General features: G+C 38.0%; 2 protein-coding genes and 1 long non-coding RNA gene across 5 annotated transcripts; 2 read left to right on the top strand and 1 right to left on the bottom strand.

Annotated features, from left to right (window-relative positions):
* Nucleotides 1-11839: 11839 nt before the first annotated feature.
* On the bottom strand, nucleotides 11840-12635 carry LOC124172718. Its single transcript, XR_006868257.1, has 3 exons — nucleotides 12606-12635; nucleotides 11998-12172; nucleotides 11840-11886 (listed from the first exon to the last, which is right to left on the bottom strand). It is a non-coding gene; the product is annotated as an uncharacterized LOC124172718 (long non-coding RNA).
* Nucleotides 12636-29285: 16650 nt separating this feature from the next.
* On the top strand, nucleotides 29286-52736 carry LOC124172681 (zinc finger protein 665-like). 2 transcript variants are annotated; one of them, XM_046552139.1, is made up of 10 exons: nucleotides 29286-29362; nucleotides 30004-30119; nucleotides 30354-30396; nucleotides 30496-30575; nucleotides 30738-30841; nucleotides 31100-31198; nucleotides 32195-32271; nucleotides 37321-37521; nucleotides 44724-45039; nucleotides 50304-52736. In XM_046552139.1, exons 3-10 carry the CDS (start codon nucleotides 30364-30366, stop codon nucleotides 52238-52240), a joined length of 2847 nt encoding a protein of 948 aa, XP_046408095.1. In that variant the 5' UTR covers nucleotides 29286-29362; nucleotides 30004-30119; nucleotides 30354-30363; the 3' UTR covers nucleotides 52241-52736. The 2 variants fall into 2 exon arrangements, with proteins under 2 accessions (XP_046408095.1, XP_046408096.1); XM_046552140.1 differs by lacking the exon at nucleotides 44724-45039 and having other exon boundaries at nucleotides 50304-50538.
* Nucleotides 52737-72832: 20096 nt separating this feature from the next.
* Nucleotides 72833-130666, top strand: LOC124172682 (gastrula zinc finger protein XlCGF57.1-like). Of its 2 annotated transcripts, XM_046552141.1 has the most exons (11): nucleotides 72833-73101; nucleotides 82080-82235; nucleotides 85545-85607; nucleotides 93685-93750; nucleotides 93861-93950; nucleotides 94621-94807; nucleotides 95931-96198; nucleotides 101504-101746; nucleotides 115433-115665; nucleotides 117905-118276; nucleotides 130596-130666. In XM_046552141.1, the coding sequence occupies exons 1-10, from the start codon at nucleotides 72967-72969 to the stop codon at nucleotides 118201-118203; spliced, it is 1740 nt and encodes a 579-aa protein (XP_046408097.1). In that variant the 5' UTR covers nucleotides 72833-72966; the 3' UTR covers nucleotides 118204-118276; nucleotides 130596-130666. The 2 variants fall into 2 exon arrangements, with proteins under 2 accessions (XP_046408097.1, XP_046408098.1); XM_046552142.1 differs by lacking the exon at nucleotides 85545-85607.
* Nucleotides 130667-144179: the final 13513 nt, after the last annotated feature.

Here is a 144179-nt window from a genome sequence, read left to right as displayed (position 1 = left end):
GAATAAACAATGGACTTAAAGCACAGCAAAGGAGGGTGATAAAAAGTGGAAAAGTGAAGTAAACATGTGGAATACAAGGGATATTGAAAAATTGTAGGTATTTGTACGCATTTTTTTTAATCGATAGGACTTGACATATTTGTCATTTACAAACTTTTTCTTTCCAATTTACTCTGAATTATTTCTTTTTGTGTTGTTTCGTTTTTAGTGATAATAAAAAAAGGATTGAAAATATAGAAGTGAAACAGAATTAGGAATACGGACGATATAGTGGTATTTCTTTGTTTCCTTGTGTATAAATACTTTTACTTTTTGTTGAATATTGCAATTTAACATGTTATAAATTTACGTAATTTGCAGTGAATTATTTTAGTGCATAGGGGAATTTTAATGGTTAATTGTTTTTATGATTGCTTTTTCATTTGTATAAATGTGATCGATCTCGTGAGAGATCAATCAATTTTAATAAAGAAGGGAGTATTGTAGTGATCCGGAAATGGAGGATTTCCATTTCCAGAATATGCATAAATATGTCGTTGTGTGACGTCTCAGAACAGCCAGCTGTGACAAACTATGCCTTGGGATTTGCACCTTTTCACTTTCAAGAACGCCTAACCTTCCTTTCCCCTTCCTCTTGGACGAAAGCATCCTGGTTCCACTTCCCTATATAATGGCACGGTGTAGATGCAATAGGGTAGTTTCCTTCATCAAAGAAAACGAAAGGCATTGATTGCGATTCGTTACCCACCATTAGTGTATTCATAATACACAAATTATTTGGTTTTTGAAATACCGGTTTAGACGAATGGAAGGGTCAAATTTTATCCTCATTTGAAAAAGGCCAGATTGGCGCCCATGCGATTCCACTCCGCATGACGTCACAGGGACCTAGTTTCTACACGAGAGGATAGGAGTTATGCATCGTCTGAGGTTACCAATGCAAGCATGAGGCACAGAGCTCAGGGAAACATGTCTTAATAATCACCTATTAAAACTGCCTATGGTCGGAAAGTTTTCTTCGTTTGATAAGGTATTAATAAACCTTTTTTAAGCCAAGCGCTACCGTTCAGCAAGGTACTCAGCTATCCGCTAGCATCCTGCGACGTATCAGAGCTAAGCCTCGCCTCAAGGTCACCTCACCGGGCGGGAGGGGGAACCAGAAATACGACGTACGGAGATATTTCCCGACATTCATACTTAAGCGTCGCGTTTTCGCGCGCTTGAAAATTTTCACTTTTCATTTAATCGCGAAAAATAGATGTTGTCATTTAAAAATCTAAAAGCGCGAAATATGTACTCCAGGAGTAATAATCTTTCGATTAAGGCAATAAAAAAATAATAGGAAACCACCCTATTGGTGCTCAGGAGGGACGCACTCAGGAACTCACTCAGTAACTCACAGTTGGAGTCGAAGCACGGGCCGTATGGCCCGTGCGACCTAAGCGCCTCGCTATCCACCCGTGCCATCACCAGCAGCTCCTCTCCTTTCCGAGACTTTTGGTAACGTTCTAAATTTAGGCTATTCTAGACGCACAAATTACTTATTGTGTATTCATTGAATCGATTTGGAAACTGGGATTTCAAAGGGAAATAAACTTTGGGTTAAAACTTCTAATACTTGTGTGTGATTATTCGCTTCCCGACACCAAGGGCAAGAACCCACACCCTTACAGAAAGAAGGGTTGCCATGGATTTCACTTCTTGAGATACACTCAGCCAGGCTAAAGGGAAAGACATTCCTTGGTTCTCTCTTCCGCTCAGGCTGCCAGCTAAAATCATGATCTCTCGCAGCCAAAGGGTTTTTTTAAAAATCCCTCCATTTTTGGCGATAGCTGGGATTTTAGGTTGATATTAATTTAGATAGACTTCGACAATTTTTAGTGCACGGTATGAAAGTAAAATTACTCAATAACAAAAAATTGTCCCTCCATTTTTGTGGGAAACGGGGATTTGAGGCTGATATTCTGTTGGATAGACTTCGACAATTTTTACATTTTTAGTACACGGCATGAAAGTAAAAAATACTGAATATTAAAAACAAAACCCTCCATTTTTAAGACATTGCGGTTGATGTGATGTTAGATCAGCGGTTCCCAATCGGTTGTACGTTTACCCCTGGGGGGTACGCCGAAAATAATTGGTTATGGTGGACGCCAGGATCTACGTTATCTGTTAACCGGGAAATATCTATACATATGATTAGGGGTATTCAAACAAAGTTTCTATTTATAACTTAAATTTTCATCTACCCCTGGTGAAATTATGTAATGAAATGTACACGTTACATTTTTGGGGGTGCAATATTAGTTATCAGGGGCGCCGACTTATAAAAAATATTGGGGGGGCCCATATCCGAGGTCTTGCCCCGGGAAGGGGTTAAATTCAAAGTGTGTCGCAGCACCGAAACACTATCATGATTCACACCACCTGATTCAGTCAACCTGCTTCACCTTATAATTATTTGTTTTAACACATTGTTGAATTTGTTTTAAAAGGTAACTATCGTCAAACATGGGAAATAAAAATTACCAATATATTTTTGTGATTTCACAAAGAATAATATAACTTAATTATTTTCTTGAAATATTGAGGGGGCTCGGGCCCCTTCAGGCCCCATAGAGTCGGCGCCACTGTTAGTTATGTACATAATGAGGAGTACTCGAGTAAAAAAAAGGCTGAGACCCACTCCATTAAATAGATTTCGCAAAAAATATAGGTTGAGAAAGTATGCAACCCGTAAACTCATGTGCGTAAGGCAGTGAAGCTTGTAGTTAAGGATATAAGCATCAAAAGCTTCATGAAATTCTGGCGTAGGTTTCCGCGGCGTTGCTCATGGTCAGTGCTGATTTTCGGGTTATCGTTTTTTGCCGCCTTATATGGCTCTGTCCCGCTGCCTGCCGGACGCTGATTGGTCAATACCCTGTTCCAAACGTTGCTGATTGGGTAGCCTTGGTCTCGGTTGAAATTATTGTTTTTGTGTATGTATTTCCAAGGCTTCCCTGATCAGCCTTGGATAGTAGCGATTCTCCTCGGCCACCATCTTCGTTCCTTCGAAGTCTATACTGTGACCTACCTCACTCCACGCGTGTTCTGCAATGGCCGACAGGTGGAACTGCTACTGTTTTGTGGCTCTTGCATGTTCTTTTATCCTGGTCATTTCAAGCGTGTAAGGGACTAGTATTTACCTTTCCAGTGTAAGTGAAGGGGATAAAGAAAAGAAAGTCTTCTAGTGAGCGTGTGCATTGCAGTCTTAACTTTAGGAAGATTAAAATTAATTACGCGATGATGAATTTCCCTGAAATTTTATAATTCTAACATTAAACTTAAAACGAATCGGCTTTACATAGCCAGGCAGGTCGCCAAATGTCGGTCCACTGCAATCTAATATTAAATAATGAGATTTGAATACCTATGTTTTTTTTTTTAGAGGATTACTACATTTCTATTTGTTATTTACTTTTTTTGTGCAGGAGAAAAGGTCTTAACTAAAAACTTGGATGGTTGACATCTTTCCTGTTGACCAGTTATCCCCAGGGGACTCGCCTAGGCTTTTCTTCATCAGTGAAGATGCACATTCTTTTATTGTCCTCTTAGCTCCTTGCATCTGAAAATGAAAAGGGTACATAAATACATTCAAAATGGCAAATATTTCCTTTATCCAAGGCATAAAACTGCCAAAAAAAGTATGATTAGTACATAATAGCTTATGATAATTCAACCAAATAACACACTTTTAAAGATAAATTAAACATATGCAGTTGGGATGGGTAGTATGACAATACTTGTTCAGGAAAAATTCACATTTTTTTACAATGTCATAATTTTACTATGTTCCGAGACAAGATGGGATATCAGTGATGTGCACATCAAAAAATGTACATATTTCTATTTGGTGTCACATTCTCATTGTGCATGGATATAGCATATTTCCTCCCTCATCAACAGAGAAAATACTGAAAAAAACCTTTTATTTCATCTTCAGCTTGCCGTTGCAGCCAAAATATTAGAAAAATATTTAAAAATTACAGTTAATTTTGTTTGCCCTCCATTTAACTAGATATCATTTGTTATCCCTTCTCCTTGGGTCTCAGGCCGGGCCTAAATGCATCTGACATTTCCAACCTCAGGGGTCATTTCACTTCCCTCACGTCAGCTAGAGCCGACATCCAGTCATTAGCGTTGAAAAATTCACAACAGCTATACCTGACGTTAGATCTTCTGCATGTGAAAATGTCAGACGGCTCCACATGACATTGGGCGCAAAAGGGTCACATAGCTATAGCTTTCCTATAGCTTAGCAAGTGATGGTAAAATTATCATCCAACACCATAAGCCAGGCAGTTACTTTAAAAAATCCATCCCCATTGCCACGACAAGTATCACGATCTGCATTGAGGGGTTAGCCTATCAATTTTGACAATTACACTCCCATAAAGATAGAGAATGTGTCAAAGATACATCACGAACATTCTACCCTATATAACACCATTTTCAAAATCCCCTCCCTGCTAAGAACTCGCTCCATCCATACCTTCTGTCTCCTCCGTATCTCATCTAAATGCTGCTTCTACTCACCCACCATATACAGCACTTCGTCATTCCTTTTCCCCTCCGTCCATCTCACCCTCTCCATTCTTGTCCATACCCACATCCTGAATGCCTCCAGTCTTCCCTTGTCCTCCTTCCCAAGTGCCCACGTTTCCACATCGTACTACACTCCAGATCAGACTCTTCACCCACCTTTTCTTCAAACTCTTACATAAGGATCCCCTCATAAGCTCCTTCCTGTTCATAAATGCCTCCTTTTCTAGCACAATTCTCTTCCTGATGCCCTGACTACTGTATCCGTTTTCCTCTATCATGCTGCCTAAATATGGCAGAAAACGCTTGGAGTGAGGCAGGTCACAGTATAGACTTCGAAGCAACGAAAATGGTGGCCGAGGAGAATCGCTACTATCCAAGGCCGATCAGGGAAGCCTTGGAAATACAAAAAAACAATAATTTCAACCGAGACCAAGGCTACCCAATCAGCAACGTTTGGAACAGGGTATTGACCAATCAGCGTCCGGTAGGCAGCGGGACAGAGCCATATAAGGCGGCAAAAAACAAGAACCCGAAAATCAACAAAAAAAAATATAAATAAAATACGAAAAGAGGCATTTGCCCACACTTCTCCTGACCAAAGAACACAGTTGAAATGTTGAGATATAAATACATGGCATATACTTTTATAAACATCAGTCACTGTATCTCATCATATTTTCAGCGTCGACCTCTATTTGCCTTACGTTAATACTAATAAATGTACTAAAATATCGATATTATTCTTATCGATATATTGCTTATCGATATTGAATCGATTTCCAAAAATGTATTCTTGAGGCAAAATTTACGATGATATTACGGTTGCTTATAACTACTGAAATACTGCTTTTACAAATGATATACACCATTGGAAAGGTAAACTAACAAATATGTAGTCCTCAAAAGAAGTTCAATTTCGCTGTATTGAAAAGTTTTTATTGAATCGAAAGAATGTAGAAAATAAATCATGTAAACTATTTATTTGCTTCTAATCACAGCAAATTTTCAGCAAATGTGTACCACGCATTAGTTTCTAACACAGTTTACAGTATATTTTTGTTTTTATACCTGTTGGAAAAAACACACCTTTCAACCTTTCTTCTTGTTTTCTCCTCATTCTTTTCTCAGGCTCATTTTTACGCATATTCCTCTATTTATTCAAGTCTCTGGAGATCATGTTCAATATCGATTCAATTTTTCTGTATGGAAAAGTTAAGGATCGAGTTAACTCACGAAGAAAAATCTTTGCAATTTTGATTGTGAATTGGAATACCGAGGTATAACAAATGCACTGATGTCAGCATTGTTTGGCAAATGAAAGAAAATGGCTATGGACCATCTACTGATGTTTCTGTTTGTTTGATAGGTACTGCCTATTTTGTCTAATGTGGCTACACCTCCTTTAGTGCAGTTATAAAAGGTCAATATTTCCGGTTTTCTTTTATTATCTGTTCGTCTTGGATTCGTTGATAAAAATAGCTGTGTGAATTGTTGGCAAAATAATTACATTCGCTGACCATTTCACGATGCAGGAAACTAGAGATTTATTCTTCCTAAACCAGAATAAGCTGCTATTTTCTTCTTTCTCTTACATATACGACTCTCAGTGCTAAATCTCTTTTATTTTTTTGCACACTGTTCCCGCAACCGTCAAGATATTGCTAAGAATTCCATCTGCTTGCGGAATATTATTGAAGCAGTAGTTCATATTATGTTCCTCCCGTTTCTGATTACAAGAGTAAACATTCGCTTTACATCTCTTTTGGACTGTTATCTACAAAAAATGGACCCTCTGGTTGCCACCCTGAGTAGATACATCTCTAAGTTCAAATAAAATCGAATTTTGCCGATACAAAAATTTTTATGATATATTTTGCGGGGTTGGAAAGTAAATATTAATATTGCCTATATGAACATCTTTGAAGAGGAGTCAATTGCTCATCAGCTTTTTCTCATGGCCCAATCCCAGTGAGAAATGGGTGGTGGAATCCACGTGGAACCCACGTGGAATCCACGTGGAACCCACGTGGAATCCACGTTGAGTGGTGGATATTTGGTGGTGGTGGATATTGAGTGGTTGGACCCACGTGGAATCCACGTTGATTTCAAGTGGATTTGTGGTGATTAGCATAAAATGTTAAACAGAATTTCTAATTTGTGGAACTTAACTCTCTGGTAACATTGCGTCATTTATCATCCTGAAACCACGCTAGTTATGTGAAAATGTATCGCACATTCTATTTTTATATAATTCGTGGAAAGGCAGCCATGAGAGCACATGAAAAATCGTAGACACATATATAGAAGGTTTAGATATAGAGTGGTTGAGGTTTTAATGGTTTTAGGACAGCACCAACTGCTGTTTTAATTTTTCCACCAAATTTCCATGTGGGTTCCACGTTGATTCCACGACCAAAAACACGTGGTATCCACGTTAATTCTCCACGTGGGTTCCACCCCACACAGCACAAAGTGAATAATATGCACATAATATTCAAATATTATGCGAATATTATGCCACCACAATGGTATAAAACGCGCATATTATGTACATAATATGTGCATATAAATGGTATAATGTCCTCATAAATTGCGGTATTATGCGCATAATATGCGGAATATATGCAGTGATGGAATGGCATAATATTTGCATATATACGGAATATATGCACCTTTTATGTACATAAAAGGTGCATATAAATGGTATAATGTCCTCATATATTCCGTATATATGCAAACATTATGCCATTCCATCAGTGCATATATTCCGCATATTATGCGCATAATATCGCAATTTATGAGGACATTATGCCATTTATATGCACATATTATGTACATAATATGCACAAGTTATACCATTGATGTGGCTATATATATGCACATATTATACCCATATATGCCATTTATATGCACCTTTTATGTACATATTATGCACAATTTATACCATGGATGTGGCCTAAAATATATGCGCATATTATGCCCATATATACCATTTATATGCTCCTTTTATGTACATATTATGCACGATTTATACCATTGATGTGGCTATATATATGCACATATTATACCCATATATATATGCACCTTTTATGTACATATTATGCACAATTTATACCATGGATGTGGCCTAAAAAATATATGCGCATATTATACCATTTATATGCTCCTTTTAGGCACGATTTATACCATTGATGTGGCTAAATATACGCACATATTATACCCATATATACCATTAGTATGCACCTTTAGGTACATGTTATGCACATTTTATACCATATCTACGAACCTTTTATGCATATTTTATACCGTTGATGCGTGATAACATGCAGTTGCATAATATTCGAAAATTACATGAATAAAAATTGATTTCTGGAAACGAGGAGAAATTTAATGAATCATTCATGTAGACACAGCATAGGTACATTGCACTAAAACAAGGCACAATCCTTCATCGTTGTATCACAAATATACAAATATTCAGTTAGGAGTCCTATATCATCGCAAATTTGGTTTAAATATCATGTGAATGACATCTAATGACAAACATTCGCCCTTCCATAATCGTTACTCATGAAATTGCGATTAGAAAGTACAAAGTATGTCACACGAATTCACAATCACAACACTCGCGATGATTCCTTCCATGACATCCGCATGGTTGAACATCTACGGTCTTTTCTTAGCGAATGTATTAAAAATGGTCCAAAATGTGATTCCAAGCCACAAAGAGGTCTTCTAATCGTATAATTATCTCTGTGTTAGTCATAGAGTTGTGGCGAGCAATCACGCAAACGATGTAAGCAAGCCGTTCTTGAAAATGCACTCCGAAACAATAAAGATAATATTGTCATTAATAATCACAAACTAAAATAATTATATGCATATATGATCAAGTACGTGATATCTTCAGGGCGAAAGTGCAGCTCACAACCTGGTTCAGTACTTAAGTGCCAAAACTTCGTCTTTCCTTGGAATAGCCTCCCTTCACTTTTCAAGCTGGGACTCTGACTGAAAAAGTACCGTCATAAGATATACATTTAGGTAATTTAAAAAATTAATTAAAGTACTGGGAATAACACTCAAAATTAGGAGCTGATAATTTCAGATTTGCTTTCTACCCTATGACAAACGACAACGACTCACGTACGTGTACTTACTTTGATTTTAAATAAAGTCCTGTTCTTCATACCATGAAGCTTATTATTCCTTATCGTATATGCGTTACCAGAATAGTACTGTGACATAAATTAGTTCCGTAAACCCATCTTTTCCTCTTTAATATTAGATTTTTCAATAGACGTTCAATTCTCCCAACTACGGCAATATGGCTACGGCAACAACTAACAACAATGAACAACAACACAACGGCCTACCAAGCTGCGTACCTCGCCAGACCGGAATATGCCGGTGTGTAAAATAAAAAAATAATAATAATTGTGGAGTATTCTGCGAACGATACGAAATTGTTAGTGATATATTAAAACATAAGTTTTCACATTTTTTGATACAGAGGATGTATGATCATCGATTTTTACGGATACAATCACAGTTTACGGCGGCATAATATTTAAATATAATGTGCATATTATTCGCATATTATGTGCATAATCGACGGAATATTATTTGCATATTATGCCTATCCATTTATGCAACTTTTATACTGAATAGGATTTTTGAGTTTGCTGGGTGGCCGTTGATTTATGATTCTTATATGAATCATAATTAATGATAAAATGTTACTAACAACGAAATAATATACATACAATGTCAATATTATTAATAGTTTATGGCGGCATAATATTTAAATATAATGTGCATATTATTCGCATATTATGTGCATAATCGACGGAATATTATTTGCATATTATGCCTATCCATTTATGCAACTTTTATACTGAATAGGATTTTTGAGTTTGCTGGGTGGCCGTTAATTAATGATTCTTATAAGAATCATAATTAATGATAAAATGTTACTAACAACGAAATAATATACATACAATGTCAATATTATTAATAGTTTACGGCGGCATAATATTTAAATATAATGTGCATATTATTCGCATATTATGTGCATAATCGACGGAATATTATTTGCATATTATGCCTATCCATTTATGCAACTTTTATACTGAATAGGATTTTTGAGTTTGCTGGGTGGCTGTTGATTTATGATTCTTATATGAATCATAATTAACGATGGGATATCCCCAGTGAAAATTTTGTATACAATTGTATACAATTTTATACAGGATTTCCTGTATACACCTGTACACAATTGTATACAAAATGTGTACATTGTATACAAATTTGGCTTCATACAATTGTATACAGTGTATACAATTTACACATTTTCATACACTGTATACAATTGTATGAAATGTATACAATTGTATGAAATGTATACAATTGTATGAAATGTATACAATTGCATGAAATGTATACAATTGTATGAAATGTATACAATTGTATGAAATGTATACAATTGCATGAAATGTATACAACTGTATACATTTCATACAATTGTATACAGTGTATGAAAATGTGTAAATTGTATACACTGTATACAATTGTATGAAGCCAAATTTGTATACAATGTACACATTTTGTATACAATTGTGTACAGGTGTATACAGGAAATCCTGTATAAAATTGTATACAAAATTTTCGTCACGCGAAGATTTTTTGAAATGTACACAATTGTATGAAATGTATACAATTGTATAACATGTATACAATTGTATAAAATGGATATAATAAGGTGATTTCCTAATATTTTTATCACCTGAATCAAAACATTATTACTTCTGGAGTACGTAGTTCACGCTTTTTGTTGATAACCATTTTTCGCGATTAAATGAAAAGGGAAAATTTTCAAGCGCTCGAAAGTGCGAGGGGTAAGTGTGAATGCCAGGAAAAACTTCGCGTGACGTCGTTCTGCTTCCCGCTGCCGCAAGTTGTGAATTAGAATTATAATACAAGTTATTGTTGTGAACTTTACCTTCCTGTGTGTGAACAATGTTAACTGATGGACTATTCAGTGAGCTGGCAATTAGATGACTCTTTTGAGTTCTTAATTTGTGTTCCCATTGATAATTGGTGCTAACTTTACCTTCTTGTTGGTGGACAATATTAGTTTATCAACTCTTCAGTGATCTGGCAATTGAAATATTGTTCTGAGTTCTTTATGTGTGTTAAAATTGATCCCAGATAGCATGCTAATCTTGCTGCAAGCTTGTCACGACAAAGTTGCAATTTTCACCAAGCTTGTCATGACAAGCCTGCAAGCATGAATCAAACCTCCTAGTTACGCTATTTCAAACGTGCAGCAAACTTGTCGCAACAAACCTGCGGCAAACTTGTCACATCACACCTGCTGAAAATGTGTAGTGTCACACCTGCTACATACTAGGAAAACTAGTTCCACACCTACCATTTCTGTAGTGACACTTGCTGAGGAAAAACTGGCTTAAAATTTCTGCTAAATAAAATGCTCTCCTAAATAATGATCAATTTACAACAACAAAATTTAAAATTTTCCACTCTATCAATTGTTAGTCATTTCACATGCACAGAATTTGGGAGCTAAATTTATTCAATAAAATGGGCAACAAATAAATGCTGAAGAATTTATTTTTCTCATTAATTATGTACATGCTGAGGCAGCGGTGGAGTCATCGATAGTTAATCATTATTAATGAAGTGAGTGAAATACTTACAAACTGAATAGGCCAGGAAACATCAAAGACAGAAACACTTTTAAAAATTTATGACCCCCTAGGCCACACATGGTAATAACTAAAATAAAAAAATTTTCGAAAGGTAAAAACATATTGCTCGAATTTTATCAAAACATTCACAAGTATGCTGATTGGCTTTGAGGATGTAAAATTAAAACTTCATTCTTTTGAATTCTTGTTTAGTTATGGGAGTACAAGGTGGTGCATGGAACTTACATGGTTACATACTTATAGATCGTTACTGATGAACTTATTAAGCAAAATTATTGTCCTCATCAGCCTGATCCTCGGTCTGTTTATTCTGCCAATCCCTGAAGAGAAAATAGTAATTACTCCTTGTGAAATGATATATCATGTATCATGGAACATTATAGTGTATACCTATTGTAAGAGGGAATGGGAAAATATGAAGAAAATGTCTGGGATGATCGAATTAGTGTGGCAGAGAAATGAGAAGCGACTACTTACTTTCTTATTTTCCCGACCTCAGCCTGGTTGAGCCAATTACTCAGACACCCTTCCAGCTCCACATCTGATGCATCACGGTAGACCCTTCTGCATACACCTATGAAATTATACAAAACATAGTTAATGTCACTTATTGTAATATGTTAGAAGTTCATTTCAATGATCAATTATTATAATAATCTTAGAATATCTTGTTGGATGCACTCACGAAAAGTAACAGGACACACTGGAGTGCTATAAAATGATTTCTTAACCGAATTCTTCTTAAGTTTGCCTGTAAGGGCTTACAGCTCTGGTACATTGTCATCCTAAGACGACACAACATATTTTGTAGAAATTCATTCTCATTCATTTCTTCTACCAACTGCTACCAAACATTGCATCTAGAGATATAAAAAATACCAGATCAATGAAGAGTTAACAGCTAATACAAGAATAACAAAAATCATGTAGACAGCCAGAAGAAAAATTCACCAAAGAAATTAACACAATTGTCATGTTTAGTATGCACATGTAGTGTGAGTGCACAAGTGCATATGAAATAACAAAAATCCAATCATACCATAATTTTTTAATATTTCATTGGACATTAATCCATACGCACTTCAAAATTATGTTGTACTTGAGTATTTTTATAGCACATTGAATTCCAAGCACCTACGAATGTCTGGCGAGCTCAAGATATACTTCTGAAACTTTTTTACAAATGAAACTCTTATGAAACTTTCTTACAAAAACTTAATTGTTCTTTCATTTAAAAAATCATACATTGTTTGAATCAGGATGGCAGCACACAAATTATCATTATTCACTTACCACCTTTGGCTCAAATGAGGGATCTTCACTTATCCTACGGCAGAGTTTGATGAAATCCTCATCTGCTGTCAATGGCAATTGGCTGAAATTCATCTCCTCCACATCAGCATCCTTTCGCTTTGGGTCACAAGCCAATAAAGCATCTAATTTCCTCTCCAAGTGAGAAAACCCAGGTGCCATTCCTCCCATCCACATGAGGAGCTGGCTATTCTGTAGTTTTAATTTACTGCAGCCTGTAAATATAAAAATGTTATAAATACACTAATACCAATTGATTTGCTTACATTATACTTCCTTAGCAGACTTGATACTTAATCATCATAAATCCTGCCTACATGCTTATCAAACAAGTGAAAACCATAGATTTTAATATACCACTAATTTTTCTATCAACAAACACGAGTAATTGATTACATAAAAAAAATTTTAAGGATTGCAATCTTATTGTACAGAAACAACTTAGAAACGTGTTACTTATGCCCTTGAGTGCAATATGTCTGATAAAATGTACTAAAGCACAAATCAATGCCTAAATTATAATGATCGGAGAGAGTTCAACTGATGGCTATGTTTAGAACAGCTTATTAATTGCTATTATTCTTCGACATATTCCCAATAGTTACTCATTTTCAAGAAAAATCATTCATAAACGAGTTAATTGAGGTTGAGACTAATGTTTTAATGTCATAAAGAACTGTTAACAAAGTGGATTCTACTGTGAGAACCCTGATATTTCAACTTTAACCGCCTCAATGGATTCTTTTCACTATGCCAGCGAAAGTAAAGACCATGCTGAATTGTAATTACCCTGAGAATAAAATAATGAGTAATCTTAAATAATTATTGGATAGTAATTGGCGGTTCATTAATCATACATAAGTATCGAATGGAAAAAAATGTTCCATTTACTTACATTCACACGCTCAGCACAGCAGAGATGGATTGATGCTGACAATGGCAACCTCTTAAATCTCTTCGTGACGCTAAAAGCCACTGTTTCCGGGAATTCAAAAACTTATTCAGGCGTTGATTCAATTGTGCATGAAACAGTATTATTTCAATCCCTTTTTGTCAGTATTCACTACGAAGACGGATTATTTTCTTCTTCCATAGCATACTTCAACGTAAATTTGCTAGTAAAACGAGATTTTTCATCACAGCTAAATTCGCAATCACAAAATAACGGTAACTAGAGATGGGCAAAAAAATCGATTATACGTAATAATCGATTATTTGCTTTCGATTATTGCGATTATTGAATCGATTATGAACATCCGATTATTTTGCATAATCGATTATTTGAATATAATCGGCTGGAATAAGAAGCGTGCTCACTTGCGAGATTTTTTGCGAGAAATTTTTTTTGCGAGAAATTTTCACCCCTTCTATAGTTTCAGAACAACAAATGAATGCTATTTTGAAGTTTACTATTGTTTATAACAATTAACTAAGTTTAAACAGAGTTAGCAACAATACTAAAAACATTTACCAGCATTAACGATTTCTACATACCTTACGGGTTAAACAACAACAAATTAATGACTTGTTGTTACATCTGTCTCCATTGTTCATAAGAAAATGTAAAGTTTAAATAAAGTTAGCAACTTTTAAAAATTTAACAATTTCCGCATGTTGTACGGTTGAGAAGAGTTGGCTGAGCCTTATACCTTTACTCTTTGTTGATTATAACAATTACTAAAATGTAAACAAATTTAGCAACTTTTACAAAAATTAAGAATTCCCACATTTTATACGGTTGAGAAACGTGGAATGAATGATACTCTTATTCTATTATGTTTATAACGATTACTAATGTTTAAACCAAGTTAGCAACAATTTTAGAAACATTTTCAAAATCTTAACCAACAGTAAAGGAATGGTTTATTGGAACTCTATAGTGTTTATAATAATTTCTTAAGTTTAAAAATAATTAGCAACAATTTTAACACCATTTTTTAAAGTAAAAATGCGTTACGGTGTAAAGAATAGAAAAAGAGCATAGTTGTGGTGCTTTAACTCCCAAAGCCTGATATATACTCATTGATGTAAGCATACCTTTACATTGTATAAAATGTACACATTTTATACAGCCTACACAACTGTATAAATTTTCATAAAATGTATAAAATTTATACAATGTAAACATTTTATACAGCTTTATACAAATTCATACAAAATTTGCACATTGTACACATTCTGTATAAAATTGTATACATAGTATACAATTTACACGTTTTATGCATTCTATACAGCTGTATACAATTGTATACAAAATGTGCACACTGTACACATTCTGTATAAAATTGTATACATTGTGTACAATTTACACATTATATACATTCTATACAGCTGTATACAATTGCATACAAAATGTGTACATTGTATACATCCTGTATAGAAATTGTATACAAAATTTTCACTGGGGATGTTACTAACAATGTAATAATATACATATTATGTCAATATTATAGTAATAGTTTACGGCGGCATAATATTTAAATATTATGTGCATATTATTCGCATAATATGTGCATAATCGACGGAATATTATTTGCATATTATACCTATCCATTTATGCAACTTTTATACGGTATAAATTTTGAGTGTGCTGTGTGGGACGTGGATTCCACCACCCATTTCTCACTGGGATTCTATAATGTTGCTGTGTATTGCGATCAAACATCTCAAATACATCTCTACTTTGTGCTAATTTGTCACTTTTCATTTTCTCTTCTCTAGTACTCACGTTGTCGAAACGAAGAGATAAAGGAAAAGAGAAATATGTTATGGCTCATGGAGGAATAGCATATTTCCACTCCTAATCCGTTGTGGTTCCAAAATAATAAAAAATTCTGTTAATCATTTTTATTTGCCCCGGCTAAAAGTAAATTACTATTCAGCAATTCTAAGTCTTTCCTGTCTGTTTCACTATCTCTTTTACGTGAATAATTTTCAGTGACTTTCACTACCTGAATATTAGTGCAATTTACAATTTTCTCTACCATTCTTTCGATGAACATCATACGAAAACAAACCATTCGTGTTTTGAATCCATATTTTTGGGAATAAGTCCACTCCTCTCAGTAACACTGCTAGCGTATATAAGCTCCCTTCCTTTTACAAAAGTTCATCATCTCTACAATGTTGCTCAGTGTATATGTCATGCGCAGCTATATGACACCCATCTTCTTTTTCATCAGAATCAATCTTCTTCCCTCTAAGATTCATTCAAAAGACAAAGGCTCTTTCTTTTACACTAGATGTAGCTGACATTGAATTATGAATAAAAAACGATGACTGTAAGTATTATAAGGCCAATCTTCAATGGTAAATTCATAGAAACATGTAAATAATGATTTTTGTGAATAAGTACTGCACTAACGTAACTGAACGAAGTCTTCAAAAAACCTTTTCTAAAACATTGCATTTTCTACAAAGGTTGACGTCAGAAACAAGAAATTCCTCCTCCAAATTTTCAATCAAAACTCAAAGTATATCAGCTTTTCCCTTTTTCAGAAAGACTGCAGGAATCCATAGTGTACTGAATGAACGTTCTGCAAGTATTACATGATCGATTTTTCGTGGCTCACTTCGAGAAAAATCCCTGTAACATTATAAGAAATTACTTACTTTCTATTTGTTTACATGAATTTAGGCAAACAATATACCAATATATAAACAATTACTGATGTAAACGTAAAAAGACAACTTTCTTTGTCAGTTTCAGAAAAGTAGCTATCAAATGTGATGAAAATGGATTAAAAACATTCAAGGCAACTATAAATACTAGGCGGCAAACCGTAACGAGAACGGTCGCGTGGGGTGTCTGGCGCACCCCACTCTGCAAAGCTCTGACAAAAGTAAATTTTCTTAAAAACTTGCATTTATTTTATAATCATATTTTACATGTATCCTCTGAAAGCTTAAAAAATCAGTTAGAGGAGGTTACAGATCATTACAGTCACAATTGCAAGAAAAAAAAACACTTTTATAAGGCTGGGGTGTCTGGGACACCCCACGCGACCACTGCCGGGTTAACTCTGCTGGAATGTCATGTATTCCTGGGGCCTTATTCTTTCGCAGGTCTCTTACTGCAGCGTCAAATTCCAATATGAAGATGCTTCCTCCAATGTCATCCTTTTCAACTTCACTTTCCTCTTCGAGAACTTTTGAGCTAAGTTTGCTCCCGTTGCATAATTTCTCCAGGTATTCCTTCCATCTCTCGGCTTTGTCTTCGTTTTCAATTAGAATGTTTCCATTCCTGTCCCTTATGCTATTACATTTTGTGTTTCGTTCCTTGAAATGGTTCCTCACTATTCTATAGGCCGCTTCCACTTTCCCTTTTACGAGGTTATTTTGTACGTCCTCACATATGTTCCTCATCCACGCTTCTCTGGCTTTCCTCGCTTGGCGGCAAATTTCGTTCCTTAATCTCTTGTAGCAAGCCTGTCCTTCCTCAGTATTCATATTCTTATACTTTCTCCATTCTTCAATGAGGTCTAGGACTTCATCCGTGATCCATGGCTTTTTCTTAACACATTTTCTTATCCCTAGAACTTCTCTAGCGGTCTCCTGAAGTCCACTTCTTAGGGTAGTCCAGTTATTCTCAACTGAGTTTTCAGACTGATCTAGTCCTATCTTGCGCTCCACTACTTCTTGAAAGGCCTGTTGATTTTTTCAATTATTTCAATAATATCTGTTGTTCGATATCGGATTCCTATTTAAAAACACCACATTGGCTGGGTTGATGTGTCCTTCCACTTCGGTACGTGTGTTACATCTTCAATTGATGCCACAATTTCTTTTATTTTTTCCGCCAGTTCTTTCTTCTTAATTCTCAGTTTTACCCCAAGTAACATTTTGGTTGGCCCTCTGTTAGCAGATGGTGGTACACAGCGGTTGGCCCATGGTATGATTTGGCCACCTCGCCAACCGTATCCCAACCAACGATTCCCCAATGATGGGCCAACAGAGCATTAGAACAAGCTCTGGATTGTATTTGGAAGCCATAAATTCACAACCAACGGTCATATACCCTTACGGAAAGATTCGCAATCCATGTTAAAAATCGCGTCATAAGTTCGACTTAGGCGGCACCAATCGTTCATGCAGCGAATTTGGAGCTAATCTGCACACGGAACCACTTTTTTCGTATTTTTCGTTAAAATTTAATGCAGAAATATTATCCTAACCATCATCTTTATTTTCTTGTTCAGATCTTTTCAGGTTCTTATAAATTACACATTTTTTTAAAAATTAATAAGCATTAAAGAATGATTTGAACGAAGCAAATTACAATCAATAAAAGGCGGAAAGCATGTACAATTCATTCAATTTCATCATGGATATAATAGAGGAATCGTAATTACATGTCAAAGATAAGTTAGTGATTCTGAACAAAAGATTACCAAAAACAAGGAAGCAATATGTATCCCCAAAGATTCAATCCCCAGTGAGAAATGGGTGGTGGAATCCACGTGGAGATGTAACGTGGATACCACGTGTTTTTGGTCGTGGAATCAACGTGGAACCCATGTGGAAATTTGGTGGAAAAATTAAAACAGTATAGTAGGTGCTGTCCTAAAACCATTAAAACCTCAACCACTCTATATCTAAACCTTCTATATATGTGTCTACGATTTTTCATGTGCTCTCATGGCTGCCTTTCCACGAATTATATAAAAATAGAATGTGCGATACATTTTTACATAACTAGCGTGGTTTCAGGATGATAAATGACGCAATGTCACCAGAGAGTTAAGTTCCACAAATTAGAAATTCTGTTTAACATTTTATGCTAATCACCACAAATCCACTTGAAATCAACGTGGATTCCACGTGGGTCCAACCACCCAATATCCACCACCACCAAATATCCACCACTCAACGTGGATTCCACGTGGGTTCCACGTGGATTCCACCACCCATTTCTCACTGGGTCAAAGTATTGCAATCCAGTGAATGCTATACTGCAGCCAGTTGCGTAACTAGGAATATGCTTTGGTGGGGGGATGGCCTGGGGTGGGAAAATTTTTACAAAATGAGATGCCTCGATATACATTTTACACCATTTTGGCGCTAAAAATTTTAATTTAAGCATATACCTGGTCCCATATTAAATACCCACTCCACCATTTGTACAGCTTCTCTGGTGCCCAATTTTTGAATAAAGCTATTGAAGATTATTCCTCGTACCTATATAAACCAGATTTATTTAATTTGATTAACCCACACAGCACACGGACACCTTTCGGACATCCGGTGATTGTCCGCCAAGTGGCCTATGGACATCCTACGGACAGCCGAATTCATACAAAATGATGTCCGCTGCAAGTCCGCATGTCAGTAAAAAAGGTGGCCCATGGACGACCTGAAATTGTCCGCTCTGGACACCTTGAGGACACGTTTAGGTTAGGATTGCATTTTGTTCGATACAAATAAATAATAGGTCCAGACAAGAATTTAAATAAATAAGGCATCAATTCCATGCACAATATTTATTTGGCTTCTTAAAATAATACAATGCAAGAAACTACATACATATTATTAAATTTTCTTCTTCCCCTGCAACCGCTCCTTGGCGTGCCTTAGCCAGTTTTGGATGACAACCTCCACATCTTTTTCAGCGGTCATGCTCTCCTGCACTGCTCCTGTAATAATGAAGTATATAAACATTTCATTGTAGCAAGAAATTGTATCTTGTACGTAACAAGCAGATTACATAAGACAGGACGCTACAGTCTTATTAGTCACGTGTTTAACATTCTTAAGGTTTCAAAATTAGGAAACCTGTCCATTAGAGGCTGAATACATTTTACAAACTTTTCTTTAACTTTTTCTTGTTCTTAAATAAGAAAAGATTTTGAGTAAAAATATTAATATGTTAGTAATGTATACATTATGATTAAGAACATTTTTCATAGAACAATTGTTGAACTAGATTTTAATCCCAAATATGAGAAGACTGTTTGCCTGTTAGACCCTGGTGCACCATCTAGAAAAAAATTCTTTGATCCATCCTTGCCAGACAGCTAAGTAGAGGTCTCGAAAAAGATATTGGAAAAAGCATTCAAATGGAGGATAATATTTCTGAACAATTGGTCTCTGCTTGAAGATTATGACTACACTAGAGTGAATTGTGTTACATAAGCTGGAGCTAAGGAAGACTAATGCAGAGGAGCTGAATATGATATAGGAGTAAAGGAAACTAGAAAATTTAAAGGAGGAAGTTTAACTGGACTAGATCTCTTGGGATTAGTGTGAAAACAGCCACACTGATTTGGCACACAAACCACTTAGCTGCATTGGCCGAGATGCAACTTAAAAAAAAATAGAAACTTTGAAAAACTAGCAAAAACTTGCTGTAGTTAAGGCCATTCCATGATTTAGATCTCCGAATTCTTCCAATCTTAATAATTAAAATAGATCTTCTAATGTAGTCTGGTATCGAGGCAAAAGTGAAAACCTAGCTCACTGGCAATATTCACATTTCGACAGAGACATAACAGGTGAATAGCAGCTAAAGCCTGCTGTGAGCTACTGAAATTTCTATAGCTCCTACAACAACACCTACTTCAAAACATCTTAGTTAGCTAGAGCTACTAGAAAATAGTAGCTTCTGTAGTACTGTGCAACTACCATCCCTGTTGAATAAGTTATCCCATTCTTAAGTTCTACAGGTGTTATACATCGAACTTTTATAGAGCATGAGATCCTTTTCAACCATGTTTTTGGTAATTATACCTCCCATATGCAGAACAAAAATTGTTTTCAAATGTTTGAATTACTTGGTAGTGGAATCTGCATCTGAAAATAATACATAACAATACTATTTTCTCTACCTTTAGCATGGAAGGGTGAACCTTGTATTACAAGATGTTCAATAATTATTTAAATTTACTTTATATGAGCTCCCTTAACAGGAGCAACTTGCGAAAAAAGTATCCAGACCAAAATTATTCCTCCTTGCCCAAACCTATATAATAATCAAACGAATACTTACACCTCTCTCTCATGCCTTGCTTTAGCATGTTCCAGCCAACTCTTCACTGTAACTTCCACACTAGAATTGGTGGCTGTATCGTCCTGGTTCAGAGCAACATCTGTAAAGAATGAAGACAAATAAGTATACAGACAATTATAAGAAGAGAGACATACAAACTTATAAATAGAAATAGGAACTAAATAAAATACAGATAAGGTATTTTTATTCAACTCCACTACATGAAAGCTATAGTCAGTAAATGCCTCCAGGTAAATATATCAGGTTCACGATACTCTACACCAAAATGTGTACCGATGGCTGTACGAAAAGATGCACAAGTTCTATTTTCTGGGTATAAGATTTCATGCAGCAGTTTGAGCAAATAAATGAACCATGTAACATAGCCGTAAGGTTTGTTTACACAATATATCACTTATAATTAGACCTTGTTTAGATTCATCCCAAGTTTCTTACAGTCGTCCTATAGTTTCCACTAAATTAAATGCATGGATGACTAATAGCACAGTTACTTAGTTTGTAGTTAAATTAGTTTATAATTTAGTAGGTTAGCAAAGTTGGGCAGAAAAAATATATTAAACGCTATAAAAGTTACGCCGGCATTGTAATTTTTTAATCCCTAAGCCTTATCTTTACTGACATAATAGATCATTTATTTATTTAGGACCTAAAATTTTTAATTATTAACCTAGTTCCATCAAACAGATAAAGAGTATAAAAACTTTTTGTAAAAAGGCTAAACATTGGTGGTTATCCTATCATAACCTTAATCGCCATATCCTATCATAACCCTTCGACCTGAAGACGCTGGCAGGATAGCCAGCGAAACTGTTGTCAACCAACAATCTGACGCGGAAGAAAACCCTGGAGAAATGCTGAGATCAAACCATCGCCGCGGAAACCTACGCTCTAACATCCTATCATAACATTAATGTTCTTTTTCGATGCGTGCGTGAATATACATATCAAAAGAAATCACACGGTGTACTCCGATTTCAAAGAATTAATAATTTACGTGAAACCTATTAATCATATATGCGTGTTGCAAAATCCCCCGGTTACACGTAAGTACAATTCCTAGTTATATATATATATATTTTAATATCACGAGATGTGGGTCAATTCCTAGTTATATTTATTGCCAAGAACCCTACTTGATTTGATTTAGGAACGGAACCAAACGGACCGTTCGGACAACAAATTCAGCCGTAGCCTACGTTATCAAAACAACAGGTTCTATTTTATACGCTAGCACTTACATTATTTCCTATACGTTCTCGCGTACAGAGACTATAGTACAAGAACTTCCACTTTAAATTATATCATGTAAACAAGGAACAAAAGCGAAAATTTCACCATGAACAACGGAAAAAGACGCTACCTTTAGTTGCCAAGTAACGGTTTTACCGAGACGGTCATGTTGTTCCAAGCAGAGCCATATTTTTCCTCGAGATGTTACAGGCTGAGTTATAAGAAATATAAGGAGCATGCGGAAACACTATACTGCCGACAGTGAACGCCAAGAAAAAATTATTTGGATGTCACATCAAACTTACTTGGAATACATGTAGCTGCATCTTTGTAACCGCCAAACCACCATGCTGTCTCCGGTGTTCCATTCCGGTTCCTCTGTTGGAAAGGAGGAACGGACGGAGGAATGATGAGAATCTGTATCGCGGAGTAGCGGTAGATTCAAAATTCGTTCGCCACCAAAAAATCTAGAATTTCAATATAAAGTAAAGGTACGGCAGTACTTACCTTCTATTGCCTATCCTTAAATTGGACAATTACAATGTCTAATCTGGGAATGAGGCCATCGATGCCGTGATAATTTTAGGAGAATTCTTACCATTAAAAATTAAAATGAATTTAAAGCGTTATGTTTCATTAAAATACTTTCCAATCAATCGCCTCTGAGATTTTTTAATCCCTAGAGAGTAAATATTAATTAATCAATAAGTTGAAAGAGTTCATTTAACCTGCAGGAATGGAATGTCCCCGAGACGGCTACGCGACGTCGGCAGGACATTGGTACATAATATAAAATTTCAGTAAAAATCGATAAATTCCATTATTCCTGTTGTTAATTTTTGTAAAAGTTGCTAAATTTAAGTAATTTTTATAATCATGAAAGAGTACGGGTTTATTGTTCATCCAACGCTTCTCAACCGTACAACATGCGGAAATTTTTAATTTTTTGAAAATTGCTAAAATTGTTGCTAAATTTGTTAAAACTTTAAAAATTGTTATAAATAATGTAGAGAGTCATAAGTTCGTTCAATTGTTGTTGTTTAACCCGTAAGGCATGTAGAAATTTTTAACGCTCGTAAATGTTACTTAAATTGTTGCTAACTTTGTTTAAACTTAATTAATTGTTATAAACAATGTAAAACTTAAAAATAGCGTACATTTGTTGTTCTTAAACTATAGAAGCGGTAAAAATGTCAAATTATTTTTTCGTTAAATAGTTTATAATTTCCTCCCAGAGTCCACACTCCAACAAGAGGATTACACTTGGTTACCTAAAATAATCCTCAAAATAACTCTTCCTCCACGAAAAATTTCCTCTTCCTCGATCGGGAGGAAGTATTCTGGCTTCAGAAACGAGAGAGAGTTTTTTTCTTTCTCCCTTCTCCTACACTCCCTACTCGGAGGAGGATCTCGAGACTTTCTCTCGGAGTTCCTCCTTGAGGAGGTGAGTGATGAAACCAAAACTCCGAAACCCTGCATAATGGGACACTAGCTGGACGTCCGCTGGACATCCAAGATAGGACAGTGTGCGGACGGATGGCCAGGACAGCCGGCGGATGTCCTCTGGCTGTCCTGAAAATCCGCGGACACTGAGAGGACGCGACGGACGCGCAGCGGACGTCCTCTGGCAACGATGTGCTGTGTGGGAAGATATCTAACATATTTAGGTGCTTGAAATTGTGATCATTTTTAAGTAACTTGATAATTAATAGGAATTAAAGGCAACAACATTTTAGTTTAAACGAGAGTTCTATGAACTTCTCCTGCCAATTTCACATACAGTTTAGTTTATGTAAATTACTGTTAAAATTGGATAGTCCACAAGGACAAATAATTTACCCAAAACCTTTTTATCCTTTGCTTATTTTTTCGCTGCCTCAGAATGACCGCAACAACACAACTAGCTTCCACGAGATTCATTGTAAACTGAGCTGAGAGGCAGCTACTTAATCTCCAGTATGCGGTAGCGAGCAACTCCAGGGTGAGTAAATAGGGTGGTTTCCTATTATATTTTTATTGCCTAAATCGAAAGATAATTACTCCTGGAGTACACATTTCACGCTTTTAAGCCGATGTCCCACGGTCAAATTTGCGTCAAAATATTTTGATCAAAATTTGCTGCAACTGACGCGCACCCTGTCCCACGGTCAAAATTTTGTCCAACTGGCTTATGGTCCTATCGTTTGTACAAATCACCGATTTGTACAAATGGATAGGACAGGTTCTAAATTTTCATCCAATTGGATGAAACCAACCAATCACAGGGCCTTTGACAAAAAAGCATCGCCAAGCGCTGACACACAGGCCAAATACGTTAAACTTATTTATCGTCTGCATGATTATTTTAATTAATAATTATGTATATTATGGACACAAAAATAAACTTTGTTGTATTGCACACAGTATGCATTAAAAACCCAACCGGTTTCCACCTTTTCAGGTCGTTATCTTAATCGTAAACCTCTAGATAAGGACCTGAAAAGATCGAAACCGGTTGAGTTTTTTCATTAGTATTGTATGGAATACTAAAAGGTTTAGTTTTAAATTTATAATATCACCATACCACGAAGTGAATTCACAAAACATTATTTCAAATATATATATACGTTCGTGATCGTCTATTTCATCGCCTGGTGTGGCCCTAAAGGTAAATATGAGCAAAAATTTGTCTTAGTGATAGGCGATGGAAGCTCTCAACTAGGAAATCCGTAATAATCAGATGATCTTAAATAGAAAGGAAGCGATCTTTAGAATCGCAATACCAGGAGGGATGTTCTGGAAATAATAAAAGATTTACTTAAGGTATCGAGGCCGAATTTTACGCTTTATGGAAGGCATACAATGCGAGCGAGCAGCTGGAGAAATGACTAATATGAACTGACGATTGTACCTGTGAAACACTACAGCTGCCCGTTTCTATTACTATGATTATAGGATAAGGATCTTATTTTAGAAACTGCTAGATTAGGAGAGAAAAATGTGATTTAAATGCACGCTTACAGCACTATTCATAACATCTCCTCAACCACAATGTCCATCATTTATTAATAACATTTTCCTCGCGGGAATAAACTGCCTCACGTTTGTATCCTGGCGTTTTATTCTGCCCTCAACCTTGCTGATAAGGGACATGAAAATATCCTGACTTGTCGTCAATTATTATCGATAATAAACGGGAACATCGGCGACCAACTCCTTCTCCAACATGTTTAGCATGCTTATTCCAACGCTTTCATACCCCTTTTCCAGCCAAGGCCAAGTTCAGCATTCCTTCTGCTTTCTTTTTTTCGCATCTTTAATGTTCAAGAGGCCTGTTCATACAATTTCGCCTGCTTAAAAAGAAAGAATCCTCCACCTCCACAAGTTTCCTAGTTGTTTACATAAATATCGTCTTTCGTTTGTTTTTGATCAAAATGAGATGCATCGTGGGACACCCCCAGTCCAGTTGTATCAAAATATTTGCATCAAAATTTTTGGACAAAAATTTTGATCAAAATATTTTGACGCAAATTTGACCGTGGGACATCGGCTTTAGATTTTTAAATGTCGATATCTATTTTTCGCGGTGAACTGAAAAGTGAAAAATTTCAAGCGCGCGAAAATGCGACGCGTAAGTAGGAATGATGGGAAAAAGTCCGTGCAACGCATTCCTGGTTCCCCCTCCCGCCTTGTGAGGTGACCTTGATCGAGGCTCTGAGCGCTGATAGGACGCAGGATGCTAGCGGGTAGCTGATTACCTTGTGTGGCTGGTAGCGCTTGGCTAAAAAAGGTTTATTAATACTTTATCAAACGAAGAAAACTTTCCGACCTTACCCAAGGAGGAATGAAAAGTCATTATGACATCATCTTGATGTCATTTTCAAGTCATGGCTTGGTAGTCACGGTGACCTCAAAATGGTCCCTTGAAATGACATCCTTCTTGACTCATGATGATGTCAATATGACCTTAAATGACTACCTATCATTTTGACCTCATGTTGATCTCACTTTGACTACTTGTGACCAAACCTATTTGTTCCTCTAATGCCAATTCATACTATAATTTCTGTATTTAGATTGTCATTTAGGGATAAATTAAACACTTCAGATATGAAACTCAACCTTTATTAGGATTTATTTCAACAAAAAACAGATAGATTTTACAAGAAGAAATTCCTCAGCATTTGTTTTTAATTTTCCTTTTAATGTTCCTTTTCTCCCTCTTCAAATACAAATCGAGAAAAATCATCTACATTGGCCATTTCAGGTGATTCTGTAGCATTTCCTTTCCCTTCAGTTGCCTCTAGTTGCTTAAGCAATTTTGTTGAACCACCGCTGAATCTTTGCCTTCTTCTTAATTACTTTACCCTGAGGGAAATTCTTCCATTGTGGGACTACAAACAAAGGAAAAAATAACATCAAGAAGCTGAAAGTTTCTAATTTTGATGATACATTAAATAGAAAAATTGATACTAACTGCAAATAGCCTTAAGAATGTAGGGTTTGTTAAACATAATTTTTCCAAGCTCTCCATCCCAATTGATGCAGCGAGCAAATTCATTTGTACACATATTTCTGGTTACATGGGCTGAAAACTCCATCAGTATGATCAACTGCAATTTGTCCAAGATGTTAAACCTGTAAGAAAGGAAACCAAAATAAATTTTAACTTTAACATGTGACACAAGAAGGGAAAATAGAAAGGGTTAATTTGATGGATGATGTAGAGCGGATAACTGTCAATTTACTCACAAATGATTTGAAGAGAGATGAGGTTTTTAGGAGCTCTTCAAAGTTGTTTAAATCCTTCTCGTCATCCAGAGAAGTTTTGACATATTAGCTGCTTCAAACATCTCATCTTCTGGAGCAATATAAAGCAAATTTTCATTTCCTTTTCCTCTCCTGTATGGCTGCAATCTCTTGTCTCGTTTGTAAAACAAGCGTAAATAATCCGAGAAATGGCACATTACGGTGAAACAAACGCTCCATTGTTGATTTGAAATGAAGACCGATATTTATTATTGGCTCTTATTCCCGTAGTAACGTACTTACGTAAGAGCTCTCACCGAAAATATTATTGAAAACGAGGTGAAGCTAAATTATTTCTTGCGCAAATGCAGCAATCAGTGACGATGAGTTATTTTAAAAAACCGCGGCGCATTCTAGTTTAGAAATGGCGCGTCACCGATTTCCTTCGAAATATTTTGGCGAAATACGTTCGTTCCCGGGGACTGTCTTGCGGTATAAGCGAATAATAGACCATTTTAAGGAACAATTATCATCCCAGATAGCACAACCATTTGTATACAAATGGTAAATCTTCTGTAACCTTACAAATTGTACCGATTTTTGTAATACAACTGTATTACAGTTGTATTCAAACGTCTTGTATACAGATGATTTGTAATACAGTTGTAATACAAAGGCAAAATACAAGGGAATTTGTAATACGATTGTAATAGAGGACATTTGACACTGTATTACAATTGTAATACGATTGTAATAGAGGACATTTGACACTGTATTACAATTGTAATACAAATGTATTACCACAAATGTGCTGTCTGGGATATAACGTCATTAAATCTCAGACGAAAATCGATAAAAATATTGAGACAAAAAAAATCGCTATCCAATAAAATATCACGATGTATATCATCCGATACAAATATCGGGGCCCAAAAAAATCGCCTACCGATAAAATACCACGATGTATAATTTCATAAAAAAATCACTAGCCCGATAAAGTTTGCCTTCAGATAAAATATATCACATTATATAATTCGATGAAAAAATACCTCCTATTTAATATCGCGATGTACCATACATTAGTAAGTTTTTTACGCACCGAAATATGGTCTAGCATAAACGATCAAGCCTATACATAAGCTGTATTTTCCCAAACTAATTTCCCGATGCCAAAACATGATAATTTATCGCGCGCGACGACGCGATCGGGTGATAAGTCACGATGTTTTATCGCGGCTGCGGTTTTTATGAGACAATAAATCGTGATATTTTATTCGAGCAGCAATTTTTATTGGATGATGTTTCGTGATATTTTAGCAGTGGCGATTTTAGATCGGATCATCAAGCGTAGTATTTTATAAGATGGCGATTTTTATCAGGCCCAATATTTGTTATCGGATGATATATCCTCATATTTTATCGAAAAGATATTTCTACCTTATAATAGTAGTTCCGTAGTATTTTATCGGAAGACTGTTTTTAGCGATTCCGATATTTTTAATGGCTCAGTTAATTTATCGCACACGATATTTTTTGGACGATATATCGTGATATTTTATCGGTTCCGATACTTTTATTGGGCCCTACTTATTGGAAAATCATTTATCGATAATGTACTAAACTCAAATTAGTATTCCCGATATCATTAATTATCGCGATATTTCACGATATATATGTATCGCCCAGGGCAAGTGGCGCAGTCACGTCTTGGGGTACCAATAGTGGCAATTTGACAATTTTTTTTATAGGTTCTCACTTTTAGTAAAAACTTGTACAAATGAATTCAAAGTCAAAATGACATCATTTTGACATCAGAATGACCCGCAAAACGTCACCTCCCCAGTCATGACTGAATAGTGACTTTTTGTGGGTCATTTTGAGGTCAAAGAGATGTCATTTTGACTTTTCTTCCTCCTTGGGTAGTCAGTTTTAATAGGTGATTATTAAGACATGTTTCCCTGAGCTCTGTGCCTCATGCATGCATTGGTAACCTCAGACGATGTACAAATCCTATCCTCTCATGTAGAAACTAGGTCCCTGTGACGTCACGTGGAGTGGAATCGCATGGGCGCCAATCTGGCCTTTTTCAAATGAGGATAAAATTTGACCCTTGCCATTCGTCTAAACCGGTATTTCAAAAACCAAATAATTTGTGTATTATGAATACACTAATGATGGGTAACGAGTCGCAATCAATGCCTTTCGTTTTCTTTGATGAAGGAAACTACCCTATTGTTCAGTTGCCGGTGATTAAAGTTGCCAGTGCGCGGGGGCCCTAAGGCAAAACATTTCACTTGTGGTATCCATTTTCCCTATCCAAATGCTACGATTGAAAACCGTGAATTGTTATTACGAAAATTATGTAGAGTTTTGGAATATCCGTATTTTGGGTCGAGAGCCATGTCAGATCTTCATTTTTTAATTTTGCACACTTGGAGTGTAATTTAATTTTAATATGTCAGACGTTATACACGCACCATGAAAGAATTAAATCTGCATGTAACAGATAAGGCATTGAATAATATGTATTTCCATAGTAGTAGAAAGCACAATTACCGTGTAAAACATCACGTACTTAGTTTGTCTATTTTGAACCGTTTAATCAGCTATTCAAGTAATGCGCGTCAACGAAATGACAAAACGTCGCAAAGCTCAAACGGGGCGGTTTGTAGCGCGTAACCTAGGAAACAGTTGGTTATTTCAAACAGAAGTTTCTAATAATTCAAATAGCATATGCCGCCATTGCGTGACATTCGCAGAAGTTGGTTAATTTTTGGTAAGAAATTATCTGTGGAACAATTCAAGTATAAAAACAATTTTTTATTAAAAGTTATTAATGAACGCCGAAGAGAAATCGTCATGAAAACTAAGTATCGCGGAATGAATGACTTGAGGGTATTGCTGAACCGTACCCCGCTTTGACGGTTTTCGTGAAATTTTAATTGCATCTACTGAGTGTCATATGTTATTAATAACGTGGAAGTATTTAAGTTACATCGGTCCTTATACTCTCGTCGTGCCATTTACCTTCTTTGTTTGAGTAAATGCGCTTTTATTCACGGTGAAGAGGTGGCAAATCTCAGCGGAAGCTGGCCCTTCTCCGAGTTTACGAAATTTGAGAATCGTCGTCGTCGTAAAACGTATCTTTACGAATTATGAATCCCACTTTTTAATCACATACCTGCGAGCAATTCACGCCTACATTTTAAAGCATTTATTTTGAAAAAACTGATATCTTGTTATCCATATCCACTCCCCGGAAAGTTTGACTTCCACCGAGCCAGTACTTCGTATCGTGTTTATTCTAAAGTTTCACCTTAAATATTATTGTGCTCTAATTCTATGTTAATATAATTAATGAAATATCTTTATCAATGCATAAAATTTTTAAATCACGTAGTATTCACCACCTTCCAGATTCTTGACTATTCTTGCCTATCTCTGGGCATTATTGTGGAAAGCTGCATCAGAGGAGTGGTTGCTACTTGTAACGTAGCCCATTCTTTCAGTGTACGGAAAGTGCTTTTAATTTGGTAAGTATACAAGTGCATTAATCCAATCAAAATGATTTTGTTTGGTTCTCTTCACTCTTATTTAAATGATGCCTGTATTATTGATGCTTAAGTGTTCAGTAATGTCATTGGTTATGTAATTGTGATGCAATTAATATTACAAGACATTCTAAATGCATGAATGAAGTAACTTTTTCTATAGTGAAAATAACTTGTTTTTTTTTTTTTTTAAATCTGCAACTCTGTCTACTTCAGATTGATCACGATGAGCCGATCGAGAGGACGTAAATGCCAGAAAGTAATAATTTTGTAATTTATTATGCACTTGAGTGATTAGTTGCTGTTATGGTCTACTTTTTGTCTCACAAACTAATGATTTTGGCAATGATCTTTTCAGGTTGAGTTTGTTGAAACTGATGTAGAAAATGTTGAGGAAACAGAGGAATTTTTGGGATTCACTACTGAGGATATTCAAAGGTATTTACGGGTTCTGTATTTCATTAATACAGTAACTATACCATGAGCAAATTTTCAGGTGAAGGAATTTTGAATTTGTGTGACAGTAACATTGAGAAATAATAATTATTATGTGGAAGTGTTATTTAATAATGTAAAACTAAGGCATTGTTGATATTGCAGGAGCTCGAGAGTTGCAGTTGCATTACGAAGGATTGTCAATGCTGTGACCAAATTTGTTAGCTCAAAATTTGAACAGATATCGAAACTCCTCACCAAAAGAACCAGTATGTGTATAGTAAATAATTTTATATAGCATAAAAATTAGGGAAATGCATCTTGATGAAATGAAATAATGTGTTTTTATGCATGGAAAGTATTTTTAATTTCACAAGATTGGAAGGTTAGAATAGTTTGGATAGGTTGAGCATTTCTCAGTTAGACTTGCCCATGCATTTGTATTTGAATGAGTATAACAGGATAAAATTGTGCTTTTGGCAGTTTATTTTACGCAGTGAATAATGTATTCTGTATTTCTGTAACAGAGAATGAGGATGCAAAGCCAGAAAGACGCTATCCGAAGCGAAGCTTGGCGCGTGTGAATTACAAAGAGGAAGAAGTGCCTGATGACGACGACTATATTTGTGAGTAATTATTTTTTCTTTTACATTTTTACTCATCATCAATTTAGCATATGAAATTGCGATGATGATGAAGTGTGTAGGAAGTCTCTTAATTATGTCCCTGTAAGTATGTTTCCAGTGTAGGCAGCCAACCATTTCTGTTGTGCACACAGCATTCCCAGCAATTTTGCCGATGGAATTTCTTTTCTTTCATTTTTTTTCTTCTAACAAGTGGTACATATCCTTTGCACTTCTGGTCCAATGCTTTTGCTCTTACAGGTTTCTTTAATGTTGATATATTTTCTTTTTTTATATTATAAATCTCTGTATTTGTTTGACCAGGTCATAACTGATATGCATAAATATGTACCTGATGGATGACATGGCATGGTGATTCTTATATTCAAAATTATATGCGGATATTAATTACTCATAAGCGGATTTAGCGAGTGGGCATCGGGGCATGTGCCCTCCCATTTTTTTCATTTAAGAGAAATTTTATATCTTGTTTTTCTTTAAATTCTTAAGATGCTGGCTTTGAGGTGATATAATTTCTTGGATAAGTTTATTTGTGGTGGAATAATTTAACCTGAATTGGTAGATTTTTTTCTGCCAAAATTTTATATGGTTTAAGATTTAACATTTTCCCACAGTAAAGAAATAAAATTGAAGGAGGATACTACAGTTACCACCTAATGAATTTGGTAACCTTATTAAATGCAATCTCTATTGTGAGAATCCATGTTTGGGCAAGTTTAATTGTTAACTTTTATTGGTGATAAATCATATCAATTGTAATTGATGCTCAAACATTTAAGGTATATATACATGGATCTTATGCTGATGGAAGTAACTTCAACTTTTTGGCTGGAATTCTACATTTTTATGTATCTGTATTGAAAATTGGCTCAATCATGAAATGGAAAATATGTAATTGCTATGGGATAGTATAACATCAGGAATGTAATAATTCTTTTTATGCATCAGAATTAAAATATATTCTTCTCCATTGAACAGATTGCGATGACTGTCAGATGGAATGGGAAGGTGACTGTCCACATCACGGACCATTGACTATTGTTGAAGATGCTGAGGTAATGCCTAGTTTCTGCAACTATTTTGAAAGTCTTAGTTAGCTAAACCTTATGTGAACTTGTTGTTCAATAGATGTATTCATAGATGAAGATTGTTGATAGCATTTTAATTTGTAAGCATTCTTTGAAGGGGATTTTAAGCGTTCATATTCTAGAGAAGACTCGTTGAACAATACATAGTATTCTGTGTTACTTTGTTGAAACTCTTACTTGACTTAACATTATGTGAACTCAAACGATTGATAAAGATTGTGTACAGCATTTTGATTTGTAAGCATTTTATGAGTATGGCACGTACAGATTCCATATGTGGAGTAAACACCTTGAGTTGTCAGCAGCATGATTGGCTTTTTAAAAGTACTTTTTGACTACCTGTGGTTTATACAAGGGATGGTCGGAACCTTGGATCCTAATATCTATGGATAATGCCCTTCACCGGATACTTTGTATAAAAATTCGCTGAAGATGTTGGATCTTGATCTGAAATTTTAATTGATGCTTCAACAAATTCAGCGTCCCGTAAGAGGGAATGAGAAGAGTTCCTATCCTCTCTTTGCATTCCCCATCTCTCTGCAATGCTTGTCCTACTCATGAACCATTTTGTTTAAAATCTTGCTAGGGGTTATTCAACAGAATTTCAGCTGCGGAAAATTTTAAGGCAAAGTGCCAGCTATAGGCAGTTGTGACTCTTCTCAATCGATAGAACAATCAATAGGGGAATCTCTGTGACGTTGGATAATAACCACGTCAAAAGTAACTACGTGGCATATGTCAAAAAACTACCTCAGCCCTCCATTAGCACGTGCCTCTGATTTTTTTCCTTTCCTAGACCACACAGGCCATAAATCTTTATCCTCAAAGTAAAATATCAAGTTACACAAGAACAATGGAAATATGTTTCAGGCCAGCCCCATCTCGACTCCCACTGAGCTTTTTTTCCTACCTGCTTAATTCTCCTTTTCTGGAAGACAAATGCTAGGTGAGTGTCCTACTTGGGCTAAAGCTATCTCAATAACTTTCGGCAGTTGTATACCATGCGCGAGATTCTTAAAAGAATGAGACCAAATACGATGCATTTCTGAGGGTTTATGTTCTTTAAGATCTAATTGATTGAGTCAAAGATTTTTAGTGACAACAAGAATATCCCAATAATCAAAATTGTGCTGAAAGACGATAGTCAGTATGTGATGAAAAAGTGAAAAATTTCGAGGAAAAAGTTTGTAAGGAAAAGTGGTGTAAAATCGATCAGCTTATCCGTAGATTGATACCAAATTTAATTGCCATCCCAAACGGAAGTTTTGATCCTGAGGGTCTAAAATTTGTTTTAAAATATAACGTGAAAGCCTATAAAAATGATTTTTAATTATATAAAATATTAAAATGTGTATAACAATCTAGATAGCATTCCTTTGATTGTATTTACTGTCGGATCCAAAAGCATTGCAATGATTGAGGTGGTGCCACGTACGCCGTAGTTTGGAAATTTAGTTTCGCTATATTCTATTGTACCATTAGGAGGGAAATTTTGAACGACATTCCCATCTTCCACAGTATTTTCATTAGAACATCATTAAAGGGAAATGAATATGGGATACGTGCAATGTTTAATACCACAAAAATTGTACAGCTCGTGATAGATAATAAATCCACCTCCTAAACGTAAATTTACTCTCTATCGTAAATAGGGTGGTTTCCTTTATCAAAGAAAAGGAAAGGAATTGATTGAGATTCGTTACCCACCATTATAGTGTATTCATAATATACAAATTATTTGGTTTTAGAAATCCCAGTTTAGACGAATGTTAATGGTCAATTTTAACCACATTTGAAAATGGCCAGATTGGCACCCATGCGATGCCACTCCACGTGACGTCACAGGGACCTTGTTTCTATACGAGTAGCCAGGAGTTACATAATCTGAGATTACCGATGCATGCATGAGGCACAGAGCTCAGGGAAACATGTCTTAATAATCACCTATTAAAACTGGCTAAGGTCGGAAAGTTTTCCTCGTTTGATAAGGTATTAATAATCCTTATTTAAGCCAAGCGCTACCATCTAGCATGGTACTCTGCTACCTGCTAGCATCCTGCGTCGTATCAGCGCTCAGAGCCTCGCCCCAAGGTCACCTCACTTGCGGCAGCGGTAACCAGGACGACGTCACACGGGAGTTTTCCCGGCAATCATACTTACCCGTCGCGTCGCGCTTGAAAATTTTTACTTTTCATTTAATCGCAAAAAATAGATATTGTCGTTTCAAAATCGTAATGCGTGAAATACATACTCCAGGAGTAATAATCTTTCGATTTAGGCAATAAAAAAATTATAGGAAACCACTCTATTGGACGATCCTTGGAAGTATATTTTCTTACAATTAACACTGAATTTTTTCTATGAGGGATAGCTAATATAACACAAATATAAAATATCCACTGTAATATCACAGTAAATAATGCCACTGGATGTTCATATTCACTTTGATTTAGTAACATTGGATGACAGCTGTGTTCCCTTGCATGCCTTGTTTGTGAGTGAGTTGGCCTAGTGGTAATTGAGAGGATAATGATTACCATCTGAGTTAGGTGATTCCAAGCTCTTCGGAGAAATTTTTTTTTCAGATGCATAGTATGGAAGTAGCATATTTTTATTATTCACGTTAACGCATGGTTACTAATTAAACACTGCTTTTGATGTAAAATTTTGGATGGCGAACATTAGTTTTTTTGTTTTCTGCAGATTTCATTATTCATTATTGCAGAAATCTCAATGTACAAATTATATGGAAATATTTCACTCAGGTATTCTTTTCCATCAAGTCCTTTTCCGTATAACCCGAATGGTCTATAGTCTTCAATAATATTAAGACACTCACGAGACCCTTTTTACTGCTGTAACCGAGTTGGTGAAAACTTGGAAGGTTGGCACATGAGCAAACCTGCATCCTTTACCTTCACAGCATCAAGAGCTGACGAGGATGGACGAAGACACAACTGAGCTACCAAACCTGGAGTTAAACTCCAGGAGCAAATGAGATGCGTATCATGAGATATATGGTGAGTCCAAATATGAATCTAAACATAGCAAAAACCTCGCCAAGGAACCCGAAAGAAAACACTCCAACGGCTGCATGGCTCATTTCTGTGGGGACGTGAGTTTCCTCATTGCATTCCATCTGCTCCTCTTAATTTCGATTGGGCATTCGATCTTGTCGTTTGACTCCAGGTTCAGTAGCTCAGTTTTGTCCGCGTCCGTCCTCGTTGGCTCTTGGTGCCGTGAAGGCAAAGGATGCAGGTTGCTTCATGTGCCAACCTTCCAAGTTTTCAACGACCCAGCCCATGAAATTGAGTGTGTGTAGTTAGTGTCTACATGTTATTGAAAATGACAGAACATCCGGGTAATATGGAAATGGATTTGATGGAGAAGAATACCTGACTGAAATATTTTCCATAAAACAAAAAATGACTATCTGCCATTCAAAACTTTATAATGACGGTAGTGGTTAATATGCGTTAAAGTGGATGAGAAAAATATGTTACTGCCATGCTATCTATCTGAAAAAAAAATGTTACGGAGAGATTTAAACCAATCAAGTCATAATTCTAATATGGTAGGTATGTCTTCTGCTTTACCGCTAGGCCAACTCACTCACTCATTCCAACTGTGTTTCATCACGAGCTTTGCTAAAGCATGCAAGGCAATGGACTAGTCTTCTAGTGCCACTAAATCAAACTGAATTTTGACATCCAGTGGCATTTTTGCTGTAATATTGCAGTGGATATTTTATAAATATTTGTTATGTTCGCTATGTCTCATCGTAAAGCTTCAGCATTAATTGTAAGAAAATATACCTCGAGGGATCAGATAATTTATGAGAGAAAGAATGTTGACGTTCGGAGGTGAATATTTTATATAGCAAGAGCTGCACAATATGTATAACCACTACACATATCCCGCATACATTTCCCTTTAATGATGCTCTGATAAAAATATTGCGGAAAAGGGGAATAATGTTTAATATTCCCTCCTACAAGTACAATAGAAAATACCGAAAGTCAGATGCCAAACTGTGGCGAAAGTGGAATTAATGACATTTATGACGCTTCTTCATTCGTTGCAATACTTTTGGATCTGACTGTACCTAGAAGAAACTTGAATATGTAATTACTTCCTCCTATGGGAGGCAATTAATTAAAAATGCATTTGGATCTGAAAATATCTGAAGATCTGACACTTGAAATAAAGTATCTGATCCGGATCTGTACCAAAAAAATAATCCTGGATCCGTCCATCCCAAGTTTATACATGTTAGATATGGATTAATCCTTTGGCAAACATGTTTCGTCCCTGGAGATGTGTGTTCAAACCCTGATAGTGATAGTGAATTTTCAGAGGTCACCTGACTCTTGCTTGAATGTTGTGTGGGAAACACTTCAAACATAACAATCCATTTGTTGGTTGGGCCACTAAGCCATGGTCTTCTAAGGCCCTCCCTTCATTTGCTTGGCATCTTTTGTTCAGAGAAGACTAATGGTGATGCCTAGTTTCTCTCCTCCCTTCCCTACCCAGTGAACACAAAAAGCTGCTGATGCACATCTGATGCACCAAGCGGCAGCGCTGTAGCAGTGGCGAAGGCACTACAGCACGTCCACAACTTGCGGCTGCACTTAATGAGAGTGCTGCTGAGTTACTGCTGAGGTGCTTCAGTTGTAATGTGCTGTACTAGCAGGACTGATGCAGTACTGCATCAGCTCTGTATATTTACTGGGCACCTGCCCATCACTCGTGCCACAAATAACCTCGGCTGTCGGTTGCCTTCTCTAAATATGTGACTGAAGTTGTTCCATCCTTTCCTTATTGGTTTTCATAAGATTGATCCCCTCTCACACTCTTCTTGAAACCTCCTCATTATGCAATCTATGTATCCATTTCATCTTTATCATTTTTCTTTTTCATCAAATTTCTGTTACTTCTAAACTTGACTTCTCCTCATCCTTTGAACTCTGATAAAAGTATTTCTAGGGTAACTCAAGTTATTTTCTTCATCTCTAGGTTGCCAGTGGTTCAGGAGTGAAGCCTGATCCCAAGTATGCCATAAAGACAGTTCCGAGCTCCCTCCATATTGCAGCTTCCCAAATTACGGTAGCTGGCCTGGGGGTTTGGAGCAAGGAGAAGCTACCACAGGGCCTGCGCTTTGGACCGTATGGAGGCATCAAAGTTTCTCAGCCATGCAGGCGAGGTTACTGCTGGGAGGTACAGTACTGCCATTGCTATCTCTATAAAGTCATCTTTAATACTCAGCATATCTTAGATATTGATGAAAACATGTGTTCACACTTTGATGCTTAAATAAAATGTAAACATTAGTGGATTCACGCAACCTCTTGTGATTCATGATTGAGTATTTTTGATCTGCTGTGGAAGGTCAATAACCTGGAACACTTTGAAGCAGGGTTATTGTTGAATCAAGATTTTTTCGGTTTTAAATTGTTGCTAGTCAGTGAGCAATTTAACACATGTTGCAATTTCCATTATAATTAGGGTAATGAATGAGCAATAATGGCTTAGGGTCTTGAAAAATCTCTCCTTTTTGAATTTCTACTCTTCAACAAGAATTTTGTCATGAAATTTTAGCGCAAATTGATTGAATCTACCAGGTAATGCTTCATCATTGGCATTTGTAGGTAAAAGCTGTGCCACGATCCCTTGGCTCATAAGCCAGGTGATCTGTGTTTATATAATGCTTCACTCTTTCTCTTCCAATCCCAGCACCAGACACACTTTGATGTAATGGTGATTAGTCATCTTTTCTTTCACTTGCTGAATATAACTTCAACAACTAGTGCAGTGATGTCGCACTTCAGTAAAACAAAGACAAACGAAACATAAGTGTTTATTTCTTATTCCCCTTTTGCATGGCTGACACTGGGTTTAATATTTTACTCCCATCACTTTTTGAGTTCCATTCATGTGCACTGATCTCACTTCTGGGAATCCGTGGATTGCCGATCAATCGATATCACTGGACGGCATGAAAATCAGCCCTGACACCATTCCTGCTGATTCTCATGTAAAACGACCTCCTATTCCCAATATGAACTCCGTTTTTCCCCATCACACACCATTTTCCGGGGAGCTCCCCCCTCCAATCATTATGACTTATCGGTCATTTGGAGGAATTAAAAGGATTATTTTATCATTTAAAATATTTCTAGGGGTTATGAGGGGTGAAAAATTCTAAAAAATTAATATTTATGGTAAAGAGGTAGTTTTGGGAGGAATTTTCACGTATTTTTAAAAACTTCCAGCTTCCATTTAACATCATCCTCCCCCGAATGATGAAAATATACGACAACAAGAAGCAGCAGTAACAATAAAAGTATTTTGTTGCATAGCATAGCAACAATAATTAAAATATTTTGCAATAGCTCGGAAGATTCACTTTACTACGCTGGCTCTCGCAGTGCCTCTCCCACTCCGGCATGGACATCAATTCTCTTGCTTTCGCAGCTAAAAAAGGAAAAGTAATACTTTCTAATTCCATGAAAAATATAAGATTTAGGTTTTTAATTTGTCATTGGATTAAAAAAGTATTCTCTCTCCTTAATCATGGAGTTCCACAAAGTATCAGCCTCTCAAATCAATAGGGAACTTGCATATATTTCAGATATAATCAGTAGCCCTAAAATTATGTGAAAATATATGTTTGCATACCTTGGTGAAAGTTTTTTATTATTTTATGACGTGGTTTGCGATATTTAATGCATCAAAGTTCACGAGAATTTTCAAATGCGAGTGAGAATCGAAAACGCCCGATGATTGGCTGGTAGAAAAGTGACGTCATAGTTCAGTACGAGGAGGCACAGCGGCACGGCCGTAGTAGAGGTTGCATACTTGAATACATGCGACGGCGTGGTTATGATTCATTTATTGAAGTGCAGACGTATCGGAGTTGTTCATTGTGACTTCAGGGCTATTATTTGATCTATTTCTCCTCCATTGAAAGCGATAGATTGCGTAAAGATGAAGGAATATGGTTATTCCTAGGCTGATCCTAGCAAGCTTCCTGTTACTGATTCCATCATGATAACAGGGTATTTTAGTGAAACTGTAGACTTCATCGGCACCGAAAGTCGATGCCGAGAAATGGAAAGGTAGCTCATGTGCATCTGAAATGTTTTATAGTTCATAACAAAGTGAGACTTGCGTATAATATTGGCGAAAGCGTATACTCATGTGAAATGTGTATTCTTTTGACAGTACACTGGAGAGTCTTATGGTGAACTTGTTTCCACCTCGAAGCTGTCGATGATACTTTCAACTTAAAAATACCTTGCCTGGAGGGCGACAGGAAGCTCTGAGGAAGCCAGACTATCAATGTTTCAATTTAGTAGCGATAATATAGACGAACTTCCAACACAATCTACCATCTTGTGACTCAAAAACCCTGAAGCCACTTCCTATTCTGCAGGAAGAATCGGTCAATCGCACTTCGATCAATATAATAAACACAACGTCTTCAGGTGTTAAGAAGTTACTTTTGTAATGAAAGCCTTCCTAAAGTAGCATTAAAATGTGAATATTTTCCAAACAGAGTCTTTAATACATTTTGGGAGCTTTTCTCACGATATATCTGAAACCTACTCTAAAGGCGAGCTCATCGTCATTGCGATCGGTTGTCACTTAAAAATTCCGTATCGGAAACCTAGAGGGATGACCTTCAACGATGACCGTGATCACCTGCACTCTCACTATCACTGGAACCCGTGGTGAAAATATCATCCCAATCCAATTTCTATTTGGTTTTAACTGGGGAAAGAGCAATATAGAACTGCACATTCTTTGGACAACTTTGGGTTTGACTTTCCCTCAAACACCCCATTTCCCCTGAGGTGCACATCAGTCTTAACTTTATACGATGGCCTGACAACCTTTAAATGGATCCTTGGTTTATCCTGACAACCAACTAAATGGAAATTGCTGATCCACACGTCTTCCTCTATCTCCACAGTTTCCAAATCAAGGGCCGCGGAACATTCCTCTCGTGACTCAACTTTTTCTGAAAAGCAAGCAACGGCGTAGAATAAAATCAAAGAATGCTGCGATTCATTTTTTGTGACCACCTCTTTTTCCATCTACAACTTCCTTTATCTTTCGTGGTAAACTATGGGACAAGATAATGTTTAAATATTTTCATTAATTTATAACAAAATATAAGTTCTAAAAATACCCAAAAGCCATTTTATTAATCCGCACTGATGAGTGTAAATTAATGTGGAAGATGAATGCTGTAGACGTAGTAGTTTACCCTAGGTGGAGTTGCAAAGTTCATGAAGTTGACAAAACGGCTAATTTTTCGGTGCGCGGAGTCATTTATTGCACTGGCCGTTTCTACATTTTTCAATTTTTTTGTAATAAAATAAATCAGAATTTAGGATAAAATTTCCTTTAAAAATGACGTGTAGTTCATTATTATAGCATGCAGTGAAGCCAGGATATAAATTTGCAAAGTACAGGGGCACATCATTTTGACGCCGACAGTAGAAGAAAACGCTGTCTTCTTGGCTGGCACTCGAATGCATGAAGATCAACGTTGCTCTATATTTTCATATTTCCTCCCTTGATTTTAAACATCATGGAATTTTCTATGTCCTTCCGTAACTGAAATTGTACAAGTGCCATAAATAATTCGAGTCCATCGTACCCATGGAGAAACAAGTATCTTGACTTTTGTTGAGAAGTTGAGTTTTTATTCTACGGCGGCCGAATTATAGAAAAACCTCAGTTTCAAGTTATTCAGTCGATGAAATATGGAAATATTATTTATATTAAAGTTATCTTCGCTCACCTAGCACACGGGTTTATCATTCCGTTTATTATACTCTTATTTGTCCGTAACGCTCATCCCGACAGACGGCATGCATCGAGGCTTTTCTTCTAATTTCCTCGGTGGGAATGCAGACTAAAATTTTTTCTGGGGTGTTATTGCACAGAAGAACAATGCTCCACTTGTATTTGTTCCTTATTTGAGCCATGTTCTCCTTCAAATGCAACGTGGCTCTTCCAAACCTGCAGTTACTGGGCTTGGATCTTGGACTCCTACTGAACTATGACGTCACGGCCTAAGATTAGTGGGGGCGGTATTTTTTAGCCCGCGAAACTCGGGAGACTTTTGGGAGTCATTTTCTAGTGTAAAAACTGAATTTTAAGTGGAAAAAAGTATATTGCGGTACTAAGTGTTTACTGTAGTATATCAGCATACTGTTTATAAAAAGTATGCAATTTCCCTATTATGTATATTGTAGTTGTCGTCATCTTCCCTCGGTATACCTCTAGCTATCCCAGAGTCAACTCTTTTGGTGTCCTGTTGGTCAATGGGAATGAGTTACCTTCTGTCCTATCTACATACTCTGCCGATATGAAGGATACGTATGGAAATATCATCTGAATCCTTGAAAATATTAATTATCGTGATTATAATTGGTAAGTTTGCGTGGATCTGAACGTTGTCGCTCTACACTGTCGCACACATGTCGTTTGTAGTTGACTCGGAAAAATGTAGAGAACTCTAGTCTTTTAGTACATGCAGCGCCATTTTAGGCAAGTTGATGAACAACATCAAATTCGCGGTTAGAGCGGTGAAAAGAGTTCGACATGGGGAACCTAAATTGATCCGGGTGAAAAAATCCGAAAATCTCCAGTTTCCCCACCAGGAAAACCTCAGTGTCGTGGGATAGTAACTACATAGCAAAATTCCCAAAATCCACTTCTCCCTCCATCCATCAGCCCTCGGCCCCTCCTCCGACGCTTTCCTCCTCTTCGAAATCAAACAAAAGGCCCCAACTCGCGCAGGTTTCCTATAAATGAGACGAAATGTTTACCATGTGTCATTTATGGCTAATAAGGACAGGCACTTAGTTTGAATCTTTTCCAGGAGATGAAACTACCATAGGGAGAAACTCAGTGCCGTGGGATTGGTGGGACATTGGTGCATTTCCCACGATCTGCTATCCCTCTCCATTCAGCACTCGCCTCACCCACCCTGACGCTTTCCTCTTCTCCGAAATCAAACGAAAGGTACTCGCTCGCGCAGGGATCTTATTACGAAGACCTTAGCTTCGAAAAAAATATCAAGTTACTCGAGAACAAAAGAAATATGTTTCTCTCACCCTCTGACCTTTTTCAGCCTACCTGCTTCTAAGTTTCCAGTTTCTGGAGGTCAACTGTTGCATGAATCACCTATTAGCCCAAAAGGTGTATAACAATGACTTTCGGCAATTGATATTACACCTTTGTGTGATTGAAATATAAGTAATGTGCACGTAATTTAAAAAAGAACAAGACCAAACGCGATGCATTTCTGACTTTATTTAAGCATTTTACGCGAGAAAATAAATGTCAAAATAGGACGGAGACTTGGCATTCTGGTGAGACTCGATATGAGCAGCAGAGCTTCTGGGAAGTTGATGCGGTATTTTTTTTCGAAAACATATATCAAGTTACAATTTATGAGTGGTGCTTTAAATCTTTATTGTTACAGTCACAGACAAAGGGATATTTTCTCAGGATATTTGGTTTCTCCCTGATAGCCATTCCAATTCATCTTCTTATCTCGTGAGAACACCCAAAGATAGACTGAATATAATTGAAGAAAATCCGGTGGAGAAGAGCTTGTATTTTACAAAATGCCTCAGATTGTCAGCTAGCACTTGGGAGCAGGAGTGGGGGTAAAGCGATGTTAGTTGAATTAATTATATGCCCAATTGTTTCCATAAAATTAAAATATTCCATTAATCAGCTAAATTCCTGTTTGAATCCTTTAAAGGAAATCAAAATGACTCCCCAAAATCTTGTGTTGCCTGCTGCATAGGCAACCGAGTCAAACATTCCAGCATTCATCGTTTAGTATTCGAGGTATTCCAAATTCGAGGTATTCGAATATTCGAGCAATGATTTAATATTCGAATTCTATATTCGAGTTCGAGAAATCTGCTATTCGACCCATCTCTAATAAGTTTTTTAAAAAGTCATGACATTTTGCGTATATATTTCGGTATCAGTGAAATACCAATAAATTTTGGGGATATGAAGTTATTTTCAAATGAAATGTTATTCCTGGAACTCCCAAAATTTGAGGGTCACTGCTTATAAGTAATGAATTGAAAAAAAATTGATGCACCCACATTCTTTACCTGTATTATATTAAATGATTGTTTGCAAATGATGTATCCACTATCGCCCTAAATCCTTGAGAATTCAATTGAACCCAATGCATTTTGTCATTGATGTTTTTATTGTTATTTACATGCATTTTATATTATACTAGCTGACCCAGCGAGCGTCGTACTGCCTAATTATCAATGAACAGTTTAGTTACACTATTTATAAATAAAGAGAGGCTGTACTGATTTGAATAATTTTTGAATTATTATATGATTTAAGAAAAAAAATTCAGTGAAACTACAAAAATGTCTCTGTGGATCTTTCACTCGATTAATTATTATGGTCAAACATCATTTAAATGATTTTATTGTCCAATATCGTGGTTCCACGAAGTAAAGCAAGAAACTTTGGTCTGCCTTTCTTACACCTATCCCCCATTACCCCTTCTAAATGGGACTCATTACCTTAGAAGAGTACAAAGTAGGTAATCTACAGTTTAATCACTAGTAAAATATTCACTTATTATGGCAAATGACAATTATAATACATTAATTCATTCCAATTATTTCTATGTACTACTTTATTCTTCGGGTTTTAATTTATGGCAGGAGTTGATGTACATCAGTTTGAGCTATAGTACAGTTCCAGTCCAGTTACCCAGCCCAGTCACAGTCCAGTTTGAGCCATAGTACAGCTCCAGTCATGTTACCCAGCCCAGTCTGAGCTCTAGCACAGTTCAAGCACAGTGATCCAGCACTGTTACAGTACAGTTCTTCTCAAATTCTAGCTGCCATAGTACAGTCTAGTACAGAAAAGTGTACTGTGACTGTGCTAAACACAGAGTTTAGTCCAGTTACAGTGCAGATTTAGTGCAGTCACAGCACAGATTTTTTTGTATGGGGTGTCAATATATGTTCTTACAATCGTTCCGTATGTGTACTACTTGCCCCTTTTAATATTTTTTGTTGCCTTCTGAATGAAAAATTCAGATGGATAGGTGGTGGCTTTGTCTTTGTTTGTTACACAGTCTGTGGCGTTACGTCGCTAAATCTGGTCGATTGTTCACGTAAGCCCAGACATAGGGAAAACTCCAACCGTCGGTCACAAGCTGGATCAGGGAAAGACTCCACAAACAAGGAATCAGCTCACAAGATACTAACACGATTTTCGACTATCTATCATATATAGATTTATTATATTTAAATAAATTATTTTTTATATTTTTCATGCATTGTTGGATGAATGTAATCTCTGTAAGATCATTGCATAAATCCCATAAATTATTCCCACAGATCAAGAGAGAAAAGAAAGTTATTCACTATATTGATGCATACAATCCATCAAGATCAAACTGGATGAGATATGTGAACTGTGCGCGGAATGAGGAAGAACAGAACCTCGTGGCATTTCAGTACAAGGGTGAAATTTACTACCGCACAACTCAAGAGATAATGCCAGGTGTAGAATTGCTGGTGTGGTACGGAGATGACTATGGTAAAGAGCTTGGAATTGATGTACCAGGATTCCACAAAACTAATGAGAGGAGTCGGAAGATAGAGTCAGCCTCTGAGAAATATTCAAATCCTCAGCATAGTGGACGTGACAATGGTAATGTGATTCATTTGCTTTTAAATTCATTTCTTTGCACTTTAAGGTGGTTACAAAATTTATGTAAAGCCATGGACTGGACACAGATAGTGCTAAGGCGCGGTCATCTGCATAAAAATTGTAACTATGTGAGGATCTCTCAATGTTAGCACTTTCAGTGCGGATGACATATATATATGCCATGATGGCTTTTCCACTCAGGCAGAAGACATAAATGTATGTCTTTGAGAGTTCGTTTTCCCGCTGGTCACTGGGGTGCTCCGAGCGTGCCTAGTTTCTCTTTTACACCTTCCCGCAGTTCGGAAGTGACCTTACACCATTGCGGAAGTTTCTGTTTCGTGTTCCATGTGTTACTTCATTTATTGTGTTTTTTTGTTTACTTTAGTGCTGTTTTTGAAACAAATTGGCAGGTTGAGATTTTTCTTTTCATTTCCTTCACCTCTTTTTCATTATTCTTTTCGTAAATATCCCGTCATGTCTTACAAATGGATTATTTTTTAAATTCAGTTGTTTTACCTTCTTTTTTAATTTATTCTTATTTTTTGTGCTATCAAAAAAATTATGTTTAGATTAACTCTTTTGTTAAAAAAATTTATCCCATTTCAATACAATCCACATCATAAAAAAGTGATCTTAGTGCGGTGCTTCAGTTAATCATGTTATATTTCAATATCTATTACTAGGAACTTTTTAAAATGATTATTGTAAATTATGTTTATTCTCAGTGATTTTTTTGGGTCTTTTTCCTACTTTTACAACATATTTTCTCATTTGTTTCTCTGGGTCAATTACCAATCCTCTAGTCATTACGATTTATTTCATTTTCTGAGTTATTCATACGTCTTAGGGTTAGTTGCAGATTTTCTCCCTTTTCATAACAAATAACATTAATCGCATACGTAAAACACTGCATTACATAATATGCAGTATTGGGCTATACTTTTTACTTATGTATCTGTTTCCTTACTTATGTATTTGTAAACGAAATTGCGGAAATGAATAGATAAACTCAGAGGAATTTCAAGCATCACGGCATTTAACCATTATTTATTCCCTTGAATTAGTGTTTTTATCACATTTTTTAAATTATTCATATCTTATGTGCAACCACGAAAATTATGATCAGACCTAGTTTTTGTCAATAACGTTTATGCCTGTCTCAATACTCACTATTTTATTCCAAAATGTTTACAGTGTGGTCCATAAGTTCATATTTTATACTTTAACAATAATATTTTACATCATTATTGCAAATTACTTTTTTTTTGTGCATATTTTGGGTTTTTTTCCTAATTTCACGACACATTTTCACTTTCGTTGCTCCACATCAATTACTTGTCCTCTGTTCATTGTGGTGTTTTCATTGTGTAGGTCATTAATACGTTCTATTGTTAGGAACAGATATGGTCTTACTTTTCATAAAAACTAACATATTAATCACTTATGCAACACTCCATTACACAAATTGTAATATTTTGCTGGATAATTATTAAGGCTCAAGGTTGGAGACCCTCCCTACCGGCGGCACTCCGAGGGATTATTTCAACTTGCAATTGAAATTTTCTTTGAAATAATCCTCTCATAGACTGAGAAAAATGCAGAAAGCATTTTCCTCCAAAATCCTTCACAAAGGCCTTAACTAAGGGCATAAGGGGGTTGGAAGCCGTTGGGCAAGGAAGAACTGGAAACTTGGTGGGGCCTTCTTCTCCACATGGGCGCAATTAGAGTTAAAGCAATTTCTAGCGATTGAAGGAGGCCAGAGTTAGTGCGAGTGCCGATATTCGGGGAGAAAATGAGCCGTGATAGGTTTTTAGGAATGATGCAGGCTCTCCATTTCTCCACAAACCCTTGAGAAAATGAACCATAACCTAGCGAAAGGCTGTATAAAATTAGACCCCTGCTCCACTGTTTCCAGCAGTCCATGAAAGACATTGTTTCTCTGGGTAGGGAATTGTGCATTGAGAAGTCAATAGTGCTTTAGAGGGGTTGGGTGATATTTAGCCAATAGACCCTCTGGCCTTGTGTTGAGGCTCTTAGTGTATGCTGGGGCTAGTGAGATTGAAGTCAGCGGTCAGAGCCACGCAGAAAATGTTGTCCATAAATCGATGCATGACCTCAAGGAAATGGGACACAGTTTACATATGGACAATTTTCATAATAGCGTGAAGCTGACCCAAGACCTACTTGAAGAACGAACATTTTGATCTGGCACTCTGCGGGCAGGTAGAAAAAATAACCCGCTTGATGTCAGCAGCGCAAAATTGAAGAAAGGGGAGGTCATTGTCTGCTACACCAATGATGTGATTTGTGTTTTCAAGTGTAAAGATAGTGGGGACGTCACAATGTTCTCCTCTGAATTTGGATGCAAATTTGTGGATGTGCCTAGCACACGAGGGTCCAAGCGAAAGCCTGAGGCGATTGCCAAATACAACATGAACATGAGAGGAGTTGATCATTGTGACCAACTCTTGTCTTATTACCCTTGCGAGCAAATATCCTTTAGGGGGTATAAGAAGCTGGCAATTTATCTAATTCAAATGAAGGTAGTAAATTTTTAGGTAAGGTAGTTTTATTTTGTATATCAAATTTAGTGGGGCTAAGAAAAGCCTACGTGATTTAAGGTTAGAATAAATTGAATCCCTACTCAAAATAGGGTCACGGCCGGTCCTTCCTAAGCCCATAGCTACCTCCCAATTCCCTGGTGGAGAGAAACACAAGAAGTGGAAAAGTTGCAGAGAGTGCATTAGTGAAGGCATCCGTAAGGCAATGACTACGATTTGCCCAGAATGCAAAGGTCAACGAGGGCTCTGTCGAAGGCCCTGCTTTGCCAAATATATAATAAAAATTTGTAAGAATGTTTATAGAAATTTTTCAATAATTCTAAGGTAACAGATTTGCTTTGATTAAAAAAAAATGTTTATTCTATGAATTTATATATTTTCTTGCTGTTCATTGTGTGTTCTACTTCTGTGACTAGTAAACATTAAAGCTACGGACTTTAACACAAAAAATTACTCGAAAAGACTAATAACAAGATATTTTCATCATTAATGTAAGCCACCAACGGTTGAAGGAGTATTATAAACGGAAATAGGTCAGACATTTTTTTAGGTTCTCACTTTCAGTCACAAACCAGACAAATTATATTCCATCTGACATATTTTTATCATTTTCTCGGTATCATTCTTTTCTTGTCACAAAATTTTTTGCTGACGTTTTAAAATTTTAGTCATATTTTTTTTGGGAATAGTGGTAAATACATGTTTGGAGTTTAATAATTCATTGTAGATTTTACCTTACAACTTACTGTCACCTATGTGGTACCTTCTTGTATTCAGTTTTTCATTTATTTTCTATTTGGAAATATGTGATCAATGTATTCACTGATTGCTAGATAATAGAATGTTTTGTTGAGTATAATTAGCATTCAATGAATTGTGAGCTTAGCAAAATAAATGTCAGAGAATATTGATTGACCATCTGCTAGGATGTAAATAAGATCTTAGATAATGATTTTCATGCCATGCATGGTTTATTCTCCTTAAATTGACTTATCATGGGAAAGTTCTTACTTTAATATGTCATCAAATTTCAAATATGTATTATGAATTCTTTTTTATGTGTTTGAATTTCCATCATTTTTATCTTATGCCCATTATTCATCTATTAGTTACCCTTGTTTTCATTATTGTAATCACTTGTTATGCAATTATGGTGATTTGAATACTCACCACGTTTTTCCCATATACATAGTGTAGCAGCTGAAATTCAGGTTACAAAATGCAGTGCCTGCCTAAATTCAATCTTATTCCAGTGAAACGTGTCATGACTGCAGTTGGTGACAAGGGTTGAGTTCATGTAGCAACTTGCATGATTTTTTCCAATGTATGTGCCATGAAATTTCAAAAAAATTATTCAAGAGTTGAGCCTAGCAGTTGGTTAGGCTTTAGAGGTTGGATATCACTCCATATTAAGTCATGTGTTTTAAGAATTCCACAAATTTAGGTATGGGGGACCACATCCTCTCCATGGGCAAACCTGATCAGCGAGGATTTTACTTAAGGGTGTCTGGAGACTTAAGCAGGGTACTGAGTCGGGAACTATATAACCCCTGATTATAAACTAAGAATCTAACCTTCCAGTCTAATATGCTCATAACTTCTAAATGCACTCCATAAAAAATCTAAAATTCCAATTTGCAGCATTGCACAACTTATATTACGATAGGAATTATATGAATGTGGTGAACTGCTCCAGTTGATAGCCACTATCATTATTTTGCACTATTGTAACAACTCACTCAAGATGAAGGTGGTAATGACAAAGTTTTAATCAATTTCAGACTCCTTACGTATACATACTGATGTAGGGTATTATTGAAAGCTGGCGACAGAGTGATTTCAATGTACATATATGCAATCGGTAAAATGAATGCAGTCATGCGTGATGAATTCAGAGGGGCAAATGTAGGAACGTATTGGAAAAAATTAAGGTTGCATGAAATTAGAATCAAAGACCTTCCCTTTCGTATGATATCATTTACTAAAAATACCACTCTCATTGCTTTAAATTAATTTGCTCATACCACTAAATTGCTTTAAATTAATTCAACTTAAATAATAATTTCCTGACCATACTTCCAGGAAATAATGACAAAAATAATGCAATGATTTTCACCTGTCAGCACCTCCTTTTCATATGCTCAATGAATAAGAACGTCAAACTTCTAAGCTTGAATAACTCCAATGCTTTTAATGTGAATCTATTTCAAAAGAAAGCATTCTGAAACAATGCATTCCCAATTAGCCACCCAATATGGGGCTTTAATGAACTCATAAAAAACATGAGAATCACCCATTCTAGCAAAATAAAAATAAACTGAAAACTTTCTGACGAATGGTTTCAAGATGCAGCCTGAATTGAGTTACCATATACTAATTATTAAGGAAAAGGAGAAGCTGGCATTAAGTTAGCCATTTTGACCTCAAGTAAAATTTAAAAATCCTGTCTGGAATATTATAGTTTTCCTCTAAATGGGGTGATTTTGAGTAGCTATTATTAATTTAATTATATCATTTTTCCTCACTCTTAAATGTATTATTACATTTTATTCCAGCATTTTACTCACCATGATGAGAGTATTTTATATTTGGCACTCATATGAAGGGCCACCAGAAACTAGTAATCCTATATCTGAAATTTAAAACAGAAGGAATGTTAAAGTGCTGGAACATTGTAACAAGTACGTAATAATTCTTTTCTAGGCCTCCCAAATCACAGCTGTATGCGAGTGCAGAAAAGATCCATTTCACACGTGGGGAAGAGAAGAAAAGCAAGGATTGATCAAAGTGATGGCTCAGCGTCTCCTATGGCATCTGGAAATAGCATCGACTCTGTGGCTGTAACAATACATCAAGAGAAAGGAAGCAAATTATCTAAAGGAAATTTGGAAACGTATGGTGATCTTAATGGTGATGAGAAAATGTCTTGCTCCAAACTCACAAATGCAAATGGTAATGCGGAATCCAATGACACGTTTAAAAGTGATGGAACTTTACCCATGAACAAGAATTATGAGGGCAGGGATAATATTGGAGCACCAACTGTCACATCTAGGCTCAGGGATTATAGAATTAATGTTAAAGGTATTAATGACTCTGAGGGTGTCAAAAAAGGAAAACAAGAAATTTGCAATGGTACACTCATAAATACCAATAATGGATGTGGATCAAGCAAAGAGGTTTTTCATTGCTATGAGTGTGGAAATGTATTCGACCGAAAAAATGACCTCATTGAACATTTAAAGATTCATTTTGGTGACTACTCGTTAGACTTTGAAGCAGAAGACCATGAAGAAAGAGTTGAGGATCAGGAAATACCCTGTACGTGGAATGGAAGCAAAAGTAATTCTCGTGAGAAAATACCTAAAATCTCATTTTCAAACTCCTCTCATGGAATAGATGAAACTAATAGCGACAATGTACCACATGATTCTTATACTCAATCAGCAGAAAAGAGAACATTTAATGAAAGTTCCTCCATCAACAGATTGGTTGCGACTAAATGCGATGAAAACAGCAAAATAAATCAAGAAACTAAGAATACCTTTGGTGGAGATTTGGGAGCATTATGTAGCAACTCAGTAGTCTGCAAGATATGTTTTAAGGAATTTTCTAATGATCATAATCTGAAGTCGCATGTTTTTGAGGTACACCTTTGTAAAAGAGGTACGCCTTTTTGTGATAAGATAACAGAAAATGTCAGCAGCAATTCCAACCATATGGTAAAAGAATCGAAGACAATGGAGAAACATGATTCTAAAAGAGGGAAATGCTATAGGCAAGGAGGCGATGGAGGAATCCAAGCAGGCTCTTCAGAACTAGCGGATAAGGATCCTGTGAGACACGGAGGGAGAAAAAATAGTATAGGAGTGAAATCCCACAAATGCAGTGTATGCTTAAAATGTTTTACTCAGAGTGGTAGCCTTCAAAGGCACATGCGAATACATACAGGAGAGAGGCCCTTCAAATGTAACATGTGTTCAAAGTATTTCACTCGGATTGCTCACCTTCAAAGTCACATGCTCATACATACAGGAGAGACACCATTCAAATGCAACGTGTGTTCAAAGTATTTCACTGATAATGGTAACCTTCAAACACACATGCGAATACATACAGGAGAGAGGCCCTATAAATGCAGTGCATGCTGTAAGGCTTTCAATCGGAATTCTGACCTTCAAAGACACATGCTCACACATACGGGAGAGAAACCCTTCAAATGCAATGCGTGCGCAAAGTCTTTCAATCAGAGAGCTCACCTTCATGGTCATATGCGAACACATTCAGGTGAGAAACAATTCAAATGCAGTGCGTGTTCAAAGTATTTCACTCAGAATGGTAGCCTTCAAACGCATATGCGTATTCATACAGGAGAGAGACCCTTCAAATGCAATGTGTGCGCAAAGTCATTCAATCGGAATTCTCATCTTCACAGTCACATGCGTACACATACAGGTGAAAAACCATATAAATGCAGAGTGTGCTCAAAAACTTTCACTCAAAGTTGTAACCTTAATACTCACATGCGTACTCATAAATCAGAAAATTTGTATAGGTGTCATCATTGCTCTTCTGTGTTCAAGGAAAAATCAAAGTTAAGGAAACACATCCTCAACTCTCACGTACAATGTGAAGAGTAGATATTAAAATGGTGTCTGAGGAAGAAAATTAATCATCAAAATGAACGATCATGGTAATTGAATCAAGTCTAATGCCCTCAATTGGCGAGTGGCTTTTAAATTGCTGGGTAGCCAATGTAAACACAGTCTAAATGAAGCAGACAATGTGTATTCCAGGATTTATTATTTTATTTATTACACAACATTTTTGTTAGGAGACTTGAAGGGTGTTCTTAAAAATCATTCTCATGTGCCATCAACGTAATTGTGTATTACGTACTGTCCCCTGGTGAAAATAGTGTGATTGCTGACAGTACTATGGTGTGAATGTTATTTTTAAGGATTACTTGTTTCTTCCTTGAGTTTGTCATTCCTGAATATATTTCTTGGTTGTGGTGTGACTGCATTTCAGATTATTTTACTATTCAAAATGTTTGATTTTTTCAATGTATGAAAAGGCTTTAAAATTTATGCTGCAATTCTAATTTCATTATTAGTCTCTTATAATAAAAGGAAAATATTCAGTGTGTTTATGTGTGATTTGTTCAATATTTTTCTGTTAAAATACATACCATTAAAATTTTTTGCAATGCTAAACCTGGTTTTTAAATTTTTCTCTCTCTGAGTATGCTAAAAGTGTCCTATAGAATAATTTTTCCCCTAACCTAAATTGGAAATAATTTAAAACAATGCTTTAACCATTATATTTAATTTGGTTTTATGTTAACAATGAAATGGACAACGATTCTGGTTGACAATTGGAAACAAACAAAAAACTGAGTATTGTAATGCAAATAGTGGCATTCAGTTGTACCTGTTGTCACTCCTGATGTTTTGCCGTAAATTCTTATGAGTTGTGTTCGCAATGTGTGTTTTGATTTTAGAGGTAATGTAAGTGTCATCCCTCCTGATTTTCTTCATGAATAATTTTCCCCGGCGCATGTGTGTTTGTAATTTACGTGCATAGTTGATTTGAAGTATGCCAAGTGAATGTTACACATTTGATCCTGGGTCATTGGTATTTCTGGTGAGGCCTGCCAATTCCTGCCAACCAGACTCGTTACTTCTTAACAAGCATTTATAGGCTTTTCCGGGAAAATGCCCTCATAATTCACCTCTTAAGTAACCACCATATATTAATAATAATATGTTTTATTTGCCCAAAAGATCAAGGTACATTTGTCAAGGTATAAGGCACGTCCATCAAAAACATAAGTTACTTCACAAAGCATAAAATCAGTGTACATATATATCACATATAATAACCACTCATAACAAAGAAGGAAAAAAAATCACATTGTATAACATTCCATCAAGCCCTTTACTCATGTAAGTATTCCTCCAAAGAGTAATATGAACCTGAAAGAAGGAACCTTTTTAATTGCATTAAATTTTTTAATATTTTTTACATCAGCAGGGAGTTTATTGTGTAGTCGTACCCCCATTTCCCTTGGGCCAAGTTTGTTTAAGTTTGTCCTTGCAGTAGTGTAATGTATGTCATGCTTGCATCTCGTGTGATGGGAGTGATGGTCACTCTTAAGGGGAAAGCTTATGATATTAGATTTGATGTGCAACACAGTAATCATAATATAAATGCAAGGCAGTGGCAGAAGGCCTAGCTCCTTGAATAAGGGTCTGCATGAGTATCTGGATGGTTTCTGGGCTATGATTCTAACAGCCTTTTTTTGAAGTCTGAAAATGCGCAATGAGTTGAGATGAGAGGAACCCCAAAAAATTACACTGTTTAGGATATGGGAATAAAACTCCCCATAGTACAGAGTAAGGAGTGTATCCCTTCTTACTGAACTACTAAGTTGTCTCAGTAAGTAACATGTGGAACTTAGTTTATGACTCAAGAGATCAGTATGTTGGGTCCAAGAAAGATTTGAACTCAAACATACACCCAGAAACTGAAGAGAAGACACTTGCTCAATTGATTTGTGATTACTCTTAATAAGTAGGCTTGATGAGAGATTTTTCGCTGTGGAGAAATGAATCAATTTGCTTTTTTCAGCGTTTACAATTAAATGGTTTTCATTGGCCCACTTACCAAGTACATATTTCTGTAACTTTCCTAGCTTTATCAATCAGGTAGCTATGTGAAGAAGAGGAGATGATCACATTTGTGTAATCCACGTATAGGATTGGTGTAATATTATCTGTGTATGATAAAGTTGCAGGTAAATCATTAATGTATATGAAGAATAGAAAAGGTCCAAGAATAGACCCTTGTGGGACACCCATTGAGGATGAAGAAATACTAGAGGTATGTTTAGTGCCATCGATCAAAAGTAGAGATGGGTCGAATAGCAGATAACTTGAATATCGAATTCGAATATTAAATCATTGCTCGAATATTCGAATACCTTGAATACTAAACGATGAATGCTGGAATGTGTTGACTTGGTTGCCTATGCAGCAGGAAACACAAGATTTTGGGGAGTAATTTTGATTTCCTTTAAAGGATTCGAACAGGAATTTAGCTTATTAATGGAATATTTTAATTTTATGGAAACAATTGGGCATATAATTAATACAATTAACATCGCTTTATGCCCACTCCTGCTGCCAAGTGCTAGCGGACAATCTGAGGCATTTTGCAAAATACAAGCTCTTATCTCCCCTGGATTTTCTTAAATTATTTTCAGTCCATCTTTGGGAGTTCTCACGAGATAAGAAGATGAATTGGAATTGCTATCAGGGAGCAAATACTATTACGGGAGGCGGTACTTTTCGCATAACTATTCGAGACCTCGAATATCGAATACTTTCAAGTATTCGAGGTATTCGCGGATAATAGTCGCACATCTCTAATCAAAAGATTCACTGTCTGAGATCGATTGTGAAGGTACGATGCAATCCAGTTGGGAGGTGTGCCTCTGATGCCCATACTATCTAGTTTGCACAAGAGCAGCTTATGATTCACTAGGTCAAATGCCTTGGAGAAGTCAAAGAAAAACCCCAAAGTTTCATGTTTGTTATCAATGGAGAGTAATACATTGTCGATTGCTCGATAAATTGCAGAAGTGGTGGACTTCCCTTGAAGAAAACCATGTTGGTCTTTAGAAAAGAGGTTAAATTTGTCCATGTAGGATATTAATTGAGTGTACATGACTCTCTCAAAAATTTTGGAAAATGTATTCTGTAGTGAAATCGGCCTATAGTTATTGAGGTCATCAGTGCTGCCCTTATTTTTGTAGAGAGGAATTATTCTTGACCTTTTTAGTGGTGTTGGGAAAATGCCCAATTTCAGTGATTAATTCACTAAGTGAATTAGAGGTAACTTTATAATGTCAAAACAGGATAATGTCACTTTCCCAGTTATTTCATCTGACCCAGTACTTTCTTTGCGGCTTAGTCTGGTAATGATTGACTTGAGATCAGATTCTCTGCAGGGACTGGTTAAGAATGACATAGTAGTGGTGAATGACGGTCTGAAAGGGTTATTGGATGAGGTTAAGGTAGGAGTTTTGGAAAAATGTTGATTGAAAAGATCAGCAAGGGCAGTGTAATTTATTTGACAGCCTGTTGTAGTGTCCTTCATTTTTGGTAGAGAGTGATTTTTAAGATTTCCTTTGGCAGCATTTATAATTTTCCAGGCAGTTTTTGTTTTGTTGCTTGCATTAAATAATGTATTGTCATTAAACATCCTTTTTGCAGTAACAATTAATTTCCTATACCATATTTTCATTTCCCTGCAATGTGCCTTACAATTCAATTGCGATTCAATATGCAAGGTTTTTAAGGACTTTGGAGTAAAATTGAATATATATCATTAGTGACCCAGGATTTACGTTTAGAGTAATTCTGGATTTTCTTGGTTTCTAGCGGAAAAGCCACATCAAAGTGATATTGGAAGGTATTTATATACCTAAGCAAAATACTACTCTAAGAAGTTTAAAAAAATAAATACTATGTACACCCATGACTTGCTTATCACAAGAGATGCTTTCCTTGGGGTCTTTGCACAAATGTAATTTGCATTACTTGAGACTATTTTAAATTTCAGAAGGTAGGGAAGCGTTCCTACTCAAGTAAAAATTTCTCCCTTGAAACTTGACTGAAACTGGGCTGAAACTACCTTGAAACTTACTGCCTTGCTTCTATGCTGAAACTGCATTGAAATTGAAACAAAACCAATGGAGTTTGGAAGAGGGATGGCAGTGCATTAGCAGTGCAATTAAGTACTCCAGCTACTCCAATGAAACTCCCTTGGCTAGCTACACTGAAACTCCCTTGGCTACTAACTAGACTGAAACTCCCTTGGTTACTGCCTAGACTGAAACTCCATTGGATAGCTAGACTGAAACTCCCTTGTATGCCAGGCTGAAACTCCCTTGTTTGGCTGAATACATTTCCCCACCCAATCCATTAAAATTCCCTTGTCAAATCATATGAAATACAGTAAATTAACAACTTGCGCAACCCATCCAAAAGTGGATGATCACATAACAGATTTCTCCCACAATTTTGCAGGCATGATAGAAGATAAAGGGTGGACAGGTGATTGTGATAAACAATAGTTATAACTGCAATGACCACAACATTTTTCAAGACACAATTTATTAGAACATGAAAATACATCAATAAATTAATAACTGTTATAAGCACATACAAAAATCTTTCAAATGAAAGAAGTCATGGAAGTTAGATGCTTCTGCAATAGAGAAGAAACATGACTGATGAGAGTCACAAACGACTTAACTCAAAATCAAATTAGCAAAATTGACATAAAAAACTCTCCTTTACTTGGCTTAATACATACATAGTTATATCGTGCATCAACCCTTTCCGTGCGGCTGGACGTGAATTCACGTCTTCTACCCGGCAGCTTTAATAGCGGCACCACTGCATCCAAGTCGCTCCGAGGGGCTCTTGCAGGCTCACAGCCGTCAGTTACACTCCTACCATCGCTTGGGGAAGGTCAGTTCTACTTGCTGGGGTGAATATTACGGTCGAAGACGCTTTCACTTGGAGGTACGTAAACATTTTTTTTTCCTTGTACTATTTCATTTTCTGTTGTAAATATGCGTGATTTGCCTTTTATTTACCTAATTGTGTGTTGATATATGTGCTATAGATATGTATTTTGAAAATTAGGTTTATGTTTTTCAAGTTAAAAGAAAATGAAAATTTTCAGCTAATTTTTTTTTTTTTTACTTTTACGGCGACAAATTGTCGTTATCCAAAATATTCATAGAATATTCTGCACTAACTAGCGATGAAATGCGGCAATGAAGTATTGAATGCATTTTTTATCATTTATTGTACATAGATCCAATTTTTATTTAAAACACCCATGTACCGTGTATTCATTATTTCTTCTTATTACTCCCTACACAAGATACTCCAGCAGCAAAGAATCAATTGCAGAATTCAGGAGCTGTAAATATCCCGATCCTGTGTTTTGATCTTCTTTGTTTCCTTCGTCTCCCTTCAATTTGGGTGAGTTAACGAATCATTACGTTATACTTTTTTTGCTTCAAAATATTTTTTTTGCGAAACGTAGCTACATATTTTCTATTTTTGCTCAAGTAACATTTTCATTTATTTTATTTTTCAAATGACAGTTATGCGCTCCTAAATTTTTATATTTAATCCTAGGACCAGTGCGTTACAAATTCATGCATAAATTTTTAATTTTTCTTCGTAAATTCGTACCTATTACTAGTTAGTATTAGCATATCATGCCTTCATTACTGAAAGTTGAAACTTTCAACTTGAAAGTGCTGTTGCTGTTATTTGTATTTAATTACCACTATCATAATTCTGGAAACATCAAAAATAAGACACGATATCAAAGAACATTTTGGTATTCTTGTTAAAATTTTGCGGTACTCGCTTGCTGCGTAACAAAATATCTTTGTTCATTGCGAATGAAAATCACTTTGTGTTCTTGGTATCTGCATAATCAGGAAATCAAGAAAAAGAATTATCCGTGGAAGTGTTGTCATTCCCGTTAGACATTTGGCTGTTCAGGAAAGGATGTTTTGAAAGTTGGAGTTGAAGTGGTCGCTAGCAATATCTTTAGTAGTCTTCAACATTTCACTCTTTTCAGATACGGTTCACTCTCTCCGTATATTCTTTTGTTTGATCAATTGCCGTGGTGCCGCGCGGCCTTCATGGCCCTGCTTTCGGAAGTTTCGCAGACACAAAGAGGGTTTATTGCCACGTGAAAAGGATTAGGGATGAGGGTGTTGGGGCGGAAGAACCCTCAAGCAGGACAGCGTCAGAGGATATTTTCTTAGTATGAAGCAGAGTTCAATGGTCTACGGACTAGCTCGGGGATTCCCTCTGAGAATATTTCGGAATGCATGTCATCGCCTGGCGGTAAATAACTAACTCTGTCCATGCTCTATGTTGGAAAATATGAATGCATAAATTTGGTGATGTATGTATTTCCTATGTATTTGTGATACTGGTGTACCTTTGATCGATACTATCGATTGTTAATTGTCGGTGCGGTCTGGTTGGTAACCAGTAAATAAGTTGGTGTTCTTGAAGTTTAACTGTTTCTTTTCTCGCTTGTGTCACGTCGATGACTGTTTAATTAATAAACGCAAAGTCACGCAAAGTCTATATACAAATCATTCAACACTCTGTGTAAAACGGGACGGCCGCTGGTCTGCGGGTACCTGCTGGTCCGACCCTTATAATCCTCCGCAGGCAAACACCCTACCCCGGCCTATGACAATGGGAGTGGAGTAGATCTGAGTTATTCTTCGGCATTTAATAGCATAGCGATACAAGCTAAATGTTTTCTAATGAATGCCAAATATACCATATTTAGAAACTTTTTTTAAAATGATGGAAAACGACACCAAACTCGCCATAGTTTTTTTTTTTAAATAAACAAAGACCATTTTGCTATATTCGCTTATTTATTCATTCATCATTGAACCAATATGTTACTAAAATCAGGTCTTTATTTTTTCAATCGAGATCTAATAAATAGTGAAAAATTATATTATTTTCCAAAATTTTTTTTAAATCCATAAAAGTATGCCATCGTACTATGCTTTCATTTATCAGGTTTCAGAATGGTTAAAACTTGGGGAGGAAAAAAAAGAGGTGTGGAGCAATCCACCCTTAGGGAGAGTCCTCAACCCTCGACTTCACAAGTCAGTCCCCCACGAACTCCTGATCCTCAGGATATTACGGAGGACATTCCTCCACCGAAGTCGAGGAGAATGGCAGCTTCGGGAGTAATAACCTCCACGGAGGAACTCCGGAGGCTTCTAGAAGAGGAAGATGATAGTGACGAAGACGATAGTACCTTCTCCGGTGAAACGGTTTACAGCGAGAGTGATGACGATGATTCGGAGGAGGAAGAGGATCCCTCGCAGGGTAATGACTTACTATCCCCAGATTCAGGCCTCCCGAGCACCTCTTCACAAGCCACCACTGCCAGACTGAGACAGACCACCTACACCTGGACTTCTGACGAACGACAATAGACCCCATTCCATTTACCCATGACTGCTTCACCTCAAGGAGACCAACTTTTTTAATCTTTTACTGACTGACAGTATCCTCGAATTGACAGTGAGAGAGACAAATAGATTTGCCGACGAGCTGAAGGCGCAGAATGTAGCCCCGAAAGCAAGGATTGCTAAATGGAAATCCTTGACGAAAGAGGAGTTCCTTATATTTTTAGGCGTCCTGTACCACATGGGAACAATCCAATTAAATAGGATATCGGACTTCTGGAGCAAGGACTTCCTATTTAACTTTCCCTGCTTTCGGGGATGCATGAGCCGTGACAGGTTCTTGGGTATTTTGCAATGTTTGCACTTTGCGAAAAACCCAGAACCTGGTCAGCCTCAGCCAAATGACCGCCTATATAAAATTCGCCCCCAAATAGACCGCTTTCATGACTCAATAAGTAATGCCGTGACTCCGACGCAAAAACTCTGCGTTGATGAGTCCATGCTTCTCTGGAGGGGGCGACTTGTTTTCCGAATGCTTTTGAAGGGGAAGAAACATAAATACGGAATCAAAATTTATATGCTAACGGAACCTTCGGGTTTAGTTCTCAGATTTATCGTTTACACAGGATCTAGTGACGCTGATGTAGAAGGCCGAGACCATGTTGACACCGTTGTGAATAAATTAATGGAGGGTCACCTTGATGCTGACCATTCATTATTTATGGATAACTATTACAACAGTGTTAATTTGGCCCACCAACTACTGGAGCGGAAGACCCATTGTGCCGGAACTTTGAGAACTAACCGGAAGGGTAATCCTTCCCAAATTAATTCAAAAAAATTAAAGAAGGGGGAAGTTGTGAATGCCTACACTGATGACGGTGTCTGCGCCATGAAGTGGAAAGACAAGAGAGAAGTACTGATGATCAGTTCGCAGTATAGCGGCGAAATGATCAATGTCCCCTGCCGAAGGGGAGGGGGAACTATACCCAAACCTGAGGCAATTGCAAGATACAACGAGGCAATGGGGGGCATTGATCACACTGATCAGATGATGTCCTATTATCCAATTGAGCGAAAAACTCTCAAGTGGTATAAGAAGTTGGGCATTCACATCTTCCACCTTCTCCTCCTCAACAGCTATTATTTATATAAGAAATTGCATCCCAGATATTCATTTTATGACTTTCGGCTTTCGGTAATCAAATCTTTACTTTCACCTGTTTTCACTTGCCCTTCAGGCCCTTCCCCTTCAGTCCCTTCCAGAGGCGTAGGCTTATCAAGGCATTTCCCTCACACTCTTCCAATTGACGAGAAAAGCAAGAGGAACAGAACGGTGCAAAGAAGGTGCCGGGATTGCCAGAAGAAGGGGATAAGAAAAGACACAATGTTCTTTTGCCCTTCTTACAAGGGACACTCTCCCCTCTGCGTCAACACATGTTTCATGGCCTTCCATGAAATCATGCGAGTGTAAATATTTGTACATTATAATTTAAATGATGGAAACTATTTTTTTATTTGTGTATAATTAATATGTTTTCTTGCTCTGCAGTCTGATGTAGTTGTAATTTCTATTCTATTTTTACGTCTTTCAATTTTCAAATACTATTGTAAAAGGATTTTGTGTTTATTTGGAATTTGTGTGATTGCAGGGTATATTATTTATATGTTTAGTGCTTTTTAAAAATATATTATACTTGTTTCCAAAGTTTTTTTTTCATTTATAAATCCTGCTAGAAGCTGTGTTAATTCTTTCTGCAAAATGTCGTAACGACATTTTTTTAAATATTAGATTCAAATGTCAAAATAGTATACAACATATTTCATTCTATTATTTCATAGAACATAAGAACGAGTGGGGAAATAGCTATTTAGCCGTTATAGTTTTAGCAGATCGCGTTTTTAGCAGAAAAATATCAACATATGCAAAATAATTACTAAATTGATATGGAATTTTAAATCAAAATAAAAATAAGACTTCATATTGCATTACTATATTTGAAGGGCTTTGCATTTTTTCCCAGCACTAGGGGTAGCTAAAAACTTTTGAGAGATATATGGTCGTAAAGGGGCGTTGATACTACCCTGCATAACTCAAAGTGACCTCAAGCGTATGGCTGAGGACGTGAATTCACGTCAGTAGAAAAAATTTAAATTTTTAGCATTAAAATTTTTTTTAAATTACTGAAGAACAATTGTTTCTTAGGTACAGTATTACTGAAAAACCCAAAAAAATGCATTCAGTCAGGGAAAAGCCATACAAAAAATAGCCTCAGCGTTGAAAGGGTTAATGTGAAGCATTGAAATTATAGAAAGCAAAACTTAAATTATCACTGGGGAAGCATGCGCTATGCATCATAGTTCAATGAAAAACGAAGCGATGACTCGTTACTTAGGCTATGTGTGAACTCCAAACGAAAACCACGCAAGCTTCCAAAACTATCAGCAGTAACTAATAAGTATAAGGAGTAAATATACATTGCACTACAGCGATACACACCCGCATTCCTTATTTCTTCGAAAGCCCGCTCCAGCTCACCGAGTCTGGTCCTCCGCAGGATGACTAACGGATGGCGCGGCATTGAATACCGGTTGGTGTCAAGGGTCGGTGTATTCTCCTCCACATCCGGGGTATCCATCAGGCAGGAAAAGTGGATGGCAGTCGCCAACGCGTTGAAAGAAGGATTCATTATTGGCTGCACGACCCCCGAAAAAGGAGCTTGAAATCCTTAAACGTGCCTGGATTAAAACACAAATTCAATTTCAACGTTCTCATGGCTAAACATGGAAGGAACAAACATGCCATCAGAGAAGTTAAAACGCTTACCTCCAATTTTGACTGCAGTCACCACCACCGACCTCGTTCTCCCCTTCACCTTAATTTCGATTAATTCTTGCCGTTAACAACCGTCGAGCGGGAAAATATTTATGCCATCAATCTTTTCATGCCAAAACCCATGCTCACCACTCGTCTTTCGCTCCTAGCAACTTGAGAGAAATAACGGAATAACAGCAACCGACAGCCTGATGCACGGGAAAAGATATACATGTTGCCAAAAGCTAAATTTAAAAAAATACATTGCCACTGAAAACAGGGGTCGCGTATATGTCCGGTAGATGGGTTCCGTATGTTGGCAAAACTTACGATGGGTAGCACACGCTCAGCAAGGGAGAAGCAGTTCTAATTCATGAGGGAGAGGGGATACCCAAATGCTGCAGCAGCTCTGTGGCAATGCAGTAAAGGCATGCGGCAAGAGAGATGCAGTGGTGTCATAAATTCGGCCTGGCCTGGGCCTATTGTCCAGTTCAGTATCAGTGGGGCACACATGCAGCAAGGGAGAAGCAGTTCAAAAGCAATGGACTTGCAAGGGAGAATGGCATCAGAGTTTCAGTTGAGTGCTCTTTTTCTTGTTGAGGACAAGGCAGTGCAGTGCAGTTACAAGGTTGTTTCAAGGCAGTTTGAGCGCATTCAGTGGAGTTTCAGCCCAGAATCAGGTCTGTTCCAAGGGAAAAATTTTTACTTGAGACGTGAGGTAGTTTATACTTAGGAGTCAGAATATAAGGAGTTGGTCGTCCATGTTCCTGTATATTATCGAACTTAATTGACTATAAGTGAGGATATTTTCATGTCTGTTATCTGCAAGGTTGAGGGCAGAATAAAACACCAGGATACAAACGTGAGGCAGTTTACTCTAAGGAGTCAGAATCGTAGGAGTTCGTCGTCCATGTTTCCATATATAGTATCGAAATTAACTGACGATAAGGGAGGATATTTCCATTAACCTTATCAGCAAGGTTGCGGGCAGAATAAAACACCAGGATACAAACGGGAGGAAGATTATTCTAAGCAGTCAGAATGAAAGGAGTAGGACACCGACATTTCCATATTTTATCGAAATTAATTGACGATAAGTGAGGATATTTTCAAGTCCCTTATCAGCATTGTTTAGGGCAGAATAAAATGCCATGATACAAATGTGAGGCAGTTTATTCTAAGAAGTGAGAATCTAGGTAGTTGGTTGCCCATGTTCCCGTATATAATGAATAATAATTGACGATAAGTGAGGATATTTTCATGTCCCTCATTAGAAAGGTTGAGTACAGAATAAAACGACAGGATACAAACATGAGGCAGTTTATTCTAAGCAGTCAGAATCTAAAAAGTTGGTAGCTGAAGTCCCCGTATATTGTCGAAATTAATTGACGATAAGTGAGGATATTTTCATGTCCCTTATCAGCAATGTTGAGGGCAGAATAAAATACCGGGATACAAACATGAGGGAGTTTATTCTACGAAGTCATAATCTAAGGAGGTACTCGCTGATGTTCCCGCATATTATCAAAATTAATTCATGATAGGTGAGGATATTTTCATGTTCCTTATAAGCAATATTGAGGACAGAATACAATACCAGGATACAAATGTGAGGCAGTTTATTCTAAGCATTCAGAATCTAAAAAGTTGGTTGCCGATGTTCCCGCATATTGTTGAAATTAATTGACGATAAATAAGGATATTTTCATGTCCCTTATAAGCAAGGTTTATGGCAGAAAAAACCGCCAGGATATAAACGTGAGGCAGTTTATTCTAAGCTGTCAGAATCTGATGACTTGGTCGCCCATGTTCCTGTATATTATCAAAAGTAATTTTCGATAAGTGAGGATATTTTCATGACCGTAATCAGCAAGGTTTACGGCAGAAAAAAACCCCTGGATATAAACGTGAGGCAGTTTATTCTAAGAACTCCGAATCTAAGGAGTTGGTCGCCAATTTTCCGGTATATTATCGACATTAATTGATGATAAGTGAGGATATTTTCAATAACCTTATCAGCAAGGTTGAGTACAGAATAAAACGTCACGATACAAACGCGAGGCAGTTATTCTAAGCAGTCAATATCTAAAAAGTTGGTCGCCGATGTTCCTGTATGTTGTCAAAAATAATGGACGATAATTGAGGATATTTTCATGTCCCTTATAAGCAAAGTGGAGTTCAGAATAAAACGTCACAATACAAACGCGAGGCAGTTATTCTAAGCAGTCAATATGTAAAAAGTTGATCGCCGAAGTTCCTATATATTGTCGAAAATAATGGACGATAAGTGAGGATAGTTTCAATAACCTTATCAGTAAGGTTGAGTACAGAATAAAACGCCAGGATACAAATGTGATGCAGTTTATTCGAAGCAGTCAGAATCTAAAAATTTGGTAGCCGAAGTTCCCGTACATTTTTGAAATGAATTGCCGATAAGTGAGGATATTTTCATGTCCCTTTTCAGCAAGGTCGAGTACAGAATAAAACGCCAGGATATAAACGTGAGGCAGTTTATTCTAAGGAGTCAAAATCTAAGGAGTTGGTCGCCGATGTTCTTGTATATTATTGAAATTAATTGACGATAAGTGAGGATATTTTCATGTCCCTTATCTGCAAGGTTGAGGGCACAATAAAACGCTGGGATACAAACGTGAGTTATTTTATTCCAGCAAGGAAAATGTTATTAGTAAGTGATGGACATGGTAGTTGAAATGATGTTGTGAATAGTGCTGTAAACTTGGCTGTAAAGAGGTGAAGTTCACTCGCGTGGAGGGGCTGAGTGTTTCTCAGGGGCGTAGTAGTGTTAGGTGACTTGCACAGTGGCACCGTCTCCATGGGGCCTGAGGGGGACCGAGCCCCCTCAAAAATTCGTTATTGGTTTGAGGAAAAAATGTGTCAAGCTTGTTGATTTTCCCCGGAGTGTCCAGATATCGATATTCGAGTTATCAGGGTTCTAATGTTGATCATTTGACTCTTCTAAAATGCTTAAAAAACTTAAAACTCACTACTTATAAAAGTTCCCATGGCAAGATCCTTGGTTTGGGCCCCCCCAATATTATTTTTAAGTCAGCATCCCTGGACTTGCACGAGTGCATCATGTCCGTGAAAAGTCAATACCGTATTTCTCTGAATATAGTCCCCCCCCTAATAGGGTAGTTTCCTTCATCGAAGAAAATGAAAGGCATTGATTGCGATTCGTTACCCACCATTAGTGTATTCATAATATACAAATTATTTGGTTTTAGAAATCCCAGTTTAGACGAATGGCAAGGGCCAAATTTTAACCTCATTTGAAAAAAGGCCAGATTGGCGCCCATGCGATGCCAATCCATGTGACGTCACAGGGACCTAGTTTCTACACGAGAGGATAGGAGTTATACATCGTCTGAGATTACCAATGCATGCACAGAGCTCAGGGAAACATGACTTAATAATAACTTATTAAAACTGGCTAAGGTCGTAAAGTTTTCTTCGTTTGATAAGGTATTAATAAACCTTTTTTAAGCCAAGCGCTACCAGCTAGCATGGTACTCAGCTACCTGCTAGCATTCTGCGTCGTATCAGCGCTCAGAGCCTCGCCCAAGGTCACCTCACAAGGCGGTAGGGGGAACCAGAAATGCCTCACACGAACTTTTTCCCATCATTCCTACTTACGCGTCGCGTTTTCGCACGCTTGAAAATTTTCACTTTTCATTTAATCGCGAAAAATAGATATCGTCATTTAAAAATCTGAAAGCGTGAAATATGTACTCCACGAGTAATAATCTTTCGATTTAGGCAATAAAAAAATAATAGGAAACCACCCTATTATGAGGCTTCATTTTCGGGAAAAGTTAAAAAAATGCGTTTGAATATAGTTCTCCCTTTACTTTTACCGCTGGCATTTTCGGAAAAAAAGGGGGGACTATATTCAGACATGTACGGTATTTGGACAAAAAAAATTACAGACAATTGTGAAAGTAGCTGGACAATAAAAACTAATGTCGGGATGCAGTTTGGTATCTCTTCATTTACGTTGTTCTCAATATCAAAGAGAGATAAAATTTGTGCAGTAGTTAACTAACTAGGAACAACGAGCAACAACGTTTTCCTTTGTTACCCAGCTACCTCTCCTTCTACCATGAAAATAGACCCATATGCCTGTCATCGGACAACTGTCAGGCGCCGAACTGTGCAAACAAGTGAAGCCAAAGAAAGCTCCATTCTTTCCATTTGTTTCCAGGCCATTTCCAGGTGTGGAAAAAATGTGTCAGACTTGTTGATTTTGCCTGGGGCTCACTACTTATAAAACTCACTACATACTTATAAAATTTCCTGGGGCAAGATTCCAGTTTGGGCCCCCCAATATTTTTTGTAAGTCTGCCTCCCTGTTGAGATTTATCAATGTTAACTTTTAGATTGTTGTTCAAACACCATTTTACAAGTTGGTCAGAAACTGTCTGACAGTTAACGGACAGGGATTGGAGATTGGTAGAAGAAAGAATGTGAAAGATATATGTACATGCTAAATAAAAATTTCAATTGAATATGTGTGAAAATGAAAGTACTTACCTTAGTGCCAATCCAATCGAAGGAGATGATACTCAGTCATGAGTGAAATTTTTTATGTAAGGGTTTGCATCCAAGTTATTAAAAAAAAAAAGAATCATACTTAGAAATTGGATGTTCATAAATTCTGCAAACTTTTTAAAAATAATGAATGTTGGTAGAGTAAATGTATATATTTTACCACACGATGTACAATAAGGTTGAGAGTATTGATAATTTACTTCCGGTAGTGTAGCATCCCACCCCCGACTCGCCCGGATACCACAATAGAACCGGGGGGAGACGTCGCATAAAAATAAAAAGAAATATACAAATCCGCGAAGATCCCTCCCGCATGGGACCTACGGGACAAAACTATGCCACTCACTTCTCGTAGTTCACATTGTAACATAACATAAACAAGCCACCATATTGTTTTTATATAATTTAAAACTGACAATGGTAGTGAGGGATTGTTGTGTAGGAAAAGGGGAGTTGTGTATAGAGAGTTGAAGGAGGCGGACGTATTTAAAGGAAGATTCGGGAGAGGGACTAAGAAAGGTGGCGGTGTAGCAGAGAAAGGAAGAGAAAGCAGAGAAGGGGAGGCGCCTACGAGAGGAGAAGAGAGCGGGAGGAGGAGAATACGGCGGAACTCAGGATCCACGCTGATGCAGTTCATGGCGGTGGTTCAGAAGAGTGGTGGTGGTAGATATAAATGGAATTGTGATATCATGGTGGCTTTTGATGTTGGTTTTATGCTCTAAGTTTCAAAATATGGAGTTTGTTTCGAATTGTATTGGAATTATTAGTTTATAAAGAAGAGAGGTGATTCTTAAAAAGTTACAACATAAATAAAAAATATTCCCCTTCTTTGAAGACGATTGCGGGCGGGGGGTTCCCGATTCAAACTGATGGGTGACGTTCGGGCGCTGATGCACTCGTCCAACACGCATTTACGGGAAGGAAAACGGACGGGGCGAAAGGAAGGGCAAGGGATATTTTCCTTGAGGTGACCCGTGAAGGAATCAGAACAAAACACTTACTCAAACAATTTCAACTAAACAAAATATATTTCACACAAATAAGGTTGCATATGACAAAAACAAAAGAAACCCTCTTATACACTAATGAAATATGAATTGGTGAGAGCCATTTATGAAGCATCAATGATAAATAAAAAAAAGAAACAACAACAATATAACTTGGTTCCGAGATGCAAATCAATATAGCAAATGATAACAACAAAATAAAGTTCGGTTGTGAACACGTAAATATGATACAATTTCAATGATTTCTTGACTGGGGAGGTAAATGATAGTCCATCCCGACGAATGTAAATTTGGGTGCAAACGTTAATTGTACTTGGTGATTAATTTCACTTTCACTAAGTAATGGGTGCGTTCCGTGACTGTTTATCTTAACACTTGGCAGGAGACAAGAGGGGGCTTTGGGGGGGGGGGGGGATAGCTGCAATCTTACTTTATCGTTGTCCGAGTTTGGACCAGGTTGGATCCAACAAACTCTCGTTCCATTTACTGCACTCCTTTCTCCCTTGTTGGAGGAAGCTGCATCCGGAACGGAGGTAATGCGTCCTCTTCAGCCGGTCCTTGCTCCTTCGGACAGGGGGGGATTCTTCTTTCAGATCAATCAGTCTGAAATGATCTGTTTGGGCCCCTCGTCTCCTTTTGCCGTGCGTCGCACTCAAATTTCGGGCATAGGCTCCGCCCGACAGTCACTTAAGAATTCCTCCGGTTCTCTTACGCGCACCACCTTTTATTATCCCTCAACTTGGGGTGGGGGTACCGCACAATGAAAAAAGGGGGAGTAATACACCATTCACTCAGGAAAAACCCGAGTTCCCCTACTTCCACACACACACACTCTCACACAAACATACAAAAATCGGCGTAAACACATTCATCCCCACTAACTCATCCACGCTTTCCTCCACGGGCCGTGGTCTGGGGGGGGGGGATTTTGGGAAAGGTCTGTGGAAAGAGCGGGTAAAATGGTAGGGAAGAAAATGCGCCGAGTAGAATGTACTGTAATGGAGCTTGAACCATTCAGGGGCGCCGTCTTATAAAAAATATTGGGGGGGCCCATATCGGAGGTCTTTCCCCGGGAAGAGGTTAAATCCAAAGTGTGTCGCAGCACCGAAACACCATGATTCACACTACTTGATTCAGTTAACCTGCCTAACCTTATAATTATTTGTTTCAACACACATTGTTGAATTTATTTAAAAGGTAACTATCGTCAAACATGTGAATAAAAATTAACAATATATTTTTGTGATTTCACAAAGCATAATATAACTTAATTATTTAATTTAATTTAATAAAGCATAGTATAACTTAATTATTTTCTTGAATTATTGAGGGGGCTCCGCCCCCCCCAAACGAATCTTTGAGGGGGCTCGGGCCCCCTCAAGCCCCATGGAGTCGGCGCCACTGGAACCATTACAGTAGAGACAAAAAAGATAAAAGCAGGGATTCCAATTTGTCCATGAGGGTCATTCTGCCGTAATCATACTATTTTTTGTCCTTGGACTGCCATAAAAAAAACCAAAACTGTTACCTACATCAATAATAAGTGGCATATTATTTTACATATGTACCCTTCCACTAATTTTAGTGACAAAATAGCAAAGAAAATAAATTATATTCCCCAAATCTAATGTCGGCAGAGTATGATTCGTCATGTCTGTGGACAGTCCAACATAGATTTTGGAAGAGATGTTTATTGTATTAACAACCTTTAATAAATAGGTAATTATAAATTCTATGATTAAACAAGTGACAACAATGTAAACATTCCAAAACAGTCTTTTTTGAGTTGCTTTTATTTCAGTATATTTATAATGAGATAAAAATAAACATTTGTCCTACCGAAAAAAGCAATCTCTGTGGACACTGAGGAAAATGAGGGAATTAGTCATAGGTTATGGTGTCAGCCCTGAACAATCAGTGTGGAGAGATAGATATTGCCAGCTTTATTGGGTTGTTTGAGTTCATACTTGATTTAGTGAAAGTTTTAATGCCGGAAGAAAGATTTTGGTTCAGTTTATTGAAAGAGCCAAGATCATCAGTCATGTCTGTAGACAGGTAAAAATTAGTAAAAGTAAAATCAATAATTACAATTGATATGTCTTTTGGAGCTATAAAATGCAAGTGCTATGTAGAAAGGACAGTGCCCTAACTAATTGTGTCCCAAATGGAGTTAAACCCTTTCACGCCGGACCTTTGTTGAGGGAAATTCTTCCTCAATACGAGTCTCTTGAAAGTTTTCTTTACTCCCCTGCATGAAGCTTTTTTGCATCGATTGAAGGCATTGGTTCCCTCCCTAACCATTTTTGGACCCAACTCAGCGGGGTGCCGATCCCTTTCCTTGGCCTCTGTCCCAGACCCTCGAAGGATTATAAGCCCCTTCCTAGCACGAGTCGGCGGTCAACTGGCTAAAATATTAATGCAAAATATATGCAAATATTTGTTGCTCGCATCGATATTTTACATTCAAAATGAATTGTTTTTTTTCTGAGCGTGCAGAAATTTTAAACGAAGTTCTAACGTTGATATAGACGGATTTAGTATATTTACAAGTTGATCTATAACTCTGTTGATATTAACGTTAGAATTTTGTTTGAAATTTCCATGTGGTCAGCAAAAAAAGGAGAATTCATTTCTAGCATTGGATTTCAGATGTAAGCAACAAATTCTTTTTGGAAAACACACTGCAAATAACAGTAGTTGACCGCATGGAGAGGATAGGAAAGGGTCAACCTGAGCGGCCAAAGAAGGGACTGGTCTGGTGCTAAGGCGGATCTCGAGGGGCGACCGCAACCATGGGTCTATTGTGTCCGCCACGGTCACTTTTTTCGACCTGTGCCGCACAGGCGCGGCTTTTGTTGGTTAGGGAAGGAAAATTCACGGCGCACAGGTGTGGCATTCGGCGCGAAAGGGTTAATTTAGAGGAAATCGTCATGTACGTAGACACCATGTTTGTGAAATCCGCGGTCCATGGACATGACAGATGGTAAAGGACTTGATGATACCTACACGATGACTAGTTACAGTATGTCCAGTGACAAATATTTTTATCATCTCCGTAGACAGCACTGAAGTAAAAATAAAAAAGCGTAAATATTACTAACGATCTATGCCACTCACGTCATCAGATTATATGATTGACCAACTGTAATTACACAATTTTGGTTCTCAATAAGCAAAAATAAATTTTTTTAAATTTTTGCCTGTGGAAAATGTATGGTTTATGGAGGTTGGCCCATGCACGTATGTATGCTAATTTGCAATGCCTTTTTTTGTATGAAGATTTTCACAGATTCTTTTATCAATGTTGGTAGTTTGTTTTTGGGAAATGCTGTGTAGGTAACATTATCTGCTTGACTTTTTACTCATACCGGGAGCATTTTCAAGAGAATGGGAGGGAAAGCGTGCTCGCCCTGATCTTATATAGGTTCCTATATTACATAGAACATAATAGTTATATGTAAGATATATTACATAGGAACTAAATAAGATCGTGACGAGAACGGTTTCCCTCCCATTCTCTTGAAAATGCTCCCAGTAGGAGGATAATAACATATCACAAAGGCTAACCTCATTGGTGTAGCAAGGGGGGTGTTTAGGACCTCCTCCAAAATATAAAAACACAATTTCTTTCCCGCAGAAAAGGAAACAACAATTAAAAAAATGAATTTACAAAAGATTTCTTTGACAATTGAAGTTTTTTTGATTATGAAAAGTATTAAAATTAGTTTAAAACCCTCCATTTATTAACCAGTTTTGGACTTCCCTAACCCCAAAGGAAATTCTTGGCAACCCAGTAGCTAGCCTAATTAACTTGCAACAACAGACAATATACCGCATGATATTACTTGCAGAGGATAGGAGAGCATTGGGTGGAATTAGCGAACATTAAATGAGTGTGCTCGCGGAAAATGAAAGGAGTTTGTGGGAAGGTAGTTTCACTTGAATTATTCTTAGTGAATAGAAATAAAGCCCAACTTTTTAGGAAAAAAATGACCACCAGTGATCGATAAAAAAACATTAATGACCAGGGGCGGATCCAGGATTTCTTTCTGGGGGGGGCACATGCAAGGCCGTATCCAGGATTTTGTTCAGGGGGGGGGCACAAGGATATCTCGTAATACAAAACGAACGCAATGATAATGGGACCGTATTAAAAATCTTGTATATTTTTGAGGGTCTGGGGGGGGGCACGTGCCCCCGGGCCCCCCCCCCCCCCCCCCTGGATCCGCCTATGTTAATGACCCAAAGAAATTTTATGCCTTAAAAAAGTTCAAACGATATTCCAGAATAAGTTTTTTAGGTCTTTAAAAATATTAAATCGTTTTTATGGAAAAAGACGGCTGCTAACCCGTTCGTTGTCGCGTTTAATTATTTTTGTTCACACCGGCTTTTGCCCCACTTCTAACCAAATTCTAAATGATAACAATCTCACCTTAAGAGAAGATAGTGGGATCGGCTTCAGTGTTTTCATTACTCTCATTAATGTTGAATAAATTTATAATGTGCCGATGGTTTTACATCGAGAAAATGAATTATTTTGATACAATCTTATTTCCTCAGAAGAGTTTCAGAATGAAAAATTATCGAGACTCACGATAAAATATTTCCAAGTTCATGTTTCCATGTACACCGTGTCCCACTTAGAAATTTTTTGTTCAATACATTGAATTACATTTTAAAATATTTATATAAATTACGTCAATACACTTCGACGGTCATACAACGGTTTTCGAAGTCGCACGCCCGCACCATCAGCTGATGTAAACATTTGGAAAGCACTGCCCTCTCATGGTATTAAACGAATTTTGTCCTTGCATAATGACGTCTGCAGAAGCGGCATAAGTTGGTTAAGTTTGGTATACGTGTAATGTTTTGTTTAAAGGCTCAGATAATATTTGTTTCTACATTGTGCTACAAAAGTTGACGATGGATCTGAAGAAAAATTCTCACCTTTGTCGACTTTGCCTGTACAGATGTGAACCTTTAATCGACATCTTCGACGAGAACGGCAAACATGGTTACATAGCTGCGGAAGTGATTGAAGACTTGCTTCATTTCAACGTGAGTATATATTCCTGTGATTTTAGTGTCGTGGAGGTGGACAGTGCTGGATGGCATAATTGGTTACTTTTTGGACGCTATTGTTTGACTAAATTCAAAGAATTGTTGGTTTGTGCAATGAACCCGCATGAACTTGGTACTTACGGGGTCAATCTAATCAAGCATATAGTTATTTTAATTTTCTCGCTCAGAGGTGTTCCAATAATTTGACATAATATTTTGTGGTTGTTATGGTGGCAAACGGGCGACACACCGCTGTCTACGAGTCCCTTGTTAAATGCAACGCTGTATAATTTATTGTAGACAATGCTTTTGAAAATTGTGTATGTAATTATCAGAAGGAGATAAACGAAGTGAACGGTTGTTTTTACTCTTCGAAAATACTTCAACCCTTTTTATATCCACACAGTAATATGTACACTTGTAAGTCTATTTCGGTTTACGCAAATGGTTGTGTGAAAATGCAAGGGAAACGAGTTCAGAGCATTGGCGTAAGAGACATTGTATCGGAAAATATATTTTTAAACATGGAGCACGGTTTAATATGGAAAGCTTACGCAGAAATTCATCTTACGGTCGTACCCTTTCCTTTCATTCTGTGTTTCACGGAGTCAGTTGGCAAAGGAAGACATTTCCTGAATATAGACAGTTACTTATACCACTTATTTTATAAGAGCGCGACCCGGGTTTCAATGAGTAATCATCATCATCAGGCGCTAATTAGCCCGGGTCGCGCTCTTATAAAATAAGTGGTATAAGTAACTGTCTATATCCAGGAAATAATGGAATACCACAAAGTTAACCAAGAATTAGTGAAAGGAAGACATGTTTATGATTTCTGGAAGCACTCGGGAGCGATGGTGATCAATTTTATGCTATCAAATGTCTCTTTTAAAGGGCACACGAACCGGTGCACCCTTTCAGATGAACGCAGTTTCATTGCGATTTTTTAATATGGACACTTTGCAGAGAAATTCATCATTCCTCAATTGTCTTTTGGAATTTGATTTTGTACACTTTAGGTATTCATACTGGTCACTGCCCTATTCTCTGATTGTAACAAAACGCTAATGCAGTTATCATTTAATCAACAATTTTAATTTCTCCTGGTGGATACTATTGATTAATTCTTCTCGGGTTCTCAGCCAGGTTAATTCTGTCGCATAAGCCGACGTTTCGATAGATGACTTGTCTCCCATCTTCAAGACCGTGTTACTCTTTGAAAGTCCAATTACAAACTGAACTGATACGACCGTTTACCGAGGACAACAATACGCCTTGGTGTCATCCGATTGGCTGGAGGTCTTTAGAAATTCTTCATGTTCTTTCTTCATTTTTTTAATGCAGCATATTGCAGGTCTCCATGTATTGATAAGATGAAAGCTGGTGTCCTGATTTAAATTTTTTAGATTGAGGCGGATCTCTGTTGCTTCCTCAATTATTTGGTCCCAGTAACGTTGTGCGTGGCAAAGAATTTTTGTATCTCCCCATGTTTATAGCTTGGTCTTCATTAATGCTGTGTTCCCCCGCGGCCGACTTTTCTGGTTGCGCTAATCTAAAATTCTTCAGTGTTCTTTTAGTCTCGTTTAAACATTCTGCCTGTCTCCCACACATATGTTTTATCGTATTCACAAGGAATTCAATAAACCCCTGGTGTCTTCAGGCCGATAGGATCTTTCGCCCTCACCAAGTGGTGCCCTAATTTAGGTGGTGGCAGATGGATGGTATTGATGTTATACCATCGTAGAATAGAGTGGATTTTACCGGTCATGGTTGACACATATGGGATTAAGGCTTTGGACTGCGGTTTTTCTGGCAGCCCATCCGGGCAACCCTTTTATTTCATGTAGGATCTACTTAGGGCCTTAAACATTTCTTGTTTTCATATAAGACACGGTCTGAGGCGTTACTTTGTGGATTTGCTTCATTATAGATTAATGAAATAACTTTGTTTTATTCCACACTTTATTTTATTTTAAGTAGCATGACCTAGTTTTCAGCATCTAATGATATCATCATGTGAATGCTTAATTTATTAATTTTAATTATTTAAGTTATTTTATTTAATCTATAATTCCTGTTTTCCTTAGCCATTCAGTAAAAATGTTTGTTTAAAGTGGTCTAACTCGGCTGAGATGCTTACATTATCTGATATTAACTTGGCTCGATGGACCAAGGTAGATAATACAGTGGCTTTCTGCTATGAATGGTGGTGGCACTGTCTGTTGAGGTACAGGTCAATATGCGATTCGATGCAACTTCCGATAAACGGTATGTCCTAGGCTTCCGTGTTCTTTCCTACGTATTAGGATGTCCTGGAAAGGAAGTTGGCCATTCTCGTCTATCTCCCTGGTAAAGGTGATGCTCAGGTGTTGGTTGTTCATATGCTTTAAAAAGTTACCATTTGTTGGAAAGTTGAAGAGTTATCATGGGCAGTAATTATCAAAGATACAAAAACTATGGATGGGCTAGTGGTATAAAGTGAAGTATGTAATCCTGAAAAACGTCTGCTAAATGCTTACTACAATAAAGCCTCTGTAGTGATCCTCTTTACATCGTAAATCTCCATACTTCATGGCACTTGTACGGTCCCATCAGATATATGTACATGTAAATTTATAGGCAAACCTCTTTGTAGTGAACCTCTTTATCTCGTAAAATCTCCACTTATCATACCAAGGAGACACCCCCGAGACAGCCTAACTACCTTCGCAACTTGTAGCGAGACCAGTAGTGATCATTTATGCAGCTGCGATTACGTACATGGAATGAAATTTTCAGCGTTAAATGTTTCATGCTTATTTTTTTTCTTATTCACCTTTAAGTATGCTGTAATTTGCACATTAACCATTAATTATGGCCATTTTATACCATATGAGAGCATACCTAACTGTAAATAAGAGAAAAGGTATCCAGCTATCCTAATCATTTTAAGTGACTGTTGAATTAAGAGATATCACATCGTTTTCTCTTGAATCAGATTAAAAATCATGCGATAGCGCTCGCTTTCTGTAATTATTAAATAATAAACATGTGTTCATTAATGCATGCATGCTTGTTTAAACGCATAAATGTAATGGTTTAAAAGACAGTAGTGCCTTTCATTTCCGAAGGATATGAAAAATGGTGCCTATCACTGAAACCTCTCTATAGTGAACCTCCATACATCAAATTGCCCAAATTTTGCTCCCCTCAGTTACAATGTAAAGAGGTTTTACTGTTTTGACGAAAATTTTCAGCTATCGTCTCCCGGGTCAAGAAATGTCCAGTCTCATATATTCGTCTTTAGTAGGGAAAAGGTTAAAATATCCCGCAGGGGTTATGCAACAGATATTCAGCCATGGATAATTTTAAGGCAAAACACGATAGGCATATTGTGTGAGTTTTCCCAAGAGATTCAAATACCTTGAAGGTAATCTCAGCATTGTAGGATAATAACCACGTCAAAAGTTGTAGATTTCAGAATACCACCCTCAGCCTCCATGCTTCCGTGCCTCCGAAGTTTTTTTTTCGTTTCTGAGATCACACAGACCATAAATCATTTTTTTTTGAAGGAAAATATCAAGTTGCACGAGAACAATCGAAGCATGTTTCATCCTTCCCCCGTCTCTCCAACATTTTAACCTTTCGTCGGATGAATTAATAGGGATATATCGTCGGGAGAATATTGGAATAGGGTGGTTTCCTATTATTCTTATATTGCCAAAATTGAAAGATTATTACTCCTGGAGTACGTATTTCACGCTTTTAGATTTTTAAATTATGATATCTATTTTTCGCAATAAAATGAAAAGTGAAAATTTTCAAGCCCACGAAAACGCGATGGATAAGTATGAATGCCGGGAAAACTCCCGTGTGACGTCGTTCTGGTTCCCGCTGCCGCAAGTGAGGTGACCTTGGGGCGAGGCTTAGAGTGCTTTAAAATTTAAATAGTATGAAGATGTACTAGTGATGTGCCACTCATTTCTCTATATCCAACGGCAGTTCTGCGGAAACCTGCCAAACTCTTGATAGGGTGGTTTCCAATTTTTTTAATTGCCTAAATTGAGAGATTATTTCTCCTGGAGTACGTGTATTTAGCTTATAGATTTTTAAATTATGATATCTATTTTTTGCGATTAAATGAAAAGTGAAAATTTTATGCAGACTTCAACTGGTCAGTGAGGGTCTCCTATATTACGCTACCCTCCACATGCCTAATTTTATAGAATTAATATCGATTTTTTTTCTAATGAAGCGTTGGCTTGACATTTGATAGGATAATAGCCAATCAAAAGCCCTACTTGGTTAATTTTCGAAGACCGGAAGTTCACGTCAGTTTCCTTGCAAAAATATTCGAAGCTATGAAACTAACAATGAAAAACAATGCTAAACGTTGACCTGTTTTCCCCTCGTTGGTTAGTGCAATGGTTCACAAAGGCTTATTGGAGGTAGAGCCTTTTAATTGAGCTCTTTTAGTGCTGCAAATTATTTCTGTAAAATAGCGACACAATTCACGCAGAGTCTGGAAAGTAAAGTGATTTTTATCATCGCGAGTAGGACAGAATCACAGGGTTCCCACTCAACCGTGAAAACCTTAAAATCTTGAATAAGCCGTGAATTTCGTCTATAGTGAAAAAACCTTAAAAATTTCTCAAACTTGATATTAGAACTACGATTGAAAGAGCAACAGGATAATCATATGTCGATCGTGTTTCAAGGTCAGTCTTGCGCAGACACTGTCCAGCAGTTGCTTGTCTGTCTAAAATGCCTTCTCTGAAGACCAGTGCTGTAGTCGGTACCCCCTTAAAATCCCAACTGGCTATAAGGGTACCGGTTAAAATACCTTCGTGCCTGGATGTATAATACATGTTGGAATATTTGGTGAGTATGTACCGCCTAAATTCTTTTTCCAACTACAGCACTGCTGAAGGCCGTGAATTTGACAACATTTAGACCTTGAAAACCTGGAAAGAACCGTGAATTAGATTGAGTTGAAACTAGGGAGGGACGGATCCAGGATTTTTTTCGGATCCGGATTCGGATCGGATACTGTATTTTTTGGAGCCAGATCTTTCGGATCGGATATTTTTGGATCCAAATGCATTTTCCTGCAATTCCTGCTATGAAAAACGAAGTAATTATTCAATTTTATTCTGGGTGCGTAAAATCGAAGGAATGCTTTTTAGATTTTCATACACATTTTAATATTTTTATAAATTAAAAATCATTTTTATAGGCTTTCAAGTTGTTTTTTTTTTAAACATCTTTACATGCTCAGGACTTAAACTGTTATGCTTGGGTTTGGAAATGAATATAGGACAAATCTTCGGATAAACCACTGATCAGTGGGGTAGGACAAGAATCCCATGTGACGGCACATTCCAGGAGAGAATCGGAACTCTTTCCACCCTTATAGGGAGTTGCATTCATTGAAGCTATTATTTAAAATTTCGGATCCAGATCCGATGTCTTCCGCGACTTTGGATCCGATGTATCCGATGAAGGGCAATATCTGCAGATATTTGGATCCGAGGTAACCGATCCGACCATCCCTAGTGGAAACCATGGAATCGTGATGAGAGGAATTTAAATGAATTGAAGCATGAGAAGTAGAAGGGTGTGTCAAAGGTAACTATTGATGAATCTTGGAGAGGATTTGGGTATTTGGTTTCGTATTGAGAAAATACCTATATTTGTTTTCCCTTACGAAAAAGTCCCATCCAACCTATTGGTCGTATTTACCCTAAATGGACTTAGTATAAAGCGCCTAGAAACCACTAATATTTTGGGATACACCATAAGTGAGAATCTCTCTATGAAATCACACATTGACAAGGTTGCCAGTAGAGTGGCAAATAGACTTTTCATGACTAGAAGACTAACTTGAGTTATCTTGCAGGAATACTTAAAGTTATTGCATTTTTGATAAAATCAGTCCTTACTTACTTAAGGTAGCATTATAGTCTGGGGTAATTCTCCCAAGGCTACCAAACTTTTCTCTCTGCTAAAACAAGCTGTAAAAGCACTCGCAGGAGTCTCAATTAGAGAACATGGCAGACCATTTTTCAAATCCTTAGGTGCTCTAACCGTACCCTGTCTATTCATTCAGCAATGCTCCTTCTTTCTTAACACGTTGCGTACGGATGGCGAGAATTCTTGTAATTTTTTTCCTGAACGTTCCGGACGGATGACGAGTATTCTCGTCATTTAGGCGTGTCAACCTAAACAATTTTAAAGCGTACAATACGTATTCGTTAGTACGTTTTCACTTGTTGTTCGTTATTCATAATGAATTGATGCATCATAACGTTTGATTGGGTGAAGTTATATTCTAAACATACAAGCTTTTTAACCATGTTTAAACCAAAGGCATTACGCCCTAATAGGCAGATATTTCCAATCTCATCACCTCCACCCAGAATCAATGTTCCTAGGAATTTAAACACCCCGGTACGCTACGTGTTAAGGAAATAGGGTAGTTTCCTTCATCAAATAAAATGGAAGGCATTGATTGCGATTCGTTACCAACCATTTCTGTATTCATAATATACAAATTATTTCGTTTTAGAAATACTGTTTAGACGAATGGCAATGGTCCATTTTTATCCTCATTTGAAAAGGGCCAGATTGGCTCCCATGCGATGCCACTCCACGTGACGTCACAGGGACCTAGTTTCTATACAAGAAGATAGGAGTTATACATCGTCTGAGGTTACCAATGCACGCATGAGGCGCAGAGCTCAGGGAAACATGTCTTAATAATCACTTATTAAAACTGGCTAAGGTCGGAAAGTTTTCTTCGTTTGATAAGGTATTAATAATCCATATTTAAGCCAAGCGCTACCAGCCAGCAGGGTACTCAGCTACCCGCTAGCAGACTGCGTCGTATCAGCACTCAACTCGCCTCAAGGTCACCTCACAGGGCGGCAGCGGGAACCAGATATACGCCACACGGAGAGAGATTTCCCGGCATTCATACTTACGCATCTCATTTTCGCGCGCTTGAAAATTTTCACTTTTCATTTAATCGCGAAAAATAGATATCGTCATTTAAAAATCTAAAAGCGTGAAATACGTACTCCAGGAGTAATAATCTTTCGATTGAGACAATAAAAAAATAATAGGAAACCACCCTATTCCTTGTATATTTCAACCAAATCGCTCCTTTCTCTCTCATGACACTTAAGAGAATACGGATGATCACCTAATGAGATTCAACCCCAGTTTCAGCAAAAAGAGGCCACATTTTACCTGTGCTTGAATTCATAATCATCTGCCTCCTAAACTTATAAAGAATCCCTGAATTAGCAAAATTTTAAAGGCAATTTAAAGTCTTTTCTTGTTGAGAATGCCTTTTATAGCATTGCTGAATATTGTGTACAGTAAATTTTAAAAATATACGTAGTTAGTTTAAGCTGTGTGTAAGCATTTGAAGAAGCGAAATAAATTATAATATTTGACGGAGCGAAAATCATCGCAAAAGAAAAGAGGTATTACCCCAGGCTGATAAGGGAGGCAATAGAGATCATCAAAACACTCAAAAATTTCAATAGAGAAGATGGATACAATATAACCAACGCCTGGAAGAGAGTGTTTAGAAATCCAACCCATCACGGTGCAGCAGCAAGGGTAACTGGTCAACAACACCGCGGCCATGAGGAGGGAGAGCTATATATACGTGGCAAAAACAATGAAAGCACCACTTCGACCTGAAGACGCCTTGTGGAATCCTGGCAAAACTGTCATCACCTATGACAACGAAACGCGGCGATAACCCGGAAAATGGAGAAATCCACAAATTTTTGTTTACATGTTACATGGGCATGTGGCGTTACGTTGTAAATCTGGTTGATTGTTCACGTAAGCCCAGACATAGGGAAAAACTCCAACCGTCGGTCACAAGCTGGTTCAGGGAAAGACTCCACAAACAACAAAATCAGCTCACAAGAAAAAAATTGCAAAAAATAATTTACGAGTATTTTCGTTCTATATCTATTCCGAGTAGAGTATTCAAAATCAGAAGTATTACAGAAAACAATGATAGTAATTAATGATCCCATAGGAAACATTACCAGCTAAATACCAGCAGAATAATTGCTCTAAATTTGCCACGTCTCACTAGGCATGCGTCCACAACCAGGGCTCGAGCAGAAGAGAGAGATTGCGTATTGCAGGACAAGACAGGATTTGAGGGGAGGGCTTTTTTTCCAAGGAGCGGAGGGGTAGTCAGGGCAATATTCATGCGCTGCGTCACTGCCCCTGTTGACAGGCTGCCCCGCAAAACATCATCCCTGGGTTGGAGTTAACAGCATACCAGCCAGAATTTTCCCCTCAAACTTCTGGGTTGGAGACATCAGTCGAATCAGAGGGATATTCATTGGAACACAAGGAGGGGAAAGACTTAGTGGGGTGAGGTGTTGGAGGGAGAGAGAGTTGTGATAGGACTATGGTAAAACTTCTCACTCCAAAGTGCAAGACTATGGACTTAGCACCGATTTCCGCTTGCTTGCCAAGGAGTAAGTATTCCTCCGCAGTAGTCCTATATAAGTCTTGGATTGCAGGTAGGCTGGTTCGGGGGTGTCTCGGGGCTGTTTCGGGGGCTGTTTCCGGAGGCTGTTTTCTGGAGGCAGGATTTTCCGGAGGTAGGATTTTGCGAGACAGGGCCTTTTGCGACAGGGCCTTTGCGCGAAAATCCTTTGTGCGAAAAACCTTAGCTCGAAAAGTCCTTAGCGGGAGAAGTTCTGCGGATAAGTTCGGAGGAAGTTCGAGGAATTTCTGGGGGGGCATACCAGAAATTTTTGGGGGGGGGGGGGAACACTATAAAATGCCACAGGCATTTCCCTTTCTTACCATGCAACCTTGCTCCCTAGCCCGAAAATAGACCCTTCTGCCTGGCAACAGACAACTCTCTGCACCCAGACTGTACACAAGAACAGTGTATGTTTTTTTTTTCTCTGCACTATTTCTCTGAACACCGTTTTCTATTCTCTCTTTAGGTGAACAGGGAAGATGGCTATCCTCAGCAAGTGTGTGCCAGGTGCCTCAGCAAGCTCACCGATTTCAAGTCGTTCAAACTGCAGTGCTATGGTGCACGACTGGCCTTTGACAAGGAGATACGAGCCCAGGGAATCTCCAGTCAATCGTGTCCTCCTGTAAGTTTCACAAATCTTTCTCAATTCTCCCAGTTTTCCCGGTTGCCATACACACTATAGAGAAATATGTTACGATTAAAAAGGTGTGGTACTTTTTCACATAATTTATTTATGATGACTGGTTTAGTCGCAGCGGCGACATCTTCAGGTACAGAAATCGTTATTTTTGTTTTTACTTTGTTGTTTATTTGGTTGCTATTATGCGTTGGTAGGGGACGGTTGTGTTGGGGTTGGAGCATTACTCAACTTCAGGGGGATTTCGAAGAGCACTATAAAGAAATATGTAGGCGTGAAAATATAAGCTTATAGGGGAATTAAGCAGAGAGTTATGTCAAATCCAACTTAAACTCGATGATTTCAAGCTTAACTTTGTGAAAATCCAGTGCAATTAATTAACAAGGTACAGTGAGTCCTCGTTTAACGTCACTTACCGTTCCTGAAAAATTTGACGACAAACGAAATGACGTTAATCGAAACATAATATCCCATAAGAAACAATGTAAAAAGTGAAAATCGGCCCCTAAACCTCACAATTCCTACGCGAAAAAATTTTAGCGTATCATATCTGGGGCATTTTTTCACGATTGGGAATGCCAAACTATGGCATAAATACGAGTTCCTGTCTTCATCGACGACAATAGCAGCAGTGACATAAATCCTTCTCCATTTTCGTATCTTCCAGCATTTGCTTTTCGGCTTATCTATGGTGGTCGCCCGGGCGAGCGTCGCCTGGGCATCATCATCGCTGAAACATCGTCGCAGTTACAGGAACCAAAATTATTGTGAACTCGGCAAAAAAAGTGATGACAAAAACTCTGAGTTCTACACGGAAAAATGCCTTGAAATCATTTTTTAGGTTCCTGAAAACCATTATGTCAAGTAAAACCTTGCGCACCTACGCAAGAATTCATTTTGCAGAAATTTTTTCTAAAACCGTAATCGCAATTAACAATAAACACACCATTTTACACTTGCAGAGGCGACATCTTCTGGTACAGAAATCGTTATTTTTGTTTTTACTTTGTTGTTTATTTGGTTGCTATTATGCGTTGGTAGGGGAGGGTTGCTTTGGGGTTGGAGCGCTACTCAACTTCAGGGGAATTTCCAAGAGCACAATAGAGAAATATGTGGGCGTGAAAATATCAGCTTATAGGGGAAGTGAGCGGAGAGTTTTGTCAAATCTAACTTGGTTAACTTTCATAGTTGACCATTGATACAATAATAATACAGCTGAGGACCTGAAATCCAAAAAGCTTGGGACCAAAGGGTTTCAGGAATTCTGGTCTTCAACACGCGGAAAAAGTGGTACACTTTTGGGTGGTTTCCTATTATTTTTTTATTGTCTAAATAGAAAGATTATTACTCCTGGAGTGTGCATTTCACGCTCTTAGATTTTCGAATGACGATATGTATTTTTCACGACTAAACGAAAAGGCAAAAATTTCAAGCACGCGAAAACGAGACTGCTAAGTAGGAATGATGGGAAAAGTCCGTGTGACGTATTTTTGGTTCCCATTGCCGCCCTGCGAGGTGACCTTGAGGCGAGGCTTAGCGCAGATACGACGCAGGCTACTAGCGGGTAGCCTAGTACCCTGCTGGCTGGTAGTGCTTGGCTTAAATAAGTATTACTAATAACTTATCAAACGAGGAAAACTTTCCGACCTTAGCCAGTTTTAATAAGTGATTATTAAGACATGTTTCCCTGAGCTCTCTGCCTCATGCATGCAATGGTAACCTCAGACGATGTAAAACTCCTATCTACTCGTGTAGAAACTAGGTCCCTGGGACGTCACGTGGTGTGGCATCGCATGGGCGCCAATCTGGCCTTTTTCAGATGCTCTTAAAATTGACCATTGCCACTCTTCTAAACTGGGATTTCTAAAACCAAATAATTTGTATATTATGTATACAGTAATGGTGGGTTACGAATCGCAATCAATGCCTTTCATTTTCTTTGATGAAGGAAACTACCTTATTTTAATGCAATAAAACTATAAACCATGGTCTGTCTAACAACGCCCAGAAGAACATTCGTGGCCTTAGATGGATTCAAGTACACTACGTTGAAGAAAGTAAAAAAACTTGCCTGATAAGTCTTCAAATCACGACCGTAGCTACCGCAGCATAAACTAAAAAAATAAAATCAGGCGCAAAATCATCGGACTTACTGCATTAACCCTAGGATAAATCGGGCTTAATATTTCCGTTAGAATCCTCTTCGTAAAATGGAAGCGATCGCTTGCTAGCTGCATTCACGGGAGCACCGTGTTTTCCAAGCCTTGCAGTACGAGACCGTGCTCCACTAGAAAGATCGCAAACTGGCAAAGAAAGCTCTCATTGAGTCCGGGAAGCACTATAATAAAGAATAACTGCATAAGTATGTAACGTTCTCCTTAATTTTCCACTTCTCTTACTTGACAAATGATTTTTATAACACTTTATAAAGAAATTTTACAATCTAAAACTCGTGAGCATAAACAACATCAACAAGCCGCCATGACTATTACAATCCCATTTGTACTCTCCGTACTACCACTCACTGAGCCACTGCCATGAACTGCACCAGTGGGGATCTTGAGTTCTGCCGCATCCCTTTTCCTCCGGTCTCTTTCTCTCTCGTAGGCGCCTGCCTTTTCTCTGCGTCCTCTTCTTCTTTCTGCCGATCCTGAATTCTTCCGTATTTCTTCCTCCGGTCTCTCAATACACCAGTACTTTAATTTATCTCCCAATCTTTTACAACACGTCTATCTCTGCCTTCTCTCCATACACGACTCCCCCTTTTCCTTTTTGCGTCCCTCACTGCCATTATTGCCTCCCATTATTGCTTCCTCACTACTATTGTTAATTTTAATTCATTTAGATAAACAACATGGCAGCTTGTTTACAAGTAATAATAATAGTGTTTGTTTTAGGTAAATTATGAACATTGTAAGACATTTAAAAGTGAAAGATTGTGTTATCCGTGTTTTCCCATTATTCGTACCGTCATTAGCCTGGATAATCGGGACTGTACTGTATTATTATTGTTGCTTGTAAAATATTTTTTACTAAATGTTGAAAATTTGAGGAGGATAATAAAATTGAATTTGAGACATTAGTGTGTCGTGAGCACTCAACCGCTTAACAAAATTTAGTGTGCCCACTGAAAGGTTAACGTTTGCATGAGATTTATCTTCCTTCCTACTCTTCTTAGAATTTTCTCATTACTAACTTGTTCAATTCATTTATCTATCCATACACTTTGTGTTTATTTGATATGGGCACTCAAGTGGTACCTAGCATGACTAAAGTAATGGATTTGATTTTCAGGCGTCCTCGAGGGGGTTAACGACAGCTGAGGAAGTAGTGACTGATGACTTCTCTCCCCAAAAGGTGAGATTAGGGTTAGCTATGCATAGAGTTAAACCCATTTGTAACAAACCTCAGTATGATGCTGATAAAGTCTTCACGGGAAATCAGCTGGGTAATGATGGTCATTGCTGCCAACGTTTCTATGGCCTTCTCTGCCATCGTCTTCAGGGAGAATGATAGACCTGGTTATTGCCAGGCTTATATACACCGTTGGGGAGGTCAGGTCGACTGTGATTGGTCTGTTTTTTAGGGTTCTTTCCTCCTCTCAGCTTACTCATTCTTTTTGCCATGGGGTTCCACGATTTGCTGAGGTTGAAACCCACGCCCCTATTCATTTTATTATTTGCGATTCGTATTTCGATGGCCTCTTTTGTAAAACGGCCCCAATATCCCTTTGCCTTGCAGAGGATTTTTGTTTCACTGAACTTGATGGCGTGATTGTTTTTAATGCAGTGGTCGGCTGCGGCAGATTTCTCTGGGTATCCAAGCCTAATGCACCGTTGGTGTTCTGATATCCTGGTTTCAATTGTTCTTCCGGTTTCCCCAATGTAGCCATGAAACGTTGGCAGCAATGTCCATCATTACCCGGCTGATTTCCCGTGAAGATTTTATCAAATCACCAAAGCACCAACTCCTTCCTCAGTATGCTACGTAATCACAGACATAAGTACATATCTATGCATGACGGTTGCCCGGAAAGTAATGCACCGTATGTTTTTTCTTCGGCATTCATTTATTGAATGTACAGTGGACTCCTGATTATCCGGCTGTCGCTTATCCATGTTGTGGATTATCCATGCATTATTTTCACTCTCAGTGATTTCCACAATCTTTATAAAAAGTAAAATTGGATGCCAGAATCACTGCATTTTAATACTAGGCTATACCGGGCTTATTATTTCTATTAAAATCCCCTTTCGTAAAATGTAATTATTTACATAAACGGAATCCCCTACCCAGCAGTGCGTGACCGAGCTCCGTGATCACGTATTCGCGTCCCTCGGCAGTTGCGACCCGGGCAACTTGTGCCCAGATGCGACTACATAGTGTAGTGCCTGACAGTGTAGTTTCCGAAGTTGCGCAGAGTTTTTAGGCATTCGTGCAAACCACTTTTCTGTATCCGTGATCTCATAGCTACGGATGTGTGCTTTTTGAAACCAGGTCTTATAAGGCACATCAATAATACGAGTACAATCATGTTATCGCCTGATTGGTGAATGAAAAACTTTGTTGTTTCTACAATTTGGAACTTTATTTTCCTGACTAGTTTCAATACACTGTATCATATTCATAGGACTAGCAGTACAAGTAGCGACGTTGTGGGTTATATACCAAAGAGGGGAAGAGTGGAAGGGGTGGGGAGGGGAAAAGGGTGGAGAGGAGATGTCTCGCTAGAGAGGAGCGCTACATTGTTGCGCTTCGTGTAGGAGGGGGGGGGGAGAGGAAAGGGAAAGTAAGTGTACTTGTACTGCTAGTCGTATGAATATGATACAGTGTATCGAAACTAGTCAGGAAAACAAAGTTCCAAATTGTAGGAACAGCAAAGTTTTTCATTCACAAATCAGTAAGATGGATTTCTACAATGTGAAGGCCTCTACTGCTCAGTGTATCACGTTATCGCCGCTAAAAAGATCGTGGTAAGGCAAAGACAGCTCTCAGTGAGTATGGGAAGCACTAAAATAACGTAATATCTCATCATCATCATCATCACTGGTCAACAATCCTAGGATTGGTTTGACGCAGCTCTCCACTCAGTTCTCCTATCAGCTAATCTTTTCACACCTACGTAATTCTTCTCTTTCACATCTCTCTTTACTTGTTCCATATATTTTGTCCGAGGTCTTCCTTTTCCATTCTTGTCTTCCACTTGTCCTTCGACGATTGTCTTCATCAGGCCATCATGTCTCAAGATGTGGCCAATAAGGTTGTTCCGTCTTCTTATTAAGGTTTTCATGAGGCTTCTCTTCTCTCCTACCCTTCTTAGCACTTCCTCGTTACTAACTCGGTCAATCCATTTGATTTTCATCATTCTTCTGTAGCACCACATTTCAAAGGCCTCTATCCTTGCTTTCTCCGCTGCGGTCATTGTCCATGCTTCACTTCCGTATAGGAGCATACTCCAGATGTAGGTTCTTATGAATTGTTTCTTTACTTCCATATTTAAGTTTCCCTCTGTAAGCAGGTCTCTCTTTTGGTGGAATGCTCTCTTCGCCTGGGCTATTCTGCTGATAATTTCTTTCTTGCTTCTCCCGTCACTAGTTATCTTGCTTCCCAAATAACAGAATTCATCCACCTCTATCAGTTTTTGCCTCCCTATTTTAATGTTAGTCTTGACTTCTTCTCTTCTGCTGCATACTAAGATCTTGGTTTTCTTCGTGCTTATTTTCAGTTGATATCTACTCATTACCCTACCCATATTAATCAGAGTATTTTTCAAATCCTTCTCTGTTTCTGCTATAACGGCTATGTCATCGGCAAATCTTAGCATGCTAATTTTTTCTCCATGGATATTCACTCCCAATTCCTTTTCTTTGATTTCATTAATGGCTTTTTCAATGTAAACGTTGAAAATTACGGGTGACAATGTACAGCCTTGTCGCACTCCTTTCTTAATTCTTGCTTCTTCACAGCTGGGCCCTGATTTTATCACGGCTAATCCAAATTGGTCCTCATCCAAGTACTCTTCTGCTTTTCGTTCTATTCTTCTAAAGATGATCCTTGTCAGTATCTTTGATGCATGTGTAGTAAGGTTTATGGTCCTAAAATCTTCGCACTTCTCCGCTTGTTTCTTCTTAGGAATAGGGATTATAATGTTCCTCTCGAAATCCTTTGGTATCTCACCTGTCGTATACATTTCACTAATGATTTTGTATAGCTGGTTCAACGTCTTCTCTCCTGAATTTTTGATTAGTTCTGCAGGAATGTCATCAATGCCAGACGCTTTATATATCCTGAGGTCTCTTACAGCCGCATCAAATTCCGATCTTAAAATTGGGGCTCCCATGTCATCGGTATCCACTTCCCTCGATTTTTTTTTTCTTTTCTTTTCGATAGCATTCGTTCTGAGGCGACTTCCTTTGTACAAATCTTCCAGATATTCCTTCCATCTCTTCCCTTTTTCTTCGTTTTCAATCAATAGTTCTCCGTTTTTGTCCCTAAGGGTATTACATCTTACGCCCCTTTCCTTAAAGTGGTTCCTCACTATCCTATAGGCGGCCTCTACTTTTCCGTGCTTAAGATTGTTTTGCACGTCTTCACAAATACTTTTCATCCACATTTCTCTAGCCTTCCGCGCTTAACGACATATTTCATTCCTTATTCTCTTGTAACGATTCTGTCCTTCCTCTGTTTTGGCAGCCTTGTATTTTCTTCTTTCTTCAATGAGATCTAATACTTGCTGCGTGATCCATGGTTTTTTCATAACGACTCTTCTTTTACCAAGAACTTCCTCAGCTGCCGCCTGCAGCCCACTTCTAATGGTTTTCCAGCTCTCTTCCATTGGTTTTTTGGTCGTATCCTCTCCTATTTTATTTTCTACAGCCTCTTTAAAAGCCAGTTGATGCTGAACCTCCCTCAATTTTTCAACCTGCCATATGTTTTTCACGGCTTTCTTCAACTTTTTAAATTTAAGGTGGCATTTCATCATAACTAAATTATGGTCACTATCGACATCTGCCCCTGGATAACTTTTGCAGTCCTTCACCTGGTTCCTGAATCTTTGTTTCACTAGAATGTAGTCGATTTGGAATCTTCTAAAGTCTCCTGGTATCTCCCACGTGTATCTTCTTCGCAGGGGATTTTTGAATAAAGTGTTGGTAACCACTAGTCTGTGCTCCATGCAGAATTCAAGTAGCCTTTCTCCTCTTTCATTTCGGTTACCTAACCCATATTTCCCAGTTATTATTCCATGTAGACCTTCGCCGACGACGGCGTTCCAGTCACCTAAAATAATAAGATTTTCTTCCCCTCTTACCTGCTTGATAACTTCCGCTATATCTTGGTAGACATCTTCTACCTCTTCATCTTCATAATCTGACGTAGGCATGTAAACCTGTATCACTACAGTAGCTACGGGTTTAGTATCTATTTTCACCATTACTATCCTAGTAATATCTCATAAATAATAATATATTGTTTGTTTTACGTCAATTATGATCATTGCAAGGCATTTAAGTTAAAGTTTGGCGAAGAGTATAGAAGTGATGGGTATAGGGTTATATATTGAGCAGACTCCCGATTATCCCGCTGCAGTTTATCCGGCTGGCAGATTATCTGTGTATGATTTTCACTCTTGCTCAAATTTATTGCTTTTTTAATATAAAAATATAATCAAACGCAATATCATCAGAATTACTGCGTTAATGCTAGGATAAACCAGGCTTATTGTTTCCGTTAAAATCCCCTTTGTAAAATGGCAGTGATTGCACACTAGCTGCATTCACGAGAGCACCGTTTTCCTGTTTTCCAAGCCTGGCAATGTGCAACCGCGCTCCATGATCACGGATACATGTCCCACAGCAGTTGCGACCCGCGCAACTTGTGCCCAGATGTGACTACGTGGCATGGTGCCTGACAGTGTAGTTTCCGATGTTGAGCGGAGTTTTTGAAGCATTCATGCTAACCTCTTTTCTATATCCGTGATCACACAGCCAAGGATATGTGGTTTTCGAAACCAGGCCTTACAAAGAGCATTAATAATAAGAGTACAACGATGTTATCGCCGCTAAAAAGATTGTGTTAAGGCGAAGACGGGTCTCAGTGAGTCTTGGAAGCACACCAGAATAAGTGCATAAATAGTAATTCATTGTTTGATTTACGTATTTATGAGCATAACAAGAAAATTAAGTGAGCGTTTTTATAACCTCCTCGTCTGTAGCCTAAAGTCCCAAATGCATGAGGTGCACGCAGTAAAACTATTAGGATTTCACCTAGACTCTAAATTAAACTGGACTGGACACTTTTCAGAGAGATCACAAAAAAACTCTCAATATCAGTGTGTACGCATCCCCTCAGTACATCTTAAGTCCATTCACAATGCTCTTTTCAATAGTCACTTGAGTTATGGGATTGAAATCTGGGGTAATGCCCCGGCTACGAAATCAGTTTTTCTGTTACAGAAAAAGGCTATGAGAATAATAACTCAGTCTCCCTCTACTGAACATTGTGGGCCATTATTTAGGAAACTGAATATACTGACCGTCTACAGTCTGTATGTATATAGAGTACTTTTGCTCATGAAAGATAGCCTCCAGTCTTTCGCAATAGGATCAGACATACATTACCATGACACTCGAAGAAATAATCACCTATTTGTAGGTCAAATGAGACTAAATATAACACAAAATTCCTTTTCAAACATGGGCATCAAGCTATTCAATCATTTACCTGAGTCTGCAAGAGGAAGCAATACATACTACAAAATTCAAATATGTGAGGCGTTTATTTTGAAAGTGGCCTAACTCCATTTATTCTCAAATCGAGATATTGAAGGGTTTGCGTTACAATGAATTTAAAAATACACGTATAAGATTCTAATGAGTCATACTGATTCATTGTATCTAAGGATGTTAAATTTATAGTTCCAATTGAAATAGTGGTAATCATTGAGTGAATAATTTGCGTTTTATTATCAAGAATGGAGTTAGGGCACTTTCAAAATTAACATCCAGATTCGTCATAAAATGTGGGAGTGCCCAAGTCCGTGGTTCCGAGTGGTTCCGTACTTTCCAGGGTGGGTTGACTTAAAGCCGACGAGTGTTTTCCGTGTGGGTTCAATAGAGTCCGGTTTCATTTTTATTAGTTTTATTCTTATTCGTCTTCGGACCATGGCCCTTCCGAAGACACAAGTGAGAACTTTAAAAGATAGACTGAAAATAATTGAAGACGAAGAAAAGAATCCGGGCTAGAAATGCGTGAATATTACAGCACGCCTTGGTATGTCCGCTAGTACATGACGGCAGGGGTAGGGGTAGAGCGAGATCCCTGGTGAAAACAAGAAGTGGGATGAAGCCGAGGATCAGTTGGGCGTGCCGCTGACGATTAACGCCACATTGCCTCAATCATATTAAAAATTTAATTGCAAGAAAGGAACATTTCCATTAATAAACTATTTTTGGCCTTCTTGATCCATCTCATAACCAATCACTGCGACGGCGAAATCAGTTGTTTGAGGCATAACACGCACATTTCTCTCGCAAATACGTGTACTTGAAATGGCATTTGATGGATAAGAATTTTTACATCGGACATGAATGCATAATAGCAGTGAAAATTCCGAGTGGAGTGAAACATTTTTTAGCAAGGCGGCGTGTTCCTTCAGGATATTTGAAAGAGATATAATCCGACAATATGACCTTAGTGTTTCGATACAGGAATAATATTCCTGTAATAAGCTAATATCTTTTTTGAATCCATTAATGAATGTCATAATTCGCAAAAATCCAGCGTTTCCTGGGACATAGGCAACCCGGACAAACTTTCCCGCATTTATCGTTTTCCCGCATTCATCGTTTTTTTCATCCATCCCCTTGAAAAACGATAAATCGAGGTTCCACTGTACTTAACGAGCAATAAACCTATTATTATTATATTGCAGTGCAACCTCGATAAAACAAGACCCCACGGTGCTCCAATAAACACTCGCTATAGCGAATTGTCGCTTTACTGGAGGTGGAGCAAATAATAGCCAATATACCTATTGTAAACAGTTACACAGGAACAGGAGTGGTGCGGCGACAGATAAATTTACATCCGATAAACGTAAGCATAAATCCAGACGAAAGACGATGTTTTTTTGCATCACTTAATTTCCTTACTCAAACAACGATTAACTATTCAAACAAATTATAAGCACCGCACTGAATAAAAATCATGCAAAGCACTTTTTTTGACCATGGTGTCTGCCATCAAATGCTTTTTATTCAAGCAACTCACGGACGTGCGGGTATGCTGCCGTCTGCTTTCTGCCGCCCGAGGAACAAAAGGTCAAGCATTCGCGAATGTTAATGCCACAATATTTTCACCAAAATGAACTACTTATTTATATCAAACGACAGTTTACTACATGAATTTGAGACTGAGCACTCCATGTTAACTTCATTTGTAACAGATCGCAAGAAATTACAGAGATAAGGGACTCTTGGTGAAGGTTTTTCCGGCGATCTCTCCGGTGAAACTCTCGCTATGGCGAGTGCCAACACCAAAAGGGCCTTGTAAAAAAGAATTTTTTTTACATGCTTATTATAGGGTCAATTGTTGGTGCATCGGCTATCTCTCGTAATGGCGGGGGTCTTGCAATAGCCAATACTCGCTTTAACAAGGTTCCACTGTATTATTATCCATGTTTTCTGATTATTCGTGCCACTTATTCCCATCATTAGCCCGGATAATCGGGAGTATGCTGTACGTTACGAAACCTGTATGTATGTTTCCTCGTAATCATGCCCTAAGGAGTTTGGTGTGGAAGCTGTTTTCACCGAGTACTCAATGGAAGAAATCTAGTTCCAAGTTTAACATTGTTTCTAGGATAAAAGAATTCAAATCGGCAATTCCTCATAAAACATAGCTGTTATTTATTTTGGTAAATTATCAATCATCGAGTAAGTATGTCCTCATGAATGTAGATTTAATTTTTGTCATTATTTCTGTTTCACCAAGTGGTTGATTCCTAATATAAATGTCGTACTTATATATTTAGTTACTTTTCGTCGTTCAATAAACAGTTATTCTTCAATGTCAATGTCGATTACGTTCATTTATCGTGTATATGAACGCCTATAAAGTATTAAAGCTACGTACTGTTAGTTCACAATAGCATTGGAAAAAGTACTCATTTTTCCATTGTTTTACCATCAAATTACCCAAATTTTACCACTTAAATTTAAGGATAATTCACGCGTTGACACGCCGGTTAGCCATCTTTTACCACTTTTACCCGTTTAAAATAAGGATAAAAATGAGATAATTTATCTTTTGTGCTGACTGGGTGTGGTTCTTGCCAATTTTAATTATTTGGTAATTTGTTATAAGGCAATATGAAAATGTGATGTAGTATTCCTTAAACTCCAAACATATTGTTCTAACAATTTCTTTGTTATAGGTTTCTGCTGGTCGCGTGGAAGTCAAGGTTGAAAAAGTGGATGCTGAAGATGAGATTTATGATGTGGTAAGTTCTAGTATTTATTTTACCCTGTAGACAATAAAATCTGTTTTATTTCAAAGTGGACATTTACTTTCTTATGGGTATTTAACGTAGTATTCTGTTTATCACACTAGGATACAACTGGTGGGATTACAGCAGAAGTCCTCATCAAAACGGAAATAGACTGTGATGAATCATTTACTCGCGGAATCCTGGGTCCTGAGGTAAGAAAATTTGTGTATTCATTCAAATTCCTCCTCATAACTTATACAGTAAAACCTCTATGTAATGAATCTCTTTACATCATAAACCTCCATACTTCATACCACCCCTACGGTCCCGTCAGATTTACATGTAAAATTATAGGCAAATCTCTTTGTAGTGAACCACTTTATCTCGTAAAACCTCCACTTATCATACCAAGGAGATACCCTGGAGACGGCCTAACTACCTCCGCAAATCGTACCGAGACAACTAGAGACCATTAACGCGGCCGTGATTACGTACATGGAATAATATTATCCGCGATAAATTTTTCACACTTATTTTTTTTTAAACCTTTAATATGCTGTAATTTACACAGTAACCATTGTGGCCATTTTGTTCCATATAACAAACGACAAGTAAACATATATATTTTGTTCTTATTCTCTTACCAAATGTAAGATTTTACGTTTTCGCGGCGATCAGAATGTATAAACTTTTCTCGGGATTCTGCACAAATAAGATTATGTAAGAGAGCCGATGTTTCGGGTACCGACTCGCTAACCCCTTCTACCATAGATTGGATTAGCGTTTTTGACGAGACCGAAAATTTACTTGGTAAAAATGAGAACTTGGTAATAATGTTGTTTGTATTAATAAGTGTCTCCTGTAATCCTATCTTTTTCTCAGGCCATGGGAGATGGACTGGCTCCTCGAAATCATGGAGGTGTCGCTGGTGGTGCTTTTCCTGGTGTAAATGTTGGAGGGCTTGGTGTCCGTGACTTGTGGGGCACGATGGGCGCTGGCCTGCCTGGAATGGGTCCGGGAATGTACCAACCAAACAGCAGCTATCCTCAGGCGCCCATGCCAATTCAGGGTAAGAGGGGAACGTCATCTGCTCCACATCAGTACTGAAGATGAGGGTTGTGCGAAAAATCCAGAGAGGAAAATCATTCGCCTTGACCAGGATACGAACCTGGATCCCTCGATTTCTGGCCGAGTGATTTAGCCAGTTAAGCTGCCGAGGCGTCATTCTCCCCTGCGGAAATTTGTGGAAGGGTCAATCCCGGTCAAGGCGAGTGATATTCTTCCCTGAGGATTTTTCGCACAGTTTGTGCATTACGGGTGACTCCCGTAAAAGATATCGCCGTGGCTAGTCCCGGTATTCGTCAAGATGAGGGTTATTTATGCCACCAGATACAGTAAAAATTCTCTGTAGTGAACCTCTTTACATCATAAACCTCCATACTTCGTACCACCTCTACAATCCCGTCAGATTTACATGTAAATTTGTAGGCAAACCTCTATGGAGTGAACCTCTTTATCTCGTAAAACCTCCACTTATCATACCAAGGAGACATCCCCGAGATGGCCTTACTACCTCCGCAAATCGTACCAAGACATTAATGTAGCCACGATTACGTATATGGATTGACACCATATGCAAATCCCCCAGCATCTTGTGGTGTTCTTCCCGTCGGCAGGTCCCCCGTGCCAACGCTGTCTCCATTTTCTCCTGTCTCCGGCCATCTCCTTGAAGTCTCAACATCTTCCAATTTTTATGTTGTCGATAAACTTCAGCCTTCCCCTTCTTCTGACCCCCTCCACCGTTCCCTCCAAAGCTGCTTTCAAAATTCCATTCCCTCTCATCAAATGTCCCAGCCAGTTTCCCTTCCTTTGATTTATTTTGTCCATCAACGTTCTTTTCTCGTCTATCCTATTTAACACTCGCTCATTCCCAACTCTATCCGTCCACCGTATTCCCTCCGTCTTCCTCCGAACCCTCATCTCAAACGCCCCAATCCTGTCCCTGTCTCTCTTCCCCATCGTCCAAGTCTCACATCCATACATAAGCACACTCCACACATAGCATTTCACCAATCTCTTCCTCGATTTTAATTCCAGTCCCTTGTTACACAAGGCTCTCTTCTTCTTCTTGAAAACTTCTTTCACCATTCCTATCCTTTTTATTTCTTCATTTGAATGTTGTTTTCTTGCAGGGAGGTTACCGGATGGAGGTGCTTTGGGAAGCATTGAGGGTAGCTCTGGGCAGCCATCGCAACGCCAGGAAGAGTTTGTGTGTCCTCAGTGCGGCAAGAGCTTTGCGTTCCTCTGCTACATGAACAAGCACATCCGGACGACGCACAACCGGGAGCTGGTGGAGAGGAAACATGAATGCGTGGTGTGCAAGATGCGATTTGCCAAGCGCGGGAACCTCGAGAGGCACTCAATGATACACAACGGCGAACGCACCTTTGTCTGCGAACGGTGAGTGTGTTTGAAGCCTCTGTCTAATTTTGAAAATTTCCTCCCCATTATCATCAATCCTCTATATTACTTCTACTGTGTAAATACCTTTTTCTCAACTTATACGCTACCAAACTCTACAAATGAGGTACCAAAATGCACAGAATTTATCGGAGAACATGCGACGGCATATCTTACTTCATAGTATTTGCTATTGTTTCCTAAAATTGGTTTTTATATAATTTAAAAAAGTAATCGATTTAAAAAAAAATCGATTCTGGCAAGATTGTCCTCATCCCAAGAATACAGTTAATGCCGTCAGATCCCACCATGCCTTCATTTAATTTGACTCGCAGACAATTTCCCATTAAGGTTTCCTATGCGATGACTATTAACAATGCTCAGGGTCAGACTTTGCAAAGAGCTGGCTTATTCCTGCCTGACCCTGTATTCTCTCATGGCCAACTTTATGTAGCATTCTCTAGGGGAAGATCTTTTAAAAATATTTTTGTAAATATTAAGGAAAATGCTAAACAAGTATTAACAGAGGATAGTGTAATTACTTCCAATGTTGTGTTTGAAGAGGTCCTCTGACCTCAATTAGTACATGAACATTCCAATTAAATTTGTTCATAGGACCCTGCCTTTTTTTTCTACATTTTAAAATTAGAAACGCACCCATCCCTCCGAGGACCTGCATCGAAAAGAGCGGGGGAAGCCTGCTGGGAGCGGGCACATCACCTCGTTTTCTTTAAAATGACATGATGCTCATTATTATAGCATGAACTATAACTGAACGTGGGGAAATGACAACCATTCCCAAAATATTTTCTCCCTTCAAAAGCAGGCCCACATTAAGGCAATGCTTCGCCTCCGTATTCGTACCCCTGGCAGATCTTTGTTCAAGAACCATCCTCACACTTCCCACCCTTTATACATGGTGTCCTATTTATCTTGACCACCCGAAATAACTTTTTGTCCAGATGCAAATTCAAAAATGTGTCAAGCAAATGTTCATTAGCCGTTTTATAACAAAACTCAAGAGAAGTTTTTCTCTTAGCTTACGCTTTGTTCCTCGGTCTCAATTAGCTGTCCAAAGTTCTGTTGAAGACTCATCTCTGCTCAAGGGTGTAAGCATTTGTAATTGGCTTTTAAGAAGCAAAAGGAATTGCTAACACTGATTTATTTTATTTTATAGATGTTGTTGTAAATTTTAAAATGGTTTTCTTTAGGATCTGATGGATTTTTATGATGTAATCCAATGCAATGGAATAGTTCGGATTTTAAAGTACGTGTTCAGTTATTATCTCTGTTGCTGGAACTTAAAAAATAAAGGTATGTTTGTTTTTCTGTAGCTTGTATGGCTAAAGTCTGTGAATTTAAATTGTACCTGAGAGAATATTTTAAAGTTTATGGTTCTTCTGTGTAATATTTTATTTTAATCAGAAGTATATTTGTTCTGAAAACCTATGGAGTGAAGTATTTATTTATTTGAGATTGAGAGTTGTCAAAGTCTCACTCGACACTCACAGCCACGAATACAATGGGTGTGTGTCGGACATCGAAACGTCAGCAGTGGAAACTGCTCCCTCTATTTTCCCACTCGCAACCCTTAGCCGTCACTGAATTTTGCTATCGATAGGTGACGTCATGAGAGAGAGTACTTTCAGGGCCGTATTCTTAGTCGACCCTGTAGGGTCAACCGACCCTGGATACGTCATCAGCCCCTACATAAACCGATCTCGCCCTACATACACCAAATCAAGCCCTACATATGGACGTTTTTGGAACTAAACGGGCCCTGATGGTACTTGATGTAGGGTGCCCGAACCAACCCTACTCCCTACAAAAACATGGCGGCCTGATATCGTCTGCTGATCACTTCGATTAAAGAATCTACGTTACAATGGATATTAAGGGAGACGACCTCACACAAGCCATTTTAAAATGTACAGTAACACAGCAGAAATGTCATAATACTACCACTTTATAACCACCAAGTTAAATAAATTATAAAATCGACTGAACTAATAAGAACAATATAGCAGTATACATCACCTTATTTCTACAATTTTATAATAATATTTTTCACGTTTGGCACTCAGTATACTTTTGGGAAACTATTAATTCGTTTACGTATAACCATAGAAAACGTACTTTCATGCCACGCATTGCCACATTATAAACTTAACTAAGGAAGGTGAAAGCGAATGACAAACCTTGATGATGCAACATAAGTTCCCATGTCAATGCTCATATTTGCTCCGTACTTATTACTATCTTGTACAGACCGCTTTTGAAGTAATTAAAGACAGTTAGGTTATACTTTTGGCTCGATATGAGAGTATTTGTAGCGATAATTACGGTACCGACACGACATGGTGGACAACACGTATTGTTTATTTACCTTGAGCTGTTACCCTAACTATGAGCCCGAAAATTATCAGACGTCTTTTCTTAGTTTCATAGTTAGTTCCCAACACGCCACCGGAGTGGAAAATTGGAGCTGCGCCATCATCTACGTCATTTCAGAGAACTTGACGACGGAATTACCCCCCACCACTTATGTAGGGTCGACTGAGAAACGCATGTAGGGGCCTTTTGTTATGTAGGGACGGATATGTAGGGTCGACTAAGAATACGGCCCTCAATGTTACGTTTGCATTCATGGCGTCTGGCGCATTTGTTAAATTTTCATTTAACGTGCGGCCAGTGATTGTTACGTGAACAGTATTTCTTCCTAAAATGGCTCATCAGCTAACAGTGAATTTGACGACATTAATCTTTTCCCTACTGTACACATATATGTACATGTGGACGTTTCCTGATCCGGGAGACGACGGGCGTATATATACGTGTGAGATTTTCGCGGCGAGGAGATCGAAAGCCGTATATGTATATACATTTTCTAGCTCCCCCTTTTAGGACGGTCGTGGGTTTACGACGTCTTTGTCTCGGGACCCAACGCTTCGGGGTTTAGGATAAACCCTCGGAATCCGTGAGCAGGTACCCGGACCCCTCGTCTTTTATAACCCCTCTCAGCGGTAAGGGACAGCGGTCATTCAATTGTTTATACAGTCAATTTTTGAAATAAATATTTGTTCATTTCTCAAGAAATATACACTAAGAATTGAATTATTTGTCTTTTGAGCAGCATTTACAATTTTTAAACGAAATTCTACGACAAATATTAACTTATATCTCGAGTTATGTATAAACATCAACATGGAAATTGTTGCTGCGTTAAATGCGTTAATATTGGCTTTAGAACTTCATTTAAAATTTGACAATGCTGAGAAAAAAATGAGGAATTCAATTCAAAGTCCATAATTTACGTGCAAGCAACAATTATCCATTTGCTAAATACATATAAGCAATACATAAGTCGACCGCCAACCAATGCCGCAGGTATGGTCGTAAATCCGGAAAGGAGGGAGCACAACTACTCTTGGAGTCCGAGATAATGCGGAGTTCCTGAGGGGAGGGGTCGAAAAAGGTTCATCGAGACCCTTCTTAACGAATGTCCCCCAAAAATGCTCCGTTCCACGAGAAAGAAGAGTCTCTTGGGGCTCAGTACAGCAGTAGTGCTAAGACGAAAACTCCGCTGTCTCGAAAGGGTTAAGATCGTGAAAACCTGGAGAAAACCGTGAATTTTATGTTTTAGTTTGAGTGGTAACCCTGTCATTGATCTATGTTTTAGTTCTCTTCTTTTTCTTTATCCAAGAGCATCAATTTTCCCTTGGTAGTTTTCCTTAGTTTTTCTCACTTTTTGTTTTTGCGTGTGGCAAGGCTTTCTTCCACAACAGCGAGTTGAAAGCTCACGCAAGCAGCTGAGCTTAGTTTCTTGGTGCATGATTTTGGCTACATTGTCATGTCTACTGGTATATTCATTTGCAGCTAGGGCCGTGCAACTTCCCGTAATATGCTCTATTGTCTCGGATTGGTTCTTACATCTTCTGCATTGATCGCTGGCTACGTTTTCTTTTAATATGAACTTTCTGAAGTTCTTTGTCAATATTATACGATCTTGAATGGCCGTCATAAATCCGACTGTTTACCCATGTATATTTCCTTGTTTCAACCATATATTTGAAGCCTCTTTATCTTTATGTGTGGCATGTTCAATTGATGAGGATGGTGCCCATGAAGTTCTTTACTTTTCCATTAATCGATTAGGGTTTCGTTAGTTTGAATAGGGATGTCTAGCTCATGGTTGCTTAGATGTAGTGGTGTGTAATGAGTGTCTGTTTTACATACTATTTTAAAAAGTTTGCATTTGACTCCTTTGCTATAGAAGTATTGTCTTAGATCAGCAATTTGCATATAGTGAAGCTGTACAGCATCAAGAATACCAAGTCCTCCTTCATATGTGGGAAGTATTACCCTTTCTGTGGAGCTCTTTGGGTGGTGTAAACTGTGTTTTGTAAGAAGGGTTCTCACAATTTTGTTTAATAGGGTGGTTTCCTATTATTTTTTTATTGCCTATATCAGAAGATTATTACTCCTGGAGTACGTATTTCACGCTTTTAGATTTTAAAATGACGATATCTATTTTTCGCGATTAAATGAAAAGTGAAAAATTTCAAGCGCGCAAAAACGCGACGGTAAGGAAATCTCTCCATGTGATGTATTTCTGGTTCCCCCTCCCGCCTTGTGAGGTGACCTTGATCGAGGCTCTGAGCGCTGATAGGACGCAGGATGCTAGAGGGTAGCTGAGTACCTTGCTGTCTGGTAGCGCTTGGCTTAAAAAAGGTTTATTAATACCTTATCAAACGAAGAAAAATTTCCGACCTTAGCCAGTTTTAATAGGTGATTATTAAGACATGTTTCCCTGAGCTCTGTGCCTTATGCATGCATTGGTAATCTCAGACGATGTATAACTCCTATCTTCTCCTATAGTAACTAGGTCCCTTTGACGTCACGTGGAGTGGCATCTCATGGGCGCCAATTCTGCCTTTTTCAAATGAGGATAAAAATTGACCATTAACATTCGTCTAAACCTGTATTTCTAAAACGAAATAATTTGTATATTATGAATACAGTAATTGTGGGTAACAAATCGCAATCAATGCCTTTCGGTTTCTTTGATGAAGGAAACTACCCTATTCATTAAGATTGGTCAAGGTCCATTTGATAATTCCAAAGGTATAGATAAGGATTGTTATTGCAAAAGTATTGATTCTTTTGCTTTATTCTGCTTGTGGAGTTCCGTTTTCAGGATATATTCTATTCTGCTGCTAAGTTTATTATTATTATTATTATTATTAGCATAAATAATCAGGAGTTTACAGTTTCACTCATTTCACTTTTTGTTTTTGCGTTTCAGGTGTGGCAAGGCGTTCTTCCACAACAGCGAGCTGCAAGCTCACGCAAGCAGCCACATTAAGTTGAGCGCTTACTCGTGCGATTACTGCCAGAGGGGATTTGGAGACAAGCTGCACCTGATAGAGCACATCAGTCGACACACGAACCAGAAGCCCTTCTCATGCACCATCTGTGGGAAGGCGTTTGGCTCCGTCAAGAACCTCAAGCTTCACGAGAAGATACACGAGCCGAACCCGATGTTCAAGTGAGTTTACAATAAAGTTTATAAGGTTAAACCCCTTCACTGCTGTTTAGGGACATGCTGCTTTATTTTTTGTTCAAAAATGTTTCGTACTGCCGCTCCACTCTTCGATCTTCCTTATCTATTTTCCAAATAGCAAATGAATGCTCTAGCACGAAATAATCGCCAATTTCGGCTACAAACGGCTAGAATAATAATTTCATGAAGTAGGGGACTTGCCATACTTTTAGACGGGCATCGCGGAACGCGGCACACAACGAAATTGAAAAAAAAAATTAAAAGTGAAGTGTGCACTACTAGTGCCATTTTCAGTTTTTGTTGTCACTTACGAGCGAAGCTATTTACGTTACAGATACGTTGTCATACCCACGTTCTACTGAGAGTGAGTGGAAGTTGCGTTTACTAACCCCAGAGGTAATTATCATTCTGCTCTCGAAGTGTTATTCAAGGTAGTTCGCCACATACTCGTGGATCTTGTTTCCTTATTGCAAAATTTTTTTACAAAAATATCATCAAAACGCAGCTACGGTTACGCAAATGGAGAGATGCCGTTAATAAGCAGACCGCTTGAAGGAACTAAAATCCAGAGAGCTGGGCTTTGAAAAATTGAGACAAGTGGCTCCGAGAAATATCCAAATTATTGGAGAATTAGGGTTATTTTATAGTCAATAGGGTGTTATAGTTTTACAAAAGCGATGTTGATGGTTTGAGGCGTTACTGAGTGGAACTTACTCATGATGAATAAAAAATTTTAAACTTTGTTTTTCCACAGAATATATTTATAATTACACGACCATGGTTTCGACTCTCCTCGTCATTCTCAAGCGACAAGTACAGTGGTTCAACAACCTTAAATACCTTACATACAACCAGAGCGAGTGGGGGGGTGACTGTAGACTTGGGGGGGGGGGAGGGGGGGCTTGCGGACTGTAGACTTGGTATTCTTCCCGCTCTCCCCTACCTCTCCCTCTTTTGCCCACCTTTCACTGCAGTTAGTCAGCTTGCATGCATCAGCTCTACCTACCTCCCCATCCTCCCACTCCCCCTTGGTTTTACGACCAGGGGAAGACCCATCCCCTCCCCTCCCCTTCCATCCTCCTAACCCCCCCCCCCCCAAGTCTACAGTCACCCCCCCACTCGCTCTGGTTATATGTAAGGTATTTAAGGTTGTTGAACCTCTGTACTTGTCGCTTGAGAATGACGCGGAGAGTCGAAACCATGGTCGTGTAATTATAAATATATTCTGTGGAAAAACAAAGTTTAAAATTTTTTATTCATAATAAAAAGCGATGTTTTTTTTCCCTGAAATCAGTGTTATTTTAACGTCAAAATAATTGATATTGATTGAGAATCATGCTTTCAGTGGCCCACCCATTGCTCGAAATGTAAGATATTATTGACCAGGGATAATTTAAGTAATAATATACTTGGAGTATTGACTGAATTTACCTATTTTCCGTATTTTATCCTTGTGTATCCATATATCAGGCTTACATAGAAGAGAAATTACTTTTGAATGTCTGTAATTTCAAATGAAATATTGCTAATGTGATCAAGTTGTCTTCTTTTAGATTTGTTCTCTTATCTGTTAGCACAGTGCTATTGCAGGGAAAAAATCTTTCTGATTCCACATTTGCAGAGGGGGTCCAAATTGCTTAACACATTCCCTGTTGACCATTTTTTGGAGAAAATGCCCTGTGGCTGACTTTTTGGCAAACATTTGTATTTTATTATTATTATTATTTTAACGACGAGATCTTATGATTTGTGATGCTTGGTACATGTTTTTACACTTTTTTTTCAAAAGTAACCCTTCATTTGTTGAAAATTTGAAATTAAAATTTTCTAAGTATCCTGTAAAACTTGTGATACCTTCCCGCGACACACCTACATGATTCCGATACATATTTCGTTGCTCTTTGTCAGTACTGTAGTGAAAACCCGTTCAGACGTTATCACTTTCTGGAAAAAACTAATGAAAATAGTGGTACAGCTAAAATTAATTTTGTAATCTGGAAATGTTACATTTAAATACGATTTTAAATGTTTTATTGCTCTAAAGAAAATATTGCGAGTATTACCAATATTTCCAGCAAAAGTGTTGTTCACCATGAAGGAAAATACGACTGAACAATATGATATCCTCTGGAAAAGATTTTATAATGATATACATTGGTTTATAAATGAAAAGGAAAATTTCTATAAACTAAGAATTATTGCAATGAAACATATTGTTTTACAAATCAGAAATTGACTAGCATAATTAGAATAATTTTTCATTCACTAATTACTATGCATCAAATGTCCTGAAAAGCCCTTGGTTTTGGATGAAGCTGACTAGGATGACTATCTCCTCAAAGGGGTCGAAGGTACAGATATTGTCATAAGTGATTCTATAATTTGAATTTGAAAGTCGATGAGAGGAGTTTTACAAAAATTTTCCTTGAATAAAAAATAATGGTTCAGCAACAGTAATTTCAGTGGGTGGATTCCCAATTTTTAGTACCATTTGATGGATTTCCTTTCAATGGGAAAGTCAGACATCATTTGATCCCAATGATCGATGCCAAAATTGTAATTGCTGTATTCAACCACCGCCTGAGGCTTTCTTGGTGTTCACCCTTGTCTTTTCTTGGATTCAATCATTTTTTTGCTCTGAATTGAGCACTGATCATCCGCACTTCCCTCTTATCCTTCCACCTTAGGATACAGATTTCATCCTCAGAAAAGGCCTCCACCACCTCACCTTTCTTTAATTTCTGGGAAAGCACCACAAGAGGCATACCTTTCCTGTCCCGCCGCAGTGTCCCCGTCAAGTTAGGTTTCCCATTTGGATGGAATCTGGAACTGGCTACTCCGTTATAAAAGATATCCATATAGAAGGATTGGCCGCAGTCAAAACGATCCTCTGTCATTTGTTTACCATATTCTCCGAATGCCCTTTTCCAGACACTTCTGAGTTGGAGGACTTGCAGCGCCAAACCCTTTGCTTCCATCAACATATACGACTTTATTGCGTACCTGTAGCGCTTTCCCCTCATATATTCACTATATCCCAGCCTAGCTCTCCATGGAACCATAGACTCTTCCAAACTTAGGTCACGTGAGGGGTTCACTACTTTGTCCATTGTTTCCTTAAATGCATCTATGACGGGGCGAATTTTGAACAGTCAGTCAGTCAGAGGAGTGTTAGAGTCAGAGAACGTAGATAGGTTCTCGTTGATTTGAAGGGCTTGGAGAATTGACATGAATTGATCGCGCGACTTCTCTCTCCTGAAGCAATGCAAGTCATATAAAGGATGAGCTTTTCAATAATTGGAGGTATGGGAAATTTTGATAATTCTTGTAGGAAACATATGGCCAAAAAGTAGGGAAATTCTTCTATGGTTGAATATTTCCATCTAGTAATTTTCCTTTCCAATTTCTTTCTACTATTTCAAAGTTTTTTATGCCCACATACAAGAGAGTTCGCCCTATTGGGGCAGCCGCATAATTGGGGGAAAGTGCACAAGTCCCGATGTGTCCCAATTAACCGGAATCTACTGTACCTATTTTTCTGCTTAGGTCTTCTACCATAAGAGAACTAAGTTTGGTTGATGCCTTTTCAGCCATCTGAATAGATATTGACTTTACAGCAGCTGCTTTAGAGGTTTTCATGTTTTGCAGATGTAATAAGTGGTTTTATCTAAAAAAGTACTCTTATGAATATTCTCGAGGCTCATTTTTAACTCCCTTAACTCTTTCAAAACGGGGGAGTTCTCTCCTTAACATGAATGCAGGACTGCACTCAATGAGACTCTTCAGTAGGCCGGCCCTTATTTTTCAGAATTGCGAAAAGTTATGTTTTCCTGGTCTCTAAATGATCCAAATGAGGTCTATATTCACGTGTTAAAATTTGGTTACTTTAAAATAACGGCAACCCGTGCCCCAAGGGCTCTAAGTACTAAGGACCCTCAATTGAATTTTTTGGGGTCGAAAAGTGCTATTCTTATGTAAAACGTAAAAGTAAAGTCTCTTAGGGCCAATTTTCTGTTTGTTTTGATCTATCTCTAAGCGTTAAGGAGATATCGTCCGTCGTAATGTAATCCCCCCCAGGGCGCCTCCCCGCACCGCAGCACCACTGAGGTACGGCCCGCACCACTTACTACAGACTTCCCCTCAACCCCCTCCCCTCCCTCGGAAAAGACTTTGCTCCTGATGACAAGATTTACATGCTAGTGGTGCAGTATTGAATAGGTTGTTCCTCTGGTGTCATGATTAATGTTGTTAAAGCCTATAGTGTCAATTTTAACCCTTCAACGCCGTCCTATATACTAGGTACCGACCCCTTAAACCTTGATTTTTTGCCGCCATACGGCCGCGAACCATTCCAGCAGGCTTTGTTCCAAAGTGCTCTGTTATGTACAAAATATTATAAGCATGTGATAAAATTGTGTCTATGAATTATAATGGAATGAAGGGAATGAGCAGGGCTTCCAGGGCTCCAACACTAGATACAAATATTCAAGGAAGACAAAACGAGGTAGTCAGTTCACGGATGCAGATCACTGTAGAGAGATAGTTCTTGTGTATAGTGTGCAAGGGATAGAAGGTGCTAAGTTTTTTAGGATGTAAGGAGAAAGTGGTGAAATAAATACTTGATCATGAACGTGATGTTCATTTTAAGAATAGACCAACAAGACTAAATCCAGGCATTTTACTGGTAGGAAAAGAAAGTGAAGAAATACTCGGCTTAAATTTACCTACAGTGAGAGAAGTACTGTGTGTTTTCTCTATCACCTAATGGGTTCGAAATATGTAAGACTCAGTGCGAGAAAAACCGTGAGAAATGCGTCTCATCCATGGTACAAAACTAGAATTCCTGTTATTACGGTAAATAAGGCGATTTAAAAGTTAGAAAAAATCGCCTTATTCGGGGCATGCTATTTAAAATAAAGTGTGGAATAAAACAAATTTATTTTATTTTATTCAATTTTGAATGAAGCTCTATTCAGTCAGTATTAATGGATTTAATTGGAGATGTGCAAACAGTATCCGCGAATACTCGAATACCTTGTATACTAGAAAGTATTCGATATTCGAGGTCTCGAATAGTTACGCTAAAGGTACCGTCTCGAATACCTGGAATACTTTGAATTTCGCGTCATACACTGTCACACGCACGTCGTTGGTAGTTGACTTGGAAAAATGCAGAGAACTGTAGTCGTTTAGTGCACGCACCGCTCTAATCCACGAATTACATCAAATTCGTGGATTAGAGCTGTGAAAAGAGTTTGATGTGGGGAACCGAAATTGATTGGGTGAAAAAATCCAAAAATCCCTGAATCCCCCCACAAGGAGAACCTCAGTGCCGTGGGATGGTAACTATGTATCACAATTCCCAGAAATCCGCTACCCCCTCCATCCATCCGCCCTCGGCCCCTCCTCCGACCCTTCCCTCCTCTCAGAAATCAAACAAAAGGCCCCAGCTCCCGCAGGGTTCCTATAAGGAAGACCATAAATGAAAAGCTTCAAAAGAAAATATGAAGTTACAGGAGAATAATAGAATCGTGTTTCACCCTTCCTTCTTTCTCCCCCACTGACCTTTTTCTGCCTACCTGCTTCGAAGTTCCCCATTTCTAGAGGTCAACCGCTGCATGAGTCATCCATTAGCACAAGAGGTGTCTAACAATGACTTACGGCAATTGATAAATTATACCTTCTTTGGATTGAAACATTAGTAATGTGCGCGTAATTTAATAAAGAAAAAGACCAAACACGACGTATTTCTGACTTTATTTAAGCATTTTACGCAAAGAAATAAATGCCAAAATACGACGGAGATTTAACATTCTGGCAAAACTCGATATCCTCGCAACTGAGCTTTTTGGAAGTTGATGCGGTATTTTTTTCGAAAACATATATCAAGTTACAATTTATGAGTTATGCTATAAATCTCTATTGTCACAGTCACAAATGAAGGGATATTTTCTCAAGATATTTGGTTTCTCCCCACTAGCAATTCGAATTCATCTGCTTATCTCGTGAGAACTTCCAAAGATGGACTGAAAATAATTGAAGAAGAAAATCCGGGGGAGAAGCGTGTGTATTTTGCAAAATGCCTCGGATTTTCCGCTAGCACTTGACAGTAGGAGTGGGGGTAAAGTGAGCTACCTGTTGAAAATAAGAAGTTGGATGAAGCCATCAGATCGGCGTGCCGCTGAAATGGCGTTTGGCAGATAAGAATATATATACATCAGACAGAAATCCATCGTAGCAGTGTAAAAGCCAAGATGGCATGCAATCATTTTTTCGCGAGTAGTTTTGTCCCCTTAAAATATTTGAAAGGGATGTTAGTTGAATCAACTATATGCCCAAATTGTTCCCATAAAATTAAAATATTCCATTAATCAGCTAAATTCCTGTTTGAATCCTTTTAAGGAAATCTCAATTACTCGTCAAAATCCTGGGTTTCCTGCTGCATAGGCAACCTAGTCAAACATTCCCGCACTCATCGTTTTTTTCGTCCCCCCTGAAATATGATAGATCGAGATTCCACTGTGTACCTTTTTATTAATACATTCATCAAGGGAAATAGAAGAAAAAACGTAAGTTTAATATGCTTTGCGCAATTCTAGTATTCGAAATTCGAGGTATTTGAATATTCGAGCAATGATTTAATATTCGAATTCGATATTCGAGTTTGAGAAATCTGCTATTCGACCCATCTCTAGATTTAATGCATTAACAATTTCCATGTTGATTTTTATACTGAAATTGAGATATTAGTTAATATTTATGGTAGAATTTTGTTTAAATATTTTAACGCTGCTCAAAAGACAAAGAATTCAATTCTTAGTTTATATTTTTTGAGAAAGAAGCATACATTAATTTTGCAAACTTACTGAATGAACAATTGTATGACTGCGGTCCCTTGCCACAAAGAGGGGTAATATAAGATGAGGGGTCCGGGTACCTGCTCCCGGATTTTGAGAGTATGGCCTAAGTCCTGCTAGTTAGTCCCGAAACTAAGACTTCGCGAACCCGCGATCATCATAAAAGGGGTAGAGTATGAAGACATATATTTTAGGCATATCTACTCCTGCATAGAAAAATCTCCGTCGAAAATTTGTGGCTTTCGTCTCCCGGGTCAAGAAACATCCTGCCGCATATTTTTGTCCTTAGTAGCGAAAGGGTTAACTCTCTACAGAATATGTGTGCATTAGGATAGTTTGAACCCTCCAGTAATTTGAGTGAGTCAACCAGCAGATTCCCATCGCATTTTGGCTACTTTTTATGTGCAAACGCGGTTTAGACATCCTCCTGACAAACAAGTCACCTTATATCTTCGAAATTATTTCTTTGTGGAAATCATGAATTTTTTTGTCTGCATTGGCCGCTCACCGACGTGACGAATTTCCACGGACCGCCGTTCACGGCGCACTGCCGTGAAATCCAGAGAGTCGTCTCGTCTGAAAGAGGCCTGAATTTCACGGCGCTTTGCCTGAAACAGCAGCCGGCAGTAAATAATTTCGGCTGAAAGCTGCCTCAATGTAGCTCCATGCGTATTTCACGGCATAGACAGCGCACCGCCACTTTCAGACGAGGCTTTGCTTGGGCCATTGTCAACGGCATGGCACCGTGCATTCAAATAACCATTGGTCTCAATGGATGTCTTCAAACAAGTCGAATTGCGCAGTTGACGGCACGGCATTGTCGACGGTCTGCAAGGTGCCCATTTCAATCCTGCCTGGCAGTGTGCCATCTATGGCATGAAATACGCACAGTTGTACCTTGAGGCTACTTACAGACGTGACGACTTATAGCCGGCCTCCGTTCACGGCACGGCACCATGAAATTCAGGCCGCTTTCAAATTCAACGGCGGCCCGCAGAAATTCATTGCGTCGGAAAGCGGCCAATGCAGTGAAAAAATTACGGCTTAAATATATGCCTCGAAAAACAATTTCGTGGTAGAAGCATGAGCAGAAATCATGAAAATCGCATCTGAGTTGGTGAAAATCGCCAATGAATTGGAGAAAATCACAATTAACACAAAATTTGCGTATTCGTGGGAAAACCCTGGAATCCGCATGAAAATATGCGTTATCGCATTTGCGACTTTTGCATGTCGCTACTGCTGTTCAATCTCCAAAAACCTCCTCGCATGCAGCTAAAAGGTTAAAATGAATTTCATGCATCATGGAGCAGGTACTTCAATAAAGGTGTGGTACACCCTCCTTAGGGTTGCTTACCCGGTAGGCCGGTACCCTTTCCTCGACGAGCTCACCCTCACTGGCCCCTCTCTTCGACCCTCTGAGTTGGGGGGGGGGCCTCCCTCCCCAAAATCCTCCAATATTTTCTGCGACCTCAGCTTCTTGAGGTGGAGGAACATCTCGTGCCAGGCACATATTATGTAGGACACAGCAAGAGTTTATTATGCGGCTGGCCTTTTCTGGCATGTAGTGAAGGACTCGATGCTTCAGGAGACATCGCCACCTTGCCTTCAGTAGTCCATTGTACCGCACCACAATGCTTCTAGCTCTACATAGACTGCGGTTATACCTGTCTTCAGGCGAGTTTATTTCTACATTGCCAGGCACTGGGGTCAGAAGGCATGTCTCCAGGGGGTATCCACTGTCTCCTATAAAAAAAATTACATTCATGTTGAATATTTCACTGCTGTGAACGTACTTTTTCTTCCTCCTCCCAGCACACTTTTGCCGAAGCACTCCGAAGGGATGCTAATCCGGAACCCTCGCTGGCCCCTCTCTTCGACCCTCCGAGCCTCCCTCCCCAAAAGTGACTACTCTGACTGCATTTTGAAAATCAATCAATCAATCAATCCGATCATCAAAAAATGATTGTTTGCATCGCACTCCTGCCAATCAGGTACGTCTTTGAACCGTGTTTCTGCGATGAAAAAATAATGATTTTGTTATCTTTGCTAAAAACGTGGCTGCGAACCACGGGAAAATGGCAATTTGTCTGAAACTCACTGCCAGTTTGAAAATGCTTTCCATCTAGCCACATCTCCATTTCATCGTAAAAATGGAAGTCCTCCAGCACGAAGTCGGGATTTCACGGCGGGTGATTGAAAATGTCCAATTGAAATTTTGCTCAAGGAGCAGTTGGGGTGCATCAGTGCTGAGATGACGGTCGTTGTCATGGATCAGAACACTTCCAGAATTCAGCATGTGTCATCTTTTGTTTCGAATACGCATGGACCTAAGGTTTCACACTAAGCCACATTGCATTAAAAATATTCTATTTTATCGGCATAAAAGTCAAGACATGTCAATGCTGAAGCCATTCGGCGAGTATTTTAGCTGTCGCTCCGTAATTCACATTTGGCGGGAGAATCAAGTGAGCCAGTGTAGTAGATGAGGTTGCTGCTGACATTTAACTAACAACTTACGGTCAGAAATGATTTGAGCGTGTGGTACTGAGGACGTGCTATTGCCCTTCATGTGCAGTACCCACCTGTCGCTTGAATGTTGTTTTGCTGAGATACCGGAGGTTGAAAAAAAAGCCTCCCTCGTAATTTCAATTCAGAATCGACATCCGTCATCAATAAAATAATCGATTTCAGCTTTTCACTTGCCTTAGGATTCACCTTAATCTCAGGTGAGATTTTCGTCACAATGATAATACGCTGCATGTAATATTTAGTTGAGAATTGAGACCTGTCAGCTATGCAATAATCATTATCAGCATTTACACTAGTATCGGCGTGTCTCTCAAGTGAGAATGCTGTTAAATTAATTACACACTACTTAAAATTTCAATAATGAATTGGCATTAGCCATTTAAAAAATGATCATATTCACATTTATTACACCAGTCACATCAACAATGCAATTTCTATAATATCATAGATAATAGTACGTATGGTAATAATACAGATACAGCAAACTCCCGATTATCCTAATAATAGGGAGAGACGGCACAAATAATCAGAAAACACGAATAACCCAAACCTTCACTCTAATGTCTTATAATGTTCATAATTTACGTAAAACAAACAGTATATTATTATTCATGCAGTTATTCTATTAATTTAGAGTGCTTCCTGGACTCATTTGAGAGCTTTCTTCGACAGTTCACAATCTTTTTTATCAGCGATAACATGGTTGTACTCGTGTTATTAATGCTCCATGTAAGGCCTGGTTTCGACATGGTCCACAGTAGACACATCCGTGGCTGTGTGATTACGGATACAGAAAAGTGGTCTGCACGAATGATTCAAAACCATTGCTCGACGTAGGAAACTATGCTGTCAGGCACCATGCCATGTCACCATGCCAACAAATGCCCAACATATTTTTCAAACTCATTTATAACGCCCTAGTAAATACCAGGCTAAACTACGGTGTGTTTAGTTGGGGTGCAGCTTATAAAAATTCTTTAAGATCCATTGTTGTATTGCAAAAAAGGCTTATTAGAGTAATTTTAAAAAAGAGCCGTATTGAAAGTTCCTTTCCTTTATTTTGTAGTATAGGCTTGCTTCCCTTGAGACATCTTTTCATTTACAAGGTTTTACGTCGATTTTTCATGAGAAGTGGAAATACGGGGTTATTATTATACAACCATCCTTCCTTCACCCTACGAAGATCACGTATTACTTTACCAAGGACTAACCTTACGCTGTATAAACGTTGTTTCTTGTATATAGGGCCAAAAGTGTACAACTTATTACCCGTATCATGTCTGAAAGCAAAAAAATAATAACTTAATTATGAAAAATATTCAGTCTTGGTTGTTTAGAATGCAAAGTGAGGAGGATTTTTTTCTATGATGTAATACCATGTAATACATGTACGTACTTGTTTCAATTAAAATGTTGTGCTTGCTTCAATTCGAATGTTGTGCTTAAAATGTTTATATGCCAGCATGACCCTGTGTAAATGATGGTAGCCAAAAAACAGGTTGTCCTTAATGGCTACCTAAAGTTACTCCGTTTTATGCAATTAATTCTATTTTGTGCTTTTATTTTTTGGAGTAATAAACAATTATTATTATTATTATTATTATTATGTAGTAGTGTCTCGCACAAGTTGCCCAGGTTGCAACTGCCGAGGGACGTGTATCTGTGATCACAGAGTGCGATCCCGCACTTCGAGGCTTGGAAAACAGGAACACGGTGATCCCGTGAATGCAGCTAGCGCGCGATCGCTTCCGTTTAACAAAGGGGATTCGAATGGAAATACGGTGTATCATAGCATTAATGCAGTAATTCCGATGATTTTGCGTCTGATTTTATCATTTTTATAAAGATTGCGGAAAATATTGAGCGAGAGTGAAAAACATGCACGGACATGCCGCAGCTGGATAATCGGGACTATACACTACATATATGTTTACAGTGAGTCCTCGTTCTACGTCACCCCGTTTAACGTCATTTCGCGATAACGTCACGAAAATTTTGAGACCGTCACTCGTTTATCGCACCTTTGCTTCGCGATAACGTCAAGGCTTTTAAATTTCGCGCGAGAAAAAAACGCGAAGCGGCGGGCGTTGCAGGTTGTTCGTTTTGTGGGTGGTAGTATAGTCAGTCTATACAAAGTGTAAAACGGTGTTGTTTATTCTTAATTGCGATTACGGTTTTAGCAAAAATTTCTTCAAAATGAATTCTTGCGTAGGTGCGCAAGGTTTTACTTGACACAATGGTTTTGAGGAACCTAAAAATGTTTTTTTAAGGCATTTTTCCGTGTAGAACTCGGAGTTTTTGTAGTCACTTTTTTTGCCGAGTTCACAATAATTTTGGTTCCTGTAACTGCGACGATGTTTCAGCGATGATGATGCCCAGGCGACGCTCGCCCGGGCGACCACCATAGCGAAGCTGAAAAGCAAATGCGGGAAGATACAAAAATGGAGAAGGATTTACCTCACTGCTACTATTGTCGTCGATGAAGACAGGAACTTGTGTTTATGCGATAGCTTAGCATTCCCACTGTAAAAAATGCCCCAGATATGATACGCTAACATTTTTTTCGCGCAGGAATTGTGAGGTCTAGGAGCCGATTTTCACTATTTACATTGTTTCTTATGGGATATTATGCTTCGATTAACGTCATTTCGTTTATCGTCACATTTTTCAGGAACGGTAAGTGACGTTAAACGAGGACTCACTGTATTTGAGAATTGAAACCCCTCAGCTTTGAATTCACCATTTTCAGCATTTACACTTGTCTGCATGTCTCTCAAGTGAGAATTCTGTTAAATTGAATATACAGTGGCACCTCGATCTGTCGTTTTTCTGGGGGATGGATGAAAAAAATGATGAATGCAGGAAAGTGATCGCTGCGGGAATGCTTGGATAGGTTGCCTATGTCCCAGGAAACGCAGGATTTTGGCACGTAATTATGATATTCGTTAAAGGATTCAAACTAGAATTTAGCCAATTACAGGAATACTAGTACTTAATCTAGATACTTAGGTCATGCTGTTGATTCGAATAATATCTCTTTCAAATATCCTAAAGGAGCACGCCACCTCGATAAAAAATGTTTGCTCTCCACTCGGCATTTACCCTACTATTATGGAGTTCTTTCTGATGTAAAAATCCATGAAACACCATTTCCAGTACACGTATTCACGAGATCAATGTGCATGTTATGCCTAAAACAACCGCTTTTGCTGGCACAGTGATTGGTTGTGATATGGATCAAATAGGCCAAAAATAGTCAATTATTTGTAATGTTCCTGTCTAATAAATATATTTTTCGTGTAATTTAGGCAATACGTAGGAGTGAAAAGATTAGCTGATAGGAGAACTGAGTGGAGAGCTGTGTCAAACCAATCCTAGGATTGTTGACCAGTGATGATGAATTTAGGCAATGTGTAAAGCATGAACAATGTTGCGTTAATCGTCTGCAGCACGCCCACCTGAGCCTCGGCTTCATTACACTTCTTGTTTTCACCTGGTAGCTCGCTGAACCCCCACCCCTTCCGTCATGTGCTAGCGGACAACCCAAGGTGTCCTCCAATATTCATGCACTTCTATTCCGGATGCTTTTTCTTCATATTCAATTATTTTCAGTCCATATTTTACAGTGCTCACTTGTTTCTTCAGAAGGGCAATGAAATCCTTTTATTATTCTGTAGTAGTTTTATTTTATCCGAAGACGAATAAAAATAAAACTAATAAAAATGGAACCTTACTTTATTAAACCCACACGGAAAACACTCGCTAGTTTGAAGTCAACCAACCCTGGAAAATCATACGACGGGACCACGATCTTCAAACGATCAATGCAGCAAAACGATACTTCAGGGAACGATGGATGCGGGGAAAAATTACATTGCCTTTATGGAACTTTATTTGGGACCAGGAACGGCGTACGATGAATGCGAGAAAACGATCAATGCGGGAACGATAGATCAGGGTTCCATGTACAATACTTAAAATTTCAATAATGAGTTGACATCCACCATTTTTTAAAGTATCTTATTCACCTTTAGATCACCATCAGTCTTATTAATAATATCATTTCTATAATATCAATTGGTTTTTGACAAAAATAATATTTAATCTTATTATTTTCAGCTTTTTCACTTTTTTTCGTGTATCTCAACGGACAATTAAGTCCCATTATTGATACACTACTTATAATTTCAATCGAGTATTGACATTAAAATGACTTTTTCACTTTTTACTCTTGGATTTCTGAGGATCTTGACAATTCACGTCTCTCTTAATTGTTTCACAGGTGTGAGCAGTGTAACAAGACCTTTTCGAATCGGATCTACTTCCTGAACCACCAGCGCAAGCACACGGGCGAGCTGTTTGGCTGTCTTGAGTGCGGGAAGACGTTTGTTCACAAGTACAGCCTGAAGCAGCACGAGGCGCTGCACCGGGAGGACGGGGGCTTTGCGTGCGACGCTTGCGGGAAGAAGTTTGACAAGAAGAACCACCTGCGTGTCCACACGATGCTGCACACGGGTGAGACGATAGGTCTAACGATAAGGTTACGAAGCGAATGAAACTCATATCCCGAGGTACCACGGTATTTTTAATTTTAGGTTGAAAGAATGGTTTGAATTTTTGCTGTTGAGGACCATTTCAAATTTGCGGAAAACGAAAAATATACGCTCTATTAATTGCACGTATGAGTAATTGACTTATAAGTAAGTAATGAATAACAGAAGACGCATTTTACTTATTTATTGCTGATGAGATGGATGAAGCAAGAAAGAAATGGTAATTAGAATACCACAAGCAAAGAGTGCACTATACAAGAAGAAGAAGAATCTTCTTACAGTTGATAATACAACCATAGAAGTTAGGAAACAATTCATCAGATGCTACACATGGAGCATGTTTCTCTGTGGAAGCAATGCTTGGACGTTGACTGCAGCAGAGAAGTCAAGAGTGGAAAGCATTTGAAATGTGGTGCTATACATAAGAATGAGGAAGATAAAATGGATTGACTGTGTAAGTAACGAGGAAGTCCTAATAAGAGTAGGAGAAAAGAGAAGTCTACTGAAAACCTTAAGCAGAAGACGGGGCAAAATAGTTCGCCACATTTTGAGGCATGATGGCTTGATGAAGACAATCTTAGAAGGACAGGTGGAAGGGAATGAGGGCAATGGACGGCCCCGAATGTGTTACATATGATAATGAGTAATAAAGGATGTAAATGAGAAGAAATACGTCGCTATTAAAGGGCTAGCTAACAAGATAAAGGAATGGAGAGCTGCGTCAAACCAATCTTAGGATTGTTGGCTAATGATGATGATGATAAGAAAGCTACATGCATCATAAGTATAAAACGAGTGTGCTGCACCCGCTCCCAGCGGGCCTCCCCCGCTCTTTTCAAAGGATATGAAAAAATAGTGACCATCACTAAAACCTCTCTATAGTGAACCTCCATGCATCAAATTGCCTAAATTTTGGTCCCCTTACAATGTAAAAAGGTTTTACTTTATATGCTTTAAAATGTATTGATTAGGTTTTAAATTGCCTTTTATGGAAAAAAATTTATCCATACAACTTTTAAATTATGGTGTATGTCTTGAGGTTGCCAAGTGAGAGATTCATAAATGAATTGTAAAATTTCTATTGTTAAGAGTAGGCTTTAAATCATGTAAAATAATGCATAATTTTAATGCTATTTAAAAGTGTCGAAGTAATTTTGGGAGTTTTAAAATGCTAACATATCATAGTAATCACATAAGATTAACCTGGACTTTTAGGCAATGGTAGGGAAAGGTAGAGTTACTTTTTATAAAATACTAGGGATGGTCGGATATGATACCTCGGATCCAAATATCCACAGATATTGCCCTTCATCGGATACATCGGATCTAAAGTCGCGGAAGACATCGGATCTGGATCCGAAATTTTAAATAATAGCTTCAGTGAATGCAATAAGGTTGGAAAGAGTTCCGATTCTCTCTTCGAATGTGCCGTCGCATGCGATTCTTGTCCTACTCATGAACAGTTTTGTCTGAAAGCTCTCGCAGAGGTTACGTAGGAGAATTTCAGCCGTGGAAGATAAAAAAGGCAAAATACGACTGGCACATACAGTCCGACTCTTGCCAAGAGATTGAACAATCATCGGGGGAATCTCAGCGTCAGGAATTTGAAAAAAAAAACATTTGGATCCGAAAATATCCGTTCCGAAAGATCCCGCTCCGAAAATATCAAGGATCCATTCTGAATCCGGATCTGAAAAAAATCCTGTATCCGTCCATCCCTGTTATTAAATTGTTTCTCCTGTTATTGTAGTCCTCTGTAATTGGCCTCGTGCTATTTTTGGACTGGATTAAATAAATAAAGAAATAAAAATTGTAATTATGCTGTAAAGGGTTTTTAAACGGTTGAACTTTAGTAGATGCTAACTAATGTTAATATGTGTCTATGTTTGTACAGGTGAGACACCTTTCGAGTGCAAGTAATGTCCAAAGCGTTTTTTCCGGAAATTGTAAAATTTCTATTGTTGAGAACAAGGCTTTAAATTATGCAAAATAAAGCATAATTTTAATGATATTTAAAAGTGTCGAAGTGATTTTGGGTGTTTTAAAATGCTTACATATCACAGTAGTCACGTAAGATTAACCTGGACTTTTAGGCAATGGTAGGAAAAGGTAGAGGACTTTCTTTATATATAATTCATTTGATGTTTAAGTATTTGTTGATAATAATTAACTAATATTAATGCGTGTCTATGTCTGTACAGGTGAAAGGCCTTACGAGTGCAAGTACTGTCCGAAGCGTTTCCACGTGGCGTCGCACTTGAAGGTGCACTTGAAGCTCCACACGGGCGAGCGATCCTTTTACTGCAACTTCTGCGGGAAGGGCTTTGTGCAGAAGAGCCACTACGTGGACCACGTGAGGGTCCACACCGGCGAGAGGCCCTTTGCATGCACCGAGTGCAACCGAGCCTTCTGCCAGCGCCAGCAGCTGAGGCAGCACATGAAGACACACAGCAAGGACCACCACGACGGCAGGGGACGGGGACGAAAGAAGGCTGGCTGAAAGCTCCAGCGGTGGTCGTGCTCCGCCGATTGAAAAGTTGGATCAGAAGGTGTAATTATCACTCGTTTTTAAGGTGGGTGTTAAGCTGCGTATCCACTGGTGACCAAATGTTGAAAATTGATCTTGAAATCTGATTTTGAGACTTCATCTTGAGACCTAATATTGAGACTTTATCTTGAAACCTGGATGTGAGACTTCATCTTGAGACCTAATCTTGAGACTTGATCTTGAGACCTAATATTGAGACTTGATCTTGAAATCTGAATTTGTGACTTGATCTTAAGACTTGATCTTGAGACTTGATCTTGAAGCCTGAATGTGAGACTTGATCTTGAGACTTGATCCTGAAACCTGAATTTTAGACTTGAATTTGAGACATGATCTTGAGAACTGATCTTTAGATCCAGGGGACGGGGATGAAAGAAGGCTGGCTGAAAGCTCCAGTGGTGGTCGTGCTCTGCTGATTGAAAAGTTGGATCAGAAGGTGTAATTATCACTCTTTATTAAGGTGGGTGTTAAGTTGTGTATCCACTGGTGACCAAATATTGAAAATTGATTCCAAAATCTCCATTCTTTTGGTGCTACGGCATTGGTTGTTTCTTGATGGCAATAGTTTTGCTGGCCCTACTGCCAGCGTCTTCAGGTCGAAGATGCCGGTCCACGATTTTTGTCCTCCTTTTATAGGGGCTCAGTCCTGCCAGTTTTGGCTGCTGCTCTCTCATTGGTCCGTTTGATCATTTGTCCGAGTGATTGATTGGTCCTCTGGCAGCAGGGACAGCGAAACTGTTGTCATCAAGAAACAACCCACGCGGTAGCACTGAAAGAATGGAGATTTTCGAACCTCGACACCACGGAAACCTAAGCAGTCACATGGAAACTTGAAACCTGAATTCAGTGCAAATCAGCGCTGAATCCAGTGCAAAAAAATGATTGAATCCACGAAAAGGCGAGGGTGCACGCCAAGTAAGCCTCGGGCGGTGGTTGAATACAGCAATTACAATTGTGGCATTGATCATTGGGATCAAATGATGTCTTACTTTCCCATTGAATATAAATCCATCAAATGGTTCTAAAAATTGGGTATCCACCTACTGAAATTACTGTTGCTGAACCATTATTTTTTATTCAAAGAAAGTTTTTGTAAAACTCCTCTCATCGACTTTCAAATTCAAATAATAGAATCTCTTATGACAATATCTGTACCTTGACCCCTTTGAGGAGATAGTCATCCTAGCCCACCTCATCCAAAACCAAGGGCTTATCAGGACATTTCCCCGATTATATGAAAAACATGAAAGACAGAAAGGACGAAAACAGTAGAGATATAGGCAGTGCTTCGAGAAGAATGTCCACCAGGACACATCATATTATATAGCCCCACTTGCCTGGCTGAGCCTCGATTGTGTCTTGAGTGTTTCCAGAAGTATCACAAGAATTTGTTATGCAGACAATACTCAGCGGGAAAAAATTATTTTTTTAAATGCATACCTTTTATATTTTCTATTTAAATATTTCCTTTTAAAAATTATATTATTTGATGCAAAGTAATTAGTGAATGAAAAATTATTCTAATTATGCGAGTCAATTTCTGATTTGTAAAGCAATATGTTTCATTGCAATAATTCTTAGTTTATAGAAATTTTCCTTTTCATTTATAAACCAATGTATATCATTATAAAATCTTTTCCAGAGGATATCATATCGTTCAGTCGCATTTTCCTTCAAAGGGAACAACACTTTTGCTGGAAATATTGGTAATACTCGCAATATTTTCTTTAGAGCAAAATAACATTTAAAATCGTATTTAAACGTATCATTTCCAGATTACAAAATTAATTTTAGCTGTATCACTATTTTCATTAGTTTTTTCCAGAAAGTGATAACGTCTGAACGGGTTTTCGCTACAGTACTGAGAACGAGCAAAGAAATATGTATCGGAATCATGTAGGTGTGTTGTGGGAAGGTATCACAAGTTTGACAGGATACTTAGAAAATTTTAATTTCAAATTTTTAACAAATGAAGGGTTACTTTTGGAAAAAAAGTGTAAAAACGTGTACCAAGCATCACAAATCATAGGATCTCGTCGTTAAAATAATAATAATAGATGCTACATATGGTGTATGTTTCTCTATGGAAGCGAGGCTTGGACGTTGACAGCAGCAGAGGAGTCAAGAGTGGAAGCATTCGAAATGTGGTGCTACCGAAGAATGATGAAGATAAAATGGATTGACCGTGTGAGTAACCATGAAGTGCTAAGGAGAGTGGGAGAAAAGAGAAGCCTCCTAAAAACATTAAGCAGAAGAAGGGACAACTTAGTTGGCCACATTTTGAGGCACGATGGTCTGATGAAGACAATCGTTGAAGGACAAGTGGAAGGGAAAAAGGGCAAGGGACGGCCCCCAATGAGTTATATAGGACAGGGCATTTTCTCCAAAAAACGGTCAGCAGGGAATGTGTTGAATCAAACTGAGCATTCAGAATAGAAAATTCTCAAGAGGATTGGAAAAATGGGAATAAATTGGTGCATACATTATCATATTGCCAAATCCAGAAATGACGAGACTCGAATCGACTCAATACTCGGGAGCAGCGGCGCAGCAAGGGAGGGGGTTTTGGGGTGTAAAAGAGCTCAGAGAAATTTTTCAATTTAATCCATTTTACTTATTTGGATTAGTATTACTAAAGAATAGTGTTAGGATTTATCAAAGATCCCTCCCAAAGCCGTAAAAAGAAAACTCGCCATTTTGAACCATTACTCTTAAATTTTTTCTCAAGGAGGGCCCTTGCGACACCTAAATATCCTGGCGGGTATGCAATACTCCACACCGCCAAAGTATTAGTTGCGCCCAAAACCTAGCCCCATACCCTTAATTCCTAGCTACTTCCCTGCTCGCAAGTACTTTTCAAATCGACTCGATACTCAACAAGAGGTCAAAAAGCAGTACACATCGCACATCCCTAGTAATTCGATTCAAAGGTTCCATTTTTTCCGTTAGATATGTTTCCTGTTCAAGGAGAGATCAGGTCTTTTTCTGTGGTTTGGCATTCAAATAGCGATCAGTGTGCGTTTTCTTACAATAAACTGAATGTCCCAACGTGCCATCTGATTTCTTCTTGGCGAGAACGTCCAAGAAGGGAAGTTGGTTATTTTCTTCCATTTCCATTGTGAACTGAATGGAACTATTTTGGCTATTTGAAGGTGTTCAAGGAATCTTTTCAGTTCATCCATCCCGTGAGGCCATATGACGAAGGTGTCGTCAACATGTCTCGCAAAGAGTTACAGATTCATAAGGGAAAGAATCCAGGGTTTTTCGTTCAAATTCTTCGATGTAAAGATCCACGACGACAGGTGATAAAGGAGAACCCATGGATGCCCCTTCCGTTTGTTCATATAATTTCCCTCCCCAAGAGAAATAGCAATTACAAAGACAGAACTCCACCATTTTCGGAATATCTTTCGGAAGGCCTTTTTCCGTCAGACTCTTAATGACTTCGATGGCATCTTGAATAGGTATTTTGATGAATAAAGACAACACGTCATAGCTAACAAGGAGATCATCTTTTGTAATCTTGGCTTCCTTTATAATTTTAATGAAAAGGAAGTTCTTTACATAGGTGGCAGTTAGGCCTGAGAATGGCCGTAGGCTATGGGCTAGATATTTCGCCAACTTATGAGTAGGTGAATCAATGGCACTCTAAGACACCGCAGACGACGCATTCTCGGACAGATATGTGTTGAAGTATTCCATTGGCTGGTTATTGTTTTTCGGGTTCATTCCGCGTTGACTCATATTTTTCAGACGACAGTTTCGGGCGCTTTCCAGCTCCCGTCTTCGGGTCCAAATGATCTGCAGAAATGCAATCCTTATATACATATATATAGCTAGTCAGGCGGCCATTAATTTGAATTCCATTGTTGGAAGAGCCGTTTGAATGATGAGGATAAAGGATAGCCGTTCTCCCTATTAAAGTTCTTGAAAGACCTCTGACCTCCTCCGGAGTGAAAAAGATCGTCTTCCATCCGATATCTATGAAGGAGTGTATGAAGTAGCGTGTTCCTGTGGTTTATCATACATCGGGCAAACATCTAGCTCCCTGGAATGCAGAATAAATGAACATCTCAAGGCAACTGAAAAGAAAAATTTTCGTCTTTGTGCGGTTGCAGAGCATGCATGGTCGGAACATGGGGACGTCATACTATACAAAGAATCAAAAATCATCGCTGGGGAAAATAAATATTTCCCTCGGCTGATAAGGGAGGCGATAGAAATAGCGAGTCACCAAAAGTACTTCAATAGGGAGGGACGGCTATCCTTTATCCTCATCATTCAAACGGCTCTTTCAACAATGGAATTGAAACCGAGAAAATCAGCGTATGCCAGAATAACCTTATGTATAAAGAAGTGCAGCTCTGCAGATCATTTGGACCCGAAGACAGGATTTGCTGGAATGTGCCTGAAACTGTCATCTGCCAAAAAATGAGTCGACCCAAAATTAACCCAAAAAACAATCACAAAAAAAATTTCTGAAAATGCATACTAAGCTTTACATAAATTGTCAAGTGCAGGCCTACAAATGCGCCAAAATTGCCGTGGCATTCTTCAGAAAAAACAGGGCAAAATAGGCACTGCACTAAATGGTTTAATGAGAGTCCACTGCAAAGATATCGTGTTGAAAGTATTCAAGAATTTTTATCAAGTATAATGTACAGAGGACTCCACGATTATCCGGCTTCAGTATATCCGTGTTGTGGATTATCCGTGCATGATATTCACTCTCGCTCAATATTATCCGCGATCTTTATAAAAATAATAAAATCGGACGCAAAATCATGGGAATTATTGCATTAATGCTAGGATATACCAGGGTTATTATTTCCATTAGAGTCTCCTTCGTAAAATGGAAGTGATCGCGCGCTAGCTGTATTCACGGGAGCACTGTGTTCCTGTTTTCCAAGCCTCGCAGAGTGTGACCGCCCACTGAGATGACGGATACTTGTCCCTCTGCAGTTGTGACCTGGGCAACTTGTGCGAGACACGACTACGTGGCGTGGTGCCTGATAGTGTAGTTTCCGACGTTTTTTGTACCACTTTTCCGTATCCGTGATCACACAGACATGAATGTGTGGTTTTGGAAACTAGGCCTTACATGGAACATTAATAATACGATTACAACCATATTATCGCCGCTAAAAAGATAGCGAACTGGCAAAGAAAGCTCTCAACGAGTCTGGGAAGCACTCTTAAATAACAGAACAACGGCATAAATTATAATACAGTAGTACATTTTTTTTTTCTGAAGGGACCACAAAAAATGAACATACTAACCAGGAAAATGTACTAATGAGGAAAGTAAATAATAGCAGTCGGGGTGATTGCAATCTGTGGAAAAGTCGTCGTAATTACGATTACTATTGGTAGTTCTCGTATGATCACCTTCCTGAACTCTTTTTACATTTACAATCAAGAAAATGAGTGCTACATTGAAAAACAATACCATGTGAATAAAAATCACAATGTTTCCTAGATTTCCCGAAGACAATTACATGAAAATGGCGTCTATCTCCCGTGATTTATGCTATATATATATTTATAGAAAGAGGACAAGTAAAGCTAAGTCATTTCTTCTTTCTCAAAGCGTACTTGTTCGAAGGACAACTGGTTGTTTTTAAATATCATAAAAATTGGACAAAATTATATAAACCTTAAATTACGGCAACAGCCGTACACATTCGCTTCTGGAATGATACCATATCGATCAATATAACGATTGATAACATGCAAGATTATTAGATTACGACGTAATTACAAGAAGATTATATATTATACAGTTGAAATCTTAAAAATTTGTCTAATGTTGTCCGCTTTCGTGCCGAGATCAAGTATTTTTAAGATGAGCTTCGCATGGAAATCCAGAGCATCGTCTGCTCCTGCAGCAGTAGTCAAATACGCTTGTACTCCATAGCCTCGACGTCGAGTTTATGGATTACGTGCAGTACTGCTTTAGATAAAGTGGGAATTGATTAACACTCATTTCTTCATCATGATAACTCGTGCAATAGTAACAATTGCCCACTCGTGAAATTTGTGCTCAGTGGGCACTCCAGAGGCAACAAAAGGTGAGGAGCTAGGGGTGGGGAAAATTGTGCCTTCTCATTGGCTGCAGTTTTGCATAGTCAGACATTCCTGAAAAATGGCCGCATTTATTATGGCTGCATTCATCATGTCACAAGAATTCAGAAATGCATTTGGATAAATTACGGTAGAAGAAAGAGATGTGGAATGAATGCAAGAATGTTAATGACTAATGATAATAAATTAAATCACGAATTCAGAGGTTTGCGACCCTTAAGAAGACACTAGAGAACGAATTGCGGGTTGCGTCACGGCAAGCAATTGAGCGTACTAACCAGGAAAGCGCAATTTTTTCAAACGTACTAACCAAATACTTTTACCTGTATTTTGTTCGGATGGTACCGGGACCGGGACCGGTCGTACTAAGGAGGAAAACGTACTAAGGAGGAGCGTACTAACCAAGTTCCACTGTATATTGCTTGTTTTACGTAAATGAAGAACATTGCAAGACATTAAAGTGAGAGTTTGGATAATCAGTGTTTTCCGATTATTCGTGCCTTCTCTCCCCCCATCATTAGACCAGATAATCGGGAGTGTGCTTTAATTATAATTTAATTTGTATCAAGAGATGGCTTCTCTGTGTTGGCGTTGAGGACTTTGTTTGTTCAGCTTGTGCGACATTTGCTGGAATATTTCTCTCCCATTTGGTTGCCACTTACAGTTGGTCTTACACAGGGCATTGAAATAGTTCAGAATTGCTTTCTGAGAATGGTGGGACTTCGACTGGGCTTTCCGTTTAGGTATTTTCCCATTGGTCGCGTTCAGCAGATACTCACGGAGATCAAGAGATCCCTCACCGGTGAGCGACCGGTCGTTGCGATCTGCTGAACGGTTGCCGAGCAGTGATCGGTCACGTGACCAAATAGCAGAAACATTCAAAATGGGCGGTAATGCGATTCCTGGTGAAGCGCTCGCGATTTTAATTGCAGGAGACGATGATACTGTGAACAATTTGTTCGGTTTAATTCAACGCAAGACGAGATACTTTAGAAGAAATCCCTAAGCCGTACGCCTCGGAAGAAATAGGCTGCGGAATGAAAGCTGTTACGAAAGGAAAGTCCCTCGTTTTCAGGACGATAGCTTACTTAGTCAATGACAAACCTGAAGCCAGTTTTACTTGTTTTTCTTCAGTATCCTGAATTTCATATGTCATTCCTCCGTACGCATATCTTTTTGCAACTATAGCACGAGAAGACGTGCTAGTACTGGGCGCAGCCATATTGATTCTCAACATGTTCCAACCAGTGATCGGTGATTTTCTCCAGTGGAAAAAAATGGCGTCTGATCAGTAACACCGGTTAGCTACCAGAGGGCGTTCAGCGGAAATTGTCTCACCGGTTCCGCAACTGTTGAGTCTGCTGAGTGAGACCATTGATGATCTTCGACAGCGTCTTCAGCTCTTTCATTTTAGTTCTCCACGGCTGACTTGGTTTTTAACACGTTGCGTACGGATGGTGAGAATTCTTGTCATTTTTTTCCCGAACGTTCTGGACGGATGACGAAGATTCTCGTCATTTAGGCGCGTCACCCTAAACAATTTTAAAGCATACAATATGTGTTCGTTAGTACATTTTCAGTTGTTGTTCGGTATTCATGATGAATTCAAGGTCACCTCACGCGCCGACAGCTGGAACCAGAAATACGTCACACGGACTTTCCCATCATTCCTACTTAGCCTTCGCGTTTTCGCGCGCTTGAAAATTTCCACTTTTCATTTAATCACAAAAAATAGATACATTAATCGAAAATCTAAAAGCATGAAATGCGCACTCCAGGAGTAAAAATCTTTCGATTTAGGCAATAAAAAAATGATAGGAAACCACCCTACTGTATGACCGCAGTCCCTTACCGCTGAGAGGGGTAATATAAGACGAAGGGCCCAGGTACCTGTTCCCGGATTTCGGGGTAAGCTTAACACTTTGTGTACGGATAGAGAGAATTCTCATCATTTTCTTCCCGAACGTTCCGGACGGATGAGGAAGATTCTCGTCATATAGGCGCGTCAACCTAAACAATTTTAAAGTGTACAATACGTGTTCGTTTGTACGTTTTCAGTTGTTGTTCGTTATTCATGATGAATTGATGCATCATAATGTTTGATTGGGTACAGTTATATTCTAAACATTAGCTTTTTAACCATGTTTAAACCAAAGGCATATTTCCAATCTCAACACCTCCACCCAGAATCAGCGTTCCTAGGAATTTAAACAGGGTTCCCACTCAACCGTGAAAACCTTAAAACCGTGAATGAGCCGTGAATTTCGTCTACTATGAAAAAACCTGGAAATAGCCATGAATTTCATTGTTAAAACCTTAAAAATCTCTCAAAATTGATTTTTATAGCTACGATTGACACATCACAAGAAAAATCCATACGTCGATCATGTTTCAAGGTCACTGTCCTCGCATGTATCTCCACACGTATATTCGAAGTGCATTATTATTGGTGCCTTGTGCCATGAGGACACATTGATCTCGAGGCTGTGATTGGAAGACTGGTAATTAAAGTGCTCATTAACTCTGGTGAAAAGTCTGACACTTCTTTACTTCCCTACCTCACTGCTCCCTCCATTTTGCCACTCACAACCTTAAGCTTCGCCTAAATTTTGATATCGATAGGTGACGTCATGAGAAATAGCACTTTCATCGCTACGCTTGAATTCACGGCACCTGTCGCGGTTGATAAATTTTTAGTTAACGTACGGCTGGTGGTTGTTATGTCATCACTATTTCTGCCTAAAATGGCCTAATTGAATGACCATGAATTTGATGACATTTAGACCGTGAAAACCTGGAAAAAACCGTGAATTTTATAATATAGTATAGAGTGGGAACCCTGTCTTAACATCTCTGTCACCTTGCTCCCTTTTATAGCTGCAAACTAATTCACTGGTTGTGTTATTAAATTACTGGTTTTTAATTACTGGTTGTGGTATGCAATGTGTTAAGAAATATTCTCACTGCAGAATTTGACTCTCCTGAGCTGTCGAATAGAATCAATATTTCTTTGCTGTCGTTCATCCCGATCCCAGGGCCTGTTCGAGAGGGGCCACCATTCCAGAGCTTATGCCCACAACTCCACCCTGCCTCGGCTGCATCGCTTGGGAAACAGTCTTCCACACAATGTTGACTTTTTCAGCTTGAGTTTGTACAAATTCAAAAAGGATTTATTTGCACATTCTAAATGAAGACTATAAGACTGTTACTATGAAGTTTACGTATCTTACTACAGTAGATTCCGGTTAATTGGGACATATTGGCACTTGTGCACTTTGCCCCAATTAGGCGAACTATCCTGTATATGGGCATAAACAAACATTGAAATTATGGAAAAAAGATAAAAGAATGTCTATAATGCAACATAAGTTTATTAAACTATTAATGTGATTAATAAATCAGCAAGTTTAGTTAATTTATTATGATTTTTAAGAATTACAACAATTTAGTTAAAAATATTTTTCACAGCCTCGGGCGACGCTGAATGAATGTCTTTTACCAAGTCCTATTAAAGAAAAGTCCTATCCTCTTACGGATAGTATAACAACCAGAGCTTTCAAAATAGGGCAAGAATAGGAAAATTTGTGAAAAATAAGAGTAAATCAAAGGAGGAAAATATTAAAAAATAGTATTCTGAAAACAAGAAATTTTAATTTCGTCGCGAGTATAGAGTCTATGTCGCCGACTCATGGTCCAATAAAGCGGCATGCTGTCCCAATCAAGCGGAGAATACTCTGGGATATTCCTCTATTGGGTTCCGTTCTTCAAGATCTGCCCCAATTAAGCAGCTGCCCCAAGTAACCGGTGGACACACTAAACGGAATCTACTGTACTTCATTCATTCACACGATGCCGTGAGCGTAAATATTCAAATGAATTCATAGGTAAGGAAAGAAAGGGATAGGAACATATAATAGAAAAAGGACGAGGGCAACGGTGCTGTGGTAGATGGAAAAAGCCAAAAATCAGAGGGCAACTCAACTGGTAGAGCATCTGGCCAGCAACCAGGAGGTTCTAGGTTCCAGTCCCAGTCAGGCCGCATTTTTACCCTCTGATTTCGGGCTTTTTCCATCTACCACAGCACCGTTGTCCTCGTCCTTTTTCTAATATATGTTCCTATCCCTTTCTTTCCTTACCTATGAATTTATTTGTATGTTTACGTATTATAGACAGATTAAATATTTTTAGTCATTACCTGCACATTTTTTGAGTGTTACCATGCATTGTATAACAACTTTCATGAAATGGTGTTGACCGTTGAATAAAAAATAAATAAATGGGAATTGACGACAAAAAATGAAACTAGTGTCTAGAAAATGTACATAGTGGTTGCTCATGGGTGAATGGTATAAACATGCTATGTTTAAGACTGAGTGTTTATGATGAAATTTTTTTAAGAATCAGGGAATGTCTTTTTGAATAAATTTACATGTATAGTATGAGGGTATATTCATGTAAATTTTTGCATGGGTTACCTACTATCGCCTCAAAAAAAGCAGAATGCTGAACCTTATGCACTTGTACGAAATTCTGCGGAAGCTCCTTAAGGTTGCGTCATATATCGTTTGATTCATTGTTTATTCGACTACAACAATGAATCATTAAAAATTGTTTAAACATAAACGTTTAGCTTCTACGGTTGAAAGAGTGAAGAAGAACACGCAAACAACTATGAGAATGGCTAAAAGGTCGTCTCCTTCATCTTGTCACAGGCAGAATATTCAATTGGTGCATTTGATTGTATTTTTTATGAAGAGAACAGCATCTTCACATTACAAAGAGCTTTTTAGAGTTAAATTTTACCCATTTCTTAGTTTTTAAAATACCTGAAAGGGAGATATCAATTTCCGAGGTTTAGAAGGATACATGAATATTGAAGTTACGTATGCTGCATGTAAAAAAGATTTCTAGATTTTTCATATAAGGAAATGTTTATATCGTTCCTCTTACTTAAAATAAATCAAAAAGACAAAAATCGTCATTTTGGTAGAGTGCATTGATCTGGGGCATTTATCATAATTATTTATTATGTTATTATTTTGGTTTATTTTAAGTAAGAGGAATAATATAAACATTTGCTTATATGAAAAGTTTAGAAATATTTTTTATATTTAGCATACATAACTTCAATATTCATCTATTCTTTTAATCCTTGGAAATTAATATCTACCTTTCGGCCATTAAAAAAAATCAAGAAATGAGTCAAATCAATTCTAAAAAGCTCTTTGCAATGTGAAGATGTCGTTCTCAACGTAAAAAATACAATAAAATGCACCAATAAAATATTCTGCCTGTGACGAGATGAACAAGACAACCGTTTTGCTGTTCTCATAGTTTTTCGGGTGTTCTTCACTCTTTCGACCGTAGAAGCTAAACGTTTATGTTTAAACAATGTTTAATGATTCATTGTTGTAGTCGAATAAACATTGTCGAGTAGTAGTCGATTCAGCAAAGCATTCTCTGCCTAGAAACAAGCTGTTAAAGCCATGTTCCGAGTCCCAATCCGTACCCCAGGAAAACCGCTATTTACCAAAGCCCGTATACTGACTCTTCCCTGTATCTATATCCTATCCTGTGTTTGTTTTTTCAAAGAAAACCCTGATGAATTTCCACTTAACTCCGCATTCCATGAACGCTCCCCACCCGCTCCAAAAATGACATACACACACTAATCAGCATTCACATTCCCTGTTTGCAAAGGGAGCTCACTACTCGGCCTCAAAACTTTACTATAAAATAACTAGCAGCATTCTGGCTATTAACTCTCCTGATGCGTTCAAAAGGAGAGTCAAAAGAGTTACTAATTCATAAATGCTATTATGATATAAAAGACTTTTTATATGATTATACTTTTTTTAAATAATTACAGTGTATCTTTGTGTATTGCTTTTGAAATTTAAATTCAAACTAAATAATTAAGGAATTATGTGGTGTATCGTTGTATATGTACCTGAAACATTGTAACTTATGTCTTTGTCCCGTCTGTATGCTTTTGACATAACCATGCATGTATATGCCAACAGTGAATTAAATATATTATTATTATTATTATAAAGAATGAGTGAAACAATATATGACGTGACCTTTTGGAGCTTCTGCAGAATTTCGTACGAGTGTTTTAAAGTTCAGCATTCTGCTTTTTTTGCGGCCATAGTAGTATACAACAGTTCAAATGTCTATGCATAGTTATAGTTTGAAAACAGCATGAATACTTGCTATTGCGCAGTGTGCACTAATTCCAATATTCTTTTTTTCCACAGTGATGTAATCCTGAGGGACTACGAGCTGCTTGTTGAAAACATAGGAAATGGTGGGTGAACTTCTTGTTTGTGAACAAAAAATGGACATTGTTTATTGCCACGTTGTAGCCGAGAATACTGTTACTGTCTCAGCACCTCAAACTCTATCATAAACCTCATCAGAGACTGGTGATCAAATTATGTATATATATAGTGTACGTGATATATTTAATTTAATGCCAACCTTTTTTTATTACTTGGATATATGAGCACTTTGAATGAGAATGATTAAGATTTGGCCAGTTTGGTTCTTAAGCCTAAATCACAGGATCGTATTTTCCATCCCTTCCTAGAAATAGCTTCACCGTCTCTGCGATGATGACAAATGAAAAACTGTTTCGCTCAGTCATTTTCTGCAATGGCTCCAAGGATGGAAATCCAGGGGCATCCCTTTTTTCCATAGCTCTGTAATCAACTCTTGCACTGACTTTCAGCCAATAAACTCACGGATGCTAACAGCAATTGTAATACCACATTTGGCTTTTAATAACATCATCATCATTATTCAACAATCCTAAGATTGGTTTGACGCAGCTCTCCATTTCTCTCTCCTATCCGCTAATCTCTTCATAGCTACATATTTATTCTCTTTTACATCCTTTATTACTCATTGTCCCATGTAATTCATTCGGGGCCCTCCCTTGCCCTCCTTCCCTTCCACTTGTCCTTCAAAGATTGTTTTCATCAGGCCATCATGTCTCATGATATGTGACCAATTAAGTTGTCCCGTCTTCTGCTAAAGATTTTTAGAAGACTTCTCTCTTTTCTCCCACTCTTATTAGGACTTCCTCGTTACTTACACCGTCTCTGCATTTTATCTTCATCATTCTTCAATAGCAACACATTTCGAATGCTTCCACTCTCAACTTCTCCGCTGCTGTCAACGTCCAAGCCTCGCTTCCATAGAGCTCATGATATGTGACCAATTAAGTTGTCCCGTCTTCTGCTAAAGATTTTTAGAAGACTTCTCTCTTTTCTCCCACTCTTATTAGGACTTCCTCGTTACTTACACCGTCTCTGCATTTTATCTTCATCATTCTTCAATAGCAACACATTTCGAATGCTTCCACTCTCGACTTCTCCGCTGCTGTCAACGTCCAAGCCTCGCTTCCATAGAGCTCATGATATGTGACCAATTAAGTTGTCCCGTCTTCTGCTAAAGATTTTTAGAAGACTTCTCTCTTTTCTCCCACTCTTATTAGGACTTCCTCGTTACTTACACCGTCTCTGCATTTTATCTTCATCATTCTTCAATAGCAACACATTTCGAATGCTTCCACTCTCGACTTCTCCGCTGCTGTCAACGTCCAAGCCTTGCTTCCATAGAGCTCATGATATGTGACCAATTAAGTTGTCCCGTCTTCTGCTAAAGATTTTTAGAAGACTTCTCTCTTTTCTCCCACTCTTATTAGGACTTCCTCGTTACTTACACCGTCTCTGCATTTTATCTTCATCATTCTTCAATAGCAACACATTTCGAATGCTTCCACTCTCGACTTCTCCGCTGCTGTCAACGTCCAAGCCTCGCTTCCATAGAGCTCATGATATGTGACCAATTAAGTTGTCCCGTCTTCTGCTAAAGATTTTTAGAAGACTTCTCTCTTTTCTCCCACTCTTATTAGGACTTCCTCGTTACTTACACCGTCTCTGCATTTTATCTTCATCATTCTTCAATAGCAACACATTTCGAATGCTTCCACTCTCGACTTCTCCGCTGCTGTCAACGTCCAAGCCTTGCTTCCATAGAGCTCATGATATGTGACCAATTAAGTTGTCCCGTCTTCTGCTAAAGATTTTTAGAAGACTTCTCTCTTTTCTCCCACTCTTATTAGGACTTCCTCGTTACTTACACCGTCTCTGCATTTTATCTTCATCATTCTTCAATAGCAACACTTTTCGAATGCTTCCACTCTCGACTTCTCCGCTGCTGTCAACGTCCAAGCCTCGCTTCCATAGAGGAACGCACTCCATTAACCCTGCGAACCCTGTTATTGGCTGGCACTCACTTTCAGCCAATAACAGGGTTCCCATTCAACCGTGAAAACCTTCAAACCGTGAATAACATGTACATGTGTACTCGAAGCGCAATTATCGGTCTATGTGCTATGACGACACACAGACCTTAAGGCTGTGATTGGAAGATTGTTAAATTTTGCTAAAGATAGACGGCATCATAAGAACACTTTCATTGCTGCGTTTTGCATTCCCGGCAATTATCGCGCTTGATATATTTTTAGTTAACGTGCGGCCAGTGATTTTTATTTGATCAATATTTCTTCCTAAAATTGCTTATCAACAGACCGTGAATTTGACGCAATTTAGACCATGAAAACCTGGAAAAAACCGTGAATTTTATAATTAAGTTAGAGTGGGAACCCTGAATAAACTCACAGATGCTAACAGCAATTGTAATACCACATTTGGCTTTTAATTACATCATCGTCATTAGCCAACTATCCAAAGATTGGTTTGGCGCAGCTCTCCATTTCTCTCTCCTATCCGCTAATCTTTTCATAGCGACGTTTTTCTTCTCTTTTACATCCATTATTACTCATTGTCCTATTTTAACTCATTCGGGTCGTCCCTTGTCCTTCTTCCCCTCCACCTGTCCTTCTATGATTGTAATTCGTCAGGCCATTATGCCTCATAATGCAGCCAACTAAGTTGTCCCGCCTTCTGCTTAAGGTTTTTAAAAGGCTTTTCTCCCGCTCTTCGTAGCACTTTCTCGTTACTTAAACGGTCAATCCTATCTTCATCATTCTTCAGTATCACCACATTTCGAATGCTTCCACTCTTGACTTCCCTTCTGCTGTCAACGTCCAAGCCTCGCTTCCATAGAGAAACATGCTCCATAAGTAGCATATGATGAATAGCTTCCTTTCTTATATGCTTATTCTCTCAGATGTATGAAGATTCTTCTTTATGTAGAAAGCCCTCTTTGCCTGCACTATTCTACTATTTCTTTCTCGATTTCTCCATTGTTGGTTATTCGGCTTCCTAGGTAAGAAAACTCTTTCATCTAATCAAGCTTATGCTTGCCTAGGTTAATGCTTGTCCTAGCCTCCTCTCTTTTGCTGCAAACTAATGTCTTGGTCTTCTTTTTGTTGATTTTCAGATGATATGTGGCAACTTTCCTCTCCTAATTTGTCAAAGTCTTCTTCAAATTCTTCGCTGTCTCAGCTATGAGTGCATGAGAGTTGGAAAAAACAGAAAGAGACAATTTGCGATGGAATAAGGGGCGGTGAGAATGGCTGTGTGATTCAGAAAATGACGGGCTAATGAACGGTCACTCATTTGATCCCTGAAAATCTATCCCTGGGGCTATCACTCCAAGGGACAGAAAATATGATTGTGTGGTTCAGGCTTTAGGTTTTGTGTTCCTCAGGATCTTGAGTTAAGAACAGGAAGGAGAACTGAAACCAGTAGGAAATCAGTTCCTTGAGTATTCGCGGAGATGCCAATTTGAAAATTGGATGGAGTGTTTGTATTGGTGAAAGTTCGTGAGGCGAATGTTTGTATCTCTGAAAGTTCAGGAGGGGAATGTTCCTATCCCTGAAAGTTTGTGAGGCAAATGTTTGTATTTCTGAAAATTTCTGAGGTGAATGTTGATCTCTCTTAAAGTTAGTAAGGCAAACATTCGTATCTCTGAAAGTTCATGAAGCAAACATTTGTCTCCCTGAAAGTTCATGAGGCAAACGTTTGTGTCTCTGAAAGTTTGTAAGTCGAACGTTCGCGAATCTGAAAATTCATTAGTCGAATGTTTGTGAGTTGAGGACTACTGTAATCTGGGCTGTTGACTGAAATGTTCCTGATGATATGAATCTAACAATTTCAGAATCTCTAGATGATATTATTCGTACGTGCAAGTTTTGCACTGCAAATATGTGTTGAGAATAAGTGAATCACTCTGTACCTATTGTCTACTGTTTCTGATTTCAATTAGTATCTTGTTTTTTTTATATATATATTCACGCTGGAATCAAAACTTACAAAAAACTGGACTGACTTATCCTAATACAGTCCCGATAATATACTCCTGATTATCCGGGTTAACGATGGGGAGAGATGGCACAAATGATCAAAAAACACGAATAACCCAAACTTTCACTTTACCCCTTTTACTGCGAGTCCATTTCACGTGGGATGTACGAAGACTGCCAAGGCTATTTTCAGGAATTAGCAACATTTCAAATTTAAAATTTTTTCAGCTACTTAATTTTATTTAATATGTCTAGATTTTTATCCCAATTCTTAAGATATATACATATCTTGTGACCATAGATGGATTATGGGGATTTAAATAAATTACAGCCGTTGAAAAGGCCACAATCTCGAAAAAAAAGTGAAATTAATCGGCCCCTGTCAGTTTCGCTCAACCAGCGAGGGGCGATATATCGGCCTGGTGGCAGTAATGTCTTGCAATGTTCATGATTTACCTAAAAAAAACAATATATTATTATTTACGCAGTTATTCTGTTATTTAAGAGTGCTTCCTGGACTCATTTAGAGCTTTCTTTGCCAGTTCACAATCTTTTTAGCGGGGATAACATGATTGTACTTGTGTTATTAATGCTCCATGTAAGGCCTGGTTTCAAAAACCACACATCTGTGTCTACATGATCATAGATGCAGAAAATTGGTTTGCCCAGATGCTTTAAAACCACTGCGCAACATCAGAAACTACATTGTCAGTCAAAACGCCAGGTAGTCACGTCTCGCACAAGTTGCTTGGGTTGCAACTGCTGCAGAACTTGTGTCCGTGATCACGAAGGGGATTCTGACGGAAATAATAAGCCCGTTGTATCGTAGCATTAACACTAGAACCGCTGAACTTTCCAACCCCACCAAAACCGTGGCATGGGACTTTTTTGTCCCATTGACAAAATACGTTGATCCTGTCATGTTTAAGTATAATTGACGGCTTTTTGTGGTTTGTGTGAACAAAACACGTGTTTAGGTAATGTTTAAAACGTTTTATTAAGTATAGCTAGGAATACAGTAAACTTATTTTGACGTGTTGGTTGCAAGCTCAGACCTGCAGACGCGCCGGGCAGAGGTGACGCGGCCGGCGCTGTCGTGAGGAGGCGGCCGGCGCAGTGCACAGATTATTCCCTTCTGCGCTTCTAACTGGCAGAATAATGATATCTGTGCATCGATCCCCTTCGTAATAAACTGTTATTTTGCTAAATACAAAATAAGTGTACAAAAAAAACTGAAATGGTATGTTCTCCCCAAATGGGACAAAAAAGTCCCATCCCGCGGTTGTAGGTAAATCGTTGTTTTTCTCGGTAACCAAACATCGTACAATATTTTCGATATGACAATTCGAAAGAGCATAAAAAATGAATTAAAGTCAGTAAATTTCAAAGGGATCAAACTACTAGTACATGAATGGCAAACATTTGCAAAGGGCGATGGGACAAAAAAGTCCCCTCCGAAGTTCTAGTGTTAATGCAGTAATTCTGGTGATTTTGTGTCGGATTTAATTTTATCCGGATAATCGGGAGTCCGCTTTACTAGCAAATCTTCAAACTGAAGACTGTTGTCTTTGCCACAACAAACCGCCATGGTAGTAACCGAAAATGAATAATCTCATGAAAATGCTTTTACGGAGTCAACAGTACACACTATATTTCATCAATCAACACTACTCTTTAAACAATTAAACTCAAACCTTTGGAACTCAGAGTGTTGTAACCATTTCTTTCATGGGCGTTTCATCCAACACAGCTGTTCAGAATGCGTATTTTTGTGTTACTGTCAGTATTACATGCTAGTGACAGGAATATTACTTGAAGAATTCCCATCACTTTTTACATCACTCAGCACCTCGCTTCTTCCGTCGCTGAAACCACATGTCAGCCAATCAGAACGCATGTTCTTATGGAGCGATAGCAGTGAAACTTTTATAAGTTTTCCTGGATATCAGAAAATTACTTATACCACTTATTTTTTATGAGAGCGCGACCCGGGTTTCAATGAATTATCATCATCTTCAGGCACAAATTATGATTTGTTTATCTTATTATTGTTACCTAGTTACTTGATGAATTTTAGGATGGATGCCAGAATAGGGGAAAAGGATGGGTAAAGATATTAATTTATAAGAGTACTGTCTTGATTTTCAATAATTTTTAAAATTTCCAACTGCTCCCTAGAGTCCAATTTGCGGCGGTCATTGCAAAATTATAAAATATTCATTTTAAAATCGCTCCTATGGCAGTTGCATATTAAGTGTTTAGCAAAATTGCTTTTTTCATCTTTGCTATTTTTGTAAGCACTTACATGTTCTTTCTTCCTGATTTCAAAATTTCTTCCTGTATGCCCCACGTAGACACTATTGCAATTGTTGCATTTCAATGAATATACTCCACTTCTATCCAATTGGTCTATGTGATCCTCCTTACATTTAACGATCAGTCTCTTTAGAGTGGTGTTAAGGTTTAAAAGCCATGCAAGACAATTTGTCTTTGGGTAAATGATGAGCCATTTTCAGAGAAAGTGCATTGGGGTACGTCACTGTGCACCACTGCTTCTTTGTTCATAATTTGCGCCTGAAGACGATGATAATTCATAGAAACACAGGTCTTGCTCTGATAAAAAATAAGTGGTATAAGTAATTTTCTGATATCCAGGAAAACTTATTATGGAATACCGCAAAGTAAAACATGAGTTAGTGACTTTTGTTAGTGAAACTTTTGCTTTGACTTTTAAGTTTAACTTAGGCCATTGTTTTCATCAGGCCACCATGCCTCATAATGTGGCCTACTAAGTTTTTATCTTAACCCGTTAACGCCTAGCAGTGCCAAATGGTACCATCTGATAATGCAGTGCTAAACGTAACTTTTTTGTCATTTATCATAATTTATTAGGGTTTTTTTGGAGTTTCAAATTGATGAGAATATTTAAATAACATTTTTCCAAAAAGTTGGCTATTTTAAAGTTGTAATCAATGTTTCTAGAACCGTTTGAAAATTGAGAATTATCAACTAGCCCAAAAAAACTGCAAATTTTTAGAGCAAGCATTTCGATTTTCTTTACTTATGCCTTATGCACTGTGAATACAAAGGTTTTTTATGCAATTATGATTGCTATAACATGTATAGCTCAGATAAAGTATGTTTATTTGATGTGAGACTAATATTTTGGATGTTATGACGCAATACATTTTGGTGGTAGCATATGGTACTGCTAGGCGTAACTGTTACTGGTAAAAGAATAAACTTTGCACCTTATGACTCAGAATTTCATTGACATTTATTATCTGTTCATTTTATCTCTGCGAGTCAGCTTTCGTGAGATCCCGGACACTATCGGAGGGCCTCGCTGAAGGGGGAGGGGCCTCGCTGAAGGGGGAGGGGCCTCGCTGAAGGGGGAGGGGCCTCGCTGAAGGGGAAGGGGTAGTACCGAGAGAGAGAGAGAGCAGGAGCGACCTTAACGTTGCCAAATGTACACAGGCGCCCTAGTGTCCCACTGAAAAGGTGTGACTCATATGTGGGCACAGATATTTTGGGCCCGGCGGCGAAACAATGCATACAATGTATAGCTACTTATTTAGAGGGGATTGATGTGGAAGAATAAGGAACAGTAAGTTATAAGTTGGATTTAAATGGAAGACTCGAAGAGCACCAAGAGAACGCGCGAGATTTGGCAACACAGCTAGCAGATTCACGAAGTTGACGCGACGGAGGTGTGAGAGCGACTGAAATTCCGAAGTGCTAGGCCACGCCTACTGTCTGCTGATTGGCAGAGGGAAAGTCACGTGTAGATACTCTTTCCCTCCTCTCACCCCAACTCGGTTAAGCCACACCAGCTCACCCGCAAAGATAAAGTGAACAGACCTTAGAAGCATGATTACCACAAAAATCACAGAAACTTTTTAATTCAGGCGTTACCGAGTTAAGGTTTTGAGAAGACTTGTATTTTATTTCACTCTTTCCCATAAACCATATATTCCTTTCAACCATTTGTGTGAATGGTTCAAATTTAAGTGTGTGGGAGATGAAAAATACTTGAAGACATATTACCTGAAGTGTGCATTGAGTACAGAAAATTTTATCGAATGCGATGTGATGCTATTTGTTGGAACTGTTTCCTGTAATGTTGAACGTTGACATGCTTGTTGGAAATGCACTGAATGACATTTATATAAATGTTGAATGCAACATTTAGCTTTTTTTTTACAAAAGTATGTAGTTAGTTTGTGTTAGTTATTACTCCATATACATCTCCAGGATGTGTGTTAAATTATTTAAATTTTTACGGCAACAAACTGCAAATCACATTCTACGTGTGTACGTTGAAGAGGAAAAATTCTAAGAAGAACCTTCTGTGGTGTCATAAGTTCCTTGTGAATGTAATCTATTCACCTCTATAATTGTGACTGAAGGGGGATGTAATGCGGAAAATAAAAAGGTTTTATTGATTGTATTGAGAATTCATTCATTCATACATTCATTTTTTATTTGCCCAGAAATTTGAGGTATACATATCATATACAAATAGAGTACATGTTAAGCTATAAAGTAATACACAGACATAAAAATATACAGTAAAACCTCTTTGCATCGTAATGGAGGGGGCCAAAATTTAGGCAATTTAATGTATGGAGGTTCACTTTATAGAGAGGTTTTAGTGATAGGCACCATTTTTTTCATATCCTTTGGAAATGAAAGCCTTTACTGTCTTTTAAACTATTATATTTATGTGTTTAAATAAAAATACATGCATTAGTGAACATATATTTATTATTTAATGATAACAGAAAGTGAGTGCTATCGTGTAAGTTTCACCATGATTCGAGAGGAAACAATGTAATCTCTCTTAATTCAACAGTCACTTAAAATGATTAGTATATTTGGATACCACTTTTCTTGTTTACTGTTAGGTATGCTCTCATATGGAACAAAATGGCCCCAACTAATGGTTATCGTGAAAATTACAACATGATAAAGATGTATAGGAAAAAAAGGGTAAAAAATAATCTTTGAAAATGTCAATCCATATACATAATCGCTGCTGCATTAATGGTCTCTAGTTGTCTCGGTACGATTTGCAGAGGCAGTTAGGCTGTTTCGAGAGTATCTCCTTGGTATGATAAGTGGAGGTTTAACGAGATAAAGAGGTTCAATACAAAGAGGTTTGCCTGTAAATTTACATGTAAACTTTACGGGACCGTAGGGGTGGTATGAAGTATGGAGGTTTATGATGTAATGAGGTTCACTACATAGAGGTCCTACTGTATCTATATTAACCCATTTCTGCCCACTGTAGCCGTATGGATACATCCTTCCATTCTGAGTATGTGAGGCTCTTGATGAAAAACTATGCTCTATTTTGTTTTCAAATTGCTACAAATGTGCTGCTAAATGCTTTGTTGACCTAATCCGTATAGTAGTTTATTTTTTAAGCTTTTACAAGTAATCGCACTTGCTTGAAAAGATGGGTGCAAATAGGAGTTTCAGACATTATTCTGGGCGGAAATGGGTTTACCCGTTAACTGCCACCGGGCCGATATATTGGCCCTTGCTGGTTGAGCAAAAACTGCCAGGGGCCGATTTATCAGACCGACTAAAATTCTATGGATTATAGACATTATTCATCTCGAAAGAAAGGAAAAAAAAGATTGAAAATTATATCGTACAGTCTCATAGACTTAATTTATTAAATGGTCAACTATAGTGGTCTGAGCGCTAGGATTCTGATTTTAGGTATCCTGGGTTGAAATCCAGGGCCTTTGTATGCCTCAAAATACACGAAGGGACATCAATATGTGATGCAATAATATTTTGTTCATGGAAAATTTCGGCTGAAAAAATTTGGCGTCTTTGGCAAATCTATTTTTCAGTCTACGGTCTGACAGAGATTCCCATCTGAGTTTATCTTAGAGGACAGTTAACAGGATCATAACTAGGGGGGGAGGACAAGGCAATTTTTTGCAAATCATGCACGTCTCCTCAACATTCCATTCTCAAATAAACATACTACTTCCCCGGACCCTTCCCTTCCGAAATATTGTCCAATCTCAATTCCCATGCTTGGTTTATTTATCCGTAGCCGCTCACTTCTCGCGTTGGAAACCACAACCTCTTCCCACCTTCTTTACTCCTTCCTCTCCCCTTTTCGTCTCTCCTTAACCCCTTGGATACTCCCTCTCATTAATAATAATAATAATAATTTTATTGGTCGATAGTATTCAGAAATACAGAGACCTCATCAGAAAAAAGTAGTGCAATAATATACAAGAGAAATCACATACAATCAAATGTATAGATTACATCTAAATACAATGTCATCAGTACTGTGTGTTAAAAATTCATCAACAGAATATAAAGGATGAGAGACAAGCCAATTGTGAGTCACCCTCTTAAATGTAGACAAACTGGTCATTCTGACTCTAATGGGTAGGTGGTGAAATAACCTAATGGCTAGATTAGGAAGGGAAGATTTGGTGTTTGCTAACCAACACTGGTTTAAGGATAAGAGGTTCTTATTTCTTGTGCTAAAATTGTGAGTTTCATATCTTTTAGGGAAGATATCAAGATTTTCTTTCACGTATATCAGAGCTTTATACACATACATGCTATAAACAGTTAAAATTTTCAATTTCATGAAAAGTGGACGACAGTGTTCCCTAGACAGGGATTTGGTGAGTATTCTGATGGCCGTTTTTTGTAGTAGAAATAAAGATTTTATGTCAGGGGCATTCCCCCATATTTCCCTAGACGCCCCAGAATCTTGACCACTTCACATTATCTCTTTAACTATGTCTTCACCCGATGCCCAAACCTTCTCAAACAACTCCTTGACCCTTTTTTTAAGAGTGGACAACCCCAGCATGTGCCGTATAATCCCTCAACCCTATTGGAAATTTCTTATAAGTCTTGCAGAAATTGATTGATTTATTAAGTCACCGTAAGCATTTGCATTATGCATGGCTTTGTCAAGGATGTTACATGTATTACACAATATGAATGGAAAAACAATGCTCAAATAACAAAACAATATAAAAAAAATATAAATACATACAGTTTACAAAATTTTTTTTTTTGTGAACACATTTCAATTACACACTTAAATATTTTTACATTAAAAAGTCATCCACACTATAGAATAATTTCCTTAAAAGTAGTTTTTTCACGGCACACTTAAATTTAAAGGAACTTTTGATATTTTTTACATAGCTTGGCAATTTATTATACACAAGTATTCCCTGATGGTCTCTGCCTTTAATTGTTTTATTTACTCGGTGCTGACTTACATGGATTTCATTTTGGCTTCTTGTATTATGACTATGAATGTCACAATTTTTAATAAACATGTCTTGGTTTTTTTTAATAAGAGAGACTGTTTCAAGAATATATATACAAGGGAGTGGTAAGATTTCCAGTTTTTCAAAAATAGGTTTGCTGGGAGCTCTATTATTGGAATTAGTTATTATGCGAATAATCTTTTTTTGCATTTTAAATAATTTTGGTAGGTAGATAGAGGAGCCCCAAAATGGAATACCATAATTAAGAAGTGACTGCACATAGCCAAAATATATCGTTCTCAATACCTAAATACAAGTGATTTCCTTGAGTACACGGAATGCATAACAGATTTGTGCCATTTTTTGAGTTAATTTATTGATGTGTTCTTCCCATGAAAGATTAGAGTCAATCCAGATACCGAAAAACTTTGTTACCCTAAGTTCTTTTATAGGGTAACTGTTAATTATTGGATTAAAATTTATTATCTTCTTCTTAAGATTGAAATTTAAATAATGGGTTTTACTAACATTTAAAGATAGCTTATTATCGGTGAGCCAGTTCATCAAATTGTGTGTAGTTTCTGTTACCTCGTTCATTAGCTGAATGGGATTATGGTTTTTAAAAATTAAGTTAGTATCATCAGCAAATAGTATTGTATTGGAGAGTGGTACATTAGCAGGTAGATCATTTATGAAGACTAAAAATAGTAGTGGTCCAAGAATGGAGCCCTGCGGAACTCCACAATTAACAGAAGTTGTACTTGATACAGATGAATTCATTTCCATATATTGTGACCTATTTGTTAAATATGATATGAACCAGTCCTTTGCATTGCCTCTTATGCTATATGTTTCTAATTTTTTTAAAAGAATCCCATGATTAACTGTATCAAAAGCTTTTTTTAAATCAATGAAAAGCCCTGCAACATGAATATTACTATCTAAGGCATTCCATATATTCCTTGTAAATGAAAAAATGGCATCATTAATGGACTTATTCCTTCTGAAGCCAATTTGATGATTGTCAATGACAGAGGATTTATCAAAAAAAGAAATCAATCTCAGATACATGACCTTCTCCAAAATTTTGGAGAAACCTGAAAGTAATGAAATTGGTCTATAATTCTCGATGTTATCCTTCTCTCCTTTTTTAAACAGAGCTTTAATTTTTGCAACTTTAAATTTGGAGGGGAATTGACCAGCACTTAGCGAAAGATTACAAATCTCAGTCAGTGGTTTAGCAATAAAGGTGGCACAACTTTTTATAACAGCATCGGGTATACCATCAGGGCCACATGAATATTTATTTTTTAACTGATTGATTATCCTCAATACTTCATTTTCAGTAACAGGTTCTAAATATATAGAGGAGGAATTTGTGACCATTTTAGAAGTAACTATGTTAGTGGGTGACTGTTTGGGAGTTAGATTGACACCTACTTGGGCAAAGTAATCATTGAAAATGTCCAAGATTTTTTGTACACTTGTTATTGTTGTGCCATTATAACATATTTTTACAAAATTACAAAATATTTATAAGAATTCTGTAAGACTTATAGATTTACGTAAAACCTTGTAAATAAAAAGATATCTCAAGGGAATCAAGCCTATACTACAAAATAAAGGAAAGGAACTTTCAAGACGGCTCTTTTTTTTAAATTACTCTAATAAGCCTTTTTTGCAGTACAACTGAGTCTCTCTCAGGAGTCAATAATCTCATAAACTAATAAAGCGCTCATTTAATTTTTTTCTTAAAATGTTGGTTTCATTCACCTTTTCCATGCTAAAATGTCACAACTTGGCTTGTCCCCCCCCCTCCTAGTTATTATCCTGTTAACCGTCCTCTAAGATAAACTCGGATGGGAATCTCTGTCAGACCGTAGACTGAAAAATAGATTTGCAAAAGATGCCAAACTTTTTCAGCCAAAATTTTCCGTGAACAAAAAATTATTGCATTACTTATTGAAGTCCCTTCGTATATTTTGAGGTTTACAAAGACACTAGATTTGAACCCAGCTGGGGTAGTGGTATACCACGCTATAGCATTTAAGGCTATCATCCAGGGGGCCAGGGTTCGGGGCTTTGTGATGGCTGTATATTTTGTTGTCCTCATTGTGATCATACGGCATCAACTTTTTCATTAATTTTAATTGCGACAAGCATAGACATGAGACTATTTTTTTATCATCATATCGGCGTTTAGGTATTTAAGCAGTGTCATTTCAAACACGGAGATACGACGACTCCTCCTAAATGTTACCACTACCCCACCTCACCCGTCTTCTGAGTGGAGC

Source organism: Ischnura elegans (genome assembly GCF_921293095.1).
Source record: "Ischnura elegans chromosome 13 unlocalized genomic scaffold, ioIscEleg1.1 SUPER_13_unloc_2, whole genome shotgun sequence".
In the NCBI taxonomy this organism is placed as follows: Eukaryota; Metazoa; Arthropoda; class Insecta; order Odonata; family Coenagrionidae; genus Ischnura; species Ischnura elegans.
Note: the sequence above shows the minus strand (reverse complement) of the source record. Positions and strands in the feature narration are given on the sequence as shown.

Coding starts and splice junctions, on each gene's coding strand:
- LOC124172681 (XM_046552139.1), top strand. CDS start 30,364: ATGAGCCGATCGAGAGGACGTAAATGCCAGAAA. Junction 30,397..30,495: donor GAGGACGTAAATGCCAGAAA/GTAATAATTTTG, acceptor TGATCTTTTCAG/GTTGAGTTTGTTGAAACTGA. Junction 30,842..31,099: donor ACTCCTCACCAAAAGAACCA/GTATGTGTATAG, acceptor TTTCTGTAACAG/AGAATGAGGATGCAAAGCCA.
- LOC124172682 (XM_046552141.1), top strand. CDS start 72,967: ATGGATCTGAAGAAAAATTCTCACCTTTGTCGACTTTGCCTGTACAGA. Junction 73,102..82,079: donor AAGACTTGCTTCATTTCAAC/GTGAGTATATAT, acceptor TTCTCTCTTTAG/GTGAACAGGGAAGATGGCTA. Junction 93,951..94,620: donor GCGGAATCCTGGGTCCTGAG/GTAAGAAAATTT, acceptor TCTTTTTCTCAG/GCCATGGGAGATGGACTGGC.